The following is a 144,179-nucleotide window of genomic DNA, read 5'->3' as shown; positions in this document are numbered from 1 at the left end:
GAGGTAGGGGAAAATACAATGTATTTCCTCTCTGGATCCTGAAATATAAGCCCCAGCTAGTTGGATTTAAACACTTCTAAGTTTTTTCTCTCTCATTCATGACAGGACATCATGAAGTCAGTCAGAATTAATGTATGTCCGTATAGGATAAAACAGAAGGGACAAAATTTGGAATCCACATTCATACATGGTTTTGCCTAGAGAATGCTGACTGTTTAGCTATGCTCAGTGTTCTGCATGGAAATTTAAATAACAAATGCAGTAAGAGACCTGAGAGGACACAGCGTAAAGTTTTGTGTTGTGCTGATGCAAATCAGATCAGGTTGCAGGGTAACTGGGATTTGATGCATCCAGAATTCCGAAGGACCTCTGGCTTTGTTAATTTTTGGAGATAGAACTTAGTACCACTGTATTTCAGCTTCTAATGCAGAAAGAATTGTTAAAATCATTCCCAAATTCATTGTGGGATTTTTCTGTTGTTTTCATTTTGAAAGTGCATGTATGGTTTTGTTATGTTTTCTCCACAAAGTGTTTACTGGTAGCTACTACACCAGGCTATATACGGAAGATGCTGGATAAGATGCTTATCTTAGTTCTGTTCTCATTATGAGAATTTTATTAGGTTTCATCACTAGCAATAATAATGACTCAACTTAATCCACCATATTATAGATTATAGAACAGGGTGGCATTCATTATTTCATTTAATGATATGCTACAGGAGTTATAGCACAACTACCTGGTAAAAACCTATGCTCAAACTTGCTTTTCATGAATATGCTCCTGAAATTAATTTTTTTCCACTTATACACACAGTCTGAACTTTGAACACTGTGGAATTAGACATGTTTTCAGGCTGTGGGACAATCAAGACATACCCCAATGATCCTGGTGCAGATGTGTTTAGTTGTTCCAGGATACTTCCGATCATTTGCATTTCATCAGAGACTTCTGACACTTACAGGTGCCCTCGAAGGATTCAAGGATAAGATTCTTGCAGTAGTGACATGAATAAGGTGAGTTCCCCCAGGTGACCTGGCAGCTGTGAGGGTATTAGCCCACTTTAGAATTTGATGCAGGTGCTTATATATTTTAAAGCTACAAAGGAAAACAACTAGGCCTTCTTATCTTCTCTTGCATTCCTTTGACTTTCCATTCTGTGGCCCAAATTAAATTCTGTTTTTGTTCCTTTGATGATACAAGCCTTCATGGCACAATGAAAAATAAAGGCCTTATTACTTTATAATATGTTTGGAATCATGCGTAATTACGCTTAGTTGATTAGTCGGCTATAGTAATCGCAGGGCCATAAACTGACTGAAATTGGAAATGGAAAAGACCCACTGGGTATCATTAGCCTTCTTCCTGTCAACGCAAAGTCATTTTCTGACATGCAGTGTGTGTGTGTGTGTGTGTGTGTGTGTGTGTGTGTGTGTGTGTGTGAAATCTCTCTTAGCTACAAAAATACATGATTTGTTACACTTATTTAGCAAAATTTGACAGGAACTAAGCATCACCCCAAATCAGATAGAATATTAAGTGAAAGGATGGGCAATAACCTCAATAGTAGTAGCAGCAGCAGCAGTAAATATTTTATAACAGCAACTATAAGCCAGACACCATAGCATAACCATCTCCAATGTTAACATCCATCGTTCTAATCCATTATTATCTCCATTTTATATGTGAGAAAATCTATATACGGTATATAAAAGCCCAGCGACCAGAAGGGCAGAACAACCAGAATGTCATGCACTGCAGCAGCAAACCAGCCTGATCCTGGCCCCAATTGGCCCTCCCACCCCCCGGGCCAGCCCGGCCCCTGATCAGCCCCCAATACCCCAATCAGGGGCCAGCCTACAGCCTATGGCTCGCCGCCCCCCCCCCTCCCTGCTGGCCTGGCCCAATGGGCCCCCATCGGGACAGGCTGGCCAGACCCCACCCATGCACAAATTCATGCACCAGGCCTCTAGTGTATAAATATGGATAAATGATTTAAACAAGGACAGATGATTTGCAGAAGACCCTACAACTGCAAGTAGTAGAGCCCAGATTCAAACTCTGGTCTTGTTGCCTCCAAGCCCTATGCTTGCCCCCACACTGTAGAAATGAGGGAGGAGAGATGCCTCTGGCATCAGTGGCTCCTGGGTAGGCCCACAATCTAATGCAGAACAAGGAGAAGGGAGAGGGGTGCTGGGTGACCCACCAAGATGACGGAGCAGGAGACCCAGCTTTCACCGCCCCACAAAGAATAATAACAGACAACGATTCCTGAGTGCAGACAGCTGTGGGAGAGCTCAGTCATCACTTAATAAGCCTCAGCAACACCAAGGAGCAAAACCCCAGGAACAATCACACAGAAACAGAAGGAAGAACAGTTTCATTTTGCCTGCGACCCCCGCCCTCCCCCAACGACTGGCACAGCTGATACAACTACAGACAGACAGGAACAAGGGGGGTCAGGGGCTGCCAGTATCAGCTGGAGGTGACAGCAGGCCTCTGTGGTTGCTCTGCAGAGGACCCCAGTGTCCTTTGCCACCGAGGACTTCAAAAGCCCCTGTGGAAGCTGTGGTCTCTGCAGACTTTATCCCTGGGCACTCCGCCCTGGACCCCAGGTGGCTGCTCCATGAGGACCCCAGCAGCTTTCCCCCCTGAGGAGACCAATGGCCAGCAAAGCCACCACCGACCCCTGCAGATTTCTCCCCTGAGGACTCCATGGGTATCTGCATTTGCTGCCTGTGTCCCTCTCCACCCCCACCCTCAGCCGGCATTGCCCTGGGTGACCCAGGCTCTGGACCCCAGTATCCATGCCGCCTGCCAAGAGCAGTCCCAGACTCTGCAGCTGTGTGTGGGCACAAGGCCATTCCAGGCCCCCAGGGCCAGAGCCACGGCCAGGTGTGTGTTTGAGGCTAACCCTACAGCCGCACAAGCGCGGCACCCCAACAGCTCAGCTGGAAAGGCCCAGGCCCCTGCAGCTGCTGGCGTCCAGATCTGGCCCTGACTCCAGTAACTGGCCTGCACTGCTGGTAAAGTTGTCTCCCGATAAAGTGGGAAGCAGGGACCAAAATTAGGGAGGCTGTCCTGGCCACTGGGGCCATTTGCTAGAGGATTTTTGATTTAGCTTTCTGGGCTGTCTGCTTTCTGCCAGTCTTAGAGCAGCCGCTTCCTGGGTTGTTTACTGTAGATACAGGGATTGGTCTCCTGGGCACTTGGCTGCAGGTTGTGGGTCAGAGTTTTACTTTTGTCTGCTCTGGCAGTTGTCCATTGGTAAAGTCAGTCTCTTAGTGTTTAGGTCAAAGTGGGTGTGTGTCCATGTGGAGGGTGTAGATGAAGCTTGAATGTGTGGGCTGTGGGGTCTGCACACATCAGCATGAGGCCCTTTCCCTATGGGATGAAGTTAGAGGAGAAAGAAAACGGGACCACTTCACCGCTGGGAACTGGGGCGGGTTGGCAGTCCCTATATTCTCACCTCCTGCAACAGAATAAGACGTCCCAGACTTGTGGGTTTGCATGGCCCGTTCCAGGTGTTACAAAGAAATATTCTTTTCTAGATGAGAGAGCAGAACATATTTAATTTAAGAGTTTGTTAACCATTTTTAAAACTTCTAATATTTAGCCATAGCATAGGTGGGCCTGCACATTTATTCTTGTCTTGCATTCTGCAAATGTAGGGAACAGACCCGTGCATGAGTCCCAGGGTCTTGGGAAAAAAATCAAGATATTGGGGTGGCCCCTCTAATCAGTTATCAGTCTCTGATCTCACCTATCAAACCTGAGAACCACTGTCTGAATTGAAATGGTGTTAACTCTTCCAATCCATGAAAATGGTATATGCTTCCACTTATTTGTATCTTTCTCTATTTCTTTCTTCAGTGTCCTCTAGTTTTCAGAGTACAGGTCTTTTACCTTCTTGGTTAAGTTTATTCCTAAGTTAAGTCCCCTTTAGTTTTAAAATGTTCTCTTTGATTCTCTGTGCACATGAGAATACAAACAGATGTATCCCATCTTTTTGCTCCCTCAGATCTACTCTGGAGATAGTAAAAATTGGTTAAAGACAGTAATTTCTTATTTTACTGAAAAGCACTGTGAAGAAAGATGTAATGAAATGTGGTGCTTGTGTTTAAAATAGCAAAATGTAACATTAGCTGACAGGATGTATTCTAAGATGTTAAATCCTAGCTACCTCTGTGAGTGGGATTTCTTCTTATTTTTGTTTCCCTGTTTTTTCTAATGTACCTACAATGATTACTTATTTTTTAGAGGAAAAAAGTGAAAGTTATTTTAAGTTGACTAAAACACACACACACACCAAAAAAGTATTAGCCTAGAATTATTTGGTGGTTCACTGTGTTGAGACAGATAGATGTAACATTAGAACATAACCTGATTCTAATGTCTACTTTCAAGGTATGTCATGTATTTCTGGCCGGTTGCCTCATTCCTCAAACATACCCACTCTTTGGGTTTCTAAAAGTAGACTATTATTACACGGATCGTGGCGGTAAGTGGAAAGTTGCAAGCTGTTGTCACCTTCAATTTCACATTTCCTGAGTAATTGAGGAAGACATTACTGCTGTGTCTCATCAAGTTAGCTACTCCGTAAAGGTTGAGCACACGTGCGTACAGTAACGCAACAGCTTTCCACTTGTCCTTACAAACTCCTGGGGTGGCAATACCACTGACCCCTTTTTCTGTGAAAGTGTGTGATTTCAAATCTCAGGGACTTGCTTCTTACACTAAAGAAATGTCGGGAAAATAAAATATAAAGAACCTCTCTAGTCTCCTGGTAAGTCCAATTTCCTAGCCTGGTCCCTCCTAGGGGTGCCCAATATTTTAATTGTAATAGAGTCTCTAGGCAGTCTCTACTGGCTACAGTTCCCACGATGGCCAACCTGACCATTGTCTCCTTACTTGTTTGTGTTAAGAACACTTAATTCCAGTACATTTGGCCTGACCAGAGAATGAGTGGCCAGAGTCCATTTTGAGTGACAGCTTTCAAATGCTGCCAAAGATATAAAACCCAGACATGGAGACAGGTTGGATTCACAGAGGTCAAGGAGTGTGGACCTCTGTGTCAGCTGGCCCGAGAGGCCCCATCCCTGAGGTCCCCCAGAGGACTAGTCATCGGTATCCTTTCTTGGCTACATTCAGGAGGCCAAATGCCAGATCAGCAACTCCAGGGCAGCCCTGGCCAGAAGGGAAGGGTGTTTACAGGAATCCAGCCTGTCTGCCAAGGATGCCACAGACTAAGAGCTTGACATGTAATACTCTTGTTTAAAACTAATCAATCACTGTTTAAATGAGAAGTAATTGGCATGGTTACTTTGGTCTTAGCAAATCTCTAAGAAGAGAAAAAAATTAATTCATAGAATCTAAGGTGTGGGATTAAGTTCAAATCCATGTACTATGATTAGGGTCTAAGCCCCGATCTGCCCCACAGAAGTAAGCTGTAGGGTGTATGATGATTAAACTGAGGACCTCCATGCTCTGAATGGAGATGCTCCAGATTACTAGAACCACAGCTCCCATGGGTGTGGGTGGCCTTGAGCAGGCTGACCATGCACCCTGGTGCTGGGATTGCTATCATAGAAGGCGTTGTTTCTATAAAGGCTCTGCTATGCCAACGAGCAGCTGTCTCCTGCCACTCCAGTATCTGAAGGCTCCCTTTAATGCCTCCTAATCTTCATCTTTTCTTTTTCCTTTGAGCTTTTAATATTCTCTCAAAAGTTAATTTCAATCGATCTTCTTAATCAGGCTAGCTTCTCCTCTTTGAAATTACTTCCCTTTGACAATATCTTAATAGTAACTAAGGTATCCATGCAGAAAATTAGAAATGCATTGCCCGCCCACCTCCCATCCTCACCCCCCTCACTGTGAGTGGGCATGGTTGGCTGGAGCCCAAGGCTTTGAGAGAAGCATAGGGATGCCTTTGAGAAAGAAGCAACCTTAGTGCAGTTGCTACACCAGTCTTGGGATTTATTCCTTCCTTCCCCCATCCCTCCCTCTCTCTCCCTACTCCTCTCCCTCCTCCTTCTTCTTCACAAATATTTATTAAGAAGCTACTAGGAAAGAGGCTCTATGCTAGGTATTAGGGAGAGATATAGAGATCACAGCCATATACTGTTTCTGTTCTAAAGAAATGCTCCCTGGTGTCTGGCAGATGCTAAGACATAGTAATTGAAGATTTAGCATTTGGAGTCAGAAAACTGTTTCAATCTTGCTCTTTTACTTCCTGGCTATAGGATTTTGGGAAAATTATATACCTTTAATAAGCCTATTTCTCAGATGTAAGATTGGACTAAAATAATAATACCTTTTTTATATAGTTGTTGTATGGACTCACTGACATAGAGCAGGGTCTGATACATATTAAGCACTTCAAAATAATGGCTATTGTCAGGGGAACTAGGAAAAAGATACAAATCATTGAATAGTTAGCAAACCATTATACAAGTGAAAAAATAATACTTATGAAATGGCTGCAAAGAATCAGTTATTTAAAAAAAATTAAGGAAGGCATACTAGCATAAATCTTACAAAATAAGCAACTCTTGCAGTTCAAAAATTTAAAACTAAATGAAATGTCTTAAGGCTCTTCCAGTGAGAATGAAAAAAAATAATATGGTGCTTCATGTACCTATTGTTAACACCAAAGCTCATGGTCACCTTTAATAGATGCTATATTTAAGGTGAACAGACAAGTATTCAAGGTAAGGTGGATGCTGGGAAAGACATTAGAATCTGCAAAAAGTGAAACATGTCAGAAAGGTGGCCCCCTCTGTTAGGCTGAAGGGAACATGCATAAGTCAAGCAAGAAGCAGCCAGGAGATGGCCCTCTGAAAATGTCTCTTCTGTAAAACTTGGTGTTGAAAAGAGACCATATTGCAATGCTTACCATACTGGAATCAGGAGATAATGGAAAACAATGGCCCGGAATAAGAATAGGTCACGTTGTTAACCTTAAACTGAGAATCAACGGGCTCTGCTTCTAAGCGGTGGCTCCTTTATAGTTTTTATTTTATTTAAAAATATTAGAACTGGGATATTAGGTGTTCTTTGAAGGAAGGAAACATGCTTCATACTTTGTCATCTCTACATAGACCCCAGCAAGGTGCTGAGGACTTTGGCGTCCTAGAAGGAATTCAAGAACAGTGGTAGATTTAAATGTTTTTTAAATTATTGATTTCAGAAAGGAAGAGAGAGAGCAATATCAGTCATGAGAAAGAATCATTGATTGGCTGCCTCCTGCATGCCCCACACTGGGGATCGAGCCCACAACCCAGGCATGTAGGCATGTGCCCTGACTTGGAATTAAACTGTGACTTCTTGGTTCATAGGTTAACACACAACCACTGAGCCACACTGGCTGGGCTACAAAATGGAATACTACTCAGCCATAAAAAACTAGGAAATCTTACCCTTTACAACAACATGGAGAGACCTGGAGAGTATTATGCTAAGTTAAATAAGCCAGTCAAAGAAAGACAAGTACCATATGATTTCACTGATATGTGGAACCTAATGAACAAAATAAACTAGCAAACAAAATAGAAACAAACTCATAGATACAGAGAACAGACTGACAGCTGTCAGAGAGGAGTGGGATTGAGGGGCTGGGTGAAAAAAGGTCAAGGGGTTAAGTCAAGAAAAAAGAAAACTCATAGCCAGACAACAGTATGGTGATTATCAGAGAGAAAGGGAGTAGAGGGAGGTAGAAGAGAATAAAGGGGAATAAATGGTGATGGAAAGAGACTCCACTGGAATGATGAGCACATAAAACAATATGCAGATGATGTATTATGAAATCGTATACCTGAAACCTATATAATTTTATTAACCAGTGTCACCCCAAAAAATTCAATAACAATTTTTAAAGGGAATAGTTAGTTCAAAACTCTTGTTTTACAAATGCCAAAATTTAGGCCCTCAACTAATACCTTGGATTGTAGTGATCAAGAAGGTGCTAAGAGAAAAGAAATATCCGGAAGAAAATAAGATGCACCATTTTCTGTTTTGACCCATAGGAAGCTTTCTGATAGATAATGAAATAAAATTATTTCATTGCATACAAATAAATGTTAACTACTGGTCCAGGTATACTTTCTAGTACATTTTATAATAGACTAGAGGCCCGGTACATGAAATCCGTGCATAGGTAGGGTCCGTAGGCCTGGCCAGTGATCAGGGCCGATTGGGGCCTTCTAGCTGCCAGCCAGGACCTTCCTTTTCCTGGTTGCTGGCTGCTGACCGGGGCCTTCCTTCATTCCGTGCCACCCCCTGGTGGTCAGCACACATTATAATGAGCGGTTGAACTTCTAGTCAGTTGAACTCCTGAGGGAACAATTTGCATATTAGCCGTTTATTATGTAGGATTGAATCTCTTTAATTCTGGAGCTCAATTCACTGGAATTGGAGTAAATAATGAAATCAAATTTCCTGCCCAACAAAGCTGGGAACTGGATCTTAAGGCTGAAATAATCTTATCACATTGATAGTCATAATAATTATTACCGTAATATCAGTACAGTATTTTATAGTCTACTCCCATTTCTTTATTTTTAAAATATATTTTTATTGATTTCAGAGAGGAAGGGTGAGGGAGAGAGAGTTAGAAACATCAATGATGAGAGAGAATCATTGATCAGCTGCCTCCTGCATGCCACCCCCCTACTGGGGATCAAGCCTGCAACATGGGCATGTGCCCTTGACTGGAATCAAGCCTTGGAACCTTCAGTCTGCAGGTCAATGCTCTATCCATTGAGCAAAACCTGCTAGAGCCATTCCTTTATTCAAGACATGTTTATTTAGCATCAGCTATGTTTTATATTTAGCCACTGGTTTTACAAATAAATAACAGTCATATGTTGATACTATATATTGTATTTTCTTCTGAGCCTCTTATTTATACTCACTGTTATCTTCCCAACAACCTTCCTAGGTGGCTAATGTTCCCTGCACACTACAAGGAATTGGGCTGAGGAAGGAGCTTGCTCAATGACCCACAGCTCTTAAGTAACAGGTTTGGCATTCAAATCAAGGTGTTTGTCAGGTTCCAAGACTCTTATACTCCATGATAGCTGCTGCCAGCGGCTCATGATAGAGAGAGAACATCAATCAAAGAATTGTGATATATTATAGTAGGCTCTAAAATAGAGGTATTTGAACATATTTGACTTATTTATCCTCTAATTTACTTTATCCACAATGCTGCAAATAGTGGGGCAAATTCTCAAGACTTTGTAAACTATTGCAGTAGTTTCTCCCCAGCATTAATGCTCTCTCTCTCTCTCTCTCTCTCTCTCTCTCTCTCTCTCTCTCTCCTCTCTCAATCACTTTATTAATTTTTGGTGGAGGAAACTGGACTTTAAAGTTTAACCGACTTCATTAAAATTAACAGTTTCAAAAACTATACCCCCCACTGCCCTTGAAGTGCTCAGAGTCTGTTAGGTGCTATGAGATGGTGGGAAGGGTTTACTTAACTCTGCCTGGAGGAATCCTGGTGACAAGATAGCACTTGGACTAAGGTTTGCAGGATTAGAAGTCCACTAAGTGAATGAGAGGATGAAGGGCTTCTCAGATTGAAGAGCCTGTGTGTACAAAGCTTCCCAGGAGAGAGAAGCAGTGTTGACTTGGGGAAGAACACATCATTCGCCATGGCTGTCGGCAGGCAGTGGCATGCCAGATGAGCTGTGATTTCCCATGGCTCTACAACCAAAGCACCAGCAGAGTTCAGAGAAGGAAGGAAATGAGGCTGACTCTAGGAAACTCAATAAGGTCTCCTAGGAGTGGCACTTGGACCTTGAAAAATGACTGATAATTGGACAGAAGAGATGGAGACAGAAAAACATTCCCCGTGGCAGAAATAGCATTAGAAAAGGAATACATGGATATCCAATCTGTGAACAAATTTGATTTTACTTGTGGAAGCCACCAATGGAAAGACAGGATTCAAACTGTGCTTTAAGAAGCTGGAAGTAGACATAGAATTTAACAGACTTTAGTAAGAATTATTGTCAGAATAATCTTGGTAAAAATCAACACTAAGACAGATAACCAAACTGACTTGTGTATCATGTTTCTCAGGTTGTAACAGGTTCCAGCAGAGGATTCACTTGGTCCTGAAACAAGCTTGGAGGCAGGCAGATGAGAACCATCAGAAACAGAGATTTTTAGGAGACGTTCCCAAACCCACCCTGTTCTGTCTGACAGGGTGCCTTCAAGTCTTCTGGCTCCAGGATCACAATTTTCTGAGTATCCTCATGGTAGGTATTGGAATTTTATATTTCTTTGTTTTCCTCTTTACACCATCCATCTTATTTTTCTTCCCACAACGAAATTGATAAAAGTCTGAGATGTCTGGTTCACATGAATATGATAGTTAATATTAATGATCATTATATATTTGGCACCATTCTAAATGTTCCCTGTGAACGAATGAGATAACATAATCAGAACACCCACCTAAAACAGGTGCCAGTTGCATTTGACTGGTAAGGAAATTGAGGCACAGTTGGTGTGAGGTACTTGCAGCTATTCCGTGATGGAGCCTGAATTTGAAGGCTTGGAACAGGGCACAAGGGTATAAGCTTGTCATCACCGCATCTTACTATTTTTCCAAGAGCAAAAAATTTTGGAGGGGTTTATTAATATAAATGCAAAATAAGAAGCATTTTTAAGATGAAAAAAATATTTCTGGCTTGACTGCATACCCATAGCTATGTTCTGTATTAGCAATCACAGTATAAATCTATACAGTGATGGATTTGCAAGGAAGACTTCAAATGTATAGGTTTCCCCATGGCATTCTGATCCTTTTATGGGCACCGCTAGCCGACCTAGAGTTATGAACAGTGAGAGCACATAGAAGGCAATGAGTTACAGGACTGACTCCCATTGGTCTGAGTGGCTGTCAGCAAGTGTCTTAAGTTCCTCCTTCATAAAATAAGGCAAGCAGAAGTAATTTCTAAGAAACTTTCTCATCATAAGTAAGAACACCTGGTATTCTTCCTTTCTTTGATTGTTCTCTTTACATTATTATATCAGTAGAGCACATCTACCCACTGCTGTGGTACTTGCCGTGGGCATCAGATCCAGCTTGTTGAGCTGTTTTCCGGGAGTGACTTATTTACATCAGGAACAAGTCACAAATCATGAGATTTTAGAGTCTGGGCTTGTCCACCAACAGAAAATTAAATTTTGCCGATGAAACACATTTGAGTGGCCGTCTATCTAATTTATGATTTAAAAGAAGATAAGGGAGGCATCAAGATGAGAAAGAGAATGACCAAGATGATTCATGGAAATGGATTTGAAAAAAAAATGTGGCAGAGCTTGGAAAACAGCAGCTTTTTTTTTTTTTTTTTTGGGGGGGGGCGGGTATTAACCAAACCTTATCACTTCCCCTCTAATCCCCTTTCTTCTCTGCTACCTTATTCAGGAGAACTACCAGAGTGCAAGTTCAGGTTCTCTGTATATGTCAAAATACTTGAGTCAGGGCCAGTATAAGGAGTTTAAAGTCTACTTTTGAGGAGGTCGGCAAACTGCAGCTCTCGAGCCACCACTGACCTAGACTCTCGATTCCAATAATTACAGGCTGTTGTTGTTCCTTGTGATTAAGCCCCTAGGGCAGCGGTCGGCAAACTCATTAGTCAACAGAGCAGCACACCGAAGCTCGAGAGCCGAATGTGGCTCACGAGCCGCAGTTTGCCTACCACTGACAAGCCTCAATTATACAAAGGAAACAGCCCCTGGAGATAAAGCGTGTTAATGAAGGTGTTCATCATCCACAAAGTCAGAAGTCAGAGTCCCAAATAGAGGTGATCTGTGCACAGCAGGTTCCCAATAAAAAGGGAGGAGGGCCTTGTGTCTCCAGTTACTCCTGTGTGAATCAGGCAGGGTCCTCACACTCCACGTGGCTTTTTTTCATGTATCAACATGAATACACAATCCTACTCCAGGGACTAAGCCCACTCTTTCCCAGCTACCATGTGTTTAAAGGAGTATGGCATTTTTGTCCCAATGGAAAATGGTGCTATTTTAGGATCTCAGATTCACATACAGGCAGCATGGGGGTGGCCTCCATCCTCTTGCCTAAGAGTGAATAGTTAACATCTTCACATGCTCTTTAAAACTTGGGTGTCATGATTTGGGGCAAAGCCACTCAGTTTTATTGTCCAATAAATCTCCAAACCTTTCTTCTCTAGTTTTGAATTAAGCAAAGTTGCTCAGCTTGCTAGCCCCCCATTTCTAAATCTTTAAAAAGGGAATAAGACTTCTTGGTCTTCAGGATGATTATGAACTAAGTCTGCATGGCAAAGCGGATAGGATGATCCTTGGTCTACACTTGTTGGTTCCCTTCACTCTCCCTCATAAATAACGAGTTCCACTATGAAGAATGGAAAAAGCTTTAAGACAAACTAAAGTGGTTAAAGTTGTCAGCAACGTGAACCCAATTCCCATGCATGTTCCCAGCAGTCATGGAAAGGATAACATGTCTGCTATTCCAACCGTTCCCTGTTTCCCAAAACATCTGTAGTTCATCGATGATCCATTTGCCTTTGCATTAGGTATTTATGAAGAGAGAAAGGAGAAGAGAGGTAAATGTTCCAGTCTGGGAGAGAAACATCTTACTCTTCACAGTTTTTTTCGGCTGGTCTAGTTATTAAATCTATGTGATACAGATAAAGAAGAGAAAATAAATGCATTTAAATATATATTTATGTATGGGACCCCCACTCCACATGAGAGGTTCAGAGACAGGAAATTAAAATGAGGTATATATCACATTGTGAGCTAAGGATGAGGTAAGGCACCTGGGGCTTCAGAGGGGAGGAAGGTCATATGCAAGACAGTAAAAAGCAGATTTTCAGTAATTAGATGTTTGCCTTGCCATATAGATAGGTCATGAAAAAGTTATTTCTGGTAATAACTTTTATTATGGGCAAGGACCCCAATTTAGATTCTTCCAAGTAGTTAAGGGTGGAGCAGAAGTTTCTCGGTTGCCTACAGGTCAGAATAATCCCCAAGCCCAAGGGTCCCATCTTAGGGAGGCTTGTTCTAAATCCCTTCAGTCAATTCTTGGCTTGGGAAACCCACCATATTTTCTCACCCAAGCCTGGTCTTGTAGTATGGATGTCTAGAATCAGGCTGTGTTTTGGAATATGAGTTCCAAGCTGAAGTGGAAAATTGCAGGGCTAGAGCTGATCTGATCTGACCCTGGGAAACATATCAAAGGCAAATAGTATTCTCATTTACATAAACACACCCAAGTAGGTTCTTTGTTTCTTTTTATAGAGTGATGGCAATCATGAAAAAATATAAACAAAAGCATTTTTAAAAATTATAGTGTCAGTCCAACAAAAAGGGCATGACAGAATTCTGGCTATGCTGATCCTGGCCAGAGATAATCTGTCCAAAAATAGGATGATGCCTTTAAATCTTTCTCTTGGTTTGGAAACCTGGTTCACTGTTTTCTAGTCTATGGGCCACATTATCATCAGTTTCCTCTCTTCTAGTGATGTGAAAACCAGTGCCAAGCATATACTACTATCAACTCCCTTTGCCATTTTTACTTTTATACAAGGCAGAGAAAGGGAAAGAGTAGAGGAGGTGATTTTTTTTAAAAAGGCCTGGAGCGAAGAAACTTTGGCCAGGAGTAGAATATTCATGGTTCTTTTGGGTATTGTTAGCTACAGGGCTGTTGAAAAGTAGAACTACCAAGTAAAAAATAAGTGCCTATGAAAAGGAATATATAATTCTCTGATGTCCTGGCAAGCTAAAAAAAAAAAAAAAAATCAAAGAAAATTTGGGAAATGCTCTTGCATGGGCACTAGGGTAGAAATGTGTCCAACCTTCTAGAATAATAATAGACTGTATCTTCAAATGGAATAAAAATGCTGGAGAGAAAGACAGGCCTTGGAATGGAGACACTTGGACTGTAGTTCTGGCTCTGCTGACTTGTAACAGTGCTTTTCCAGGCACTTCTTTGGCCCCTTTCCTTTTTATAAATGATTGCACCTTACTCGGTGACCTTTATCTCATTTTTAGCTCACAAGACTCTATGACTCTTACTAAATATTCCTCTCCAAACTCCATGAATAGGGCCTTTTTAGTTCTATGTTTTATAATGTTTGAATGAAGGTCTTGCTTCCACTTGACCACTGTAGAAAGAGAGGAAAGGTCTGCAAAGGGGCTATAGGTCCTTAACTGCTCTACCATATGGCACAGAGAACAGCTGTATTCCAAGCATTTCTGCTTCCTAAAAAAGATGTGCTGAAGTGGACAAAGAAAAACCAAGCAGTGTGGAAGGTCAACAGCGTCTGGAATGTTCGCTTTATTTAGCCCCAAATGATTGGCAGCCAGTTGTGGTGTTATTACTCAATGTATCCATGTTGCCATTCAAAACAGTTGTTGGAAGTGCTCAAGTGAGAACAGTGGGGCTGTGTGGCTCTATGTTTCCTCTCTTTGGACCTGGTAGAGTGGAATTCACGCACAACCTGCTTTGAAGAATCATAGTGGTTAGAATCAGGGCTGGTTGATGCTCAGTAGAATTTATCTGTTCCTCATGTGGTCTCGTTTTAAGAAAAATGCTTTCCTCATTCTGACATATAACATATACTATTATCAAACATCTGTAAAAATACTAATGAATATGAAAATCAATATCAGAATCTCCACACCAAGACATGGGCACATTTTGCAAACAAAACTTTAAAGAAATCCTATATAATAAAACCCTAATATGCAAATCGACTGAAAGGTGGAATGACTGGTCGCTATGAACTGACCACCAGGGGGCAGACACTCAATGCAGGAGCTGCCCCCTGATGGTCAGTGCGCTCCCACAGGGGGAACACTGCTCAGCCAGAAGCCGGGCTCATGGCTGGTGAGTGCAACAGCATTGCCAGGAGCCTCCATAGCAGCACTAAGGAGCAGGGAGCAGAGCGGTAGGGAGCAGCAAGCAGGCGGGCAGTAGGGAGTGAGGGGTCCCAGACTGTGAGAGGGCACAGGCCGGGCTGATGGATCCCTCCCCTCCAGTGCACAAATTTCATGCACCGGGCTTCTAGTATATTAATAAAATGCCCAAATGACATGGGCAGTAGGAAACACATACATATGCCTATGGAAAGAGACCTGGAGAAGTTAAGTCGCCTTTGCAGCAGGTCTAGATTCTGGACCCTGGACACGTGTCCTCAGGGGCTTGGCGAACATTTCAGATGAGCAAAAGCATTGCTGACATTTAAAAGCTGGAGCAAGGACTTGAGGATAAGGCAATTTTGTTCTCTGTGTCTGAGAGAAGAAAAGAATTACAGTGCGTGCCAGGAAAAGAATTTTGGAAACTCAGTTAATTGTGAAGGTGAGGCCGAGCCAGCTTGTAGTTAGATACAAAGAGATATTGTTCACTTCCCATAAATGATTTCCCATATGTAAAGTGGGGCTGATCCTAGCAGGTGACTTCAGAGATGTGGAAACATTGAACCACATGTGAATAAATCTTGCAAACACTTTTGAAAAAAATGCTAAGTATAACCTTTAAAATAACACCATGACGGTCACATCTTGAGACTGAAAGCTCTACAAGCAGAGCTTGTTTATCCCAACCACAAAGGCCAGGAACCTGTGGTTTTGGAGGATTTCTCATCCCAAGAAAATATTTACACTTGGAGGAGATGATGCGTTTTTAACTATGAGCCATACATAGCACACTTGTGGAAATTATTGCAAGTAAAAATGTTTGCTTCCATAGTCTGAAAAATTGACAGTTATGCTTAAGGCATTAAAAATAGGTAAAATGAAGAATCACACTTCTTTTAAGTGGGTAACTTTTTAATTATTATTCTTAGTGGGGATGCATATGGGTGATTGCCACGAAGGAAAAAGGACCTTTGTAAATATCCTGCTTTCTATTGCCACAAAATTCCAGTCACTAACATTTTTGGAAGCTCAGATCTTTATATATGGGAGGAAGAGAAAAGTACACCACACGAGAAAATGAGAAAAAAAATTAGGATAGACTTAGCTCAACAGACCAGACTCAACATGGAATAAATTAACATTGTAGAGAAATAAAGGCAATTTGGGGGAATTTAACAATGTTTGACATTTAATTATTAGCAGTCCAATTAAAACAACAATTATTGATTATGAGATCAATTAATTTGAGGAAAAAAACCAACCCAAACTAAATATTTGCCATGTGCATTAACCATTATGCCATAAAACAAAGTTCTTATTTTTAGCTGAAGTCTCCAGTCTTCTAAATAACAGAGACAGAAGTAAGACAAAAGCTACAAGATGGGGAATGTGTTCCAGTAATGAATGTGGTGATACATGCTGGTATTTGTCCTAACAAAAGTACTATCCACATATACTAACATGGAAGGGACCAGACCTCATCCTTAATATCCCCCATTTCATCTCTCATTTTTATATTTTCTGATTGCTGCTCTAAAGAATGCAAGGCCAACCCCATGACAAAACTACATAAAAAACTTGTCAAACTGTATTGTTGGACTGAAATTCAGTTGTAGCAAGTGTAGCAAATATTTCGTGGAATATGGAAGTGATGACCCCAAAGATTCCATTGCATTTTTTAAAAGGTTATACTGATGTGATTATATTTTCCCAAGTCCTGACACAGAGTTCCTAAGACCCTTATACTTTCTTGCGAGACAGGAGCATCATTGATTCCAATGAGGTGCCTTTTGGTGGGTCCTGGATGGGGCTGGTCACCAGAAAGACCAAGACATGATGGGAACTTTGGAACTGTTAGCCCCATCTCCCATTCTCTGCAGATGAGAGAGGCGCTGGAAGTGAAGTTAATAATCCAGTGTTATGTGTTTTAAGTAAAAGGTAACCAGAAAGAAAATATATATGGTGAAAACATAGTAATTTTACTACATTTTAGCTACCTCGTTTTTAGGGCTCCCCCTCAGTTTCCAGCCCTCTCTCCCTCCAAAGGTATCCTGCTGAGTTCTATGAGGAGTGTCTCCAGGGTAATGGATGGCACTCTAAGTGCACTTCCCTTCTCTCGTGGTTTGATTCTTCCTCAGTCTCTACCCACTTTGCATCATCTTCAGTTCCTTCAGAAGTTGTCTTTGGTGTTATGCTTAGAGTTTGCAATATAAATTGGCAAAAGGTTAATTCTGATTCAAACTACTCTGACATTATCAGAAGCTAGAACTTCTTTTTTTATCACCGTTATGATTAGATTTTTTTGTGTTTTTTTTTTTTATGTGTGTATATATTGTTGGTCTCTTCAATGAAATTCTAAGTGCATGGAGTGAATTTAAAAAAAAGAGATTTTTAGGGAAAATTCTCATTTGGCACAAGCCCCTTCCCACAGATTTTAACTATCTTGGTGTATTTTTTAAAAATAGATATATTTCATTGCTTTTTTTACAGAGAGGAAGGGAGAGGGATAGAGAGTCAGAAACACTGATGAGAGAGAAACATCTATCAGCTGCCTCCTGCACATCCCCCCACTGGGATGTGCCACAACCAAGGTACATGCCCTTGACTGGAATCGAACCTGGGACCCTTCAGTCTGCAGGCCGATGCTCTATCCACTGAGCAAAACTGGCCAGGGCTGTCTTGGTGTATTTTAATGGCCTCACCTGGACTTCATGAATCATATTAATATATCACTCCTTCTTTATGCAATTTGATTATTATATATAAAGATTACAATCAAGAAGCAATTAGTCATAATGCAACCACATAAAACTCACACATGAAATTTGAATGTAGTTATCCTATATAATAAAGATGTAATATGCAAATGGTCGTCATGCCGTGAAACATAACAACCGACTGCATAACGACTGTATCACGGATCAGCAAGAGGGTGTGGCAGCGAGCTACAAGCGGTGGTGGAGAGCTACAGGAGGGGGCAGGGCAGCAAGCAAGGAGGGGGGCAGGGGGCTGAGGGAGCTACAGGAGGGTGGGGGAGTGGGCGGAGAGCTACTGGAGGGTGGCAGGGAGCTACTGGCAAGCTACTGGTGAGCTACTGGTGCACAGATTCATGTGCAGGGCTACTAGTCTTCTATAATCACTAAAATGGGCAGAGTATGCTTTAGCTCTTAATGGAATGAACAGAAATATAAGTTGAGGGCTTGTGATGTGCTAATGTATTCAGTGGAGGGGTTTCCAAATAAAAGGATTGTGAGTACCTGATAGTGTTGCCTTCTGGGAGACAGGGAGGACAAGCTTCTTGGCTTGGTACAGGGGTCGTGAGACACCTCCTACTATCAGCACACCAAATTGGGCAGATGGATCTTTATGTCAACGACCTTAAGACTGAGTAGTTTCACAGACAACCTTTCGGATTTGAGCATCCTTATTTTCAGCTCCCTGAGCTTAAATCCTAAATCCATGTCAGCCAGTGGTTCCAGAGGGTTCCCCTCTCCATCGATCTCTTGGGTGCAACAGAGCAAAGCATCCCTTCGTTTTTGTATACTCTTTCCTCCTTCCTATACTTCCCCATTCTCTACTCTGAATCTGTAAGTTATTAGGGGAAGGAGTGTCAGTAATACATTAGGAAAACTATAGGTAACTCTATGTACTCTTCACTTTCTCCCTTGGTAACTTGGGGTAAAACAGGATGATATTAAAACAAAGTTGGGGAACTAAGTAGATAATTGGAAGATGATTCCAACCCTGATGGATGAGAGACTGACTTAGTCAGATTGGTTGACCACTTTCTTCCTAGGATTTAGCATGGTGCCTGGATCATAGTAATTGCTCACTATTCATTTAGTAAATGAATTGATTAATGTGGGGGGAAATATACCAAATCAGACTTTCATTTTTAGCTTTCCAGTTAAGGCTATCTCTACTCTATGAAAAGCCATCAGTTGATGGGGAAGTCAGACAACTAAACGCATCTATAATAATAAAAGTGTAATATGCTAATTAGATCAGATGTCTGACTGGATGTCCTTCCAGACAACCTTCTGGACGAAGCAGGGGCTGTGAGGGAAGTCTGGGTCCCGGGTGCCAGAGGGAAGCTGGTGCTGGTGGCTGGGGGAAGGAAGGCCTACTCTTGCAAGAATTTCATGCACCAGGCCTCTAGTTTTTAAACAAAATGCCACAAGTGTTATGATAAGGGGCATACAAGGCACGATGACAGCATGCAAAAGGGAGACTTAACTCATCTTAGGGAATGTGTTGTGTCCCTTAAAAAGTCACCCTAATGCCCTAACCGGTTTGGCTCAGTGGATAGAGCGTCGGCCTGTGGACTGAAAGATCCCAGGTTCAATTCCGGTCAAGGGCATGTACCTTAGTTGCGGGCATATCCCCAGTAGGAGGTGTGCAGGAGGCGGCTGATCAATGTTTCTCTCTCATCGATGTTTCTAACTCTCTATCCCTCTTCCTTCCTCTCTGTAAAAAATCAATAAAATATATATTTTAAAAAAGTCACATTAAGCTGGCCAGTGGAAGATAAGGAAGACAGTCCAGAAAAGGCAGAGCAAGTTCTAGGCAGAGGGAGCATTGTTTGTCAAGAATCAGTGTTGAGGAAGAGCATGGAGCATGGTAGGTTCGAAAAGCTGAAAAAAGGTAGAAGAGCTTATGAGAGGGAACACTGTGTGAATATGAACAGAAGGAGGCAGGATCCAGGCCATGCGGGCTTTGCATAGATCAAGATGTTTGAACTTGATGCCTAGCGAGTGTGGCTCAGTGATTGAGCATTGACCTATGGACCAGGAGGTCACGGTTTGATTCCTGGTCAGAGCATATGCCTGGGTTGCAGGCTCGATTCCCAGTGTGGTCTGTGCCAGATGCAGCCAGTCAGTGACTCTTATCACTGATGTTTCTATCTCTCTTTCCCTCTCCCTTCCTCTCTAAAATCAATAATTAAAAAAAAAAAAGATGTTTGAATTTGAGGGGCAGGGCCAATCCCTGAACAATGTGTTTTAGAAAGATGGGTCAGGCTGTAGTAGAATCTATTGGACAGAGAAAAGGCACCTGGAAGTTGCACATTTATTTAGAATGTTCCAGGCTTGAGATGATTTCTATTGCCTTTGCACAGAGAAGAGGCCACAGGGATGAAAGCAACCTGACCTAGGGAAGAGATGTCAAGGCTTTAGGGTCAACAGTGCTCGGAGGTGGGCTGCATGTGGCAGGAAGTAGGTGGACAGGGAAGGGTTCAGAGCGGTGTCCAGGGTGTGGAGTGGCCTTTGATTGAGGATCCCAGAGAGAAAGATCAGGGTGGCTTCCCCTAGCGACCCACAGGTTGAGAACCGCTAGCAGGGTCACCTAAGACCATCGGAAAACACAGATATTTACATTATGATTCATAACAGTAGCAAAATTACAGTTATGAAGTAGCAACGAAAATAATTTTATGGTTGGGGGTCACCACAACATGAGGAACTGTATTAAAGGGTCGCGGCATTAGAAAGGTTGAGAACCACTGCCTAGATTGTCATGGGCTGTACAGAAAACCCTGCTGGCTGTTCCATTACAGTTCATCTAAAGTCATTTTGTGATCCCTGAAATTGTTCTTTTTCACTCTGGGTTTATATTTTACTTGGCTCCATTCCACTCCTTTTTACTTGCTTTCCCGATTGTGGGCTTCCAAGGCCTTGCTTTATTCACCGCGGGAGGAAAAGGCGTTTGAAGTTCCAAGCCCCATCTCTGAAGTGAGATTAACAATCAAAGGTACTCTCAAAGGTGCAAACACTCGGGGGATTTAGTGGATTAGCTACAGTCTAGTCCCGAGGCGTGTGGCACACCTGTGCATTGGCACAGACAGTTTACAGGTAAAACTAGCCAGGCCTTTGAACTTGAGTGTGCTCTTTCTGGTCACTACCACCAGGGGCCAGGGCGGAGACAGAGTGCCTGCTTTAGTTTTGTAGCCTGCGTACCTCACTTGCTGCACCCTAATTCCAGCTCAGTTCACCACTTCTCCAAATACTCCCCAGAAATGCAGGGGAATTTTGGTTGTGTTGGTGGAGGATGCCCTGAGTGGCTAAATGAGGTCCACAGAATCATGGCAGCGGCGTACGAATAACATCCTGAAATGCGTTACTGCTGGAATCTGATGCCACACCGTGGGCATTGGCTGGCAGGCTCCAAAGAGGCATTCTGTGGGCTCTACCTCTACTGCCTGCCTTTTATTCTTAGAGCTCTGAGTGGTATTAAGTGGTTTTTGTGATTCCTTCTATGCCACTGTTATAGCAGCCTGTCAACACATTGAAGGGCAGAACATTTGGGAGTTTGTTTTGAAAATGACTCAATGGTAAATCCTTAATTGAGTGGCAGTGTGGCTTTTTGAAATATAGGGTGATGCATGGGTGTTGTTGTATATTGTTTTCATGATATATCTTACGGGGTGGATGGCCTTCAATAAGTTAATGCAAATAATGTAATTGAATTTCACTCCAGCCGGCCATTAATGATCTCCCATATATCTTCATTCCTGGGCTGGTGATACGAGGCAACATTTAAGTTAGCTAGAAAAGTATCCAGTAAAGTACCTGTATGTAGAGGGGGTTTAGGATATGTGGACATGCATGGGAATCATGTATATGACACACAATAACATACATCTACTTTTATATGTCTATTTCTACAGTCATTTATATAAATGTGCATCTATTACCAAGCCACATGTATAAACATAACATAATGTATCTTCCATATATATACATTTATGTATACATGTGTGCATATGTATATGTAAATATAGATATAGATAAAGATACAGATACCCATATCCCACATATATATGATGCCATATATGAATCTTTTGGTTGCAAGGTATAGGAAGATCAACCAAATAGGCCTAAACCATACAGGAAATTTATTGGTTCTTAAAGGTTCAGTTCCCTCCAACTTTCCTTCATATCCCATAGCTAGTTCTCTTTATGTCTAGGAAATGACTTCCCCAAACATCCACATTCTTGGGTGGTAGGAGGGTAAATCTTTCTAGATAGTTCTATGGAAGAGGGCGAAAGCTGCTTCCTCAGAAACCTGAGGTGCATTTTCTCATAGCATTGTTCAATGGGGTCTGCAGCCCACCTCTGATTCAATCCCTGTCAACAGTGAGGTGAGAGGTGCAGATGGCCCTGAATTAGTCCCTGGAGCTGGTGGATCACTGGGTGGGTGGAGCATGGGCTTCCCCAGGAGCATCTAAGCTGCATGGGAACAAGGAAGGTACCCAAAGGAATTTAGATTCTGTTAGCAAGAGAGCGCTGAGAGTTGCCTGAATCCTGGGTGGCTCCCATGAATACATGTCCCTCCCCGCAGGGCACACACACACACACATACATGTACACACACACACACACACACAGTGGTTGTCAGAATTTGCACAATGAAAGATTTCTCTTATCACTAGTATACTTTCTGGACTTCATGTTTTGACAGATTCTGCTACGACGAACGCGAGAGCATTGTCATAACTAATTCATTTCTGCATTTTCATGCATGGGAAGCTGGTATTAGCACAATGGGTTTGTATAATTCAGTCAAAAGCAATAATATGGATGCTTTAGATAGCCTGGGAGAGCTGATAGGAAGTGAATTTATAATTGCAATTAGACTTATTGAAATATTAAAAACAGCCCGATGACTCTCAGGAGCGAGGGGGCCTGTTCGCAAAGCACTTCTTAGAATATGCATCTGTGGTCGAGATTTGACTAGATCTGGTTGACAAATGAGGGAAGTCCAGATGAATAATCCAGTGCGAAACCAACCTCAGGTGGATTTGCCCTTTGGTGCGCCTCTTCCCACCTGGCCCCCTTCACTTCCCTTTAACTTTCTCTCCCCCCCGCCCCCCCCCCCCAAACCTGCCACCCCCCACTACCCCGTGGTTGATACCGACAAAGAGGCTCCCCTTGCTGGAGAAAAGTTCTTTGAAGTTACAAATTTTTTTCCATGGCCTTTTTTCAAAATGTGGTCATTATTTAGAGAGTGTCTTTTTTCAGTACCTCCCTAAATTCAGTGGTTTAGCAAAGTAAACATTCAACCCATAGTCTGAAGGGGGTTGCCTCTGGGGTTGGTCCTGGGCCCTGCTCCACATGGGGCATATGGGAAACAGCTCCTTCCATCCAAGGAGTTCCGAGGGCCTCAAGTTTTCCAGTTGCGCCTCTGTGTCCAATCGGTGGATGAGAGGGGACCAACGACATGTGGATGACACAAGTGGCTGTGTGGGCAGATCTCAGCGACCTCTCCTGGAAGTGGTGGGCCTCATTTCTGCCCACACTCTCCTGGCCAGGCCTCAGTCGCATGGCCACATCTAAGGCAGGGGGTGGGGCGGGGGGCCGGTTGGCAAATGTGGTCTGACTGTGTGCCCAGAGGGAATAGGATGTAGGGCTTGGCTCTTTGCTGTCTTTGCTGCAGATGGGGAAACGCCCATTTAGATCCAGACTTTCCTCCTGACAGGGGTTCTCAGGAACATTTGAGTGCCAGGATTTCTGAATCTCCACATTTCAAATTGGGAGGTTCAAAGTTATGACTAATGGGGCTGAATCCTTCCTGAATAACAGCTTGTTTTGCAGCTAACAAAGAAAAAATATATATAATTTTTTTTACCCCGGAGGACACTGTATTTACAGTCGTTCACCACTCCTAGGACTTCTAGAGAGAGCATATCTGTAGCCAAAACTTTAATGCAACTGACTCGTGTTCCCCTCCAGCTTGGATGGTGGACAGGAGTTGGTACCTGTTTTGAATGCTAGTGTTTGTTGTACTGTTCCAAGGCAGTACCCTGGGAAGGTGGCAGGATCTCACAGAGATTACTGAGTAGTTTGGAGGAGGGGGTTGAACCTAAGGCCTCAGATTTACACCCTGTGCCTCCAAAGCAGAGAGTCCGTGAGTGGACTTGGAAGGACCATGGCTGGTCTGGAGGTTGGAGAGTGGGCGTCTCAGCATTTATCACTATGGACCAAAGCTGTGAGGGGAAGACTGGGGACACCAGGCATCGTTTCTTATATGTAGTCATCATTTAATGTAAGTCCTACTTTTTCTGTACGACTTTTACTTTAATGTATGGCCCTAACATGGAATGAAGGGGACTGAGAGAATGACAAGTTAAATTACCAGCTAGCCTTGCTAGATAGGACCATGATGTCAGAATTCTTTTCATATAAACAAAATAAAGAAATAAAATAATGCTTTTAACCCAAGATAGTGTGTAAATTCTGCAAATACATATGTCTTACAGCCATAAGGACTTTCAGGGAATGTTGGTAGAATCAGATCTCTGAGAGGTGAGAAGATGCAGAGAGGTATGGGTAGCAAAGGAAGATTCTGGAGAGAGTGCTGGGACAGCTAAGGTTCCCCGGGGGTTCTCGAGACCTTTCTGGGCACCACGAGATCAAAACTCTTTTCGTGATGATACTAAGACACCATATGCTTCTTTCACTCTCAGCTCTTGTTCTGAGTTGGCAGTGGAATTTTCCAGAAACAGCAGAAGGAAGCAGAAGCAGATTTGAACACCCAACTATCTACTGTGAAGTCGGGCATAAAGGAGATTTGCAAAATCTAAAACTCTCTCAGTAAGTATTTTTTGTTTTTGAGTACATGATTATTTTTCCTAAAACATGTTATGTACTATATTCACATGCTTTTAATGCTATTTAAAAGAAGTCATCAGTAAATATTATTTTTAAATCTCAGTTTTAGTTTTGAATAGAGTGAATGTTGATAAATATAACACACAATTTTAAAAGCTCCTTAAGGGCCTCAATTATTTTTGAGAATGTAAAGATGTCCTTGCTCCAAACACTTGAGAATTCTATGCTAGAGAATCCGATTAGAGCTGAGGAAAATTAAATTCAACCATTTGTGGTCGAATTACTTCAGAGAATGTGAAATGCTAAGAAGGTAGCATATTCTTTCTGGAGAAAATCAGCCCAAGCGCAGTTGTAGTTAGCTAGGGAGCTAGGGGTTTCTGGGGTAAGTGGCCATTGGTGGGATAACTAAATTTTAGTAACACTCCATACATTAACTTGTAAACCTAAAAAAAGTTGCAATACTGCCATCTAGTGGTCTACAGTGAAAATAATTTAATATATTTTTTCATTGGAGTTACAGTGATTGCTTCAGAACTGAAGGACTGTAGGGACTCAGTTAATAGTTGTTTAATGCCCTGTATTTTTGGTGTTTAGATCACCAAACATGTACCTTTAAATGTCTTCCTTCATTTCCTTCTATATTAATGCTTCCTCTTGGGGTTAGGATAACCTGGTAGGGTGGGATATACCTCATTCCAATCTGTGTTCCTGATTTAGTGCTGTCTTTGTGGAACTAAAAAAGTGACTTTTTTCACTTTGATTTCGCCTAACTCTTCTCTCCATGGGCATTTAAAAATGAATGACCTTTTCCTGTGGATCTATTTTAGAGATACAGAAAGGTTTCAAAGACAATTCAGTGAGACCCCGTGTCCCCTTCACCCACTTTCCCCTGTTGTCAACATTCCACATGCCTGTGGAACACGCTGGGCACCTGGATGAGATGTCCCACAATGAGGCACGAGACTGTGAGGTTGCAGAAATAGAAGCCTGGGGAGCAGCGAGGGCGGGCTGGACCACAAAACAGGTCACCTACAAAAGCTAGAAAGCCACAAACCCATGCGTTCAAAATTCTGAGTGAAAATTCTTTCCATCAGAAAATCCCATAGTGCACAAACCACATAGCAAGTGTGATGTTAGAATAAAGACAATTCTAAGAATTACAAGGTTTCAAAAGGTGTACCTTCCAAGCCCCTTTTGTCGGGAAGTTATTCATGGATTTGCTTCTCTAAAAAAGGAAGAAGAAACAGGGAGAAAGCCCAGGAGACAGGGGAGCAGGTAGCAGATGATATAACTTAGCTCGGCGGCCGCCTAAAAACAAACAGTGCACAATGGAGCAGGAAAACAGAGGTGTTTGAACAACGAGGAGATTTATGGTTCTGTCAGGGTGTTTGGGGATGAATTAGTTATAGGGATAGAAAAAAATAAATATAAAACCCAGACAGCTGATTAACCCCAAGGAAATAAAAAGTTGCATATAAGCATGGTATACCTCATGGCTCAATTTTGAACTGTATGTAGTTATAGTAATGTAAATGTCAAATACTTACTTAAACAGAACAGGTAATCTTATTCTGTTTAGTGGGGGGGGGGGGGAGGAAGGAGGGAGAGAAAGAGTGAGAGAGAGAGAGAAAGAGAACTAGGATTTTGTACTGTATCCAGAAGTCAATAATCAGTCCCTAAAATCTAAAAACAAATTCAGAACCACCAGTATCAGCCTATTATTTAAACCACATGGAACTGAATGCAGTCTTCTCTTTTTATCCACAGTTTCACTTTCTGAGGTTTCAGTTACCTATGGTCAACTGTTGTCTGAAAATATTAAGTGAAAAATTCCAGAAATAAACAATTCCTAAGTTTTAAATTGCACACCTTTCTGAGTAGCATGAAGAAATCTTATGTCAGGCTCTGTCCTGCTCAAGACTTGAGTCATCCCTTTGTCCTGCAGCTCCACGCTGTAGACACTCCCTATGTGCCATGTTAGTAGGTGATCAGATTGACTGTCATGGCATCAAAGTGCTGGGTTCAAGGAAACCTTATTGTACTTAAAAGTGGCCCTAGAGGCAAGAGTAGCTTAATGCTATGTCACAGCGCCTGTGTCATTCACCTCCCTTCATCTCATCACAAAAAGAAGGGTGAGCATAGCCCAAGAAGATATGTTGAGACAGAGAGACCACACGTACATAACTTTTATTACAGTACTAGTGGCCCGGTGCACGAAATTCATGCACGGAGGGGGCAGTTTCCTCAGCCCAGCCTGCACCCTCTCCAATCAGGGACCCCTTGGGAGATGTCCCACTGCTGGTTTAGGCCTGATTGGAATTGGGCCTAAACCGGCAGATGGACATCCCTCTCGCAATCTGGGACCGCTGGCTCCTAACTGGTCACCTGCCTGATTGCCCCTAACTGCCTCTGACTGCCTGATCACCCTAACTGCCCTCCCCTGCCAGCCTGGTTGCCCCAAACTGCCCTCCTCTGCCAGCCTGATCTCGTCCCTAACTGCCCTCCCCTTGCTGCCCCAACTGCCCTCTCCTGCCGGCCTGATCTCGCCCCCAACTGCCCTCCTCTGCTGGCCAATTTGGTTCTAATTGGTCAGTTTCTATGCCAGTCAGTGTCAAAAGCTCCACCTCCTAGGCTGCTATTGGCTCCTCACAGTTGACCCAGATTTGGTTCTGATTGGCTGGTTTCTATGCCAGTCAGTGTCTCTGGGCCTTTCAACGGGGCCTGATCAGAAAAGCAGGGCTGATCAGCATCCCTGGTGGAGGCCTGGAGAGAAATGGACTTGGGACTGCTGGCCAGGCTCGGAGGGAAAGAGAGAGGCAAGTGCTGGTCAAAAGCTGCCTCAGATGCTACAGATCAGCCCCTGCTTCTCTCTTCAGGTCTCTTTCTGGGCCTGATTCGCAGCCCCCTCAGCAGTCACTGCTGGGTCATAGGGTCTGCAGCTGCAATAGTCAGCCTGTGGTCATGATTGGTCATTACACCCTGGCTCTTTATTATAGAGATATTGTGAAAATTGTTCTATTTATTATTAGTTTTTGTTGTTAATCTCTTACTGGGCCTAATTTAAAACTTAGACTGTATATATATATCCTAGAGGCCGATGCACGAAATTTGTGCAAGAGTAGGGCTTCCTTCTCCCAGCTGCCGGCACCGACTTCCCTCTGGCACCCGGGACCCGGGCTTCGGGCTTCCCTCTCAGCCCTGGCTTCATCCAGAAAGTCGTCTGGAAGGACATCTGGAGTGATTGACATATTGTGCTTTTATTATTATAGACTGGAGACCTGGTGCACAAAATTTGTGCATGGGAAGAGGTCCCTCAGCCCAGCCTGCACCCTCTCGCAATCCGGGACCACTGGCTCCTAACTGTTCACCTGTGTGCCTGCTTGATTGCCCCTAACCCCGCTGCCTGCCTGCCTGATCGCCCCTAACCACTCGCCTGCCTGATTGCCCCTAACTGCTCTCCTGCCTGCCTGATCACTCCTAGTCTCCTCTGCCTGCCTGCCTGATCGCCCCAACAATTCACCTGCCTGATGCCTCTAACTGCTCACCTGCTGGCCTGATTGCCCCTAACTGCCTCTGCCTGACTGCCTGATCACCCCTAACCACTTGCCTGCCTGCCTGATTGCCCCAACTGCCTCTGTCTTGGCCCCCGCTGCCATGGCTTCATCAGGAAGGACATTCAGAATGAGGTCTGGAAGGTTGTTCGGCTGTCTGGTCTAATTAGCATATTACACTTTTATTATTATAGATACGGTTTCATATTCTCCATGGTTTTAAATATCTACTGGGGATCTTGGGAAATATCCCCTTCAAATAAGGGGGGTGGGGTGAACGTGCTACTGTACTAGAAGAAACAGTTGAAAATAGTTACCTCTAAGAAGTGAGAATTAGGAATTGGGAAGAATTGCTTAAGGGAAAATTTTAGTAGGATTATGTCCATGTACTTTATGAAAAGGCAAAAGATCAGATGAATGGGTGACCCGCCAAAGCAGGGACTAGGTCAGCACCCAAGTTGATCCAAGTTCGTTAAGAATCAGGGAGTGCCTGGAGAGAAAAGTCCAAATGCTCACCTAGTACAAAGTGCGTGGCATTTTATCAAGGCACTTTAATCTTTAATCTGTCCACTTGCTCATTTGCATACACGGTGGCACCCTGTGACCCTTGTCAGGGGTGAGAGTTTACTTACTGTTTGCACAATTGCTGGGCTGCTCCGACAATAGGGCACAGTGCTTCTGTGGGCTGAGTGTCCAGATGGCCAGCTGTCTCCCTGGAACCATGGCTTTCCCTGCAGGGTTTGGATGGGGGGCAGCCACCGCGGCTTATCAAGTGGAAGGTAGGAGATGCTCCTTTCCCTTGGCTAGGGCTGGGATGGGTTACTCCTGGTGAGTTCTGAGTGTCTAGGGAAGAAGATAGAGTGAGAAAAAGAAGGAAATGGATTTCAGAGTCTATAACTATATAAATGGAACTGTGTCCCCTTGCACGCAGAAGAGGCTCACATTCCGTGGTCCTTTCCTGAGGCACAAGGGGGACAGTGGGAGATCTGAGCACCAAGCTGCAGCTGTATTTTCAGTCCATCCAACCTTACCTCTCACATCAGTTTACATTGGACCGGCTGCTTTTGGCATTGGTCATTGGTTTCTTGAACACATTTGCCCCAACACCCCTAAAAATAACAATGTTTCGAATTGACTGGAAAAATATTAGGTAACTAAATAGACTGGCCCTCCAGGAATAAAGCAAGACAACCTTGGTTAGTTTCCTTGTCAGGAGAGAGGTCAGATAGACCAGAGGGCGGGGGGGGGGGGGGCGTCAGTGAGAGGAGTAGAAGGAGAGCGGAATGAAGTGAATGGAATCAGGTTCTAGCAGCAGCAAGAATAGCGACTGTGACAATGGGGTCTGGAGCCAGACCCCTTAGACTTGGGGGTCTATCTCTACATATTTTTAAAATTAAATTTATTGGGGTGACATTGGTTAATAAAATTATATAGGTTTCAAGTGTACACTTTTATGATATGCCATCTGTATATTGCATTGTGTACATACCACCCAAAGTGGAATCTTCTTCTATTACCATCTTTCTGACCCCCTTCACCCTTTACTGCCCTCCCATCCCTCTTCCCTCTGGGAACCAGCATACTGTTGTCTGTGTCTATGAGGTTTATTTGTTTGTTTGTTCATTTGTTGTTTTCAGTTTTATGTGCCACATATGAGTGAAATCATATGGTTTCTTAACTTTTTCTGTCTGACTTATTTCGCTTAACATCATAGTCTCAAGGTCCATCCATATTGTCACAAATAGCTGTATTTCTTTTTTTGTCTTTTCTTATGGCTGAGTAGTATTCTATAGAATATAAGTACCATGTCTCCTTTATGCAATCATCTATCCAAGGTCACTCCAGTTGTTTACATGTGTTGGCCCCCATGTACAATGCTGCAGTGAACATAGGGGTGCATATGTCTTTGTGAATAAACATGTTCCTTTTTTTTTTCTGGTAGATACTTAGAAGAGAGGTTGGTGGCTCATATGGTAACCTTATTCTTAATTTTTTTGAGGAGATTCCACTATCTCTACATTTTAACAGCTCAGTGTTACTTTGGGCAAGTTACTCAACTTCTCTGTGCCTCCTCATCTGTAAGCTGGAGATAACTATAATGTCGCTGTGAGGTTAAGTAAGATGATGTATATTAGCTGCTTGGGGCTGAGTAAGTGCTCAATGCATGGCATTTATATTTAGTGGGATCAGAAAGGGATTACTGAGAATGACTCACTGTAGGATTCTATATTAAATTGGCAGGAATACTCAATCAGTTATACAGGACAAGATGGTGGGTTTTGGGTACCAGTTTCTAGGTCCTGCTTGCTCAGGCCTCAGGGATAATGACCTTGCTTGTCCATTCTGAGCTCCTCTCCTCACAGGGTCTCAGTATCTCAGCGTCACTGCACCCATTTCATCTTCTGGAGGCCATTTGTCCCCTGCTCTTTTGTGCTGGCTACAGCCTGATTTTAAGGTCTTTATTTGGGGCCTCACACTGCTCTTGTGCTGTTTACTTTTTATCAACAGCTTTCAGGGCGGCAAACTTGATCCAATGTGACTGCTCTCTTTGTTAACTCACACAGTGACTTCTATATATGTTTGCTTGTGTTCCACCTCTTACCTTCCCTCTTGTGCTGGGTCTGAATCCCAGTTCAAGCACTTACTAGCTGAGTGATTCTGGGCAAATAACATAGTTGTCTCAGTTTCCTTATTTGTAGAATTAGGGACATGGTCATGCCCACCTTGTAGGTTTGTTCTATAATTAAACTAGTGGGCATATGTAAATGGACCACAAGCGTGCCTGGTACATAGTACCCAGAAAATAACTGCAATAGCACTATTAGTTATACTGGTACTATTACTATAAGTAAAAATAGTATTATTGTTGTTATTTTTCCTGGCTGGATTCTCTCCTACTCTGTAGCGACAGGTAAGTGACTTGTCTGCTCTATTTAGTGAAGATGCTCATTTCTACTTTGGATAGCATATTAGAATATGCTCCCTCCTTGCTCATTCTACCAGCAGCTGCTGGGAGAGTTGCTATTTAAATATCCTGTCCCCATTGCCCAGACCACATGTGCAGGCCGTCAACCCATGGCTTCGTTAAATCCACGGGGCCTGGGGTTTAGAAGCTGAGGTCACCCTGTCACTTTTTGATTTTTGAGAATCTGAACTTCAGGGCCTCCTTGGCCTCTGAAAGTCTGCAGAGCCGTTGGAGATCCCAGACACTCAGCAGCATGGAGGACTGAACGTGAAGTGTGTTTGTTAAGAAAACTAATGTTTCCGTGATTTGTTATAACGATGAGTTATAAGACATTACCATGTATCTCTTTCCACTGATGTTCAAAACACAATTGTCTGTGTAGCTCTCTTTGTTTTCAGACACCCTCTCGAGAGCCCTGAGTGGTAATTCTCAGACTCCACCACCTCCTCACTCACCTGTATGCATATACCGCACCCCTGCACAGAAATGGAGCTATCGGGGCTCTGTTGTTTGGGAGAGAAGGCACTGTCAGGGTCACTGCAGGCGTGGCTGACTGAAGGGCAGGACAGTAGCTTCTGATCACTGGATCTCCTAACATACTGTCTCCTTGGTTGCATATTTCCCCAGACCCCTGGCTCTTCCTTCTTCCTGACCTTGTTCATATCCTTTCCACCGCCACTCATGACCTCCCTGTTTAAGGTTTTAAGGCGAGTTTAATGTCATGTTTATTATATGAGAGTTGTCTGTGTGGTGCCTTGCACCTTTTGGAGGAAAGCACCACCTAAACCTAATAAATATTAAACAAGTGGTATAAGCAGGAGGAAAATGATGTGTTTTAGGTGGGTTGTAAAGAACACTGTAAAACCTGTAAAAATGTATTTGTTAGATGAAGAGGCAGGGGATAAAATGCAGATAATCATCGTCTTACAGCAGTGAGTCTCATGTAATATTTCAAAGCACAGAAACATTTCCAGGATTGTTAACCCTTTGGGAAGATGACTTGCTTCTGTTCCTGCCTGGAGGGAACAGGAGGCAGGAACAGCAGGTAGCTCAGTGGCATTTTATTTACGTCCTCCCGGTAAGCTGTGGAGGAGTGTGAAAATGACTTTTAAGACCCAACGCTCCAGCCTTCGCTGGCTTATAACTCCCAGTGGTTTCAGGGAGGGCTCCTTAAGGGTGAATGTACTTTGCAAAGTCCCACAAACCCTAAACAAAGTCTAAACTACTCCTTTAACGCCTCCTGGTGGGATCTGAGTTTGTGGTTCCTGAGGAGGCAAAGGCCTCAGTTTTATGAATGTCATCATTCATCTTGATACTGCACTGGATACCAAGATCATGTTTGGGTTTTGATTTAACTTTGTCTTTGCTCTTATGTTGGCAGAAATTGGGGCTGGCCCCAAACTTTGGCCCCCTATCTGCCTTGGTGTGTCGAAGGTAAAATTCTATAGTTGAGAAATTTGGGGTTAATTGCATTAAAAATATGGGAGAAGAAACAGGGCAGCTGAATTAGTTGGCTTTAGGTCCAGTTTGTGGTGCTTCTATCAAAGCTGTTTCTTCTGTGATATGTAATAAAAACTCAATTGGTGCACAAAAGCCCAAGCTAGAGGCATACTTAATCTACCTGCAGTAGCTGTTAGCACAGATCTTATACTTATTTATTTTATTTTTAATTTTTATTGATTTCAGAGAGGAAAGGAAAGGTAGAGAGAAAAACATCAATGATGAGAGAGAATCATTGATCGGCTGCCTACTCCCCTCTACCCCCCACAACTGGGGATCGAGCCCACAACCTGGGCATGTGCCCTTGACCTGAATCGAACCCAGGACCCTTCAGTCCACAGGCTGACAGTTCTGTCCACTGAACCAAACCAGCTAGGGCTGGTCCCATACTTCTTTAGACCACTTCCTGTTTGCTTTCTCCATTCAACCAGTTTGGACTGTGTATCTTGTTGCCTATATTCTGCTAAGCCCCTTGGATTAAACATCCCAGTTTGGGACCTGATCTTTTGGCTATCCTAGGTAGCCTTATAGAACATGACACACCTATTCTTTGTCTGGGCCACCTACAAAAGAAGGAGGGAAAGCAAGCATAGTGCACAGGGAAAAAGAAAGAAGAAGGATGAACACTTTTCCCTAAAATTTCTCATAGCTTAAAAGTTGATGTGACCGAAACCACTCTCCTTTCTTTCCTCCAGGTTCAAATTTGAGATCCATAAAAATCTCACATACTGCCCCCCCCCCCCTTTTTATTGTACAGTGAAATTGTATGGGCATCATTGAAAGAGAATGGGCTTATGCAGGGATGATATTCAGTATTCACCAACTGATATGATTACCAATCAGATGTCAACCACAGACAATAGGTGTAGACTAGATTGACACCTGCATTGGTTAATGAGAGTGGATGCCAACTGTCAACAACTGTTATGGACCAGGCTGGCGCCCATATTAACTAATCAGTGTGGCTGTCAGCTATAAACAACCATTAGGGCCACACTTCTATGTGCTGTTTGAATTTCAGCCTGGGGCTTTTGAGTGGAGTACTCTGGGGTATTCCAACTCTGTTTGTGGACTACTGGAGAGTTAAGTGACTTACCTTCTCCGAGCCTCAGATTTCTTACCTGCAAAATTCCTAATGCTGATCTCATTTTTTTTGTCTCTCTCTCAAAATGGCATTGGATGAATATTGGAGAATTTTTCTTACATGTTTGTGTTTTTTTTTGAAATTTTATTCCCTCAGCTTTTTCTTCCAGGTTACTAATTTGGACTTTAGCTTCATTCATTCTATTTTTTTCAACCCCTCTATTGAATATTGAATGGTGATCATCATAATTTTAGGTTTTACCATAGGAACTCATTCTTACTCTTTGGTTACTTCATTTTTAGGAAAGCATGTTTTGTTTTCTGAATGTAGTCACCCTTCAAATATTCTTAAGAATGCTAGTTTAAAAAATTAAGTTCTCTTGCCTTTTTATAATTCTTTTTTTTTTCTGACATTACTTTGAGATCTTCGGGTTATTTGTTCATTTTCGTCTTTACCTTTCATGTTATTTGTTTTTGGCGAATGTATGGCCATCCTTGAGTGCCTGTTCATGCTCATGAATGAAATAATAGGTGGATTGCTATTCATAAGAGAGTTAATCCTCCTTTGAAGTTAGGTAATTCTATTTAACTGAACCAGAGCTCTAGAGCAAGCACATCAAACTCAAAGGCTAACACAGGCTAAATAAACAAGGTCTAAGTTTATATGGGCCACAAAAAAACAAAAGTTTCAATTTTCATAGAAACGTAGGTTTATTTTGATAGAGACATGAATACAAAGGGCTGAAATAAATGAGTAATCGTTAACATAAAATAATAGAACATTTTAATAAAAATTAATATTTATTCTTGAACATTAACTTACCAGACACCGAATAACTGCACAAGTTAATAAGTGTAATGCAAATAAACCTATTTTCCTTGTTCTCTAAAAGTGAAATATTTCCTGTTGCGCACACCAAACAAGTCAGTATAAGACTAATGATGTGGCAATTGGCCACTAAAATATTTACTGCTAGTATTAGTGGAGAAAAATGATGCACCTGAGCATAAGGTGCGTAAGGGAAATGAATGCAATATGATTATAGTAATCAGTCATTAGAGAACATTGTAGTTCGTTGTTAATAATTATGTATAATAGGATATTGTAAAAATTAAGTTATGTAATTTTTATTAAAATGTTTCTTACATACCATTATATTGACTGGGCCGCAAAAATATTTGCTGTGGGCCGCATGCGGCCTGCGGGCCGCGAGTTTGACATGCTTGTTCTAGAAGAAGCAGGATTCTGTGTAAGTGGGTTGGAATCTATTGATAGGCAGTGTCCTCATAAAGGACAATGTGTGTGAGGGGAGGACACCAAGATTTAGACCCCAATAACTGCCATATGGCCAGGACTTTAAGGAAAGATGTATATGCTTTTTGCTCTATGTTTGTTTTTTTTCTCCACTGCCCTTCAAGTTCATGTTTAGCTCTAGAGTTTGACTTTTCTTACCCAGCTCAGTATGCTTCTACCCTTTTTAGGAACCTGTGCCAGTCATATCTCCCACTTTTATTAAGCATTTCTTGGGACTTGAACGTGGGGTAAAGGCAGCACTGGCTGCTCTGCTTATAGCAGGGGTGGGGAACCTTTTTCCTGCCAAGGGCCACTTGGATATTTATAACATCATTCACAGGCCATACGAATTATCAAGTTAAAAATTAGCTTGCTATTTTGGTCAAACATTTAGTTAACTCACCCCTAATTCCTTGGCAGGGCCAGACCAAATGATTTTGCAGGCCTTATAAGACCCTGGAGCTGCACATTCCCCCTCCCCCGCCCCTCTGCTCTCTGCATTGTTCCACCCACAGATTCCCTAGGGCAGCAACCTTTCAGACCTCAGGGACCACCAGTGGTCTGAGGACCACCACGACCGACCGCTGTCCTAGGGGACTCCTTATCAGCTATCTTCAGTGTGTGACTTTATGTTGTAGTTCTTTGTTTTAGTTTCTCAGACAATTCAGTCCTATTTTTTTTAATTATCTAGAAATTACTTAGTAAATGTGATAGTCTATTAGAACTTTACTTTTTGTTTTCAGCTCTGTTGTGGGTTCTTTTTTTTTTTTTTTTTTTTTTAAAAAATACTGTTGTTTCTATTGGGGATGTGAGAGGGAGAAGAATTAAATATGTATACTCCACTCCTCATCTTAAACTGGAAGTCTTTATTAATATGCATTATTATATGAAAGTGCTCCATAGACCATGAAATATTATTGAAAGTTAACAGATGAATTTGCCCTTCTCCTCTTACCATTATCACCCTTCTCGTCATCTTTAACACATCCAACCTGTGGTTGTGAGATCTGAATTTCCTAGCCCTATGCTTTTAGGAGATAGGTAACATGGAATTTCAGACAACCGAACAAAAGAAAGTGTGATATTCAATGAGAGGAAAACCACAGTGAAGGAGGGCTACTGTCCACCAAGAAAGAAGGTGTGTCTAGGCATCTGCTTCCGAGGTCAGCTCCTCTAGGCCATCTTCACTTTCCATCATGTCTTACCTCCCTTTATTCTCATCACAAATTCTCCATGTTCCAGATTTTCCAGTTTTTCTGTTGTCTTCAAAAGCAATGCTGAAAGGTATCTACTGAAATCACTATAATTTTATGTCAGTTATTTATCAATAAGAGTCTCCCTGCTGTTTGTTCTTTTGTACCAGCAAAGTTGTGAGGACAGAATGGTAATTAATCACATATGTTTAGAGAAAAACAAAATGATTGCTTTATAAAAGTAAGATAATTGTGGAACATTAAAAACATATAAACAAGGAAGATATAAAATTTAAAAATCAACTAGAGAGGAACTTTCAAATTTTGAGTATGTACTTCCAGTCTTTATACATTCACAGACTTTTAGGCACACATATGATTTTATTTATTTGCTAGAGGCCTGGTGCACAAAAATCATTCATGAATGGGGTCCCTAGGCCTGGCCGGCGATCAAGGCCAATCAGGGCTTTCCGGCTGCCTGCCAGAGCCTTCCCTTCCACGGCCCCTCCCTCCGGCTGGCCCTGTCTTCCTGCTGGCCACCAGCTGCCGGCTGGGGCCTGCTGGACAGGGGGAGGGATGAGGGGAGGTTGGCTAGCTGTAGGAGGTTGGCTGTGGGAGCACACTGACCACCAGGGGGCAGCTGCTGCATTGAGTGTCTTCCCCCTGGTGGTCAGTGCATGTCATAGTGACCAGTTGTTCCAGTTGTTCTGGTTGTTATGGCATTCCGGTCGCTTAGGCTTTTATATATAGAGATTTTTTTTCATCCTAATAGGAACATTCTGTAAATGGTTTTGGTTTCTTTAAGATACTTTATAAATATCTTGATAATCTATAACATGTCTGCATCTTTTCTACTCTTCTGGTGTCCTTTCTCCCTTACCTATCTGTCTGTAGTTGCACATGTCAGTCAATATATTTAACCTTGTAAAACAAGAACAAATCTGCTACTTCTCAATGATTTGTATGGATTCAAAGTTCTATATATTGTCCTACACATTTGTACATGACTTTTTTTTGCCACCACTAATTTCATCAGTTAAGCTAGGACATTTGTCCATTTGGATGAATATGTGGCGACCTCATCCTGGAAAACAAAAGGCATTACTTGTGCTGTTCCTTCCTGGGCCTGCCCATCTGGTAGGGATTGCTTTCCAGGTAAGTTCATTGATGCACAAGGTTGAGTGATTCTTTAAAAATTATTACACTGTCACACAATGCCCAAGCCAGAAATATACTCTTGTTAGACTTTTCCTCTTATTCTCTCCTTTGTTTAACCAATTAATTTTTATTCTGTGTTCTCTAAAACTCTTGATTGCATCCCTCCTCACCATTACTATTACCTTTCCCTTAGTTCTAAAACTCACCATTCCTTGTCTTCTTAAAGTCTGCTTCTTTCCCCTCCACTTTGCTCCAATCTTTCTGGCGTATTGCTGCTAGCATGGTCTTGAAAAATTCTGATCACATCATTCTAGTTTTTGAGAGATAGCATGAACCTTGAAATCAAACAGACTAGGTTTGAACCCTGACTCCTCCACTTACCAATGAGTTATGTGATCTTGGGAGATATCTGAGCTTTGTATGCCTCAGTTTCCTCATTTGTAAAATGGGAAAGTAACAGAGCCTATCTCAGGGTTGTTGTAAATATTAAATTTGTTTGTGAGCATCAACTGCCTAGAACAGTGCTGGGGAAACTATGTGGGTTCAAATATACATGCTAACAATTATTTTAAAAATTTAGTGTCTTCTACAGAATACTTTTTGATCTTCTTGCATGGCATTAATAAAAAAACATCTCTGCCCCATTGCCAGCTTGATCCCTGGTGCAAGGCATGCAGGAGGCAGCCAATCAATGATTCTTTCTCATCATTGATGTTTCTATCTCTCTCTCCCTCTTATTTCCTCTCTGAAGTCAATAAAAAGTATATACTTAAAAAAACCAACCTCTTTATTTTACCTTTGACTTCATCCCAAATGTATCTCTTCCTTCTTCTTCATTTTTACCTTATTCTTTGACCAATGTGATATGCATGTGATTCTTTAAATGTGCCATGACCTTCAAATGGTGTCACGCACACTGTTCCCTCTGATTGCATACCTGGCTATTGGCATGAGCAGAGACCAGCAGGGGACAGAGATCCAGGCCATGTAACTCCCAGACTATGTCTCCTCCTAATCCAACATACTGTCTCTTTCATATTCATCCTTTATGCTACTCTCCTGAGTGTGTTCCTGTGAGCATGGTAGAGGTACTGGGGGTTGGTGTGTTCCTGTACCTTGGTGAAGGCACTAGGTGATGGTGATGAGGTGGGGTAAAGGGAACCTCAAAGCAGCATTTATTACATGTGAAAAATCTATTCTTATATTAAACTAGTGGCCCAGTGCATGAATTCGTGCACATTGAAAGGAAATTAATTGGAAGAAATATTTTAATATCACTATTCGCCCTTTCTCTATAATAGAAGTGTCAACCAAATTCACGATCAACAATGACAGGTTGAAACACACGCGTGTGATTGGACCCAGTGAGAACTTTATATATATAGAGACACTTGCTTAATTAGACCTGCTTTCTGATTTAGCTAAACTTTTTCCAGCTCAGTAAAGCACCCCAACTTCTCTTTCAGGTAATTGTCAGCAACACAGCAGTAAATATCAACACAACACAGATTATTATTGTAGATCACGCAGGGAGAACAAAGGGTAAAATATTTAACTGCAGCATTGTTTGTTTATATTCTGCACAGTGAGAAAACCTGAAGTCATTTTCAAGGTCCACCATTTCTTACTTCTTTTCCATCAGGTCAAGTTTCTAAACTTTCTAAATCTCCGTTTTCTGGCTAATGAAAAGAAAATAGGATTGCATTGAATCTCCTATCTACCTACTCTAGGACTTCTGTGAGGATCAAATGAGATGAGGTATGGGAAAATGCTTCACAGACATTTGGTTAAAGTGTAAAATGTCTCCACCTGGCTATAAAGCAAGTTGTGTTCCTGGACTGAAGAAACTGCAAGGAGGCTAGTTACTAGGGAGAGGAAGCCGGGTGTTTCTACGTGACATCATTACCCAGTGCCCACAGCAACCGTTTCTGGGCTGGGCTGGGCTGGGCTGGGCTGTGGGCTGCATTTTGTGCCATGGGGTCTTGGCAACGTTGGCTGCGTTTTGGTAGGGTGTCGCTCCGGGGTGGTGGTGGGGCCTGTGTCCCACTTGGGGGAAGCCAAGTGTTGCTTTGTTGACACCAGGTCCCTGGTGCCGTTTCTTTGTAAATGGCCAGTGTGTGTCATGGCAGCTCCTGTGTTGAGTGTCTGCCCCCTGGTGGTCAGTGTGCATCATAGTGACAGGTCGGATGATCAGAGGGACACTTAGCATATTAGCCTTTCATATATATAGATACGTGGAAAAACATGGATACTATGGCTTTTTACTTGGGGGCGTTTGGGTGTAACTCCAGGCTCCTAAAGATGACTAATATCATGAAAGGTGCTGATATGGATATCGTAGCTGAGAGTTGGTATTTTGGAGTCATGGGTGGTCACCATGGCAGGAGGGCTCTGTTGTTTCCTTCTGCTGTGCTACATGGGCCTCTGCTTGAGGTGCCCTGAACCAGCTGAGCAGATCTAGGCTGGCTTTGGACCTTTCTCAAGGTGCCTGCTCTTCCTTTCATTAGTATGAATAATCAGGGTTTGATTGTAAAGTATGCCTGGGCCAAACACAAGGGCTTTTAAAATTGTCTGCTGTTTTAGATTATCCAGGCCACTGATCCCCTTCCTTAGCATGGATAATTGAGAGTGGACTGGGCTGAAGAATGTTAAGCAGAACCAATTGACAAAATAAATGAGATTTTAAAAATCCTTTACATTTTAATAATAGGAAAAAACTCCAACTTGGTTGACTTCTTTTTTTTTTTTAATCTAAAAGGGCCTAATTTATATTTTGAAACTGTAAGTTTATTTGGTTGTTGATTCAAAGTAGGAATACATTTTCTATGATGCAACCATTTACAACCTATTTAAAATGTATACCAATTACAATGTGTACTTAATAGAGGTAGGGGAAAATTTTAAATATAGACGAGAGGTTGGCCAGTTTCACATTCAATGTCAAATCTTCTTATAACCATGTTTATGTTTCAACTAAGTAGCAGGAAGAGAGTGGGAGTCACTTCAAATTCTGAAAATCTCTCTCTTGATAGTGGGGGCTATAAGTCCTTGCCCCTAATGAGCAATCATCATGGAGAGAAGAGCATTTTTTTAATGTTTGTATATGATTAACAGGATCCTGATTCCTGGGAATATCCAAGCTCATTCTCTTCTCATTTTCATCCTCTCATCTTTCCCCATGCACCCCTTAGTACAGGGAGAAATGTATTTACATGTCACTTGACTGGGAATTTAGAGGACGTTTTCTCTAAAGAACAATTTAATAAATAGGGATAGGTGTCACTGAATACCCTTCAGTGTGTAATGAAATAAATAGATTTTTGGGGGTTGGCTTGGGAATTTAGAACATATTGTAAGTGGCAATGGTGAGTTTCTGGGCAGTTGATTCATAAATAAGGTTTTGAAACATTACCCATTTTTACATTGGGAATTACCAAGCTAAAGCTTAAAGTCCCCCCCAACACCCATGAACAATCATTTAAATACAGGCTTTGAGACTTGGGCGAAAAAGTGCATTATTTACTCTAAAAACAATAATCTTACTTTGGAGTCATTGTAGTCCATCATACAGATGCATACTTTGGGATGTTTGAAAGGGTAACATTTTCTCGTGATGGCCTATTACATCATATATCTTGTACATTATTATCCAGGCACAGGTAGGGATGCCCATTGGCCCCTCTGTAACAGAGTAAGGGAGACTGAGACTCCTTCACAGGGTGAAATGTTACAAAGGGGCTTTGGCCTTGCCTACTGTGTTTACGTAAAGAACAGGATATGGTCTGTATCTGTGTTGTATTGGGAGGCCTTGGTTCTCTGGCATGAATTAATAATTAAATTCAATTAAATGAATGTTTATTTGAATTACTACTATGTAGGTCATCCTTGTTAGATATTTATTTACTATAGATAATAGATCCTGATGGTGTAAAAAAGCAAATAACATGATCATTTGAATCCAATATTCTAGTGAGGGACACTATGATATGATGTAACAATTCTAACAGTAGACAGACAAAATGTTATTGGAGAATAGGTGGGAGGGTGGGGATACAAGAATAGGGGGTTATTGTATAGGCATCAAAGTTGGGCTTTTAAGATATTTGCTATGTTTTGTTTTCAGGGAAAGTCATAAGGAAGGGCATATAAGTGGAGGAAACATTTTGAGCCAAGGCACAAAAGTATGAATATTCCTGCTGTATTAGCAGAATGGTAGGTAAATGATTTAGAATTATAATACTTTAAAATTTATTAGAATCATCTGGAGTTCTTGTTCAAATATAGATTTGGGGGGCATCATACCATGCTATATATAGCAGTGTTTACAGATGGGGCTCAAGAATTTACTTTTTTTTTTTTTTTTTTTTCACAAGAGCTGCTCGGTATGATTGTGCTATAGATTTCTCATGCTTTGAGAAAACCTGCCACAGGCAATGTTTTCTGATGATAGGGTGACTGACAGGATTTGAAGCTGGAAAGATAGAATAGGTCCATGGTATTAGGATCATGTGGAATAGGTTCTTGGTAGCCATAAAATATTCTTAAGCAAAGAGAATAATATGGTCAGATCTGTATATTAGAGTTTACTGGAGTGTGGAGAATTCACTGAAGGATAGAGACATGGATGCTAGGGAACAGTTGTTAGGCAATTGCAGATGATGCATCTGATGATGAAGACCTGCATTTGGTTGGAGGGGACAGAAGGGAGAAAAAGCCTTAAGAGATATCACTGAGGCAGAACCAGAAGGATGTGTTCATGAAAACAATGTAGGGAATGAAGGAACTAGGAGGAAGACTAAGTTGATTCTTGTGATTGTAACTTAGGTAACTGGCTGGCTGACTGTGCTATGAATAGAAATCAAATACCCTGGAGATGGAGCAGGTTTGGAGTTGGTGTGACTAGGTTCAGTTTGGGCTTTCTATTCCCTTAGGGTATTTAACCTTTTGCACTCCATGTCGAGTGTGACTCGACACAGTTAGCATTAGAATAAAGGAATCGAGAAAAAAGCAAGCGAGTGCAAAGGGTTAAGTGGGAATGCCTTGGAGGTAACTAGAAAATCCTATCTCCATTTCTGGTTGAATTTGCTGGTAGTAACCCATTTATAGCTGATAGTAGAAGTCATAATGGAAGAAAATGCTTGAACTAGAGCCCTACAGGTAATGAAAGAGGAGCAAACGTTGCAAATGCTGGATTAAATGGTGCAAAGAATCGAAAAGACTCAGAAGGAACCCACGTGAAATCAACCTTCTTTCAGAATATTAGAATGACTAGAAAGGTCTTTAGAAACCTTTCTGTCCAGGGATTTGAAGACATTTATGTAATGCAGAAGATCTAGGTTTTCAAGGAAAATATAACTGAGATGTGTAATAAAACAGACTCAGATGAGCCTCTCTGGTTGGAGCAGGTAGGGAGGACTTGTGCCTATCCGCCCCTCATTTCCCTCTTTATTGCTTCTTCCCTACATGACAATTCTTGACTCCTCTCCAGGGAAGATGGTTTTACAACATCAACATCTATGTACATTCATTGTTTTATGGAGGCCAGAGAGATGGATTGACATGATCAGTAGTAACAGAGTGTGATGTGAAAGATGGATTGACATGATCAGTAGTAACAGAATGTGATGTGAAAAGGATCATAAGAGACAAAGTAACAAAGGGCAACGTGGAACCCATAGCCAAAACAAGTGGGGCAGAAAAAAGTGGTTCCAAGGTAGGGGTTAATTGCGAGTAGTGATATTCATGGAAGGAGTGGCAGGGGTGCTTAATTTTAGAGGCTAAGAAAACATTTAAGGGATTCTGTTTCTTGTCCATCTAGAAGTCAGAGCTAAAGGTTTGTGCTGGGTTGGATAAAGAAAGTGAGTCTCTCCAACTTCTACAAAGTGGAGGCAGTTGTCACATATATTGCACCCCAGTTATTGCTCAGACCCCATCCAAATTCCCATGGAAGTGGAATTTTAAAGATGGGGGAAGCTGGAGAATCAGAATGAAGGACAGAGTAGCTTTCCTTTCCATGTGGGAGGGATTACAGAGGGGCAACTTGCTTGGGTGGTGATGGATGTCTTCATAACTTGTCTTAAAGTTATATTTGCAAAGTCAGCATGCTCTGCCTATTAGAATGCATATGCATATTTATTTAAGAAGGCTGTTTCAGGGGGTTTGTTGATGGAAGACTCCTCTATACTGCCAGTTGGCGTACAGTAGATATGATTGGTAGCTACCAGTCAGTCTTTAACATGAAAAGTACAGAAAACTCTGTATTCAGGGAGTTGTTTTGAGACATCAGCAGAAATCTGCCAAGACTGAAGGCTGACCCAGTGAATCCTGGGGGACCTTGAGGAAAGTCAATTCACTTATGCATCAAAGGAATCTCAAATTATTCTAAATGGCGCTTGCTGCTCAGAGGGTTTGGCTCTTGAATTAGCAAGCTGCAGCAAGTTCCAAGCTGGTGTTCTTTCTTAGAAAAATGCTTATGGGATATAAATCTTTAAAAAGTGCATCTCATTGTACCAATTGTTTCTTTTAGGAATAAAAAGCCCATCAGGTTGTTATTAAGAGTTCTGTTTAATAATGTCAATAAATTCTAGAATTGGAGACTGGGTATTGTTATTTCGGACGTTTTAATGGTCCCCATTGTCTAAGTTACTTGGCTTTGGCTTGTTTAACCTTTGTTTTAAGGGCTTGGAAAAATTTCCCCAACTTCACAAGAGTTGATATAGTGGTTCTTCATATACTGGATACAAATATCGAAAGTATTTGAATTAAGTTAACAGTATTTGAATGATTGGACCCCATTGATACAAACAAAGTGAAAAAGATAATTGCAAATTATAGACGAATAAAAAAACTCAAGTAAAATTGATGTTTTTTTTTTTTACAAAAAAGCCTTAACTTATGACATTTATTAATTTAAGTTTAATTATAACTATGTAATAATTATTCATAAAAAGGACTGGAAGATTATGCTGCAAAATATTAATACAGAGTGGTAATATAATCTAGTAGTTACTGCCACCTACTAACTACTGGATTAGGAAAAAAAAGACTTCTAATTTGACTTTCACAAGCAATTGGTCTTGGCGTTGTTACTTAACCTCTTTACAACTTACTTCCCTCAGGTGAATAACATCTACCTTTTGGAGGTTTTTGGGAGTAGTACATAAAGTCATTTTGGCAATCTCTTAGCAGAGGACCTATAATTTCTTTTTTTTAAGAACTCAATACATGTTAGTCCTTATTGTCATTATCCTCACCACATTATGACTACCACCACCATCATCATCATCACTGTCATGGCCATCAGGTGTCTCCAAGAAGCACATGCCAGGATGGCATTGAACAGGCAAGTTTATTAGGGGAAAAGCCCTTGAAAAAACCTGGAGGGGGAAACAGAAGAGGCTGGGATACAGACATGATGAGCGGAGGAGAGAGGAGAAGAAGAAGGGAAGCTTGAGAGAAGCATTTAGACTGTGGTGACCCACAGTCACCTGTCAAGAGTCTCACAGCTTCCAGGGAGAAGGGTGTCATAGTGGCTTTGTCACACTCGACATTGGCTGGGAACAGCCTGGGGAAGTGTGGCCTCAATGCAAACCCCAGCACAAGTGATGGATTTCAGGGCTCAGGAGTTGGGGCCTGCAGCCGGTTATGCCCTTTGAGGTTGGGCATTTGTAAGTGTGTTCTTAAGTGTCTCACAGTTGTGAGTGATTTACAAAAATCTTCTCATTATTTTGGCATTTTGTTATATCTAATCTGCATTACTTTAACATTTGGGAGAAGAGGTAAAATAAAGATTTCAAAATATATTCTTTTTGCTTGGTTAACCCAAACTGTTTGAGCCTTGCCCGGATCTCACAGTAATCCCCAGCTTTTCACTTTACTTAAACATGTGGGTGCAGCTGTGCCATTACTTCCCTGAAAAGTTTTATTCTTTTGATCCTACTTTAATTTCTAGTTAGAAACTTGATTTGATTAAAGAGTAAAAGTTTAAGTGTTCGTAACAGGATTCAATTAAAATAGGTCATTCTTGGGGCTCTGAAAATTGTCACTGGCCTTTGGGCAAATTGGAACAAAAGTTATAAAATTCAATTGGATGCATCCCAACATTTAACATCTTTAAGGAGGACGTTTTGCCTAATAGATTCAATTTAGGAATATTTAGTGTAGGTCATCAGCTTCAGCACCTAACAAATGCGTTTGTCTGTTTCTCCCTTTAGTTATAGCTAAGATCAGGACACCTGAACTCTAATCTACAGAACAAACAATTTGTGGTGGGACCTTGAAGAAAGTCAATTAGTTTCTGTGACTTTACCAGTAGGTTAAAAAGGAGATTGCAATATTGGTGAATAATGTGCTTAGAGATGTTTGCATAAAAGATGCTTTGTCATTATAAAGTATTATTGAATATTTATGGTCTACCAGACTGAGCCAAATGGCCCAGAGGAAAAAAACAGTCAGATTTATGTAAACCTTGTTCAGTGTCCCAGATACTTCAGGGTGGGTGTTCTATATATGAATGAATAAATCAATTCTATAAACATTATTTTAAATTTGGATGGTCCATCAATATTATCTGGGGTGTTAGCCAATGTGCCTGACCTATGACATTGAAATAAAATGTCTGCCTCCAGGTAACTATTTCAATCTTAGAAATATTTTTAAAGCCAGAAGCATTGACAGCAATTAATGTTTTCTTAGTTTGGTGTCTGCAAAGAAATGTAAATTGGGTTACCTAAAGGCTGCAAGAAATCATCTCTCATCCATGGGATTGCTCTGAGGATTCCCAGACTGACATCATGCACCTTATGTTTCTTTTTTTTTTAAAAAAATATGTTTTTATTAATTTCAGAGAGGAAGGGAGAGGGAGAGAGAGATAGAAACATTGATGAAAGGGAAACATCAACATCAATCAGCTGCCTCCTGCACGCCCCCTGCTGGGGATCAGCTGGAAACCCGGGCTTGTGCCCTGACCATGTGCCCTGACCAGGAATCAAACCATGACCTTCTGATTCATAGGTCAACCTCCTGGTTCGTAGGTCAACCCTCAACCACTGAGCCATGTTGGTTAGGCCTCTTATACTCCTTCCCTTCTCTCCCCCGCCCCCCCCATTTTAAAAAATTTATTTTACTCACTGCACATTAGTTTCCTAGCACTTTATTGTGAGAAATCTGAGCCTCAAAGAAATAATAAAAAACATTAGCCGTAAACACTGCCCAGGAACTTAATGGACTTCCCTGCACCCTACAATGCAGATGTGTTGGCACGTAAATAGTGATAGAAGAGAAGAGGCACAGAAGCGATTTGTTTGGATTGGGTCACTGCTTAATCCAAATGGGTTCAGCTCGAGAATTCATGAAACGTGACAGTGGGCCAAGAGAAGCTTGTGGTGACATTTCAGATTCCCCTACCTCTTCTGATTAACCATTTCAAGGATAACAAAATGTAGATCCCATACAGGTACGTAAGTTCCATAGGTTCCCAGTGTAGACCTGTCTCTGGAGATGGATGGCTCTGCTGTCCTCCAGTCATGGACTCTGACTCAATAATACCTCAAGCTGGGCTTTTAATTTATGTGACACATAGATTCTGAGCGCAGTTTTCTAAAAGACAAAGACTATAGCACTGTTGCCTTATGACATAGCCTGTCATTAAATGCATTTGGGTATAGTGCATAAATCTAAATATACCTTAGCAAATCTCATGAGATAATTGAAAATATTTAAAAAATTACATATAGAAAAGGCTTGCTATCATGGGAATGCAAAGATTAATGCCAAGAACAATCATAGCTGCCTTTTTAAACAACTATTATTGGCCACCATGCCAGAGATTTTACACACTTTCTATATAATTACTCCATTTTTATAGATAAGGACACAGACTTAAAGGAGTAAAGTTGTCCAGGGTGAATTAGTATGTGGGAATTCTATAAATTTTTTTAATTGCAGAAAAGAAATAAAACCCCACAACTGATTAGGCAGGTTGCCAGGAATTCTTGTCCCATTTGTTGGCGGGCTCAGAATTCTCTAGGTGTGAATGTCTGGATATGACCCGCCTTGCAGGTCAAGCTCTCCTCGTCTGTCCACCCCCAGATGTTCTCACTTCTCATGGGAAATGGGGATGAGGATTCAAACCCCAGAGCCCTGCTGTGGTATCTGCATGTGTGATCCCTGACTGTGGTTGGTCTGATGAAAGAGAGATCCAGCTGAGTGTGAAGCCTGTGCTTTTCATGTGTCAAGAAAGGATGTCATGAGCCCATTTTCACGAATGCCAGGTTTAGATAGGAATCCTAGGAAACATATCAAAACGGAATTCATTAAAATAAGGCATTTGAATTTAACTGACGGGCAGAATTAATTTACCTGGCCCAATTCATACAATAGATTTAGGGAACCCACTTTTTGGTTTAGTTGTGTTGTACAATAAAAATCCGTGATGTGGAGTTGATACGAAAATGAAATTAGTGTTTCTAAAATTCTTGGGTTCATTTGCCTCTGGAATCAGACCAGGAAAATTCCCAGGAGTCACGGTTTCTTGGGGTATTTTATGTCCCACGTGAGGTCACTAGGAAGTAACAGATGCATCGCACGGGGCTCTCTGTAATTTTCCTGCAGCAGAGGGAGGAAAGAGTTAATGGAGGTAAGGGTTGCAGAGGGTGTTTCTTCTGGGCAACAGCAGTTTGAAAGCAGGGCGTCCTTTGCATTTTAAGCACTGCTGTTTGATCTCTTGTCTCATAGTTATGTAATTAGAAATCTTTGTTATTATTTCAAGGGAAATAGAAAAAAGGCCTCTGAGAAAAGTACTTGCCCCTAAGGGCATTTTGTCCAGGAGCCCTTACCTCCTTCCCCAAAGCTCTGGAACAGGAAGAGTGCCCTCCTCAAGGGGCTGAGGCCAGAGTGACTACTGAATGTAGGCAACCGAGGACCCCAGAGCTGTGTGGGTGGCTTTCCCTGGGCACACACAGCAGGTCTGGGTGGTCTCTGGCTCAGAGCCAGTGCCGCCAGCTGGGCCAGGAAAGGGAACTAGGACTGGAGTCCTCAAGGAGGCCAGGAAGACAAAGTCGGTTCCTAAAAGGACCAGTCCACTGGGATCTTTTCTTAGGGGAGAGAGGATAGCCCCCAAACTGTATATCAACAACATTATACACTGCCTCCTAGCGAGTCAATTTTAAATGCATCGATGCCAGCAGTGCATCCAATAAATGTTCTCAACAACTCTTCAACTGGGACAACCCAGGTATTGTCCTATTTTCATTTTGCCGTTGAAGAAATTGAGGCACAGAGAGGTTGAGTGAATTTTTGAAGCCACAAGTATAGTAAGGCACCGAGGTAAGTTAATATGTGGAAAAGGCCACAGGATGTAGTCAAGAGCACGGTCTTAGTTCAGTGACACCAGCTTAAATGTTAGTTTCATCAGTTACCAGCTCTATGAACTTTTCCAAATCCTTGAACTCAAGGAAACCTCAGCTTTCTTTATATCTAAATGGGGGTGATATCAATAGGAATAAGACATATGATGGAGTTAGGACATGCTACCCCAAAATATGGCACCTTGCAAGCTGAAGGAGTTTGAGAAAACAGCAGTAACAGGAACAGAAGGTCACCGTGACCTTCACCCCATCCTTCTCCCTAGAAACAGGTCATAAAACACTCATGTGAGAGGCACCTTCTCTATCTCTGAAGGAAAGGAGCATCCTTAGCTCTGAAAATACAGGGACCCTGAGGAGAAGCTGAATAAACAGGCTTTATTAAGTTTTCTCCCAATTTACTACACTTACTTTACACCCCTTAACCTATAATATGCCTCCATGACTGTCCATCCTTCATCACACCTGGCATAAAGTACCTAGGTTTAACTATTTCTTTCCTTTTCTTTTAAAATATTTTTTATTGATTTTTAGAGAGAGAGGAAGGGGGAGAGAGATGGAGAGATAGACACATCAGTAATGAGAAAGAATCATTGATTGGCTGTCTCCTACATGCCACCTACTGGGGATTGAGCCTGCAACCCGGGCATGTGCCCTGTCTAGGAATCTAATCAGTGACCTCGGTTCCTGGATCAATGCTCAACCACTGAGTCACACTAGCCAGGTGTCTAACTACTAGTATTTCTTTAGGTCCTTATTTTCTTATATTAAATGCATCTGTATGCTTTTTACCTGTCACTCTGTCTTTGTTGGTTTAATTTGTAGACCTAGCCAGGAACCCTAGGAGGGTCAAGGAAAATGTTTTCCTTCCTTGCACATGTAAAGTGCTTATAAGGTCTTAATCAATGATAGCTATTATTACTATCACTAGAGGCCCAGTGCATGAAAATTCATGCATGGGATGGGGGGGGGGGGGCTTCCCTCAGCCCGGCCTGCCTTCTCTCAAAGTCCAGGAGCTCTCAGGGGCAGGAGGCAACCCAGTGATCAGGGGAAGGCGACACCCCCATCACACCTCTGCTGCTGCCACTGCTGGCAGTGCAAGCCTTGGATGGCTCTGGTTATCTATACCTCCAGCAGCCCTGGGCAGCTGGGCAGCTGCCATCCGAGGCTTGCCTGTGCCTCAGGCTGGCCCTGCACAGCTGGTGGGGCTGAGGGGACTGGGCGCTGTCACCTTCAAGGGCGTGGCAGTAAATTAGCATATTCCCTTCTTATTGGCTGTGGGTGCCGCCATCTTTGTGAGGGCATGATGGTCAATTAGCATATTCCCTCTTTATTAGATAGGATGATGCTTTTCCCCAGTATATTGTTCCATACTTTTAAGTGGGGCTTGGATTGGCATAGTGGCAATCAGAAGCTGAAGCTAGCTTAGATTCATGCAATGCTCTGATGGATGAAAAGGAGAGGAGAGGTTTTCTACCAAAGAAAGAGGCAAGTGCCTTTCACTAAAGGGAGTGGTCCCAAGTGTCAATGGCTGCATGCAAAGAGACTTAATCAAAAGATGAAAGAGTAATTGCAGCAGAACAGCAGAGGCAGAGGCAGTTAAGACGAAAAGCCACAGATGTTAAATGGGACTGAGGTCCATGCAGAGGGAATCTGAGAAATCTTTGTAGTTAAAGACATTATGATCCTCAGAGAAAAAAAAGACACAAGTAAGGGGTTGGAGTCCAGGAGGTTGAGTCCTAGAAACCAGGTTGAAATATTTTCTCTCACTCTCCATTCCTAAAAGAATTGATCACCTCTCTGCATCACTCCACCCACATTTAAATTATAGTCACGTTCTGTTATATATTCTGTCAGTACAATGCATAAGTAGAACACTGTACTGTTTTTGTTTTTGTTTACCCATTCCTTAGTGGGGTCAGCCCTTCCTTTTCCTTGAGGAGAAAACACTGAAAGGCTGTTTCTCAGGTGGCCTTAAGTCTTCTTGTGAACTAGATATTTTCTGTTTGTTTGCCCATCAGGATCCACTTTCCACCTCTCCCTGCTCTGGGTCCTGGGCAGCCAGCCTATTTGGGTAGCATTGTCCTTTTGCTTGGGTTTGGACTTGATCAATGGGAAGCATTAGCAGGAGACAGTAGAGTCAGGTGGGAGGAGAGATAAACCAAAGTGTTTGTTCTTCTGGTTCCTTCTCTGCTGGATTGCAGTGGGTTGGCGGTGACCCTCTCCTGCCAGGCAGCTCTCAGCAAGCCAATACTGGCTGTAGGTTTTAGAAAGATTCTGCTTCTAGCCCCATCGTGGGTGCTAATGGCTTCTCACTACTGCAAGCCCTGAGGTCCTGCACCATCTCTGGTCACCATCCCCAGGCCCTCCTTACACCATTGTAAACAGTCCTTTTGTGAAACTCTCTTCAGTTACCCAGCATGAGTGCCATCTGTGTCCTGCTGGGACCCTGGCTGATACATATGGCCTCTTCTGGTTGCAAAACACAGTCTCATTTGTGGTCCTCAGAATAATTAATCTATGCAATACTGCAACTCCAAGTCTGATGTAGGGTTAAGTCTCTTTCATAGCTCTATTGGAGGTCAGGGTGTGAGTCACCTTCTTTCTTTCCCTGCTGCTCATAGTTCCGAGCGTTTACCATGACTTCTGACCTTGTTGAAGCTGGTTGAAGGTGAGGTCATAAAAAGCTCTTAAGATAGTTTCACAATGTCTGATTTTGGCAGATATTTAGAGCTGATTCTCTTTCTCATGGACATGCTTATGGCTTCTTCAGAGACCTCTCCATGGCTGGGAGCATCCTACTATCCCAGATACATATAAGGTTGTCTTCTTCATCTGGTCACTTTTCCTCTCCAGCCATTGACCTCAGCTTCCATTTGTCAAGGAATCATTCATTTTAAAGCATTTGCTGCATTAAAGTTGTTTGTTTTCAGGTGTATACCTTTCCTTAAGAGGATTTTAATAACACGTTCTTCCTTAAAAACCATTCTGCTCTTATTTTCTGTTTACTCCAAGATTTATGATTTTTATGAATACCCATGTTTTAATCTGCCACACCATTATTTTTTTATTTTTAATGCAATAGTTTCATTTTGATCTCTCACCCTTTTACCTCCCCATCCGCATTATATAGCTCTTTACTCTTTTCCCATCTAGCACAGTGTTCCCCAGAGGAGGTGCTGTTGGCATTGGGTAGGGCCACTTCTTGGTTGTGCGTGGCTGCTCAGCTCTTGGCAAGACCTCATTGCTGGCCCTGCCACTAAATATCCGTAGTGTCCATTCTTGGGATAACTGAAGCATACTTGCCCATTTCCACATCCTCCTTTGGGCGTCATACCACTCCTGACCTTGAACCAGAACTTACTAGTTTGGGACTTAGGTCTACAATTTTCCTTCTCTTGTGGTTATCTTTATTTTCCTAACTTAATTTTAAATTTTATTTTAGTAACATGGACATAGTTTAAAAACTCAAGTGCTGTGAGAATTAGAGTACTTAACAACAAAGACAGGTTATTTTTTATGTCACTCCACTGTACTTATTATTTATTTTCCCCAAAGCCAACACTTTTGAGTCTCTTTACCATCTTTTCCTAGTACTTACTTCTATGTTTCTAAATAGCATGTATGAACAGCTATGATTTGATGTTTTAGTTGAAAATATAATATATTGACTTCCTATATGTAAGATAAGATTTTTTTAAAGCCTGCTTATAGCATCATCCTCACAAAGCCAACTTTCTATTCTCTACTTTTCTAGTTTGGATATTTAACAAGTTTTGTTTAAAACCGTCATTCAGTTTTTATGTCATTGTTTTATGTAAATATTGTGCAGAGCTGAGCTACCTTACGTCCTTTTAGTCTTGCACGGACTTTATCTTGCCTGAGAGTTCATACTTGTCTATTGTGGTTGGCCTCCCTTCTATGATTCTTTCACTAATTCATCCCCACACTGTCTGCCAGAAATGTAAATTACCTCTTGACGTGTTCAAACACATAAGATACTTCATAGTTGGTGTTTGTTTGTTGTTGTTTTTTCCCTTGAAGACATTCCTTCTGCAACCCACCATCCTCCTGTGACATAATAGTAAAATGGGCTTCCATGAAGTGTGGTGGTTTTTCTTGTCAGCGTGGGGCCCTTTTATCTTTTGAACTAACTTTAAGCTGAGGGCTGCTTCTAGATCAGAGTATCTGCTCACCACAACCTCAAGGTTTCACAAAGAATAGTCGTGTCGAATACACTTAATGAATGGTAGTGATAAAAATAAATACTTTTGTCATACCTTACCAATGGCAATTACTTGAATTTTTAGCCACATTTCATCTTTCAAATGAAGACGGCAATAACTTACAGGCATGAAGATAACTTCCTCATATTTCTGTGAGGCGTCGAGGCAGCAAACATTATTATTTCTATTTTATGTGAAGCACAACACACGAGGATTTTAGTCAGCATCTACTATTTCCATATCCCGTCTTGTTACTGAAAAGATACAGATAAGTGAGTGCAGATTGGACCCCGCCTTACAGAGTGCCAAGATATTTTAAAGATGACTCTAACACTGTGTGTTAGTTGTGTAGTAGGTGCCAGATTGAGTGGGGACTCAGAAAATGCTACTAGAGAGGTGGTGTGGGTCCGGCCAGTGTGGCACAGTGGTTGAGCACTAACCTATGAACCAGGAGGTAACAGTTCGATTCCTGGTCAGGGCACATGCCCAGGTTGCCGGCTAGATCCCCAGTGTGGGGTGTGCAGGAGGCAGCTGATCAATGATTCTCTCTCATCATTGATATTTCTATCCGCTATCCCTCTCCATTCCTTTCTGAAATGAATAAAAATATATTTAAAAAAAAATAGGTGACGTGGTAAGTCCTTTTGGGGCTTTGAAGAAGAAGTCTACACACACACATACTTACCCACGCACACATTTATTTATTACTAGACATGATTTACTTTGTGCAGAGCACTGAGGCCTATTTAGGCCTGCATCCTCTCAAAGGACATTATCGTGGTAAAAGTGAGAGGGACAAGACCCTCTTTGTAATGATGGCTTCTAAATCAGGAAGCCTGGGGGCCCACGGACCAAGTCAGACAAGCCCAGATACTTGATTCATCACCACAGGCTAGTTTGCATATATTTTTAGTGAGAGTATTTCCTACATGTGTCCTCCTATCAGTAGCAGGCTACAGAGAGAAGAAGAAAAGAGAAACTGGTCCCTTGTTGTGTAAGTGTAATGAGTGTCGTTGCATTGAGTTGAGAAGAGGAGAAAACGAACACTTATTGCGCGCATACCATCTGCCATGCACCCCGCTAGACACTTTTGCTTTGGCTCAGATGGTGTTTTCCAGAACCCCATGAAGTTGGTGTTTACATAAGGAGAAGTTAGGTAAGAGGCAGAGACAGGACTGAACTCACCGCTGCTCAGCTCTGTGGCCCGTGCTCTTCCCACAATGCTTTGCAGCCTTGGAAGTCTTCGATAGTTAGGTTTGTAACTAATACCAATATTTTACGTTTTTGTGGGAATGCCTTCTATGTCCTAGAATTCAGAGACATTTTCATTTTTTTCCAAAATTACTAAAAAATAAAATAGAGGACCTTATCATTTCTTGCCAAAAATATTGAAATAATCTGCCAACTGGTCTTTGTGCCCCTAGTGCCTTCTTTCTGCCACTTACCTCCAACACTGCCACTGAGTGACAGGTTTGCTTTTGCCCTTATTGGATTCGCTGTGACAACTCTTGCTCTTCTTTCAACACTTGCCTTAAAATGTTTCCTCTTGGGTAAGTTTGTCTGACAGACGTAACTCTTGAATGCTTGCTTCTTGATTCATCCATAGTATTTTTGTACTATCTTCATAGAACTCATCTTAATGTGGCATAAGATTTATTTGTCTAATATTAACTAGATTGTGTGGCCCTCAAAGGAAAGTGTATGTGCAATTATTATTTGTAAAATGTATAAGTGTGGACTAAAACATTAATTCACAAAGAAAAATTTCATTTAGTCTGAGACTCACCTAAGTTGTCAACAACAGACTTCATAGAGTTTAATGTTTTGGTGTCAATCAGGGTAGGACTGGTGTATCACATTTTGATATTCACAGTATTTAGCTATGTGATATCTGATCTTGGGAAAGTTAATCTTCATGAGTCTTAGTTTCCTTTTGTTCTTATTAGTAATAATAATAATAGTACACCTAAGGGTTATTCTAAGGGAAAGAATGAGGTGGTTGATGTAAGTTGTTGGTGTAGAACTGACAGAGAGCTAAGACTCAAAAATTGTGTTTATTATAAACAATGAAATGTATTATAAAGATAGATAAAATAAGTTATATTTTATGTGTATAGTATAAAAATAAAACTAATATTCATTTAGTCACCATATTTCTAGAACCATTCTCTAATATTTTCTCCTTAATCCTCTTCCCAAATGTATGAATTTTGCATTTATCAATTCCTTGCTTTTTGTTATGATTTTAGCACATGATAATGCACAGCTAAAATTTCTTATTTAATTTTACATGTTTTGAACATGGTATAAGTGGAAATATATTGTGTGTATTTTTTGCAACTTGCTTTACCCTCTCAATATTATATTTGGGAGATTTACCCATGTTGATCTGTGTAGATGTTTTTCATTCATTCTTGCTCCTGTATAGTCTTTCAGTATATGACTATGCTCTAGTTTATTTATACTTCCACTGATTGATTGTCCTGACAAAGGAAATTGGCAGTTTCCAGCATGGATTTTGTTGTTGTTGCTTTATATATATATATATATATATATATATATATATATATATATATATATATATATATATATTTTTTTTTTTTTCTGGTCTACATTGTAGAAACAGAGTATATAGTGGTACATGACTCACTGGGTTTTGATATATGTGTTCTTTCAACTTTGCTAGCTATTTCCATAATGTTCTCCTTCCTACGGTGTATAAACATTCCTGCTATGCAATAATCTCTCAAATGCTTCATATTGCCCAACTTTTAAATGTATGCCAACTGTGTGGGTGTAGAATGATATCTCATAGTGGTTTCCATTTGCATTTCCAAGTTTTTTAATGATGCCTTACATTTTTAAAAATGTTTGCTAGCCATGTGTTTCTCCTTCTGTGAAGGAACTATTCATATCTTTGGGCCATTTTTCTATAGTGTTGTTGGTCTTTTATATCAAAATATCCAAATGTAATTGTGGATTTGTATATTATTTTGTAGTTTCTTTCATTTGTTGCTTCATGTATTTTGAATCTCTGTTATTAGGTGTATAAACTTCTAAAATTGTAATCCTCTTGGTCCTGGCCGGGTAGCTCAGTTGGTTAGAGTGTCATCCCAATACACCAAGGTTTCAGGTGCCATCTCTGGTCAGAGCATATACAAGAATCAACCAATGATTACATAAATAAGTAGAACAACAAATTGATCTCTTTCTCCCTCTCTCTCTCCGCCTTCTCCCCCCCCCCCATTTTACTCTCTGTCCTTTCCTCCCTCTTATTCTCAAAATTAAATAAATAATTAAAACAATCTTTATTGTTGAAAGTATGTGCCCTTTTTCCCCCATTGACCCCTTCTAGCCCCCCCACCCCCACCCCAGGCCTTCACCATCTTATTGTCTGTGTCCATGGGTTATGCATATATGCATACAAGTACTTTGGTTAATTTCTTCCCACCCCCCTTCCCTCTGAGATTCCACAATCTATTCCATACTTCTATGTCCCTGGATCTATTTTATCCAACATTTTATTATGTTCATTCGATCCCACATATGAATGAGATCATGTGATACTTGTCTTTCTCTTTCTGCCTTATTTTGCTTAGCATGAATTCCGTAAATGATTTTAAAAAATGCAATCCTCTTGATAAATTGACCCCTTTAATATCTTATAACTGACTAGAGGCCCAGTGCATGAATTAGTGCACGGGTGGGGTCCCTTGGGGTGGCCTGTAGGGATCGGCCAAAACTGGCAGTCCAATACCACCTGCCACTCCTGCCTGCCGCTCCCACTCATCCTGGCCCCACTGCACCTGCTGTGGCTCATGTCCAGTCAGTCCCTATCGGGAGAGGCTTGTGCCACCGCAGTGGCACTCAGCAGACATGAGCCCTGTGTCTGGTGCTGGTACCAAGGGGGGTGGGGAGGGAGCCAGGATGCGATTGGCCCTCTGGGCGGGTGGTTGGACACCATTGCTGGCCTGGGATCCAGATTGTCCCGCTGACGTTCGCACCGGTTGTCGGGAGCCACCTGGTGGCTGCTTTAATATTGTTTTTTTCCTTGGGGAACCTCTAGGGAGGGGAAGCGGCCGCATGGTGCCTGAGGCTGACTTCCAGGATGTCAATGGCGCTGTCAGGATTGTGCTGGTGGCATCAGTCCAGTTCCTTGATACCTGGCCAGTTCTCTAGACATTGGACCTGCAGGACTACTGAGGGAGTGAGTGGCTGCTGCTGGGCTGGTAGGCTGCCCAGATGGGTCAGTCAGCTGAGTGGTACTCATGCTGTGAGAGCGCACTCACCACCAGGGGGCAGCTCCTGCATTGAGCGTCTGCCCCCTGGTGGTCAGTGTGCATCATAGCGACAGTTCCACTGGTTGTTCGGTTGTTAGGTTTTTGGTCACTCCTGCCTGCCACTCCAGCTCATCCTGGCCACACTGAACCTGCCCTGGGCTCGCGCCCAGTCAGTTCCTATTGGGAGAGTCTCATGCCACCACAGCGGCACTCTCGTCAGCCGCGAGCTCTGTATCTGGCACCCATGCCAAGGGGGTTGGGGGGAAGTCTGGGACTCAATCCCCGCAGGCCACCCCGAGGGACCCTGCCCATGCACGAATTCGTGCACTGTGCCTCTAGTATATAGATAATATTCTTGCTCTGAAATATACACTTGTATCAACAGAACTACTCCAGTTTTCTTTGATTAGTATTAGCATGGTATATGTTTTTCAAACTGTCACTTTTAACCTTTTGTCTTTATTTTTGAAGTGAGTTTCTTGTATGCAGTATATGGCTGAGTTTAGTTTTTTTATTCAATCTGATGATCTCTTTGAATTGGGTTGTATAGACTCATTTACATTTAATGAAATTATTGGTCAAAGTTCAAGTGATATTTTACTATTTCACGTGTAATCAAAGACATTGTTTTAACACTATGTTACTAGCCTGTGATATAATTAAAGACTCTTATAACAGCTTACTTCCACTTCTCCTCTCTTGGCCTTGTGCTACTGCTGCCGTGCATTTTATACTTACATATTATCAATGCTACATTACATTATTATTATTTATTTAAACAATCCATTATCTATTAAGGAGATTTAAATAATAAATATCTTACATATTTACCCCTGTAGTTATCATTTCTGGTGCTCTTCTTTGTGTAGATCCATGTTCCCATCTGATATCTCAAAATGTATTTTGAGAAGGTTTGCAGGTGAGGAGTTCTTTGAGCTTTTCAATGTTTGGAAAAGTATGTAGCCTTTTCTTTTGAAACACATTTTTACCAGGGTTAGACTAATTGGACAGATTTCCCCCTTTCATTATGTTAAGGATGTTACTCCACCGTTTCCATGCTTGCATTATTTTTTGACAACAAATCTACTGTATTTTAATTTTTGTTCCTCTAGACATTATGTCCTTTTCCTCTGGTTATTTTTGAGATTTTTCTCTTCATGACTAGTTTTGAGCAGTCTGATTATGGTGTGCTTTGGCATAGTTTTCTTCATTTGTTTTGTGCTTGGGGCTCATTGATTTTAGAGTTATGGGTTTATATTTCTCATCTTCCAATATTTTTTTTTCTGTGTCCTTCCTTTCTTTTCCTTTAGAGATTCAGATTGCATGCATATTAAGCTGATTGAAAGTGTCCCATGGGTCACTCATCTTCTATTGTATTGAGTCTTTTTTATAGTGTTTCATTTTCAAGGGTTTCTATTGCTATGTCTTCAAGTGTACTAATCTTCTCTTCTGTGATATTTAATCTACCATTAATTCCATCTGGTGCATTTTCCTCTCAGGTATTGTAGTTTTATCTCTTGCAGTTCCATTTTGATTTTTTTATTTAAAAAGTTTTCCATTTATCTACTTACTTTTGTATTTATGAGTGAGATTGGCTTATAACTTATTTTTTGGCAGGGCCATTTTTTTTTATTTTAGAATAAAGGACATTCTAACCACATAAAATGAGTTGAGATATTTTTTTATTTTATTTTCTGGACCATTTGGCAAGAGTTCTGTTTATTAGTACTCAGTTGTAGAACCAATTGGCATGGCATTTTGTTTGTGGAACATATAAACTACTGATCTTTTTAAATAGTTTAAAAAGATCTTTCAAGTGTTTTACTTTTAGTTGAGCCAATTTTGATGTTTTAATTTCTAGAATTTATCATTTCCATATAATTTTTCACATTTGTTTTTAAAAGTTTTAGAAACAATGCACTCTTTCATCAGTATAATCACTGTAGTTTCTGTAGCTATGTTTTCCTTTGCATTACTAATACTTTAACATTTTCTTTCTCATTTTAAAATTTTATTTTTCAGGGTTTATTATATCTTGTTAGACTTTTTAAAAAACTACCATTTGCTTTTGATAATCCTCTCTATCCTGGTTTGTTTTCTATTTTATTATTTCTGATCTTATATATCTCCTACTTATGTCACCTTCCGTTTTTTCTTTTTCCTCCTCCTCCTCTTCTTCCTCCTCCTCCATTTCTTCTCCCTCTTCTCCTTTGTTCTTTATAACTTTAAAGTGAGATACTCGGCTCACTAACTCTGAGGCTTGCTTCTGATCTAATATGTGCATTAAAGCGTTCTCTCTAAATATTTTAAAATAGATATCACAATATTTTAATATTTATTTTTTTGCTACTTAGTTTTTAATGTTTTCTAGTGACCACTATAATGTCTTCTTTAAGTTGTTCAGATGTCCCTTTCCAGATATCTGAACTTTTGGGATTTCTAATGTTCTTTAGACATTAAACTCTCACACAGTGTATTAGAGATTGTCATAGTCATTTCTCCAAACTTTGAAATTTATGGAGTCTTTATTTATGGATCAATTTGTGCTCAACTTTCATAATGGTTTTGTCTGCTTGAGAAGAATGGAGTGTATTCTTCAGTAGTGGTGTTCATTATTGTGCAGAGTCATTTATATCAATTAGATCAAGCTTGTTAATATATGCCATCCTTATTCTCTCTTTCTCAGTTACTGAGAGAGGTTTTGGTATCAAGGTTATTCTACCCACGTAAAATGAGTTGAGGAACTCTTCCTTTTTATTTTCTGCAATGATTTGATTTGTGCAAGAATAGCATTTTTGTTTTGCTTTTTAATGTTTGGTAAAACTCATATGTTAATTAAAATTTCCCATGATGTGGTGGGTTTGTCAATGTTGCTTTTCAGTTTTGTCAGGGTTTTTGTTTTGTGTTTTAGTTTTGTCAGTTTTTGCTTCAGATACTTTGAAACTAGATTCTAGATGCATGCACATTAGAACAATGTTGTCATTATGTAGGGACTGCATTATCTTCATTAATGCTTTATTCCTTGTAGTCCATAGCTTTTTTTTGGTGCTCAGGGATATCTTATATTCATGTTTTGATTCCCAATTTATATATATATTTTATAAAAATATAGGTGAATTTGTAAACAGCATGTCACTAAAGTAAAATTTAAAAAAATATCTAGTATGACCATATTTCTTTTTTATCTGGGGAGTTTAGACCATTGACTTGCATTCTCATAAGTGATCATTTATACCTTGTCCTACCAACTTATTTTATGCTTTTATTTTTCTTACAATTTATGTGTGTGTGTGTGTGTTTTTCTGATTCTCTTGTTCTCTTTTTTATTTACTTTTCCCCATCTGACATAATAGTTAAGAGTGTGGGAATCAAATGTCACCACTAGCCTAATTTTATAATCCTCAGGCATGTTGCTATATGTTTGTCTCATATGTATATGTTAAAAATACATGGATTACCATATATTTTTAAATGTATAAAACATGATAAACATATTACATATTTATACTCTTTGAAATGACAGAGTGAAATCTGTTATCTTAGAGCAACTTTGGGTTTGTAGAAAAATAGAGCAGATGGTCTAGAGAGTTACCATATAACCCATTTGTCCAAGTTACCCCACCATTAACCTTTTTCATTAGTGTGGGACATTTGTTGCAACTGATGAAGGAATATTGATAAATTATTAACTAAAGTTCACATTTATGGTTTTGACAAAGGTCTAATGATATGTATTCATCATTACAGTATTATACAGAATAGTTTCTTTGCTCTGAAAACATCTGTACTCCACTTATTCACCCCTGTATACATTCTTTTGAATTAACAATATATATATATATATATATATATATATATATATATATATATATATATATCTTTGTTGACTTTAGAGAGAGAGGAAGGGAGAGGGATAGAGGTATAGAAACATCTATAATGAGAATCATGGATTGGCTGCCTCCTGAATGCCCCTTACTGGGGATTGAGCCTGCAACCTGGGTATGTGCCCTGAAGGGGAATGGAACCATGACCTCCTGGTTCATAGGTTTATGCTCAACCACTGAGCCACACTGGCTGGGAATTCTTTTGAATCTTGATTTTTTTGTCCTTTTGTTGTTCTTTAACATTATAATTTTCAGGGTAGCTTAGTACATCTGATCTTCTATAACAAAATAGCATAGACTAAGGGGCTAATAAACAACAACCATTTATTTCTCACAGTTCTGCATGTTGGAAGTTCAAGGTCAGATTGCCAGCATGGCTGGATGAGGGCCTTCTCTCACAGACAGACTTATATCCTCAAATGGCAGAGGGAGCTCTGGAGCTCTGTGGCCTCTTTTGTAAAAGCACTAATGCTATCCCTGAGGGTTCTACTCTCGTGACCTAATTACCTCCCAAAGACTCACCTCTTAATTGATCACATCAGGCACTGGGATTTCAACACACAAATTTTGGGTGGGATGAAAACACTCAGACCATAGCAGGAGGTTATTATCTATTCTCTGATTCATCCATTTTCAGTGTTGATTAGTGTTTCCTCTCTATTGATACACCTTAAATTAATTATCTGTTCTGTTGTTGATAGGGTATAAGTTGTTTCCAGGATTTTGCTATTATATACTATACTGCCTCAATATATTATAGATTATCTGCCTCATATAATTTCTCTGTGAAAATATATGAGTGTGTCTGTAGGGTGTCGATTTTGAAGGGGAATTAGGGAGTCATGGGATTTTTTTAAGAATTAATTCTTTATACCATAAAATGTATTCTGACTACCTCTTTAAACAAAATTTCTTTATGAACCTAATGAATCTAACCTAATTTTTACTTTCTGTTTCTCTAATGTGCAACATTCTCTTACCTCTGAGTTTAGTGACATCCTAACTCTCCTTTTCTCTAACTTCCACCCATCCTCACTTTGATAATCCAGCATTTCTTTTATGCTTCAGTCTTAAGTCATTTCTGTAAGAGACTTCTGACTTGAGCCCACATCTAGATAAAGGCCACTCCCTGGTTACCTGGCGAAGGCCTTTGGGTTGGCTGTTTCCCACTTGCCTATAGCTAAATTCCCAAGGTCAGGAAGCACATCAAAGTTCATCCCCCGTCCCCTGTGCTCAGCGCCTGACACAGAACGTTGTATGAATGAATGAATGTACGGCACCAGGTTATCTCAGCAATGGTGGGAACCAGCACCTTACCTACAAATCACTGGCTGGGTTGTCACAAGCTCCATTGTTAAATAACAGGAGAATAGGCTTCAAGTGTAGAGGACCAAAGGTAAGATCTTGGGACTTGGTCATGGACACCAAGGACAGAGCGTGTCAGTCATGGCCAAGGGAAATGTTCATAAGGAGATGTATTCAACCCAGACATTTTGAGCGAGCGCCTGCCTGATTTGACCAGCCCGGAGATCTTCAGATAATGAACCATGAAATCCTGCTATGTGGCAGCACTATGCAATAATTTTTCATTTGCCACCAGTCAGCTTCAGGGATCAAGGGCAGCAGAACACATAACCGGCTCGTGCACGTTATTGTAAAAGCATATTTTAAAGTTATAAATATGGTACATTGAGTTAATGAGGTATGTTCTTTTGGCGACAAATATTTACATTCCACATATGCCCGTGGATGTCAAGAGTGTAAGTGTTTCATTTTCTTTTTCTCAGGAGGCTGGGATGCAGATGGAAAAGGCCCTAGTGTCTGGGACACATTCACCCATCAGGGAGGAGAGAGAGTTTTCAAGAACCAGACTGGCGATGTAGCTTGTGGCAGCTACACTCTGTGGGAGGAAGATTTGAAATGTATCAAACAGCTTGGATTGACTCATTACCGCTTCTCTCTTTCCTGGTCACGTCTGTTACCTGATGGGACGACAGGTTTCATCAACCAGAAAGGCAAGTGTTTCTTAAAAATAGAAGGTTGCAGCTTTAATTCAAGGTTATTGCTGCAGCCTGGCATAATTAATCCAGTATGCTATTCTGCCGTGTAGCTTGGAAATTGCAAGTTTTGGGAGTGATTATGGGATACATTTTTTGAAATGGGCTTGCATTAGCTTTCTCAATAATATTCTGGATTCCCTTAACTGCAGATCTTTTGTTGGGAGGGGGTAAGGAATAGATGGGCAGGAAGAGGGTTGGAATAAGTGTTTTAACTACATAAGGTCTTACTGGAGTGTTAACCTGAAGATGAATTTTCAGGAGTTGTGTATACATTGTTTTCAGTTGTGTTGCACGAGGAAGAGTTAGGAAAAGCCCTGGAAACTCGAGGTGGTTCTGAGCATTTTATAGGAGCTGAATTCATGGAGCTAGCACAGAGGTTAGCACCAAGGCATCTGGAGTCTACGTACCAGGGTTATGTCACTTCCTATCTATATAAGCATCGCTTGGTGCCTCAGTTTCCCTACAAGTAGAAAGGGATACTATAGTTGTTCCTCTACTTCAAAGAGTTGTTGGAAGGTTCAATAAAATAGTCCTTACACTTGCTGGTATATCATAGAATCACCCAATAAGTGTTAGCTATTATTTGTATTATGCCTTGTAATTCAAAGGATGGTGCCCTATTTGAAAGACTGTTATTTATGAAGCATTTATCATACATTTTTCTGAAAGGTAAAATTATCACATTTTACAGAGATACACATCCAAATCCAGGTATTTTGCAAATGGTGGGTCTGGAAATTAAATCTAAGGTCTGCTTACCTCCTTCAACACAACAGGGCTGGCAAATGATGACCTGGGGGCCAAATTTGGCCTGCCACCTATTCTTGTCAATAAAGTTGTATCGCAACACAGTCATGCGTAATCATTACATGTTGTCTACGGCTGTTTTCCCACCGCAGTGGCAGAATCGAGCAGCTGGGGCTGAAGCATTTAGGTTAGGGGCCTAAAATATTTACTAGATGGTTCTTTACATGAAAGTTTGTGACCCCTGCACTACAACATAATGGCCTCGTAATAAAGAACCTTTATTGCTACTTTGTCTTAGAAAAGATTTTACACTATTCCTAGTGTTGGAGGGAAGTGAGGCAAGGGAGGTGTGGAAGTTGCAAAATTTAAGGAGTCATTTAAGATGGGCAATTGCAGGCACCTGAGGGAAGGACCTGCTTGCCTCAGCATACTTCCAACCTAGAGCCTTCACTGATAGTAAGGGGTTCTGTGTGAGCAAGTGATCTGATTCCTTACATCAGTGGTTCTCAACCTTTCTAATGCCGCGACCCTTTAATACAGTTCCTCAGGTTGTGGTGACCCCCAACCATAAAATTATTTTCGTTGCTACTTCATAACTATAATTTTGCTACTGTTAATGAATCGTAATGTAAATATCTGTGTTTTACGATAGTCTTAGGCGACCCTGCTAGCGGTTCTCAACCTGTGGGTCGCAACCCACAGGTTGAGAACCGCTGCTGTAGAGCCTAAGACCATCAGAAAACACAGATATTTACATTACGATTCATTAACAGTAGCAAAATTACAGTTATGAAGTAGCAACGAAAATAATTTTATGGTTGTGTGGTCACCACAACATCTGATAACAATTTCTAGATAGCTTTGTGCACTTGCCATGCTCATTTTATGTCAGGTGGGATCTTTACCTTGTGACATGGAACCACAACTCATAGACTCACATGTCACCTACGGCCTTAGAGTAGCCTCTACTCAATGGGAAAAACATAAGATTAGCAGGTTCATTGCTTGATTCTGAAGACATTAGCCCTATGACTAACTGCTGTTGGTTGAATGTCTTCTTTCTTGACATCATTAGCAAGTTTTATTTTTTATTTTGAACAAAAGTTAGTTTGTTCTTCAGTTTTAAAATGAACTCATACTTTTCTACCTTCTTAATCCATCACCTGTATCCTCTCTGTTCTCTGGCACCACCATACCCCCCAGGTCTAAACACTAAGAGCTGTCTTTGAATCTTCTCTTTGCTTTCTACATCTGGTTGGTTGTCAAATGTGACCCATGCTACTTATGTCTCTTGGACTTCTCCCCTCCTAGCCATCTTCTCTGCCCCTGCCCTAGTTCAGGTGTTTATCATTCTCATGAAGGACTTTTTCATATACCCTTGACAAGTCTATCTACCTTCACTTTCTTTGTTTTTTAATGTTTTATACAAAATGCTACCGCAACAGTTTTCCTAAAGCTTGGCCCATTTGGTTTACATCATCCCTGCTAAAAACAAAGCAACCTAAACATATTTTTAGTCACCCTAAGCCTCAATGTACAGTCTACACTCCTTCACATATCAGTCTGGGTTTTATTTGACTTAGTCTTAACTCATCCCTGACTCTTGACAATCTGCAATTCCCCCATGTGTATGGCCCATGCATTCCCTGAGCATGCACCCCACAGCTTGTTCAATATACTACATAATTTTCCACCTTTGTCAGAATTTTCTCAAGTTCTTCCTTTTGCCTGAAATGGTATTTCCTTAACTCCCAATTATACCCCCTGAATGTCTACCCTCCTGTTAAGGCCTAACACAAATGTTTCCTCTTTTTAAAAATCTTCCCCTATTCCTAGACAGAAGAAATCCTGTTTTCTATTTTCATAGCACTTTGTAAAACTCTCTGGGTATTTCTCACATTCTTCTTTTTCTCTTAGTGTTATCATATCCCGTGTTAGACTGTGAATGCATGAGTTGAATTCAATTCAACAATCATGTATTAATTGTCTGTGTGTCAGTTGTGCTTGGTACTCATAACAAAGATATGACAATCCCTCAAATTGCTTATGGTATAATGGGAGATAACTCTGTCTTCTTCATCCCTGTGACCTGGTCCAGTGCCTTGCCAGGAGGAATTCGTAATCTTACTGACTTTAATCAAATTAGGTCAATAGCAATCATAAAAATCACTCTCAGGGCAGGAAAGGTTGCTTTTAGTGAGATGTACTATGAGCAACTCACTGTGCCTATTTTATACCTGCTTTTGTTGATTGAATGCTCCTAATAGTCCTATGAGTAAGGGGATTCTCTAACCAGAGGGTATCATGGCAACCTGGGTGTAAGTCTGAGCATAAATCTGCTAAAATGACAGGTTTCATTAGGTCTGATTCAACCCTATCTGATGTCAAAAACCTAGTATCTTTTCTCAACCCATTTACAACCTCACCGAATGACTTCTATTATTTGTGCTACAGTTGCCTTGTTGGTAAAATGAAGTAGAACACACTCTATCACTACAACGCTGTCCACTATTCTAACCCATGATTCTAGGAGTTTGGAGTTTTCACTGAGCTTCCATTTGGTTGGTTAAAAAAACAACAAAAAAAGAAAACTTAAAAACAGAATGAAAACATAACCCATCAGCTTATACTATAAGTCCATAATTCCTTATCTGAAATTCTAAAATCCAAGTCTGAATAATGAATCCTTTTTAGTGAGTTTAGTTCTAAAACTAATTTGGCAGCAAAAGCTGACCTAAATGGATATGAAAGATTTTTATCATCTCAGTTTTCTTCTGCTTGATGAGGATATTTATATATTTTACTGCAGAAATATTAAGGGATACTGACTCAGACACCATAAAGAGGTGTTAAACTTAGTATATGGTATTTCCTTTCTACAATCCAAAAATTTTGAACACATTGGCCCCCAAGATTTTCAAATAAAAAATGGTGAACATGTACTAATGGCAATATATCAATCTACTTGATATCAACTTCAGGTGGACAGAAGTAAATGGAAAACACTGTAAACCAGTAGTCCAGGGGCAGCTGGAGGGGGGTGGTGGTGGGACTGGAGTCTCTAGGGCCACCTGAACAACAAGGGGAAGTCACGCATGCAAATCTCATGTGAGCATCACGTATTCCCAGCACTGAGCTTCTTGTGTTTGTCCAGCTTTTGTAAAACCATAGCTGATTAATATCACAGACTTCTCCATGAACAAGAGGGCACTGGAGGTCTTTCCAGGAGGCAGAATTTCAATAAGCAGCTGCTCACTCTTGTGTGGTGATCTGTTGAAGCAATTGGAACCATTTTAACTCAGAAAGGCCATAATTTGTTTTTTTCTGTTTAAATATTTTCTCAAGGAGCATGAAAAGAATTGGAAATCCCTTGTCACTGTTCTTTCCAAGAACCCCCCCCCCTGTGTGTGTGTGTGTGTGTGTGTGTGTGTGTGTGTGCTTGACTCCCTATTTTAAAGCTTGATTAGAAGACATTTGGAAGCTTATAAAATCCTGTGTTGCTAAATTGGAAGAATATTTTACAAAATGGAATTGTTACACAGTCTTTCTCTTTCAAATGTCAAGTATTCAAGGTTTAATAAGAAGAGATTGAGCTGGTAACTGAAACCACATATTTCTGTATTTCTCAACTGTTCAAGTGCATTTTCATATCTGCCACAAGTATGAGTTTCTGGTGATTAGTAAGGGACTCAAGTATTAGAAATAAAGGAAAAAGGAATGCTTATGTAGAATTTCTTATTCACTTTAAGGTTTAAAATATGAGCACACTTAGCAGGGATGTTAACTAAATAAATTAACACGAGAAATTTTATTGATTTCTTACTTTATGTTGAGCAATGTGGCAGCTCCACTCCCCAAAATTGTCCACCTCCTAATTCTCAGAAACTGTGAATATATTCTTTTACCTGGTATAAGGGACTTTATAGACATGATTAAGGTAAGGGTCTCTTGCTGGGGAAATCATCCTGGATTACCTGGGTGCTTCCAATGTAATCACATACATCCTTATAAGAGGGAGGCAAGAAGATCAGGAAGAGAGAAGATACAAGGACTGAAGCAGAGCTCAGAAAGGAGAGAAGATGTTACTGTCCTGGCTTTGAAGATGGAGGAAGGGGCCATGAGCCAAGGAATGATGGCAGCCTCTAGATGCCTGGACAGGCAAGGAAATGAATTCTCCTCGAAAGCCTCTAGAACAGATGCAGCCCTGCTGACATCTTGATTTTAGCTCAGAGAGAACCATTTTGGATATCTGATGCCAGGACTGTAAGATAATACATTTGTGTTGTTTTAGGCCAGTGGTTGGCAAACTCATTAGTCAACAGAGCTAAATATCAATGATTGAAATTTCTTTTGAGAGCCAAATTTTTTAAACTTAAACTTCTTCTAATGCCACTTCTTCAAAATAGACTCGCCCAGGCCATGGTATTTTGTGGAAGAGCCACACTCAAGGGACCAAAAAGCCGCATGTGGCTCGCAAGCAGCAGTTTGCCGACCATGGCTTTAGGCTACTACTGGGTTTACGGTGATTTGTTACAACAGCAGTTGGTGACTAATACAGGCAATGTGCCAAGGGAACCTATGGCAATGAAAAAAATGGTTGTGTGAGTCTGGAGAGGAGTGAACTTAGAGAATTATATGTTTGACACGTGTAGCCACTCTATCAAAATTAATTCCGCACTAATACATTTATAGTTTGCCTAGGAGGATTCCAGTTCAATTATGTTTTATACTGAGACATCATTTTTTTTGCAAATTTCAGCCACACATTTTCCTCAGGGAATTTTCCCAATTTCTTTGTTCTACATAATCCTGCTCTACTCCTGGCCACAGCTGACTGGATGAGGGAAAGAGTTCTTTGTGACATTGGATTTGTGTAACCTCACTGAAGAAGGCCATCTTGACCTGTTGGTTTCTTTTTTCTCAGGGATGTTTGGAATTGAGAGCTGAGAGGCTGAGTAGGTTGGTGGTGGGTTTTGGCAGATGAGATGGCCATTTTGAAACACGGCAAATTGGGTGCATAAAGAAAACTGGCTCTATGAGAAAGCCAGCCACATAGACGGTGTATCCAGAAAAGCTGGCATGAGAGAGACCAGAATTTCCTGACACAAAGATTTTTTTCAGTTCCCAACTTTGAGTTCCATTTGCAATAATTTTCTATTATTTGTTAGATGATATCCCTTGATCATTTCAAAGAATGCTTACTGCGTCCCAATACCAACCAGTCACCAGCCCCTACTGCCACCTTTATATTTGATTTAATCTGAGTGGGTTGCATTTTTCTTATATCCAAAAGCTCTTTAACTCAAATATGCTTCATATTTTCAATGGTCAAATAAAAATAAGTAGTCTTAATTAAGACAGAGAAGATGGTAGTAACAATATAAGAAGACCATGAAAGTGTCAATAATTAAAATAACCGATCCTTTTCTAATATCCAGATGCAGAGCAGGGTCCAAGTGACAGCTAAGGTTTCAAGATCCTTAGATTGGTAACAGATGATCATTTATAATATACATTTATTCAGAGAATTGTATCCGTCTGGTAAAACTAAAAAACACTTTGATGGTTTTTCCTATTTTGATACTCACTACACGCACGAGGTGGCACTCTTACTATTCCTCTTTACAGATGAAGAAACTTGGGTGTCGAGAGGCCAGATGCTTTGTCCATGACCCTTTGGCTGAATTGTCTGACTCCGGCGCTCTAATCTTAAAAACCTCCCTCCACAGCATCATGGGAAAGTTTCATTGCAACACCAAATAAACCGTAACAGACCAGAAATAAAATGCTCCATTCTAGGATAAGGATTAATTATGAAGTCCTTTGTTACTCAGCCATGCTGATGTGTGAGAAAAAAATATAAGTATATTTTTAATCTTTGTTCAACTGAGAATTATCATGTTGTTTTAATTACATTGATTGCTATCATTAATGACTGTGCCATATCTAATGATGCTTACAGGAGATAAATCATTGATTCCTCCAAAAAGATAAACAATATCTGAGTCAAATCACCAAAGTAGGTGATTGGTAAGGCTAGAAAAACAGAATCCCTACATTTCTGCTTCTGAAACATTAGTAAATGGGAGAAATTGAATGTTGCTGTGGAAATGTCTCTGCAGTGAGACAAATGGGTTTAAATGTTGGCTGTGCCATTTGACAACATGGGCACTTTAAGTCCAGTTCTCACTCTCTCAGAATCTCAGTTTTCTGTTATGTTCATTAAGGATAAAAATACCCACCTCTTGGACTTAAGTATGAATGCAATAAATAAAAGTTGATATCTTTATATGCAAAGACAATGGAAGGAAGTGGCTCTGTGAACCTTAACACAACCAGTTCCAAGATGATTCCATTATACCATCTTCGAAGATCCCATTTTACAAATGAGGATGTGTGGGTTTACAGAGGTCAAAAGATAGGATGACGGAATGCGCTTTCATTGAGAGAGAAAATAAAAATTTTATAAATTTTGGTGAGTGTATTAGTTTTATTGATGCTGTAACAAACTACCACAAACTTAGCTGTGTACAACACACATGTATTACCTTAGAATCCTGTCAATCAGAATTCTGACAGGTCTGGCCAAGCTGCATACAGGGCTATGTTTTTTTCTTGTTTGTTTGTTTGTTTGTTTGTTTTTTCTGAAGGATCCAGTCTTGTTCTTGACTTTTTCAAGTTGACAGGAGAATTCAGTTTCTTGTGGCTGTAGGGCTTAAGTCTTCATTTCCTTGATGGTTGTCACCTGAGCACCATTTTCAGCTTCCAGGCTCCACCCACATTTCTTGGTTCATGGCTCCCTTTCTCCATCTTTGAAGTCAGCAATAATGGGTGGCGCCCATCTCATGCTGTCAGCTTTTCTGTTACATCTTTCTGACCCACTCTTCTGCCATCCAGGACTCCTGTGGTTATATTGGGCCTACTTGAACAATCTAGAGAAATCATTCCATCTCAAGATTCTTAACCTCAATCACATCTGCCAAGTCCCTTTTGCTATGTACTAGTAAAGTAACCCATTCACATGTTCCATGGACAACTTGGGGTGGGGAGCGGGGCTTATTCTGACCACAGAGTGAGTAATGGCATTCAAGTGGGTCTTCCAGGTATGAAGTTGTTATACATGATTCACATTCTGTTCCAGTTTGGAAGATAAGTGAGACATTGTTTAAAATATCCACTTTTATTAACAGGCAGACAGCACATGACCTCGCATAATTTGGCTTCTGCTTACCTCTCACCATTCTGATACCTCCTCTGCTGAGCTATATGCTCTCCTCATATGCTTCTAAGAGAATGAATATGCAAATGACAATGGCCAGGCCATATTTGAGAATGAAACTCAGGTCCACTACAAAGCCCGGGAAGGCAAACTGGAGACTGCAGCAGTCATCCCGGAAAAGTCAGAACTTGGTCAACAACTGCCAGCTTCTCTGTTTTTAGTCTCCCCCGACTCCTGTTTCCAACTCAGAATCAAGCAGAGGCAGCCAAATATGTTCCCCAAACCAAGTGTTTAAGATGCCCCACTTCTGCCCTGTGCCAACAACCTCTAATCTGCATGTACATAAAGGTCCCCCCTTTATCACTGTAAAACTTTCCCTCTTCCCTGACAGCCTTTGAGTCTCTGCCAAATGCAAGTGCTGATGGCTGACTCCCTCGCTATAGCAAGCTCTGTTCAGATTTGGGTTTGTTGTTGTTGTTGTTGTTGCTTGTTTGTGTGTGTGTGTATGTTATTTCCATACCTTTTTTGTTCTTTTGACATTTGCTTTCCCCTTTTCTCTTCCTGGATCACTCTTTTCTTTTTGCCTTCTGGGTAACTTCCATTTGTCCTTTGAGTATCAGCTTAGATATCACTAATGACAATAATAATAATAATAATTAGAATGATAGCTAACCTATACTAAGGCTTTATCTTATGCCAACAACAGTGCTAAGCATGTTCATGTTTTCAACTCTTTAAGCTCACATAGCAATTATTGAACTGGGTTTCTATTATTGTTCACATTTTACAGAAAGGGAAAGATAATTCAGGAAGATGAAGTCACTTGCCAAGGTCACTGATATAGTGCAGGAATTGACATAGAATTTAGGCATCATGGTTCCCTTTTGAAACTGTTACACTACATTGCTTTTAGAATAAAGTTTCAAATGCTCTCAGTTTGTGATGGGTATTCTTTATCACCGGCTTAAATAGCATTCTGTACTTCATCTTTAACTGGTAATACTGTATTGTAATTGTTTATGAATTTATCTAGAGTCCCTACTAAATTGTAAGCTCCCTGAGGACAAGGGCAGTGTTTCATCTTACATCTGTGTTTAACTCTGGTGTAGAGTAGCTTCTTTGTAAATGTGCATTTAAGAAATGCATAAATTAATGATTGACTGAAGGAAACACATACAAATGTCTATCTTATTATCTTTTTTTTTTAAAAAAAATTGGAGGATACTGTGTTAAAGGAAAGGGAAAGGGACCCGTTTTCTAGGTATAACACAATTCTAATATGAAATTATAATTATTGGCCAGGAAACAACCTTTCCAAAGCAAAGATAGCTTATCTCTGCTCAGTGTAGGCTACCTCCATACTCTTATACTAAAATCACACAAAGTACTATCATCAGCCTCTCATCATATAGTCTTTTCAAGTTAAAAGTCATCATCAGTTTGGACCTGACATCATCTTGGCATTGGTTTCTGAGTATCTCTGACTTAATAACACCTCTGAGCTCTGCCACAATCCTGCAAGCTCACTTTCATCACATACCACACTGGAGAGTCAGCAGAGAGCCAGAGCCAGGGGTGGTGTGTATTCCCAAGAATATGCCAGAATTTTAGAGCAGACACCCCAACTTAGTATTCCTTAAGGTCCTAACTGCCCTGTACCCCATATTCTGGGACAGGTGATGAGCCCTTGTTCATGCACAGTGCGCTTTTCTTCTTAGACTTTTGAGACTAATGGTTCTGGAGAAGAACTAAGTCAGTTATCTGGTTCGGTTCTTTTACTTTATATTGATTACTATTGAGATTTACTCATTCACTCAAATATTTATTGAGTATATCTACCAAATTTCCAGTATTATGCCAGGATTTGGGGAATCCAGAGGTAAAACAGACAAACTTTTTGTTATCAGGGGGTTTGTATTCTAGTTCAGTTAAAAGGCAAATCTTGCATATAAAAAATAAACAACTTAAGTCTGTAGCAATAATACAAAATTATGTGATAACAACTTGACCAAATGTATTCCATTCAGAACACACATCTTCCACAATCATGTCACCCCATCACTCCCCCACTCCCTGATTGGCCAGGCCAGTCTTCCTTGGAATTCTTCCTGATTTCTCTCAGCCTTTAATTGATTATATGTACGAAGTAATAAACCTTATTTTGAACAAAACATTATTTAGGAAATTATTCCCGATCATCTCTCTTTTAAAAGTTATTGCCAACATACTAAAAATAAATTTTCTTCTTATATATCTTCTTTTTTTCCCTAGGAATTGACTATTACAACAAGATGATTGATGATTTGTTAGCAAATCGGATTACGCCCATAGTGACTCTTTACCACTTTGATTTGCCGCAGGCATTAGAAGACCAGGGAGGTTGGTTGTCAGACACAATCATTGAATCTTTTGATGAATATGCCCGGTTTTGCTTCAAGATGTTTGGGGATCGAGTCAAACAGTGGATCACCATAAATGAGCCTAATTTGTTTGCCCTGCTGGCATATGATTTGGGTGCATTTCCTCCTGGTGTACCTCACCTGGGAACTGGAGGCTATCAGGCAGCTCATAATTTGATTAAGGCCCACGCCAGAGCCTGGCACAGCTATGATTCCTTATTCCGAAAGGAGCAGAAGGGTATGGTGTCCCTAGCATTGTTCTGTGGCTGGGTGGAACCCGCAGATCCCAACTCAGTGTCTGACCAGGAAGCTGCTAAAAGAGCCTTGGCTTTCCACTTGGATTTCTTTGCTAAACCCATTTTTATTGATGGTGATTATCCAGAAGTTGTCAAATCCCAGATCGCCTCCATGAGTAAAAGGCAAGGCTATCCATCATCAAGGCTCCCAGAATTTACAGAAGAAGAGAAGAGGATGATCAAAGGCACAGCTGATTTTTTTGCTGTGCAATATTATTCAAGTCGCCTAGTCAAGTACCGGGAGAACAATAAAGGAGAACGGGGTGTTCTCCAGGATGTGGAGATGGACATTTTTCCAGACCCAGCTTGGATACATGTGGATTGGGTCTATGTGGTGCCATGGGGAATACGAAAACTACTGAAATACATTAAGGTAAATGCATATATGTTTGTGTCCATGAATACCCAAATACGTGAAGATGGGAAGTCAGGCCTATGTATATGTGTATACAAACCTGAAAAAGAATGATTGTAGGCAATAGCATATGCATTGTTGGCCTGGAAAAAGAAGATTAAGAAATAAATTGGTGAGGGGTAACTAGCAGATAAAGGGCTTCAAAATCATTGTCAAAGTTAGGACTCTCTGCTAAGTCATCCGTGGCCACAGGAATAGCTTGGCTGTTGTTTTCAGGCTGGTGTCCTGGCTGTAATTATTAAAAGGCATTCTAAGGGTTGAAATAGCTGGATCCTTTTTGGGTCTCTGTTTTGCTGGATGGCATCCAGGTAGCTGAAATTAAAATGTCAAGTTATCAGTTTTCGGGGCCCCTTCCCCGTGTAGGGGGGATAGAGAGTGTAGCTGTTGGTGGGACCAAAGGGTTAAGGAGCAGTGACAGTCAGCAGATGCTGATGGCAGAAAGATATTTCTGTCTTCCCATTATAACAGGAGTCATTTGACTGTCTTCATGCACATTTGCACAGTTTTGCTTTCCCATTGTTAGTCATAAAAGATCAGTGCGTGGAAAATTAAGTTAATAGGGTCAGTGCAATTTGCTGAAAACTAGTTTGGGGCTGGAGCTTGGAGAAGATAGAGGATAATGCACCTGACTTTATGAGCCATTTTTTTCTACATCTGTTTGGAATAAAACTTCTGCTCTCTTGTTTCAGGATACGTATAATAACCCTGTAATTTACATCACCGAGAATGGGTTTCCCCAGGGTGACCTCACATCTCTTGATGACACTCAACGCTGGGAGTATTTCAGACAGACATTTCAGGAACTGTTCAAAGGTACCATTTGAAATGATGAAAGATCAATTGTGCAAACTTATGTGCCTATTTGCATTCAGCAAAGACCAATGATGTTGAAAGCTGAAATTCATGTAAATCAGTGGAAAGCCGTGTAATTAAGAGAGAGGAGAGAAAGTATTTAGGAAAGAGTAGGGTGAGGATTTTGGCCTAGCTTCAACCTCCTAAAATTTAATCAAGTAAAAAGCGGCTGTCTTCAGCATTTTGTGACTCCTGGGTGAAGGTGACATGAATAGGAGGAGTGGTGGCAGTTGGAAGAGAACATTAGTTATTACAAAAAGATTAGCATTGACCAACTAGAGCATGCTTATTTGCATATTTTAATATCCTACCTACCAAGAAATGAACTGATAGAATTTTTAAAGGAAAAATAATTAAGCATTTGTGTAATACATTTTAAAGTAGCATGAGACTTTAACCAACATGTTTCATTTAAGCTATAACCAAGTAGCCCAGTTAGGAACTTTTTTTTTGTCCTATAGATTTTGTGAAATTTGTTTCTAGACAATATTATTATTCTGGTAACTTCTTTCCCTCATGGAATTCTTTTCATATTTGAAAACAAATGTGAAGTAGTAATCTTTAACTGATAACAAACATTTCTAAAACTGTGACCCCACCCCCTTTTAGCTACCATTTGGAACACTTTTGCTTTATAAATTTAATTTCTCTTCCCTATAAGGAATCGTATCATAGCAACAAAATCCAATGCAAGATGAGACTTTCAATATCTTTTTTTTTAGCATGTTAGGCATTACTTTTCTCTCATCATTTTATTTGAAAAGTCCTGAAATGATTCTTTCAAAAATTAATTAGTAATATACTGGAAGAAGCCAGAGGAATTCTGGAAAGTAACACAAACTGCTTTCTTTCTAAAACCTAAAATATGTTGACTTGATCCCTCACTCAGGCCTGGACTTTATTGGCAGAGTGCAATTGGATTCCTACAATTTAACCCAAGCAATCTAATCTATTTGTCTTACACAGAAAACATATTCTTCCTCTAGGTGGGAATTCACATTCTCATCAGAAAGGGGAATCTATCATTTTTTTTTTTCTTCCCACTTTTCCCTGTAAATGGGCCCATTTATATCTAATACATTGATGATCCCCGCTTCATCCTGAGAGGCAAGTAGGCTAGTTACTACCAGGCAGATTTATGGGTGATGCAGGGGCCACAAATGACTTGTCCAAAATTGTTCTCTGTGTTTTTGGGAAAGAGGGAAAAACAGGAATTGGCGGTTTTCATCTCCAGCTTACATGTTTAGTGCTAACCATGTAAGGTCTTTCAATTGGTCTTTAAAATAGTTTTGGGTACTTTACACAGTCCCTGAGATCTTTAGTGATAAAATCTCAGTGATGGACCCCCGAAATTAAAACAACTGAAGACCAAAAATAATTGAAAATTGAAAGCAAGGGTGGAAAATGTGAGTTGGGTTTCTGAAGGACAGGAGAATGGAATAGGGTTAGGGAACAAACTCCTGCTTTCAACTTGTTGATTTTATATTTTGTTTAAATTGATGGACAAAGTACTGTGCACTTAAAACATTGATTGTTCAGAGCATCTATGTTCTCCTCTGATTTTTAACATTAGATGATCTATATTCATCATAATTAACACATAATGCTGTATTCATTCGGCTTTTTAAAAATATCACTTTCATAAAGTGCAGAATTCTACATATTGACAATAAACTCATAGATATGTGTATATATTTGAATTGGGTGTAATAATAGCTATTTTTCATATATTGTTGCAATGGACACCAATTATTTCATCTGTCATGAAACTCTCTTTTCTTCTAACTAATCCTATTTCTTCTATGAAATACCCACCTTCCCCATCCTCAGGCTTACCCATAGGGACAGCCATCTATACTAATAAGAGAGAAATATGGTAATTGACCGTCACTTCATGATGCCCACAGCCAATCAGGAGGGAATATGCAAGTTAGCAGGACAAAGATGGCAGTGGCCACAGAGCCATCTGAAGCACACGGGAGGCTTGGGTCACCCAGGCCAGCCTATGAGGGAGGGGCCTGCAAATGGCCCTCAGCCCCTCACCCAGGCTGGCCAGGCACCCCAGTGGGGACTCTCACCCCATGGGGGTGTGGCCAGCCTGAAAACTGCCCCAGCCCCTCACCCAGGCCAGCACCATCCCCAGTGGGGACCCCCACCCCAATGGGGGCATGGCCAGCCTGCAAACCACCACAGGCCCCTTGCCCAGGCCGCTCCGCCCCCCAAGGGAACCCCCACCCTGATCCGGGACACCCTTCAGGGCAAACCAGCTGGTCCCCACCTGTGCACCAGGCCTCTATCTATACTAATAAAAGGGTAATATGCTAATTAGACTGAGAGACCTTCCAGGAGACCTTTCAGATATTCTTCTGGACAAAGCCATGGTGGTGGGGCCGAGGTAGAGGTGGTTAGGGGCCAAGAGGGAAGGGCAGTTGTGGGTGATCAGGCCAGGATGAGATGGCAGTTGTGGGTGATCAGGCCAGTAGGGGGGCGTTGGGGGTGATCAGGCCGGCGGGGGGCAGTTGGGAGTGAGCAGGCCAGCAGGGGGGGCAGTTGGGGGTGAGGAGGCTGGCAGGGGCGGCAGTTGGGGGCAAGCAGGCTGGCAAGGGGCAGTTGGGGGTGAGCAGGCCGGCAGGCAGAGTGGTTAGGGGTAATCAGGCAGGCAGGCAGGTGAGTGGTTAGGAGCCAGCAGTCCTGGATTGCGAGAGCGATGTCCAACTGCCGGTTTGTGGGATCGGGCTTTAACCGGCAGTCAGACATCCCCTGAAGGGTTCCAGATTGGAGGGGGTGCAGGCCAGGCTGAGGGACACCCCCCCCCCATGCACAAATTTCGTGCACCGGGTCACTAGTGTAAGTAGAATAAAATACTGCTCCTTGCCAACAGATAATTGATTGGTCTAGATGTAGGCACATGACATGAGCTGGGCCAATCCCATTTCTTCCCTTGGACCAATCAGTTTGCTTATTTCTTAGCTTGATTTGGTGGGGGATGTAACATTGGAGGCCATTGGTGGCCATGTCCTGCCTCTTCAGCTATGAGCAATGAGAAGGGCTGCAGGTGCCTCAGGGGAAGTGGCCACAGGGAATGAAGAGAAATCCCAGATGGCACTTGGGCCTCTAGTTCCAGTGTTTCCTCAACCCAGCTGCGTACCTGTTCTTGCGATACATTACTTTTACTTTTAATTAAGTGCTCTTTCTGCTTCACCTGATTCTGATTGGGTTTCTATCACTTGGAACAAAATGAGTCTTAATTGACTCCATCTCATTTCCTTTTCAAAAGTTATGTGAGGTCACTGCTCCTACTTTGCAGATGAGAAAACTGAGTTTCAAAGAGGCTAAGTCATTTGCTCAAGATCACAAAGTTACTAGGTAATGTTTGCTGGAACAAGGTAGGATGTGTGCATTATTATTAGTAGTACTGCTACTATTTAGGTGTTTGATAAGGTCTGCTTTCTGACCCTGAGAGCTTGTTGTCCCACCACACAGAACGTTTTGCTCACCTTTGGCATTCTTTGCTGACGTGTATTCTTTGAGAGTGCTTCATGCTGCCTCTACTCGAGCTGTCAGGTCCTGTGACCTTGGACAGAGCTCAGACATCCCCTATCCTGCCTGCTATCACAGGAGTAGAGCTGTGCTTACTAATCGAATTCCAGAGATTCCTCGGAGGTAGCACTGATGATCTTGATTGCTGAGTACTTTCTTAGTAAAAAGCACACCATCAGCAATTCAAAATAATAACAGGCCAATGAAGACATTCATGGGAATTGCTGCAGGTGAGAACCCACCAGAACCCAGGGAGTCAGATGGATGATGGCTTTGTGATTTCCATGAACAAATCCTTCTCTTCAACATCACGCATATGGACAGGCACATAACGACACTATAGTTGGATCAATGGCATCCGCTTAGAGGTCTTACTGATCTCTTCAGGTAAAATCCCCAGCAGTTAATTGGGGAGTAAAAAGTAAGATAATGCTTCTGTCTCCTTTTGGGAAAAGAAAAGAGTAAAATGTCATTTCACGGAGAGGAGGAAAGGAAGTCAGCTAATGTCTTTTTAATTGTTACATTATTTAAATGCCTTTAAATAGGCTGTGTTTTAATTAGTGTAGATATAGATAAGAGTAAAGCAACACAGTGAAGACACCAAAAACTTGAAATAACACACAACTAGGCTTGCATTCCAGCTCTGCTAAATATTCAATGAGAGGCATTAGGCAAATTGTTCACCCTCCCAAACTCTTACTTAGTTCATGTATAAAAATGGGATAACACTTTCCCTGGTGTGGTAGTTGTAAAGGCTTCATTTAATGAGCTATTGTGGAACCTCCCCCTAGCAATTGCCTGACACATTGTAGGCCCTCTACCAATGGTAATAATTATTTTTACAAAATGTATACTCTTAAGAATATATTTATCACCTCGTTATTTTAAAAATGTCATTCTAAGACTTTTTTTTTTTACTCTCCCCACCTCCAAGTCTCTAAAAGTTATAGCAGAATATTCCCTCCTGTCGACATGTTTCTCTGTCATTCTTTTTGGGGAAGCTCTGAATGAGTGTTGTAACATTGACAGTTGAATCCTGTGGAGGAGAGAGCAGCAAACACCTCCCTTCCTTCATTATTTCCATCAGAGAGGTCGCCAGATTAGGCGAAAATCACATCATTGACAGCAGAAACAACTGTCAGGCAACTGGGTAGCTGGATGGCTCTGACGTGAATTTCTGTGAAAGTTCAGGAAGCCGTGTTCTTAGAGAGTTTACGTTTTCTCACATCATAGGAATCTTCATTCTGTCCTTAATGTACACCAATCTTTGCTGGGCTAGAGCAAGCAGCAGATGTAAGTTCATATGTACGCACATACAAATGGATACCTCACTAATCTGAGTATTATGGTGAGGCAAGAAGTGGGTGAAGGTTATTCCCAATGAGGAATACTCTGGCAAGACCAAATTCTCCCCAAGGGGATTCAAGCCTGTGTTCAGCCTGTGCCTCACACCTACCCAACAGGCGCCTGCTTTTCTCTTAGTTCATGATCTTTCCTCACCTTGGAATGCTGCAGTCTCTGCCTTCTGCCTGGCCCAATCCTGTTGTTTGGAGTACATGAACTTGGTTCTTCAAGTCAGGCAAGATGTGGGTTTAGAATTTGTTTTGCCTCTTACAAGCTCAATAATTTTGGCAAAATTCTTTACCAGACAACACTTCAGCCAACTAATCTTTAAAATGGATATAAGAAGGCCATTTACCTTCTAAAGAGTGGCAAAAAAAAAAAAAGGAATAAGATAATGCTTATAAAGCCTAAACACAGAGTCTGGCATATTAGCAAGATTAAGGTTTTGTTGTTGTTTTGGTTTGTGTTTTGGGAGGTGCCCTATAACCCTCTTGGAGTTGGAGCTGTGTCTTTTTCATAATTATATGTTCAGTCCTGAGCATCATTTCTGTCAGATGGTAGGTGTTCTACACATGCTTGTTGAATTTGGTTGTGTCTATCCAAGAAAAGTTAATCAACAGATAATGAGAAATAAATGATTAAATGATTGGGAACTGTATTTTCTTTCCCTAAAGAAATATAGCCTACATAGGGGGGGAAAAAGCAGCCTTCTGGAAAGTTTGTGAGCAAGCCCAACTTTCCAGTCGGATCCGCGCCTGACTTAGCACAGCGGTAGATGACTGCAGAGAAGGTTTGTTAATGACCAGCTTTCGCTTTTAATGACAAAACCCCTCAGCAAGATGTCATCAAAGTTATTGAAGACTTCACTGGAAGTGTTGAAGCTGATGCATGGCAACAAGAAGGTTATAAATCTTGCATCTTGGGTATACCACCAGGACAAGATGCTGAGCACAGACTCGCCCTGCTGTTGTCTGTCAGCGTTCTCCTCCCCTTTCCGCTTCTCCTTCCCATGGAGAGGGGTAACGGAGAAATCCATCCATTTCCCGACGTAGCGCAGACCTGGCAGCCACCTGCCTATGTCAATTTCAGATCACAGAGGCCCATTTAACTGGACAAAATGTGTTAAACACCCGTGTTTTTCTAAATGTGCATGTAAGAATTCTGAGAATTAAGGGAAGATCTCAAAGGTTAATGCATTGACCTTTTAGAAAAATCAACCAATTAAAAATCCATTGCAAGCTCAGAATAGAGACCCAAGTACCTGAATATTGATGCCTATTCTATGCTTATTGTTTTATTGTTTCTCAAAGTACATCTTTGTCAGCTTAGCCTCTGTGAAGCAGTTCATCTCATAGCTCATGGATGCTTGCAGCTTAGGGTACGTGGAGGGGGAAGTTGGAGTCACTTTGTACTGTTTCCCCTGGCTGGACTGGGTGGCCTCTAGCAAAGAGGAGTCAATGTCAGAACAGAGAAGGAAGAATAAGATTCGAAGGCTGTGCACGAGAATTGTTAGTGTGTGCTAGTTTACAGATTGTGGGATTTGAGGTCATAGAGAAAACACTTTCCAAAATATTTGTTTTTCACAAACCTACACACTCACACCACACAGGAACTCAGACAGCCAGAGATTAGAGAGCTCACCTGGAGCAGATATGCCAGATGACCTTCCTGATTTCTTCTCCTGTACTTCCATTCAGTGGCATATTTACCTTTGCCTTCCGTTGCCCAAATGAAGCATGGTGGAGCAGGAAATCTGCAGGGCTTGGAGAGTGAAGCCAGGGACTAAGTCCGTGTTCTAGTGGTGAGCCTTTGGAGAAGTTATCATGACTGCTGTCTGAAGGTCAACTTCATCACCTGTTGAATGGAACTAATGCTAATTGCTCTTCTGCCTAACCCAAAGTCAGTTGTGAAAATACAATGAGAGAATTTATGTATGTGTATGCTCTGAACACCTTCCAATGTTAAATGTTATTTTCATATTTGGTATATTTACTATATACCTTAAAGTTTTTTTCTCTCTGGCCAAAATACATGATCTGGACCTCGGTGTTGCAAAGGGAAGGAATTGGTGCCGATTATTCTTTCAACATCTACAATTCTTAGATTCTATGTGTTTTGCTTCTGCACATTTCTCAACTGCTATGACAGAATGATCAATTTTGGGGTCTTAGAGGATGTGCACTATAATCAGGTGATTGGTGCAGCACTTGGATAAGCTCAGAAACACACACACACACACACACACACACACACACACACACACACACATATTGTTGTTGAGCTGCTTCACCAGGCTCATCCAGGTGGGACGCATATTAATATGATCAGGGACAGACCATTTGGCAGGCACACCCTCTTAGAGACCTAGAGCCTGGTGCCCTGGTTTCCTGGAAACAGGCTTCATGGAGTTACCCATGTAAGAAGCAGCTCTTGCACATGTCAGAGAATCTGCTTGGTGCTTTCTGATTGGAAACCATTCTTCAGTTTCTCTTTCCATTGCATTCTAATACGTAAGCTGTGCCCCTGCAGATAGACATTCCTTTGGGCTTCTCTGAGGAGATCATTACTTAAGGTCCCCCTTCATCCCAAGTCCAGTGAATTGCACGGTGACTATAAACCTTTTAAAATTTTTCAGATCATTCAAAATGTACCCTCCATTTTTAATGACTATCTGTCAGGAGTGTTTGTGTGATAGAGTGGCAAACAGAGCTCAATTTTATTTTTATAACTTAAAAGAGGACTGTAAAACAATTGAAGTATTGTTCATCTGAAGGAAAGCTACTTTTCCAATATAAATAGACTCAATGGAATCTTGTCAAAAAGGGAAAAAGGAAGAATTTGATAATGATTTTTTAAATTAAATATAATTTACATGTAACATTTTATAAGTTTAAGGTTTGCATGTTTATTTATATATTGCAATATAATTATTACCCTACTGTTAGCAAGCACCTCTATTTATCACATTATATAATTATCATTTCTTGTCTATAGTGGGAACAATTAAGATCTAGTCTCTTAGCAACTTTGAGGTTTAGAATACAGTATTGTTGACTGTAATCACCAATGGGGTGCATTAGCTCTCCAGTACTTATTGATTTATTAGTTCTCGGTTTGTATGCTTAGATGACATATCCCTAATCCCCCCTAGGTCCCACCTATGCCTCCAGTTACCACCATTCTACTCTGTTTCTAGGAGTCCGGCTTTTTTTTTCAGACTCCATGTATAAGTGATATCATACAGTGTTTGTTGTTCTGTGATTTATTTCTCTTAGCATAATGACCTAAATGACCATCATGTTGTCTCAAATGACAAGACTTCCCTTTTCCTCAAAGCAGAATAATATTCCATTGTGTGTATATGTATATCTCACAACTTCTTTATTCATTCATTTGTTGATGAACACTTAGATTGTTTCCATATATCAGTTATTGTGAATGATACTATGTAAAACATAGGAGTGCATATATGTCTTGGTTATCATCAAGAATACAAAAGATAAGTGTTGGCAAGGATGTGGAGAGAGGGGATATTTGTGCATTGTTGGTAGGAATGTAAACTGGTTCAGCCACTATGGAAAAAAGTATCAAGTTTCCTCAAAAAAATTAAAAATAAGATTAGTATGTGATCCAACAATTCCACTTCTGTGTATATATTCAAAGAAAATGAAAAGAGGACTTTGAACAGATAATGATGTTTTTAAACCTGTTCCAGGAGAGAGCTGGAATATTTAGATGATAAGGGGGCTGTTGGAATTGAGAGAAGGTGAACTTATGAGGTTTTCCCAAGGCCTAGGTGCAGTGATCCTCAAGCATCTTCCTAATTAGCTCTTAATTCCTCATTTCCAAAATAACCTGCTTATTACTTGGCCCCTTAGTTATCTTGAAAATAAAAGAGAGCACGGGTTTGAACAAGGCTAATAGAATTTATCTTAGTGTGATTTACAGAGGTTGCCTGGATAACTGTGTTAAGAAGGATTCCATTGGACAGCTGTGGGATCATAGAAAGAATAGGGAGGTATGGATGGGAAGATGTTAGTCTCTCTACTCAGGAAACTTAACTTGAGTTTTCCAAAGCTTCGAAAGGTATATTCCCTGTTATAAATTACTAGAGGCCCGGTGCATGAAATTTGTGCACGGTGTGTGTGTGTGTGTGTGTGTGTGTGTGTGTGTCCCTCAGCCCAGCCTGCACTCTCTCCAATCTGGGATATCCCTCTCACAATCCAGGACTGCTGGCTCCCAACCGCTTGCCTGCCTGCCTGATTGCCCCTAACCGCTTCTGCCTGACAGCCTGATTGACGCCTAACTGCCCTCCCCTGCTGGCCTGGTCGCCCCCAACTGCTCCCCTCCTGGCCCGGTCACCCCTAACTGCCCTCCCTTGCCATCCTGGTTGCCCCCAACTGTCCTCCCCTGCAGGCCTGATCACCCCTAACTGTCCTCCCTTGCAGGCCTGGTTGCCCCCAACTGCCCTCCCCTGCCAGCCTGATTGCCCCTAAATTCCATCCCCTGCCAGCCTGGTCACCCCTAACTGCCCTCCCCTGCTAGCCTGGTCTCCCTAACTGTCCTCCCCTGCTGGCCCAATCGCCCCCAACTGCTCCCCCCTGCTTGCCTGTTGGCCCCCAACTGCATTCCCCTGGTGGCCTGATCGCCCACAATTGCCCGCCCCTGCCAGCCATCTTGTGGAGGCCATCTTGTGGTGGCCATCTTGTGACAACGTGAAGGTGGCCATCTTGTGGTGGCCATCTTGTGATGACACCACACAAGGGCGTGACACCACCTAGGCTTTTATTATATAGGATTATACTGACATTATGTTTTATAAATCATCATCTTGCAAATTCATCAGTGAGGATTAGTTTGGGGTACACTAAAATATGTTTCTGGGTTTGTAGTGTTGATAATCAAACCCTAAACAGTATGAATTTCACCAGTGCTATAGCCTTCCTCTCTATGGTCTTCTTATCTTACCTGATTATTGCTTCAATAATTATCAGCTTTACTTATGCTGATCAGTCACTCTACAGGGATATAAATATTGTTTCTTAGAGCTTTTCTAGACTCATTATTGGGTAAATTACTGGTTAATTACACCCTATATTATTTTTCCAATAATGACCGTGACACTGTGTAGAAGAAAATCAGCAACATTTTGAATAAAAACATTAACTGGTGTCAAAACCGATTCATGGGCCTCTTGCACAACTGTAGCCTTGCCACAATTAAGTACTTATTGAATAAGACAATTAAATATCTAGAACTTGAGAAGTATTTTGATTATTGATGGTAATACCAATTATAATCCTTGAATGGAAGGGAAAAATCATTTTAGAAGGAAATGGAAGGCATTAAATGGTATAGGCACTCATAGGTAGAACAGTGTCTATAAACGTTTTATTCACTATTTTAAAGACAAAATTCTGACTAGAATAAAATTTTGGAGTTTTGATCTATATACTTTGCATTCAGTAATTGTTCAATAAATGTTTAAGGAGTGACTAGGAGATTTACTCTAGATTAACAAGAAAACAGGATTACTCCTGGGAATTTCATTGAAATATTATGTTTATACCACCATTTTGCTTTTTTTAATTTTTAAAGAAATGGTATATTGCTTTTACAATTATGAGAACAATTTCCATGCATTGAGATTATGCATGGGTGCTACTTCTAGCCTTTTGATGTTAAAATTTGGTTTGTTGTTACAATATTTAAAGTATATGCTAAAGTTTTTAAACTTTGTATAAAAAGTTTACTTCTCTGTGCCTCAGTTTATTTATTTGAAAAATAAAAGGGTTGAACTAGCTATCTTAGGGAAATTTTTCCAGTTTAAGAATTATGTGGCCCTCTAAGTATCTTTTCTAGGCATGTATTTCAAGAATCATACTTTTTCCCGGATGGCGTGGCTCAGTGGTTGAGCATCAATTTATGAACTAGGAGGTCATGGTTCCATTCCCAGTCAGGGCACATGCCTGGGTTGTGGGCTCCATCCCCAGTGTAGGACATGCAGGAGGCAACCAATCAACGATTCTCTCTCATCATTGATGTTTCTATCTCCCTCTCCCTTCCTCTCTGAAATAAAAAAAATATTTCAAAAAGAATCATATTTTATTATAACTCTTCATAATTTCTTAAACTATAAAATTAAGTATAAGAGATTATAATTAACAGTCTTATTTTTACTTTCTTCATTCTTCCCATCTAGCTTCTTCATTTTAAATGTAAGTACTTTTCTTATCTGGATATAAAATTAGACCTTGATCTTCAATGAACTATTTCTCTTGATATTGATTCAGGTACCAGGTGACATTTTTTTGAACCCCCAATCTAGATTCTACCTCTGCTATTCACTTATATTAAAAATGGGTCCACTTTTTTTCCCCCTGAGAAAGTTATTCCTTAGAGTGCAGAGTCAGAAGGGCCATCTCAGATTCAAGTTTAACAAAGTTACTGTAGAGAGCATAAAATCTCAGAGAGGAAATTGAATGGACAATTCAGTCCAAAGCATTTGAGCAGTGAAATCTCCTTTCAGAACACGAACAAAGCAAGCACCACCCAATCTATCAAGTTTTAAGACAGTTAAGTATGATTTTCAAGCTTTGCCATAAATGTATAATTTAATTCAGTTAGGCAGTACGGTAATTTTAACTTTCCTTAAATTTAACTTGAGCATAAAACTTTTGTCTCTGAGCGAGATCCTGAATTAGAAGGAAGGATCAAGTTGTAGCACTTTCATAATTACCTACTTACCATAATTCTGTGTAGAGACTGCATACATGGGCAGTCTGTTTTTCTATTCTGAATTTTGAGCCCCGGGCTTACTCCAATCAGGACTCCTTTTACCCCAAGTTACTGTATAGGTAGCATTTTCTTCAATACAATAAAAATATTAGCCTGGTACTAGAGATGAAAATAGTTTCTTTTGGAATAGAAAGTAATTCTTAAGGCTTATCTGGAAGTGCTACAAGCAGAGGAGGGGGAGGGAGACCCGTCTCTTTGAATAGGGTCACCTCAGCAACAGCAGTGTCCTGTGTGTGAATGAGATTAGCTAATGAACCAGTATCGTGGCCCGAGATTATTTTGTGCCATTCTAAAGTTCAACCACTTTCCCCTCGTGTTTGTGAAATCCCATTATAGGAATCACTGGCTGCTTTAGAGATAAGTGAAACCATTAAAGGTGGAGGAAGAAAAGGCATTTATTTAAACCTTGAAGAATTTTAATTGGTGGTAGTGAGTGAAGGTGAACAGGAAGCCATACATGTTTCAGATGGAAACATTAAGGAGTTGGGGTTTTCCTTGTCTAAGGGGCAGCAGCAGCAACAGCGCCCACCTCTGGGCAGCTTGTCTCTAGGCTGAGCATGTATGAAGCACCTAGAATTTTTTAATTAAAAGAAAGGCCTGAGGAAGTGGTGGGAGTGGGGTGGAGGGGGTGAATGGGAGAAAAGGAGGAAAACTGTGATATTTTCAACAATAAAGATAAATTTAAAAATATATACATTATCTGGTTCTGCTGTGTCCCAGAAAGTGTTAACTTTTTTTTTCTTTCTATTTTGGGTTTTAATTTTCACCCCCTCTCAGAAATTGGTTTTATTTGATGTAGCAAAGTCTTAAGTTTCTCAATAAAGAAAAAAATCTGCACAAGTGTGAGCACCTGTGCGTGCACACGCATCCACACACACACACAACCATTGAGGAGTTTGGACTAACAAATAGATGATGGGAGGGGGAATGGCTCACCTCAGTTGATGAAATAATGTTTTTCTTTCTGAATTAAGTGGAATTCATTTCTTTAATAGATTCAAAACCACTCTTCAATAATTTTAATTGAACAGGGTTTTTTTTCCTAAGTAATAGTCAAATCAAATATGTTTTATAGTTGAAAATAAGTGGAAAGACACAAAAAATTGATCATCACATAAAATATGAGTAAATGAGTATATGTTAAGTGTATACATTTTTGGGTAGATCATTTGGTTATGTGGCGAAGGCTCTATTGGTTTAGTCTCTTAAAACCTTTTTCTTCCCAAGATGTTCAGGCTATGTTGTTCATCCTTTGAATGAGCTGTTAGCCTTTCATTTAAATAAAAACTCAAAAATATTTTATGGCTAAAGTTTGATTTGAATACATTGCTAATGAATACATGGTACAACCTGAAGAATGGCTCTAAAAAAATCCATCAGCACTCCTGGAAAAACAAACAACATGACACATTGAGTGGGCATAAGTTTTGTTCAGAAAGCCAGCAGATGTTATGGATACTTTTATACAACAAGGACTTGCTGGTTTGAGATAGTGAAGGAGAGTTCTTTTAGGACAGTTCTGCATTCCAAAGCTGGCTCTGACTCCCTTTCATGTTGTGGAATCTCGGACATCTTATTCTAACTCTATGAATGTCAGTTCACCATCTGTAACATTTTGTTTTTGGTAAGGATTAATGATATACTTCATATCCTAGCAAAATGCCTAGCACATAAATCCCCCAAATGATGAGTACTGCAGTGAATTCTTTGTTACCCAGCATCTATTAACCAGGATTTTAGAAAAATTGTGACTTCCTGCACAGTCATCAAGCACTGATAATTTATGCTTCTCTTGATGACCCTAAAATGCATTCTGAATAATTAGAGGAAGATTACATTATAATCAGTTTAGTTTCAGTGTAAAGTATATTTTAATTTATTCTCATTCTTCCAAAATTTGTAATCCTTCTGCATGTGGTAACAATTAACAAAAAATATTTGATTAGCTGGAGCACTTCACTTCCTGACTATCTGACTAATAAAGAGTTTATTGTATATTGTTGAACCCCAAATTCTGCCCTGTGGATAAACTGGGAATTCGCTGGACAGGTTCACTTCACACTGGTACTATGTCCATTCTCAGAACTGATGTGTTAACCTATTGCCTGTTGGAAATTCTAAAATTAATCTTTTCTAATATATATATATATATATATATATATATATATATATATATATATATATATATATATATATATATATATATATATTACTGGTTTCAGAGAGGAAAGGAGAGGGAGAGAGAGATAGAAACATCAATGATGAGAGAGAATCATTGATTGGCTGTCTCCTGCATGCTCCCCACTGGGGATTGAGCCCACAACCCAGGCATGTGCCCTGGCCAGGAACCAAACTGTGACCTCCTGGTTCATAGGTCAATGCTCAACCATTGAGCAATGCTGGCCGGGCTAGAATTAATCTTTAAATATTCTTAGGCAATAGTCTGAGTCTACACAAGATCCTCCTTGCATATTCTTGATCCCAAGGTCATAATGCTGGTCATCCAATCTGATTTTGCTTGGATGAGTAAGTACGTCTTCTAGCTCATAAGGTTGTTTATTCTGTTCCTATGGATTTCTAGAGATGGTCATATCAACTGACATTAATAATCAATCTGTCTAGAGGTTTCATCAACCTTTATCTTTGTCCAGTCTTGTTTTAGACTTATGTTCACTGGGCGTTTTAGGCTATGTAACCTTTTTGATGAAAGTTTATGTACTTTATTTAGCACTTTTGTGATTGTTCTTCTCATTTAACACAGTTTTTCTCCTTCTCTCCCTCCCCCAATAATGTCCTAGGCTGCTTTAAGATATGGCTTAACAACTGACCTATGTTAAAAATAATGTCTCTTCAAAAATTTATCAGCACTATTGTCCCTTTGTGACCTCAGTTAGTAGGTATGTTTTTGGGTGAGCAGATTGACTTCAGTGGTTTCATTGATCACCATAGGACATAAAATTCATCAGTCCTTCTTTGGTCTCATTCTGCCTTCCCTTACATCCCTACTTTGCCCTAAATCCTTTCATTCAAACCAATAGTCTTCTCTTCCATGATGTCTTTCACATGCCAGCTGACATCCCCAGGGGAGTGAGTGCAATGGTGGTGGTAGAAGGAGGCTGATTGTTTTTTTTTTTTTTTAAAGGGAGAGCAAGGCCAAGGGGAAAATAGCTGGTGAAGAGTTACTTTTACTCTCCAAACTCAGCAACACTTGACCCTGGTATGAAGGCAGGATTGGCTAGGGTGTTCTGCTCAATGTAGAGGTCTTTCTTGGTGATGTCTGGGGCAGGGGTGCTAGGTGAGGATAGGGAACTTGGGTGTACAGCCAGGAAGCAACAATTAGCATTCTACTCTAACCCTGTGATGTACCTAAGACTTCATTCACTAGGTGGCTATCCTCAAGTCAATAAAGTAAATTGCCTGTTACTGCTATTGTCTGTAATTTCACCCCAAAGTGATTTTTCTCATATAGAGATATATTTTCTCATGTAGAGATACACCTATTTAACTACTGAAAACATAGATTAGAATGGCCAATTGCAATCTTTAATAGGCTTTTTAAACAAAGATGACATTTTCATGAATATAGCATCAGATCACCTGGCACAATGAATATATTTATGTTAATATAAAATGTTAAAACTTAAGAACATTCATAAAATTGACATTAAAATATCTTTACTGGTTTTCTGTACCAATACATTATTAGTCATAGAAATGTCATACTGAATATTTGTGATTGTCAATAGTTGAAATAATTTTATATGATGTTTCTTATTTTTTTCCTTATTTATTTATTTTAATATGTTTCATTGATTTTTAGAGACAGAGGAAGGTTGAGAGAGTAACATTGATGTGAAAGTGAGACATCAATCAGCTGCCTCCTACACGTCCCCTACTGGGGATCAAGCCCACAATCCTGGCGTGTTTCCTGACTGGGAATCAAGTCAGCATTTCCGTGCATGGGACAATGCCCGACCAACCAGCCAGGGCTTTTATACTTTATTTTAAAAAGTTTTTATTGAGGTTTAATTTACATATAATATTATATTAGTTTTAGGTGTACGACATAATGATTTGAGATTTGTACATATTGTGAAATGAACCCCATAATAAGTGCAAGTTATTTTTTAACTTTTGACATTCCTAATTCTGGGTTCTCTTTTTATATGTAACTAGAGGCCCAGTGCACAAAATTCATGCTCGGGGGGTGGGGTGGAGGGTCCCCACAGCCCAGCCTGAACCCTCTCCAATCTGGGACCCCTCGGGAAATGTCTGACTGCTGGTTTAGGCCTGATCCCTGGGATTGGGTTTAAACCGGCAGTCGGACATCCCTCTCACAATCCTGGACTGCTGGCTCCTAATTGCTCGCCTGCCTGCCAGCCTGGTTGCCCCTAACTGCCCCCCTCTGCTGGCCAGGTCGCCGCTAACTGCCCCCACCTGGCCTCGTCACCCCCAACTGCCCCCCCACTGGCCTAGTTGCCTCTCACTGCCCCCCTGCCAGCCTAATTGCCCCCAACTTCCCCCCCTGCCAGCCAGGTCGCCCCCAACTGCACCCCCCTTGCTGGCCTAGTCACCCCTAACTGCCCCCCCGTCAGCCTGGTCACCTCTTACTGACCCCCCCTGCTGGCCTGGTCTCCCCTAACTGCCCCCCGCCCCTGCTAGCCTGGTTGTCCCTCATGGCCCCCCCACCAGCCTGGTTGCCCCCTGCAGCCTGCTGTTCAGTCGTTTGGTCATCCCTCACTAACCCCCCTGCCGGCCTGGTCGCCGCAAGGAGCCTGCTTGTTCAGTTATTTGGTTGTCCCTCATTAACACCCCTGCTGGCCTGGTCATAGGCAGCCATCTTGTGAGGGTGTGGTGGTCAATTTGCATACTACCTCTTTATTATATAGGATTGCACTCACTCTAAGTCATTTATTGCTTTCCTTTTATTTAAGGAAGATGTGTTTATTTAAAAAATATCTTTTATACTTCTGTTTTAAAAAATCTTTTTTGGGGGAACACAGCACTGTTAAATCTGTTATTCAGAAAAATGGTAAGGAGGACAGTTAAGAATTTCCAGTTTAAACTTGTTGAGAGTTATTAATTTTTGCCAATTATGGAAGATGAGCCATTTTAGTATATTCAGGTCCTTGATAAAAAGAAATATCCAGTAGTAAGCCACAAATAGGAGGGAAAAGAAGAATGCAAATAACTTGACCATAGATGTTTGCATAAACCTGGAAAACTGGCTCATAGCTTCCTGGCTTCCAGGTCAAAAGGGAATCACCATTAGTTACATTAATAGTTTTCTAATTGTGCTCTGTGAAGCCTTGGGTTCCATGGAGATGTCTTTGGGGACACTGTTAGTTTGCATAGAGAGAAGGTGAGAAAGCAGGGCTCCAGGGCACCTCAACGTTTACTGGTTATATATTAGGAATCTATAAAAAATGTTCATTTGAAAGGAAAACTCTGTTGCTCCAATGATAATTTGGGAAGGCACTGGATAATGGGGATCTCATTATCAGAAGGGAAGAAACATAGTAGCTCCTTTGGGAAAATGAAGTTTAACTTCCTTTCTCTTTTACTTAAGAAAAGTTACTGCAACACACAGAAAATATAGGGATCCATATAATTGTGATCCAGATCTAATAAATGTTAATATTTTGTCACATAAATTTTACATTTATAAAAGAAATAAAATACTATTCATACAGGTGAAACCACATTGTACCCTTCCCAAATGTCCTTCCCTCACCTAGGATAACCATGACCCCGAAGTTGGTAAGTATCTACCTACCACTAGATACATATCTTGATACAAATGCATGTGCCCATCACCAATTTGTATATTTATTGTGTTTTTTACTATTTATATAAATGATGTTGTACTATACACACACACACACACACACACACACACATATATACATACATATACACACACACACACATATATATATATATATATATATATATATATATATATATATATATATATATCTGCTTTCAACATACTTTTAGCTTTAAGCCACTCTTTTTAATGGATCTCTGGAATTTTGATATATGAACAGACTCCACTTATTTACCCATTCTCCTGCTGTGGACATTGGGGGTCTGAATGATGGCAATTTTTTCACTTTTACAAACAGTGCTGCATTGAATAACCTTGAGTAGCTCATATGGTTGAAAGGCATTTCATACATGAGAGTTCCTGAAGCTGCCCTACAGCTAGCCCCGTGTTGCCTTTGTACCATTTAGAATGAGGCTCCCATTCCTCAAACACTTCATAACTTTTGGAAATTGGTCACATTGACTAAAGAAATCTAGAGTGACCTTATGTCAAGCATGCCCTCCATGTGCAAGGTAAACCTGTGTAATCCTAAGCCGCAGTCCTTGATGCAGGGGATGATAGAGAGTTGGGTGAATTAGTGGGCTTTAATAGGTTAGCAGCTGTAATCTAAATAAAATAGATGTGCTTAGTATTTACATGCAGCTGGGGAAAACGGTACCTTCTTTAGAGACATGTTGTCAATGGAGAACCCAAGAAAGATGTATAAGGCGTTTGTTTTCTCCAGATCACAGAGGACCAGCGGCAAGGCCAAGTGGAGATGGAAGAGCGTATCACCTATCCATTTCCCCCTTTCCAGAACATTGCCTTGTATATACACACACATACAGTGCAGATTTCTGCTGGGCTTGATGTGCTAACTCAATAGCATGCTACTAAGGAAGGGCAAATTGTGCCCTTGCTCTGGGAAAGGAAGCTTGAATTGTATTGAGCTGAGGAACCAAGCTGTGAGCCTCCCACTGTAGCTGGTGCTACAAGTATCAATACATAGAAATGCGTTCCTCTAAAGTTCCTTTGGTCCTCACTAGGTGGCTTTGCCTGGAGATGAAAACAACCCAGAGACAGGCAGGGCAGTGTACCCTCTATTGTTTACAGGAGTTTAATAAGGGAGAAATCAGCCCTGCTTTGGAAATCTTGAAAGCATAATGTTTGCTTTGCAAAGCCCTTGTAATTAGATGTTGTACGAAGACAGTTTACCAGGGAACTCTCTAGGTGCCTAAAGTTTATTTTTTCTTGACCCTGTCACATGCAACATTTTAATCAATGATTTGGGTGAAGAGTTGAAGGAATGGGTTTCCAGTTTGCAGATGACAATAAAGCTCGTTAGGAGAGAGCAAAAACATGCTTGCTGCTACTCTGTGATGGTTGGCTCATTTTCAGCTAATAGGTCTTAGCTTAAGGTTCACCTCCTCATAGACGCTTTCACTGAGGATCTGACTAATATATGGCCTCCATTTCTGATCAGTGTTTACCTGTTTTTTCTTAACCTGTATTTTAAAATATATATCTTTTAATTTATTTTAGAGAGGAAGGAAGAGGGAGAGAGAGATAGAAACATCAATGATGAGCGAATCATGGATCAGCTGCCTCCCGCATGTCCCACACTGGGGATTGAGCCCACAACCCAGGCATGTGCCGGAACCAGGAATCGAAGCATGACCTCCTGGTTTGTAGGTTGACACTCAACCACTGAGCTGTGCTGGCTGGGCAACCTGTATTTTTAACTTAGTTGTTTCCCTGTATTTTTAGTTGTTAACCCTTAGATGTTAACCTATATTTTTGACCATAGTTGTTTACTCGTTTCCTGACACGTCTGCATAGACTATGTGCTTGAGAAAAGAAGGGACCATGCCTCCCTTTTGGGACATAGAATGCTCCCACACATAATATGAACTTAGTAATTTGTTGTTGTTGTTGATTGAAAGGAAATCATGGGAATCATTGAAGAATATTAGATAAGGAAGTGACATGATCAGATTCCTGGTTTAGAAATGAAACTTGGAAGGGGTCAAGACTAGAAGCCTGGTAGCCATTGTGGAATGTGCCCCATGGGGGAAAACATGTATGTATAGTCACTTTAAAACCTGCCTTGCTTGCACTGTGGCAAATCTCCCTATTTTGAGACACAACACACAATTCTCAGTTTGTATCTGGAATAAGATCTCCCATTCATGGAACCATTGAGTATTAACGATAATATTAACAATTTAATTTGTACTCAGAAAAGAAAGCCTGGGATGAGCTCAAATAGGGAGAGCCCTATTCATTTTTGTTGTTGTTGTTGTTAAAATTGTTAAAGAACTGTCAAGTAGGAGGCTAAAAAGACTCATTTTGTGTTGTTGGAGAGGGCGGAACTCGGGCCAGTGGGGGCTCATTACATGAAAGCAAGTTTCAGTTCAACAGAAGACAGCTTTCTAACAATCAGTGGGCCTGAGTCAGGGAATGAATGTCCTCAGGAGATCATTAGGTACCTGTCAATAGATGGCGTGGAAGCAGATGCCGGATGCCCATCTGTCAGAGACACTGTGGAGAGAATGCCTGCGCCATGTGGGGGGGTCACTTGCAAGCATAGGCAACCACCTAATATTCATTGAGTACCCACCGTGATCTTGCTTCTGAGGCGAGGATACAGAGATATACAGCACAGCTGCTATCTGCACACGATCAACTTCTAGACCTAAATTCTGTGGATCTCAGGGAGTTTTAGCCAAGGCTTTGATGTAATTCTTACCAATTCTACATTAAAGCTGTCTGAAGTTAGGAGGTCTCAAAACACTGCCAACCTACTGGTAATATTTAACCTCATGCCCAGCAGGAAGAACATAGCATAGAATACCACTTCATAGCCAAGCCCTACTTTAGTCTCCCTATTTAAGCTCTAACTTTGCTTTTTCGCATTTTTTTTTTCTGGAAAAAAAATTGAAGTATATTTGGCATATAACATTTTATAAATTTAAGGTATATAACATGCTGATTTGGTACAATTATATATTGTAATATGGTTGCCATTATAGTGATAATTAGCTCCTTTATTATGTCAGATAATCATCATTTATTTTTAGGTTTTGGAATAATTAGGATCTAGTGGCTTTGCTTTTGTGACAATGGAGGGTTATAGCATGTAGCAAGTTAGTATCTTTTCTTTGGTTCTCTTCTCTCCTGGTCTTGAAAATTAATGTGAATGCTGAGCTCAGGGTGATGTGTGTTGTTGGTTTTATTTCATCAAACTCTGTTGAGATAATTATTTTTTATTAGAATTAGACCTCTGTGATTCTCATTGATGACAAAAACATGAATTATAGAGATTTTATGGAATTCTAGGGGCCCAGTGCATGAATTCATGCACCTTGAAAGGAACTGTGGGCCACGAGGCTGCAGTAGACACAGGGGTGGGTCTTGGCCCATCCTCTGCACCCCTGCCCGGCCCCTCCAGCTGTGGCCCCTGGTCCCCTGTCTGCCAGCAGCCCTGCTCCCACTGCCACTCCCACGCGCTGACAGAGCTGTCCCTGCTCACAAATGCTGAAGGTGCAGAGCACTTGGGGCTGGCGCCAGCAGCGGGTGCAAGCTGCAGCTGCTGTCCCGATCACCCCTCAGGAGCAGGGGGAGGTGGAGAAGCCCTCAGGGACGATCAGGGTTGGCAGCAGCTGCTGGCACCTGCTGATGCTGCCAAGCAATCAGGGCTGGCATCGGGCATCAGCAGTGGGTGCTAGTGGGGGCGGCATTGGCAGTGGATTACAGTGGCGGCTCTGGCAGCGGGAGTGGGTGCAAGCAGGGCTATCGCCAGCAGCGGGTGTGAGAGGTGGCTGCTGCTGGCCCCAATCTCCCCTCAGGAGCAGGGGAAGGTGGAGAAGCCCTGAGGGGTGATTGGGGCCGGCAGCCACTGCTCGTACTGGCTGACGCCACTGAACGATCGGGGCCAGTGCTGGGCACTGGCAGTGGGTGCAAGTGGAGCTGCTGCCAGCAGCAGGTGCAAGTGCTGGGCGGGACCAAGTCGGTGGGAGCAAGGAATTTTCGGTAACCATCAGAGGCTGGCTCTGATGGCAGCGACTGGCACCCTGCTCACCTGCTCCACCATCCCACCGCGGCTGACGCCTGCCATGGTCTGCACACACCCCCTGGTGGTCAGCCCACGCCATAGTGACTGCTTGTTCAGTTGTTCTGCCATTCAGTATCCTATCTAATAATAGAGTACCATGTAAATTACCATCACTCCGCTATGCCCACGATTGGGCGGCGGAGGCTGGGGGGCAGGACTCAGGGTGGCCTATCCGGCCATTGAGAGGCACGGATCCGCTGCCACTGAGCGGGGCTATCCTGCTGTTGAGAGGTACAGGGGGCTGGACTCCCGCCCCCTGTGCCTCTCAACAGCCAGATCCGGGCCGCTGAGGGGGTCCCACCCTCTGTGTCTCTCAACAGCAGGGGAGACCCCCTCAGCAGCCGCGGACCATCAAAAGTGGGGGAGCGAGCTCTGGCCTCAGTCAGCGAGCCACGGAAACCACGGAAACCCGGCAGAGGATGGAGAGCAGTGATGAGGAAGACATGGAGAAGCACCGCATCCACCTACGCCCCCGTCACTCTGCGCACACGCTGCACCTCCTGCTCTGTGAAGTCCGGGTTAACCGGCCGCCCCTGTGGGGCGCTTTTTCACCCCGGCCATCCGTCAGGGTCCCGATGGACTCTAAGTGTCGTTTCGGGGCCGCAGTCTGAGGGACGAGGAGGTGGAGGTGCCGCCTGGCCTGCTGGGATACGTGATGGTGATGGAAGAGCAGTCGGTGGGGAAGCAGGACTTTTCAGCGGGATCCGACAAGGACGAGCAGGAGCTGGTGGAACCCCCGGAGGCGCTGGAGCGGGACTTCGACCACTTTATTCGTGCCTCCGCCAGTTTCAGCCGCTTCACCCTGTGGGGCCTGGAGAGCATCCCTGGCCCGGATGCCAAAGTGCGTGCGGCCCTGACCTGGCCCAGCCTCGCCGAAGCGATCCATAAACAGGTGCCGCAGGACTGAGAACCAGCGCTTGAAACTGGAAGCCACCGATCCCTTCACCAGCTCTCCACTTTGGATCCACTGAGTCCACCACCCCAATAAATGAGCTCTTTCACAGCAAAAACAAAAACAAAAAAAACAAAAGTGGGGGACCTGGGTGCCTGTCTGCTCCGGCACCAGGCCTTTCAGAAGCCTCCGCCGAGCCGGAGGCTTCTGAAAGGCCTGGTGCACGAGTGGACAGGCACCCAGCTCCACCGTGAAAAGCGAAAGCGTGTAGGGGACCCTACACGTGCATGATTCAATCATGCACTGGGCCTCTAGTATTTGCATATTAGCCTTTTATTATATAGGACTAGTGGCCCAGTACACAAAATTCATGCATGGGGGGGGTGTTCCTCAGCCTGGCCTGCACCCTCTCCAATCTGGGACTCCTAGTGGGATGTCTGACTGCCGGCAGTTGGACATCTCTCTTGCAATCCGGGACCGCTGGCTCCTAACCGCTCAACTGCCTGCCTGCCTGATTGCCCCTAACCACTCTGCCTGCCAGCCTGACCAACCCCAACTGCCCCCCCCCTTCCAGCCTGCTTGCCCCCAACTGCCCCCCGCCAGCCTGCTCACTCCCAACTGCCCCCCCCCGCTGGCCTACTCGCCCCCAACTGACACCCCCGCCAGCCTGTTCACCCCCACCTGCCCCCCTCTGCCAGCCTGCTTGCCCCCACCTGCCCCCCTCGCTGGCCTGCTTGCCCCCAACTGCCCCCCTCTGCTGGCCTGCTCACCCCTACCTGCACTCCTTGCCGGCCTGCTCACCCCCAACTGCCCCTCCTGCTGGCCTGCTCACCCTGACCTGCCTCCCTGCTGTCCTGCTCTCCCCCAACTGACCCCCCACTGGCCTGTTCGCCCCAAACCACCTCTGCCTCGGCCCCACCACCATGGCTTTGTCCAGAAGGATGTCTGGAAGGTCTCTGGAAGATCTCCGGGTCTAATTAGCATATTACTCTTTTATTAGTATAGATAGAGGCCTGGTGCACAGGTGGGGGCTGTCTGGTCTGCCCTGAAGGGGGTCCCGGATCAGGGTGGGGGTCCCCTTGGGGGGCAGGGCTGGCCTGGGTGAGGGGCTAGGGCAGTTGCAGGGTGCCCACGCCCCCATTGGGGTGAGCGTCCCTGCTGGGGCACGTGGCTAGCCTGGGTGAGGAGCTGAGGGCCGTTTGCAGGCTGGCCATGCCCCCATCGGGGTCCCCACGGGGGGGAGTGCCTGGCTTGGTCGAGGGGCTGAGGGCCATTTGGGGGCAGTTTTCAGGCCGGCCATGCACCAGACCTTGTCTGGAAGGACGTCCAGAATGTCTCCTATTCTAATGAGCATATTACTCTTTTATTAGTATAGATAACTAAGCACACAATTCTTTAAAATCATATCTCCTCCAATCAATCACAAAATGGCATGGAAACCTCTTTCAGTGCAGTAGAAGACATAAATACATATCTTTTGTGGAACAGTTTTGGGGGGTAGATTGTGATATCACATTATGAACATAACATTTTGGCCTTAATCCTCTGATGTATGTTGAAGACATGACCTTGGCTGTCGCAGGGATATGGCCTCTCTTTCACACACTTCTGAAACAGGTGTGGTAGAACCTCATTAATATATGTAATATTTCTTTTTTTAAAATATATTCTTACTTAATTCAGCGAGAAAGGGATAATAAGAGAGAGACAGAAACATCAATGATGAGAGGGAATCATTGATTGGCTGCCTCCTGCACGTTGGACGTGAACCCGCAACCCAGGCATGCGCCCTTGACCAGAATCGAACCTAGGACCCTTGGGTCCACAGGCCGACGCTCTCTCCACTGAGCCAAACCAGCTAGGGCAATATATGCAATATTTCTCACAGTCACTGATCTACGTTCTATCATAGTGACCCGAGGACTTAATGTGCTTCCTTAGGCTGCATAATATAACATTGGGAGCCACTTTGAGCCTGAGTAGAGTATAGCCCCAGACAGTTAATGTTTGCTTTCATTATTATATGAGTAAAAATATAAGATGCTTGAGCAGTCTTTAAAAATATTCCTTGATCATATAGTCTGGGGACCAAGTTATTTCCTCTTCTGGCTGAAGTCTTTTTGTGTGTGTCTACTTTTCATTTGTTGATCATGAAATTAATCCAGTTTAAAATTATGCTGTCCAAATGCAGTTTGATTCATCTGTTCAGAGTAAGGAATACAGTACAAAGGTGGTGTGTGAGGGAGACAACTTTCGCAAGCCATTGCTTTGGAATCCTGAAGGGTGACCTGCCAGCAAGGCCTAACATGTCCCTTTAGGATGGCATGCAAGTATTTTAAAAGGATATTAGCTGAAAAAGCAATACCTCTGGGAAATTAAAAACATTAAAATGGAAGTTTGCACACACTGACTGGGAAAGAAAACATTACCCCTACATTGCTCCTTTTTTAGTACTCAATATTTCACTCTAGATAGAGCAAAGATTAGGAGCTTCTGATCTTGACTATTTACATTGGAATGACCTGATGAGATTTTAAAAATACTGGGCTCTACCCCTGGTGATTATAATTTCTTCCAGCTTTATTGAGAGATAATTGACATATAACATGGTGTAAATTTTAAGGTATACAAGGTGATGTTTAGATACATGTATATATTGTGAAATTATTACTATAATAAGGTTAGTTAACACACAATTACCTTTTTTTTCTTTATTTTGGATCTACTCTCTTAGCAACTTTTAAGTATATAATACAGTATTGTTAACTATAGTGACCATGTTGCATGTTCAATTTCCAGAATATATTCATCTTATAAATGGAAATTTGTGCCTTTTTGACCAATATCTCCCTATTTCCCCCATCCCCAGCCCCTGATAACCACCATTCTATTCTGTTTCTGTGTTTGGCTTTTTAAAAAGATTCACATATAAGTGAAATCTTATAATATTCGTTTTTCTCTAGCTGACTTACTTCATTTAGCATAATACCCTCAAGGTTCATCAATGTTGTTGCAAATGGCAGGATTTCCTGCTTTCTCATGGCTGGGTAATACTCCATTGTGTCTATTTATCATTTATCTATCACCTATCTATCTGTCTATCTAATCTACTATCTCACATCTTCTGTATCTATTTACCCCTAGACAGACATTTAAGTTGTTTTCATATCTTGGCCATTGTGAATAATGCAGAAACAGATTCTAATTTAAATGTCTGGGGTGTGTCCTGGGCTTTAGGGATTTCACACACTCCCCAGGAGATTCTAAAGTACAGATAAAGCTGAGATTCACTGGTGTAAGGGCTTTGATCTTCTAATATTAAAGAGCAATATAATACTTTCCATGTTATTATTTGTGGGATATCATTTGCATAGAACATAGACAGTCTGGATCTGAGAATTGAAAAAGACCTAGTTCTAAGAGATACATAAGGTCAGTGTCCTCATTGATGTTGAACAGTCATGAAATGGTGGGATCTTTTTGAAAAAAAAAAATGCTTCAGGAAGAGTTTTATACAGGTGTGATGTTTTCAGAGCATTTCCGAAATGTGTTTCTATTGCCCTTGCACATACATAGTAATCAGTATGTGTCTACAATTCTCCTCCTCCCCATCCTCCTTATCCTGTTCTTCTTTGTTGAATTAAGGGTTTGATCCATTTTCTTCTGGATGTCAGTGTGTGGAAGCAAAGTTTGTAGATAGATTGTGTTTCTTTGTAGGGGATCAAGCATCTACATGGAGCCTATGAGAATATCTATTTATTCTTGAGATACATAATAGATGATTCCTGTCTTTTCATGAACACAGACTGCCACTAGCCATTTGCAACAATAATGTTAGTTTTTCTTAAGCTCAGAAAAACTTTGTGCTCTTATATATTTAATAATTAGTTCTGCTTCATCTCTACCATGGCCTCTAACTGAAATTCTAATTTTTACATCTAGGGTATTGGCTTCTCTGAATGTGTTCTTTGTGTCTTTTATTTATTTTTCTTATGGTTAAGTATTTTCGCCTTTCTGAGGGGGTTGGGCAGATTTTCAGTTGTTCTGTTTTACTAATTTGAGTTTCAGCTATACCTGATGATCTGATCTCTACCACCAGAGTGGTTTTCGATTCAGTAATTTATTTTCTCCATGTGTACTTTCCATGTGATCTCAAGACTGTGTACTTTAGTTTAATAAATACAACAAATGTTCATATTTTTCAGGCAAAGGGACTGGAGTGGGGTAAAGAGATTGAGCAAAAAGGAAAAGAAAGGGGAAAAACTCATGGACATGAACCACAATATGGTGATTGCTGGGTGGGGGGAGGTTGAAGGGGGTAGTTGGTGATGGATGAGACCTGACTTGGGGTGGTGAACACACAATACAGAATACAGATGCTGTGTTGTAGAATTGTGCACCCGAAACCTGTAAAACTTTGTTAACCAGGGTCATCCCAGTGAATTCAATAAAAAGGGGGGAAATGAATTTTCTACCATGCATACTTTCCTTGTAATAAGTCTCTCTTTATGTGAAACATTTACTTGAATTTTCAGGAGTTCTCTTCTTATGACAGGCAGTACCTTTTCAGGGTCTAATTGTTTTTCTCTTCATCTGGGAGGAACCCAGGCTGTGATCTTCCTGCTGGTGGCATCCACCTTCCACAGGTGTGTTCTCTACTTTCTGTCCACACTGACCCACCCTCTGTTCTTCCTTCAGTCTGGTGTCCCCTGCCCTCTCTCTCCAGCAGACTAACAAGAAACCTTACTTTTTTTTTGGCAAATGGAGCCAATCCTCTATGACTTCCAGACTTAATGCAGGTTTAGCCTACTGTCTGTTTGCTCACATTGACAGCTTTTATAAATCATGATAAATCATTGGAAAATATGTTTGACCCAGCTTCTGTTGATCTCCTTATGATATAGTTCTAGATGAAAAAATACTGAGTCAAAAATTATGCATATTTAAAAACATCTTGATATATATTTTCAAATTGACGTCTGGAAATCTTTTTTTTCCTTAATACTTTTCAGGAAATATTTTTACCTATTTTGCCTCATCTTCACCAATACTGAGTATTATCTTTAAAACACACATATATACATAACATAAAGTTTGTTAATTTAATATGACATATACATTTGCATATATGTATTCGCATTTATTTTAATTTCAGGGAATACTGGATGCTTTATTTATTTGTTATTTGAATTTCTTATGTGGGGTGTCTATCATGTCCTCTGAACATTCTATTGTGGTTTTTCCATTTAGCATGTGTTTTAAGAAAATAATAACTAAATGTAATTTCCCTCAGCAATCCCCAGAAAGTATAAAGTATATTGGGAAAATGATTTTAATAGATGGGGTGAAGTCACAATTTTATTTATATATTTAAACATTGAATCCATTCATTATAAACTTAGCTGCAGTTTTACAAATTTTTTTGTTATCTTCACCTGAGGATATTTTTTCCATTGCTTTTCAGAGAGAGTGGAAGAAGGGAGGGAGAAAGAGGGGGAGGAAGAAAGAGAGAGAGAGAGTGAGAGAGAGAGAAATATAGATGTGAGAGACACATCAACTGGTTGCCTCCCACATGTGCCCTGACGGGGCAGGGAGCAAACCTGCAACCCAGGTACATGCCCTTGGTTAGGAATTGAACTGAGCGAGCTGACACTCTGACCATTGAGTAACACTAGCCAGGGTAATTTTACACATTTTTTAAACGTTAAAATGAGATTTTAAGATGTTGTTATATAAATGATATCATATGAAGGTATCCAACATGGATAGAGGGTGGAGAGACAGAAGGAGAGATCGAGAGGGAGAGGGGGAGAGAGAGAGGACTATGATACACTCCTTCCATAGGGCACAGTTTAAACACCAGGTTAGAGATTTTCCTTTTCTGTTCACAGTAATAAAACACTTTGGAATCATTTCACTGTAACTTTTTTCACCTTCAATGTCAGCAAATCCCCATAGCTGCCAACTGCTGCAGAGATTCATGCGTATGTTATGGACACCCATTATAAATGTAGTGATGATGATGAAGAAAATTATGCTGCTTGTTACTTCCTAATGAAACCCTAACTTGTTTTTATGATTCCTTAAATCTAGGCCAAATTTTACTTCAATCTCACTGACATATTCCAAATCCAAGGCAAACATAAATATATTGCTTTATCTTTTTCTGGCTGTGTAGGATCCTCTCTGGGTGAAATTATTTTCATATGATTTTGCTATTGTCATAAATCGAAGGTGTGATATTACAACCTGGGATCTGGAACAACAAAGACGATGAAAATTAAGTTTCTGTTCACATGCAAGATACCTTTTCAGTTGTCACTGAACTTTTTTAGTCAGCAATCAAGATGCCTCAATATAACAGATATAAAAATTCTTCAGTTTTCTGAAAAATGACAGTTTTTTTCAAACCTCATTTTTTATTTCCTGGATGTGCCTCTTCCTTTTCCTCACTCACCCTTCTCTGTTCCGTGCTTCCTTTACTCTTCACACTCTTTCTATTTTAAAATGGGCAAGCTGCAAGGTTTGAGGCTCCATTCAGCCGGGCTTGGAATAGCTTTGTATAAATAAGAGAGTTGCGTTATATGCTATTCAGTCTTAAGGAATAAAAATGACTTTCACTTCAGTGAAAAGAAGCATCACCATGTTTTAAGATTATAGGCTTTTAGAGCTGAGGAACCAGGGAAATCACTGAGTCCATCCTTCTGGTTTTATGGATTAAGAGCCATCAGGCAATCATGCTGTCATAGGTAAACTGCTTCCACACTCATGGGCCGGCTTCCTCTATTCTGCCTCCCTTATTTCCTCAGATTAAGTTGAGCCAGAGTTAGACTAAAGGACTGTAGTTAAGAGCATAAGCTTGAGGTTGGACAGTGATGGGTTCAAACCTATTCTCTGTCTTTCAGCTCTTCGATCTTGGCCAAGTCATGTCACTCCGCTGAGCTTCCGTTTTCTTCATCTGTAAAATAGAGCTGATTGCATTGACCACATGAAGTTATTATGAGGTCTGCATGGTGTCATATTTGCAGAATGCGGAGTTCAGTGCCCGGTACAAAGTCAGTGTCTAAGGAATGGAACTTGCTTTTATTGACTCTTTTTCCTTGTTCATCACCTCTCCTAGAGGGTGGGTTCTCAGAGCCGCCGTGTCCCATTCATCTCTATATGCTCCCCGCGTGGCCCATCATCTCGTTCAATGGCAACTCCAAGCTTCCAGTGACTTGAGTCACTTTCATGGAGTCATTTTCATCTCCTCTCTCTCTTTTGTCCTTTCTCAGTAACTTCATCTCCAACCACCTAGGTTCAAGCTACCATCATCTTTTCTTGGAGTAATGGGATAGGATCTTTTTTTTAAAATATATTTTATTGATTTTTTACAGAGAGGAAGAGAGAGGGACAGAGAGTTAGAAACATCGATGAGAGAGAAACATCGATCAGCTGCCTCCTGCACACCCCCTACTGGGGATGTGCCCACAACCAAGGTACATGCCCTTGACCAGAATCGAACCTGGGACCCTTGAGTCCGCAGGCCGACGCTCCATCCACTGAGCCAAACCGGTTTCGGGCTGGGATAGGATCTTAACTGGCTTCTCATTTCTCCATCTTACAGCAGCCATTTATCTTCTTAAAACATAAGACAAATCATACAAATACTCTGCTTAGAGCTCCTCAGTGGCTTTCCATCTCACACAGAGTAATAGTGAAAACCTTCAATTGATTGACAGGATCCTGCACGGTCACCTTCTTATTCAAACCCTTGGGCCTCACCTCCAATTATTCCCTCTGCATCATTCTGCTCCAGCCACCCTTGCCTTCCTGCTATTTCTCAATATTCCAGGCACATAACTGCCTAGAGTGAGGGTCAGAGTCATACTTTTAAAGACAGGTGTTTGTTAGCCCAGCCACATATAGTTTGTGCATTACACATTAGCTCTTACAAACATTGTATATTTTTAAATGAGAATTTCATACTCTGTCTACTTGCTTTTATATAGTATTAGAGGGGGCTTAAAGCGATTAAGCAAAAAACAACTTCCATGGTTGAAAACCTTTTGAAAACAAAGGGTCGATTGGGCCATAAAGGACCAGCTCCTGGGGTTTGAAATATAAACCATCAGCAACAGCGCTAGATGGAAAAGGCCACAGGTCTGCTCTCCTGAGATTGACATGCTTTTTTTTTAATACATCAAATGGGGAAGGAAAGGTTGTTTTGAAAGACTCTACATTGGTTACAGATAAGGGGGTGGGATCAGGTGGAGTGGAGGCAGTTCTATGATAGGGGTAAGGAAGAAATATTTACTACTTTGCTTGGTTACCGGCAACAGTCCTGGAAGTTCATGCATAAGCAGGGAGGGCTGGTAGAAGCCTGGATTCACAGCTCCAACATACATCAGGAATGCGAGTGGTCCTTCCTCAGCTGCCCCAAGCTATTAAGAGGCTAACTGCTCTGTCTCTTTCTTCCTTTCTCCTGCCAGCTGTAATTTAATTTAGAACATCTCAAACATTTTTTTTTTCTTATGGAAACAAAATTAACATATACAATTAGGCAGATTAGCAACAAAAGTGCAAAACTAAGGGATGATGACTTTGGGAATCTAAGCTGGGCTGGAGAACCAATCAATACCCTCACAAGGAAGATGGCAGAGTGCTGGTGCTGAATTCAGCAGGCTCTTGTCCAGCTGCCCCTCTCTTTAAATTTAATTTTCTCTAACCAACGTGTACTTCACTCCTATTTTATTGCCTGTAATTTCTCTCTCTCTGATATACTCTTTGTACTAATTACCTGACTTTTAATCTTGCTAGGGTTTTAGTTATTTAGCTCATCCCACATGTAACAGACCCTCTTACTGGGCCCTCTACTCTTCATGATACATACATGTTTGTTTGTTTGTTTGTTTGTTTGTTGGGGGGCAGCTCTGTCTGAATTTGGCAGGAGCCCAGCGTGGCCAGAGTGAAGGGTGTGAATAAACCAAAAATACTAGGTTAGCTTAATTCCTGTGCCTGATCACTGCTGAGTCACCTACTAGCCAGGACAAAAGGAAAATACTATAAAGTACATCCTTTTCTTTACCCAACAAAAGGATACATGCCAGTTCTCCAAGAGAAGAAGCAGTGACTCTGTCAGTAACTTACTCTGTGCCATGCGAAAATAAAATCTCACGTTGAGTCGACAACTCATTGAGATTAAGATTTCACTTGATCAATATTGAAATTTTATATGAAATCTCGACCCATAAGAGAATTTATAATTTGGTTATAAACTAGTCAGAGCATTTCACTTTTGAAATATAATAAAAAGTCTGCACAATTGTTGGAGGGATGACAAACCAATGGGGTTGGCTGTATTTTCAAATGTCATTCACTTAAGAATAACCGTGAATGCAAAAGATGTTGTGGAAACAGCTTTTTGTGGTGAGGGTGATAACTTTGATGGCCTTTGGGGACTGTTGTGTTGCAGTGGAAAATAAACCTTAGATTAAACCAAGAATCCCAGGCTCTGTTTTTTGCCAAAAATATGTGACCATAAACAAGTCATTTGACTAATTTGAGACTCTTTGTCATCACTTTTGGAATGAGGGCTCACAAACAGCTTGTAAATTCTGGATGATGTTTTGACTGGTGGCCACTTTGAATAAAGTGACCACAACATTTCAGCATACAAAAGCCTCTCCTAGAGAGTGGGGGCTAATCCTTCATAATGAGGTTGGCCTTGCTGATGAGGCTGCGTGGCTGTTGGAGTATATAGTATGTACTAGGTACTATGTAGAATGCAGTATGTAGTATGAAGGGCACGTGCAAAAGGAACAATACCTAGAAAGTCCACCCAGACAGTTGGGTGAGGCCCCATGGAAGACATTATCAGGCCAGTGATAGTGTCCACAGAACTAAAGTGTTGTGAGCATTTCCAGAGTATATATACATTTCTCATAGAAGAGTCTCATAGCACTAACTTGCAAGACACTGATATATAAACCAAAATGTCAATTTATTAATTTATGACTTGAAATACAACTGTCGAGGACATAAGATATTTGTGTCAGTTAGTTGACTGACACATCCTCTTCCTGGGAGAAAGCTTAAGTGAAACAGAAGAAAAGCTTAAAAACTGGCTAGCTGGTGCAGGAAGGACTAACAATAGAGAAATCTGTTAGCTTAATATTCCCACCTCAATTATAAAGGTACTGGAGGCCTGGTGCACAAAATTCATGCATGGGGGGTGTCCCTCAGCCCAGCCTGCACCCTCTCCAATCTTGGATCCCTCTCACAATCCAGGACTGCTGACTCCCAACTGCTTGCCTACCTGTCTTCCTGATTGCCCCTAACCACTTCTGCCTGCCAGCCTGATCACCCCCTAACCACTCCCCTGAGAGCCTGATTGATGCCTAACTGCTTCCCTGCCAGCCTGATTGCCCCTAATTGCCCTCCCCTGCAGGCCTGGGTCCCCCGCAACTGCCCTTCCCTGCAGGCTTGATCGCCCCCAAATGCCCTCCCTTGCAGGCCTGGTCCCTCCCAACTGCCTTCCCCTGCTGGCCATCTTGTGGCGGCCATCTGGTGTCCACATGGGGGCAGGATCTTTGACCACATAGGGGCAGCCATCTTGTTTGTTGGAGTGATGGTCAATTTGCATATTACTTTTATTAGATAGAATAGAGGCCTGGTGCACGGGTGGGGGCCGGCTGGTTTGCCCTGAAGGGTGTCCCGGGTCAGGGTGGGGGTTCCCTTGGGGCATGGGGTGGCCTGGGTGAGGGAACTGTGGTGGTTTGCAGGCCAGCCACGCCCCCGGCAACCCAAGTGGAGGCCCTGGGATCAGGGATTTATTTATCTTCTATAATTGAAACTTTGTAGCCTTGAGCGGAGGCCAGGGCATGCCAGAAAGTTTAGCTTCCTCCATCGCCAGGGAAACCTAAGCCTCCTGCATGCTCCATGGCCACAGCCATTTTGGTTGGGATTTATTTATCTTCTATAATTGAAACTTTATAGCCTTGAGCGGAGCCCAGGGCCGGCCAGAGCATGCGGAAAGCTTGGCTTCCTCCATTGCTGGGGAAACCCAAGCCTCCTGCTCACTTCGTGGCTGCAGCCATCTTGGTTGGGTTAATTTGCATACTTGCTCCTGATTGGCTGGTGGGCGTGGCTTGTGGGTGTAGCAGAGTGATGTTAATTTGCATGTTTCTCTTTTATTAGTGTAGATTCCTACCTGGGACAAAGATATATATATATATATATATATATATATATATATATATATATATACACACACACTAGATGCTCAGGCCGTCCAGTCACTGTGTATGGTGGACACATATTGGCAAATGTTTCCACAGCCAAATTTCTCTTTTTCCTTGTTGCATCCTGTTTTTAGGTATAACCACACCTTTCCTGTGGCCCCGGTCAGCCCTCGTCTGTGCTGGGGGCAACTGTGTTGCTCAAGAGCGTGTCTGCAGCTGTCTGCTTGCACCCACTGTCACACGGCAATGCTCCTCTAACTGGCTGAGCACAGGGCCTGTCTTTTGTGTTCCACCCACATCATACTGCATGACTCTGCCTGCTGAACATCTTGGCAGTCACAAAAAGAATTGTCTCTAAGATCTGCATTCCCATGGCATGGGGTATCTCCAGGCCTAAAGGCTAGGGGAGGGGACAGGAAAATTAGGTGGAAGCGGGGAAGGGAAATGTGAGGGGAGTAGCGACTCCCCCAAACTGGATAATTTATCTTTGCTTTGTCCTTGGTGGGCTCAGGCCCCGGAGGGTGGATGTTTGGTGTTTAGTAACACTCACAGTAATCTGGGACTCTGTTTTTGCAGACCTTGACTATTTCCCCCCCTCAGGGAAAACTGGAATCTCAGGAGTAAAATGAATCATCTATTCGGCTAATTAGCTAGGACATAACGAAATCCTCGGGAGGATCATCCCAACTGAGAATTGCTATAATGTATGCTTGTTTCTGCAGAGTCGATCTCGTCTCATTTTGTATCCTGCTTGTCCTCTAGCTCATGCTTCACATACAAGACAAAAATTGTCAAGTAGGCAGTTTCTCTTTCCAGCACCTTTCTGCCTTCCTCCTCTTACTCTGCCTCCTAACTTCTGATCCTCACGGGGGACCCAAGGCACTCAGCCCTCTCAGGTTGTCCCAGTTTCTGCCTTTTCCTGCTCTATCAACTTCTCCCCTGAGGAGATAAAATGTGTGCCCCTCCCCCCAACTCCCACCCAGACTTACATCCTCCACACACACTTCTCCTCATTGCCTTGTACCAGGCCAGGTGCCATCACTGACAATCAGTGAACATACCAGTATCCTGATAAAGTATTAACAGCCTAAATTAGTTTTCTACCATACCCCTTTCTAATGGATATATATCACATCTTCTGACATTGGCCCACATTTCCTTTTAGAAATTCATTCCGTCCCTACTTCAGCCACTTACTTTTGGCAAGAATGACTTCACCCTTAGCTTCAGAGAGAAGCCCTAATTAGTTTAAGTCCATCAGAGACTCATTCCTCAGACACTCTTGTTGGAGCATGGACAGAGATAAAGGGATGCAAAAACACATTTGTTGGTGTTCATACACAGGTTATTTTCCCCTTTTCCATTGGAGCTCCTAAAAGGGACCCTTGGTCTTTCTCATGTGGTGTGAGAAAGGAAGGTCTGAAACTCTGGCCATTGTGTTATATTCACCAGGGGAGCTTTGGGGGCTCTGAGGGCTGCCGAAATAGAAGCAGATACCATGGAAGTCAGAACACATAGTGGAGAGTACCTGGATGCTTGCTGAGATCACCTGAGCTGCTGGATCAAAGCTTACCTTTAGCTATATTTCCTCCTATTATATAGATGAGTATACTGAGGAGTAGATAGTTGAATTACCTTGCCCTTGCCCATTAACCCTTTGCACTCGCTTGCTTTTTTCTCGATTCCTTTATTCTACTCGGGATTTAATTTTTTAAATACCCCAGATTTTACAAAGCGTGGCAGTAGAATAAAAAACTGGAGTTTCTTTTCATACAAACTTATTTATTTGGATTTTTTTATATTTCAAATTATTGATACATTCAAAGAGTATAAAAAGAGCTGCTACCGATGCTAACTGTGTTGAGTCACACTCAACATCCGAGTGCAAAAGGTTAATTCCTTAAGTGGAGGGACCAGAATTTGAAGCCAGATAGTCTTACTCTGATTCCATGACCTTAATCACTCAATTAGGCTGTCTCTAGCTGTTTTGGGGGAGCAAAGAAAATGCTACTTTCTTCTCCCTCCAACTTTGTTGAGCTATAACTGACATATAATGTGTAACTTTTGATATGTGTATATATCACAAAATGATGCCCACAGGACTTCAAATATTTAGCACAATGACTAACACTTGGTAACCAATCAAAGAATACAGAATGTCAGTCTCCTCTTCTCCATCATCATTGTCAACATCATCATCATAGCCATTCTCGAACCAATTCCTCTTCAGATAAAAATGCAAAACTATACCCAGGTCACTCAAAAGGGGATACTGGGAGACAAGGCTAGATTAGGTAGGGACTAGTGTATACTGACCTGAGAGATCCAGAATGTATTTTGTGGGTAATAGGGAGCCACTGAAGATACTTGAGCTGGAGAGTGAAATGAGTCAGAATGTGCTTTGAATCAATTATCCAGGGAGCCACATGCATCGTGGTTGGAGTGAGGAGCCTGAAATAGGGGGACATAGTTATCAGGTTATCCTCAGCGGGATCCTCGGATTTCACTTTCTTATTTCCTCCTCAATCATTTTGGACTTGGCTGGCGCATAGCAAACACTTAATAAATACTTGTAGATTAGTTATTTTTACACTTGTTTAACACCTTCCTTTGAAGTACTTCCAATTGAGATTACTTCTACAAATCACATAATGCAAGATAAAATGCCCTATATATCTGTCAGTTTCTCTAAGACTATTTTCTAAGTGTTATATGCGCTCAGTTCATGGACTGGGTATTCAGTTGCTGGGAAAATAGAAATCACCCCATTAGTCATACCTCTGTAAATTTCACAGTTTATATTCTAAGTTTTGCGGTGGGTGATACTGAACGCCTCATATTTTGCTGGCTATTGTGTCCCTACAACTGTATATTGCTTGTGGACATGTTGGGATCTCAGATCTAAGGAAAATAATGATGCTCCATTTTTATCACTTTGAGTGAAGCGCAAAAAGACCTTAAAGTGAGAAACACAGCTTAATTAGCACATTGGTGATTTATATTACCCAGAGTGAAATCTCCACTGGCACCAAAAAAAAAAAAAAAAAAAAAAAAAAGGATCAAAACAAAAGGCATCTTTTGGATTTTAAATGTTTTTTATTTTATTCATAATCCATAGCCTTCTTTCTATATCTGTAATCTGCAAAACCCACAGTGTAACATCATTGTTTCAAAGTTATCACATTTCACAATATCAGGCAGAGGGACACAGCTGCTTGATGATTAATCTCTGAGGACAAATACCCCCTGTGCCAATTTAGGCAGAGGTTTATACCTCCATTTATGTAATGCAAGGTCTCTTAAACATTTTAGGATTTTAGAACTTGAAGGAACTGCCAAATTTTTCTAATTGTTCCTTTACTATCTATTGGTTGAAAAATCCTGATAAAAAGTCTTAAAAAACTTTTACACTGGTTTGTATCTTATAAAACTATTTGTATGTCTCTGTATTAGTCTGAATAAATTATTCAATTTATAGATCATGTATACCTAATACATTTCTTTTAGTCTACAAAAACTTAACGGAAACTGGTTTCAGATACAAAAAAAAATGAACAAAAATAAGGGACATTATTTGCTCAAGTGACTGAAAGGTCCAAGTTCTTTAAAGTAATTGGACTCAGAGGCTCAAACAGATCTATTACGTCTCCATCTCTTGGCTCTGTTTTCTGTGGATTTTCTTCAACTGCCAGACTTAATCCTTGTGGTTTCTAGCAGATCTGGCTTGTAGCCTGGAGGTTGATCAGAGGGAAGAGAACAATGTTCTCCAGTTTGGTTCAGTGCTGATTAGATAGCTTGAGTCGGGAGTTCATTTTTGGACCAATTACTGTGACTTCAGTTTTGGAAAATATTGGTCGACTAAAATAGATCTTGTGTCCACACTTGGATTCAGGAGATTGGGCCAATCCCATCTAGATCATGAATACTGAGTGTGGGCAGTCAAGTTTCTCCACAAAAACTGAGGCATTCTTACAAGTGTTTGATGGGAGGTAGATACAGGGGCAGCAAGACTAACATGTCTATAAGAAGTTCATTTGTGGATTCCCAGGTACCTTGCAGTCAAAACGGGATGGGAGTCCTAACTGGTTTGGCTCAGTGGATAAAGCGTTGGCCTGCGGACTGAAGGGTCCTAGGTTCAATTCCAGTCAAGGGCATGTACCTTGGTTGCAGGCACATCCCCAGTTGGGGGTGTGCAGGAGGCAGCTGATCGATGTTTCTCTCTCATCGATGTTTCTAACCCTTGGTCCCTCTCCCTTCCTCTCTGTAAAAAAATCGATGAAAGTATATTTAAAAAAACAAAAACAAAACAACAAAAAACGGGATGGGAGGTAGAAGGCATTAGGAGGACTCCTACCCCTTCTTCCCTTCCCGCCCTTCCCACCTAGAGGAGTATAAATACACACGCTGGGAGCACTTTGTAGGAACTCCTTCATGATGATGTACTCCCTGAAAAAAGAAGTACCTTGTCCATAGAATCGCAGCTAAAAAGGTAGAGCCAGCCTAATACTTTTCTAATGCCCTTCCTTCAGTTTAGGACATTTCTTAGGTATATAATACACTAGAGGCCCGGTGCACGAAATTTGTGCATGGGGGGACTGGGGGGGTGGGGTCCCTCAGCTTGGCCTGCAATGACACCGTGTCCCTCACCCTGGCCTCTGGCCAGAGGCCCCTCCCCTCCCTCCATGGCCGAGGAGTGGATGCTGGGCTCACGTTGCCGGGGCGACACCACCAGCCTTCGCCCAGGCTGCTGTGGGCGCCACCATTTTGTCATGGAGTGATGGTTAATTTGCATATTACTCTTTTATTAGATAGGATAGGATTTTTCAAATAGTCAATTTTTAAATTTTTGCCTAATTTAAAAAGTCTGGAAAGCATCCAAGAGCAAGTGAATGTGACTTTATGAAAGAACCATTAAAACTTTCTCTGTTGAATCGTTTTGAATTTAATTCTGTAAGAGGAGAATATAGAAGCTTTATCTAATTAGTCTGTTGTGATGACTTTTATGTAGAACATTTTCACTGGGGTATTCTCACAATTTAAATTGTATTCATGCAAACCCATCTTTGCAAATTCCTCAATGAGGAATATTACTAGAATTACATTGTTATGACATAAATGCATGGGTTTTAGGGTAAGTGGCTTTTTAGGCTTTCTCTGAATGCATCAGTCTGCTTTCTTTTACTGAGTGGCTGACCCTCTTCTGTGTGGCAAGTTCCTGAAGAGTTACTTCTATGAGTACTCTCGGGAGAGCCCTCCTCACATTTTCACTATACAGCCTACTGGCCCCAGATATGTGGCTCAGTCCTGACCTCTTCCTGCCAGTTTCAATGTAGACCATGGGCAGGTCACTCACCCATGGCCTCTTACTGCAGGGTCCCCTCATTCTTTGAGTGACTCTTGTGGAAGTGTTTTTATCCATCTATCTTGTGGCATCTGGTTGACCCATAGGAAGTACCAATGTCTTTATGATAGTCTTCATTAGGGCAGACAGCCCCCAAACCACTGCCTGTCTTACCTCTGCCATCTGGCTCCTGCCCGTTATCCCACATCTTTGTAATACTGAGCACTCTGCTCAACCCTTCAGATAAGAAATGATCACCAGTCTCTGACTTAGCAGCATGGGGAAGGCCATGGGGTTCTCTCAGTATTACAGAAGGGGATGGTGGAGAAAGGATGCTTGCTCCTCTGCCAACTTTCATAAGGTGCCCTCTATCTCCTGGTTCTACTCATAGATACTGGGTTGGGTGCAGGTGTTGACAGTGTTCATCATGGTGGGTGATGAACTGAGGACTTGACTGAAGCCAGCTCTGTGGGAAGGTGGCTGCCTCTGATGACTGGCTGCTCTCTGAATTGTATTTGCTTCCTAGTAGTGCATTCTTCTCACATCAGCCAAATCAGATAATGTCATTTCTTTACTCAAAACACTCTAATGGGTTTCCATCTCATTCAGAATAAGATCCAAGTTCTTGCTGTGGCCTGTAAGACCTGCACCTGACCTGGCCCCACGTGCCCCTCACTCATGCTCTAACACTCTTCTTCTTCTGTTTCAAATCTAGCCTGGATTTCTTGTTGTTCCTTGGGCATGTCAAAACCTTTTATCCGCCAGCCTTTATACTTGCTGTTTCCTCTGCCTAGAAAAATCTTATTGTATAGTTTCAAGATTTTCTCCCTTTCTTTTGTAAATCTTGTCTCAAATGTCACTTTATCAGTGAGACCTTCCTTGACACTCCTATATAAAATAGCATCTTCTGACAATCTCAACTCATACCCCGATTTCTTATTCTTTATATCATCTATCACTATCTGATATGACATATGCATGTCTGTGCTTGTTTATTTCCACCCCTGCCCAGGGACTTTCTGTTTGGTTCATAGCAATAATTCTGCTTCCAGGGCAGTTCCTGATACTTGGTAACTCTCAGTAAGTATTTTTTGACTTAATAAGTGAATGACTGATAAATTAATTATAATATCTATGGTAAATTTGAGACAAAACAAAGAAACTTACTTTGAAGTTTCAGTTGACTGGTTTTAACAGAATGCAAATTTCAAATTCCCAACTGAAAGGCCAACTCCTCTTTTAATTTTGACACAACAGCTCTGACTGTTTCTGTTTTTGTGAAGAATAACCAGATACCTGCACAAGTGCTGAGAAGCCCCATGGGCATTTGGCATTGTACGTTCATTTCTTCTTTGCCGGTGGGGAAAGTTTTACATTCCACATTTCCACCCACACTTTCATGTGATGGCAGCCTACAAGGCCAGACTGGGTAACTGGGAAAGTCTCTTTTTGCCCTAAACTGAATACACATTCCCTCCCCACTCTTCATTTTACTCTGTATGCTCTTTAGAGCAGACATTGGTCTTTGTTGCCTCATCTGTATTGTTCATCTGCTCATAACTTGCAAATGAGGCTCTTGTGCTACATACTTTGAAAGACTGGCCTTGACAGTGTCTTCCAAATGAGAGCTAATGGTGGCTGCCGAGGCCACTAAATTAGGGATATGATTCAGGTAGTGTGGATGATGGAGTTATTTCTCAGACAAGGGCTCTCACTGATGCTGTCAGTTTTCATCTGTAGAGCAATGTGCAGGTCTGGGCTCAGAAAGCCATTAAAAAGGGCTCCTCTCATTTGTCTCTGGATCTATTCTTGTTCATCAAATTATGTTGATCATTATACCCCACATATGAGTGAGATCATGTGATATTTACCTTTCTCTGACTGGCTTGCCTGGGGTGAGAATGGCTGGGGGGACTGTAGGGGGGGAAGGTCAATTGGGGATAAAGGAGACATATGTAAAACTTCAGACAATAAATAAATTAAAAGTAAGTAAATACATAAATAAATAAGGGCTCCTCTCTCTCCAGTTAAGTAGATTGGCTGAGATGACTTTACTGTAAGTCTCTGAAGTTGTTGTCAGGGAACGAGGGGATAGGAGTCCTTTTTTTTTCCCCTTCTCTTTTTACATTATACCCCCAAGACATATTTATTTTATAACGGGGATCCACTTTACTCATTTTGACCCCCTTTATTCATTTTGCCCACTCCCCAACTCCTCTCTCCTCTGGCATATTGCCATTCTTTTTTCTGATATCTATGCGTTTTGTTTAGTTAGTTTGTTTGACTTGTCTTTTAATTTCCACATATATATCAAATCACACAGGATTTGTCTTTATTTGTCTAATTTATTTCACTTAGCATAATGCCCTTAAGATCCATAGACATTCTCATAAATGGCAAGATTTTTCTTTTTCATGGCTGAATAGGTTGTTTTTATATCTTGACTACTGTAAATGATGCTGTAATGAATATAGGGGTGCATATATCTTTTTGAATTAACATTTTTATTTTCTTTGAATAAATACCAAGAAGTTTAACCCTTTGCACTCACTTGCTTTTTTCTAGATTCCTTTATTCTACTCGGGATTTAATTTTTTAAATACCCCAGATTTTACAAAGCGCGGCAGTAGAATAAAAAACTGGAGTTTCTTTTCATACAAACTTATTTATTTGGATTTTTTTATATTTCAAATTATTGATACATTCAAAGAGTAATTTTAATCTCAACATCAGAGTGCAAAAGGTTAATTGCTAGGTCATATGGTAGTTCTATTTTTAATTTTTGGAGGAATCTCCACACTATTTTCTATAGTGGATATACCAACTTACATTTCTGTCAACAGTGCATGAGGGTTTTCTTTTCTCCACATCCTCAACAACACTTATTTCTTATCTTTTTGGTATTGCCATTAGCATAGATGTGAAGTGGTGACATCTCATCCAGTGATATCACCCAATATCATTAGGTGTGAGTTTTGATTAACATTTCCCTGATGATTAGTGATATTGAGTTCATGTGCCTATTGGTCATCTGTTTGTCTTTGGAAAAATATCTATTCAAATCCTCTGCCCATTTTTAAATCAGGTGTTGTTATTTTTTTCTATTTGGTTATATCAGTTCTTATATATTTGAAAATCATATATTTTGATCAGATATGTGATTTGCAAATATTTTCTCCTATTTACTAGGATGCTTTTGCAATTTTCTGATGGTTTTCTTTGCTGTGAAGAAAATTTCTAGTTTGATATAGTCCCATTTGTTTAGTTTTGCTATTGTTGCTTTTGCTTTTGGAGTCAGATCCAAGAAATCGTCGCCAAAACTGATGTCAAGGAGATCACTGATGTCAAGGAGATCACTACCTATGTTTTCTTCTAGGACTCTATTGCTTCAGGTTTTACATTCAAGTAATAAATCCATTTAAGTTAATTTTTGTGTGTATGGTATAAGATAATAGTCTAGTTTCATTCTTTTGCATGTGGCTGTCCAGTTACCCCATCACCATTTATTAAAGAGACTTTTCTTCCCCATTATATATTCTTGCCTTCTTTGTCATATATTAATAGACCATATATGTATGATTTTGTTTCTGTTCCATTGATCTATGTGTCTATTTTTATGCCAATAACATACTGTTTTAATTACTATAACTTTGAAGTATAGTTTTAAACCAAGAAGAATAAGGGTTCCAGTTTTGTTCTTTCTCAAGATTTGTTTTGTTATTTATGGTCTTTTGTGGTTTCATTCAAATTTTAGGGTTGTTTATTCTATTTCTTTGAAAAATACTGCTGGGATATTGATAAGAATTGCATTGCTATAGATTGCTTTAAGTAATGGGGCCATTTTAACAACATTAATTCTTCCAGTTAATAAGTATGGGATATCTTTTCATTTATTTGTTTCTTCTATTTCCTTCAACAATGTCTTGCAATTTTAGTGTACAGGTCTTCTACCTCCTTGGTTAAATTTATTCCTAGGTATTTTATTATTTTTGATGCAATTGTAAATGGGATTTTTTTCTTAATTTCTCTTTCTGATAGTTCATTGTTAGTGTATAGAAATACAACCAATTTTTGTATATTGATATTATACCCTGAAACTTAACTGAATTTCTTTATTAATTTTAACAGTTCTTTTGGTGGAATCTTTAGGGTTTTCTATACAGTCAGACCTTAGTGTCTATGGGGGATTGGTTTAGGATACTCCATGGATAACAAGTTCTGAATATGCTCAAGCCCCTTAAATAAAATGACATAGTATTTGCATTTACTTATATTTGCATGTCAGATACTGGAGTGTATGCCTACATATGATTTCACTCACATGAATTCAGTGTAGTGCTTGGTGCATGGCAAATTCAAGTTTTGCTTTTCAGAAACCACTGGGATGTTTTTGGTGGGGGAGTATTTTTGATCTGCATTTGGTTGAATCTACAGATGCAAAACCTGCAGATATAGAGCGCTAACTATGTATAAAATCATGTCCACAAGTAATGACAGTTTTAACTCTTTTCCAATTTGAGTGAATTTTATTTCTTTCTTGCCCAATTGCTCTGGCTAGGACTTCCAATATTGTGTTGAAAAGAAGTGGTAATTAGGCTTCTTTTTCTGTACCTGATCTTAGAGGATAAGCTTTCAAGTTTTCACCATCCTATCTAATAAAAGAGTAATATGAAAATTGACTGTCACTCCAAGACACAAGATGGCTGCCCCCATGTGGTCAAAGAAGGCTGCCCCATGTGGACACAAGATGGCCACCACAAGATGGCCTGCAGGAGAGGGCAGTTGTGGGCAGTTAGGGGTGACCAGGCCGGCATGTGTGGGCAGTTGGGCGGGACCCAGGACTGCAGGGGAGGGCAGTTGTGTGCGATCAGGCCAGCAGGAAGGGTAGTTAGGGGTGACCGGGCTGGCAGAGGAGATCAGTTGGGGGAGACCAGGTCAGCAGTGGAGGGCAGTTGGGGGGGGACCAGGCCTGCAGGGGAGGGAAGTTGTGGGGGGACCAGGCCTGCAGTGGAGGGCAGTTTGGGGAGGGACCAGGCCTGCAGTGGAGGACAGTTGGGGGGACCAGGTCGGCAGAGGAGGTTAAGTTGGGGGAGACCAGGTCTGCAGGGGAGGGCAGTTGTGGGCTATCAGGCCAGCAGGGAGGGCAGTTAGGGGTGACCAGGCCAGCAGAGAAGGGCAGTTGTGGGAGACCAGGCCTGCAGGAGAGGACAGTTGGGGGGGACCAGACTGGCAGGGGAGGGCAGTTAGGGGCAATCGGGCCAGCTGGGGAGCAGTTAGGCATTGATCAGGCTGGCAGGGGAGTGGTTAGGGGTGATCAGACTGGCAGGCAGAAGCGGTTAGGGGCAATCAGGCAGAGGCAGGCAAGCGGTTGAGAGCCAGCAGTCCTGGATTGTGAGAGGGATGTCCGACCACCTGTTTAGGTGGGGCCGGCCTAAGAGGGCGGTCAGACATCCCTCAAGGGGTCCCAGATTGAAGAGGGTGCAGGATGGGCTGAGAGACACCCCCCCCCCCCAGTGCACGAATTTCGTGCACCACGCCTCTAGTTTAATATAATGTTAGATGTGGGCTTAGCATATGTGACCTACATTATGTTGAGATACAATCCCTCTATATCTACTTTGTTGAGAGTTTTATTTTAAATCATAAATGGATGTTGATTTTTTTCAAATAATTTTTCTGCATCTATTGAGATGATCATATACATTTATTTTTCATTTTGTTAATATGGTACATCACATTGATTGATTTGCAGATGTTGAACCATCCTTGCATCCCTGGAATAAAGTCCACTTAATCATGGTGTATGATCCTTTTAATGTATTGTTGATTTGGTTTGCTAAGATTATGTTGAAATTTTTTGCATCTACTTTTATCAGGAATATTGTCCTGTAATTTTCTAGTTTTGTGGTGTCCTTGTATGATTTTGGTATCAGGGTAATGTTGGCTTTGTAAATAAGTTTGGGAGCATTTCCCTCTCTTCAATTTTTTGGAAGCATTTGAGAAGAGTAGGTATTAAATCTTCTTTGAATGTTTGGTGGACATTACCAGTTAAGCTCTCTTGTCCTGGAATTTTGGGAGGTATTTTTTGGAAGGTTTTTGATGACTGATTTCATTTCTTTATTAGTAATTGGTCTATTCAGATTTTGTATTTCTTCATGATTCAGGCTTGGAAAATTGTATAAACCTTTTCTATAAAAACTTCTCACCAGAATTTTTAGACTCATTCCAGGCATAGAATTTAGTTTACCTTTACTTAAAATCAATACTGTTCTATTTGTCTGGGTTCAGTAGGATTATTTGTGAAGATGTAGATTTTTGCGAGTGGGCGTGCATGCGCGAGCATGCACGCGCATGCACACACACACACGCACACACACGCACACAGCAGTTCCTTGAATAATGTTGTTTTTTTATGTTGTTGAGGTGCCATAGGGACTTAACTCTTGTTTATATCAATTAGCTTATGGTAAAATTGGTTTCGTTATATGTCTTTTTGCTTAAAGTTGCAGAAGCTATGACAATGTTAAGTGAGAAATTACTGAATATATATCTATTCCTATATCTATTTTTCTGTATCTATATTTGACTTGTTTTTGTTTTTCTCCTTTTAATTCACGTAGGATGGTAGAAAAGGGTTTTATGGCTAGATTGCAGAATGTTTGTGTTGAGTACATTCTCAGCACAGAAAAGAAAAGAACAGAAAACAAAAGCCACAACTTGGAAGGATGTTTGTTTACAACTGTAATTAACCTGTTTTGAACATGATAAATACCATAATTTTCAAAGGTTCATTATAGAATTGCTTTCTTTCTGTACGTTTCCAGTGGTTTAATTTGATTGGCATAGCAAAATACTACTATTTGATGCGGGAGAAGTTATTTTTAATGCACAGAACTGTAGGTGTACATTTTATTTGTGTTAATAATATTGCATAAATGGCATTTATGTGTTGGTTTAATTTTTGGCTATTGTGCTACTGCATAATTTGATTGTCCAGTGTTCAGACATAGTTTTAAGTCTACTCAGCTGTCAATTAGCTGGTTGCATTGTATCTGTTTCTGCTTGTGAAATCGGGAAAGTGATCACACTTAAGAAAGGAAGCTATTTCAGGATTTTCTTCTCTTTTTAAAAGTACAAAGTTATTTCCATAGAAAATTGATAATAAAGAGTAATTTAACCAGTTACCTAACTCTGTCTGAATGACAGGCCTGAAAGTACAGTTCTGACTTTTCCATTCAACTGCTACCTATGCTTACTTAAATATGTGACCTTTTTAAAAGTTTTTCTTTAAACAAATCAACTTATATTTTTATACTTTTAAAATAGAATAAATATTAATAGTTAGCTTTTACCACATTATGAAGTTATTATTTTCAATGTTTACCTTGACAATTATAATTGTAAATAATCATGAAGAACTCAAACCTATAAAGTGGTTGCTGAGTTCATGATGTTTCAATAACACAAAAATTATTTTTTCATGCATACTACAATATACTTAAAACTTCGTAGACAATAAAACTATTTGATCAAATTTGCATAACTTTAGTGACAATTACAATAATTCAGGCAGAACTTCAAATTACTTTTCAGTGTATTCTACTTTTGGAGCTAATTGGTGTCCAACTCCAGTGGCGTTAAGACCCTGAAGGCTTTAGTATTCATCTACTTTAACCTTATTATTAAAATAAACTACCTGTGGCTCAGTAGCATAAGCTATTGCCTTAGTTTATTTTATTACTATCACGTTCTGTGTATCTGACTGTATGTATGTTTAATTTGACACTGAAGCATGAATAGAAGTTAAAAAGTTTGAGATCTTTTAATCTGAAAGAACAAGTATTCATGGGTAGTAGGGCTAACTCACCAGGGGGTTTTCATCAGGAATGACAGAAATTGACTCAAGGTCATCGGTCAACAAACAAATATCTGTTGAGTGTTTGGATGCTCTTGGGGGGCATGAGGGTACATGGAACCTGTCTTCAAGAAGCATACAATTAAATTGATGAGATAATTAATGCTTAGGTACATGAAAAGTCATTTAGCAACATAGTAATACAAGCTAATGATAAAGCATATGTTAATTGCCACATGAAAGGTATAGCAGACATCACACAGATACCCTGAGTACATTTATTAACTCCAACCTAATTAAATTAAATCTTTATCCTTATATATTTTTATGTCCAATTCCTTGGACTAAGGTGGTTTGTTCTACATAAATATGCTAGAGAAGTAAATAACACCAGCTAACCTTATTGAATAGCTCCTATGTGCTGGACACGGGTGTATTACCTGATTTTCAACCCCTCAAACCCCAGGAAATCGGTCCTATGATCCTCCTGTCACCGATGAGGAAACTAAGGACAGAATAACTTGCTGAAGTCAACATGGTTGATAAATACGAGAGCTGGGATCTGAATCCAAGCGGCCCAGGCTCAGAGCTTGTGGCTGTACCACTACCCCATCCTGCCTTTTCCAGCATGCCTGATTCTGAGTGCTGCAGAGAAAGGAGTCTGGCCACAAAGAGCCAGCTTCTCACTGCAAGTTTCCTTTCACAGGGCTCCAATTAGTACCCAGGAAAAGCTCATTTCCTGAACGGGCTCTGAGTAATTAGCTAATGGGCTTTTGGTGAGTAATGTCCTAGGGAAGGCTGTCTCCACAGCCTGATGCCTTGTGCAGTGATGCCCAGGGTTGTTGATCCAGCTCTGGGATAACACAGTACAGCACACTAATGCTTCTAGAAAACCCTTCCTTATTGAAAACTCACCCTGGATCAGCGGAGCCTAGCACTGGCTCTCAGAAGCAAGGAGGGCCTGGGTATCCTCGCCTGTGCAGTGAAGGAAATGGGGGTGAGGTGGGGGAAAATTATCCCCATCTTTCACATATGGATTAAAACAGTCAGGGCCACCCGGCCGGCATGGTTCAGTGGTTGAGCATCAACCTATGAACTAGGAGATTATGGTTCAATTCTTGGTCAGGGCACATGCCTGGGTTGTGGACTTGATCCCCAGTGTCGGGCATGCAGAAGGCAGCTAATCAATGGTTCTCTCTGATCATTGATGTTTCTATCTCTCTCCCCCTATCCATTCCTTTCTGAAATCAATAAAAATATAATTAATAACAATAAAACAATCAGGGCCCGTGTCTGCATTTTCCCTTAACCCACAGGTTCTGAAGGAATTGTGGTCTCTGGTAAGAAATACAACGATGTTTGCCATGGCACCAAACCTTCCCCAAGGGAGAAATGCCTTCAAGCTGATTTTTTGCCCAAACTGATACAGCTTATTGCTGGCACCTCTTTGTTTCCATTAAAAAATGGAAATATAATACCTACTGTGTACTGTAGTTGTGAGGATTAAGTTGATAAACATAAAGTTCTTAAAAGAAGGCGTGGGCATTCAACACATATTAACTCTCATCATTATTAGTTTGCTACTATTATTATATGTATCAGGTCATGTAGTGGGAATAAAGCGAGATTTAGAAAAGGTTCAACTTTTAGTTCTTCCCTCTTCTCCTTTTAGGGGTGTGAACAAGTCACTGCATCTCTCTATTCAATGCTCTCATGTGAGATGAAGAGAGCACCTACCTCATAGGGTTGTTTAAAGAAATAAAACAAAATTACATTGGTAAACTTTAAAGCATCATCATGTTCTTATTGCCATGAGTTGCCCAAACCTGATCCTTCTATTAAATCATCTTTTTTATTAAGCCAGTTGACATAGCTATAAAACTGAGGTCATCATAAACTCTTCCTCCCCATTTCTGGCCTGTAAGATTGGATTCTTCTTAATATTTTTAGTTTCTGGCCCCTCTCTCTTATCCCATTGGAATTTCCTTAAATATCAGGCTTCACCAGCCTCCTAACTGGCCTCCTCGCCTCTAGTCTCCAAGTCTGCTGGCAGAATGATGGTTCTAATGTGCAAATTCAATCTTCCCATCCCCCTACTTAAACCTCCCTAGTGGTTTCTCATTGCCTTCAGCATAAAATTTCAATTTCTTAGCATGACAAGCAAGGTCTCACATGACGTGGCTTTTTACACACATTTTACGCACTTCCCCAGGGTCTTTCTTGCCCTTTTACCTTTATGGATGCCTTGTGTCACACCAAATTAGATGTAGTTCCCAGAACATGTCCTTGTCTTTTTTTCGTGTGCTTTCTGGCATTTTACTCCTTATTATCTCCTAGCTGCCCTTCAAGATTATTTTAGCATCCCCTACTGTAAAGAAGCCTTTTCTGACATCTTCTTTCCCTAAAGCATTCATTGTGGTGGAGTCTTCCTCTATGGCCTATGACACCGAGAGTTTACCCTGATCACACTGTATCATAGCTACTCTTTTGTATGTCTTACTTCCTTATAAGATAGAGGAACCCTTAAAGATGAGAATCATATTCTCCTTGAATCTGTATTCCTAGTATCTTAAAAACAATAAATATTAATTGAATGAAAGAATAAATATCATTCTCAAGGAAAATAAGATAATATTGTCACCCTTAAAGTATTATCTCAAATTTGCTAATCCATTCTACTCTACAAGAGGCCTACAAAGGATCCATGTTTGAGATATACTATCCAATGTGTGACCTTAGGCATGTGACATAGTCTCGCCATGTCTCATTTTTCTGATCTTATAAAATGGGAATAATAAGAGATGTACTTACAGGATTGTTGGAAAGAGCAAAAGAAATATGCATATAAAACTCTTAAAACAGTGAATGTGAATTACTATTTTCAGTGAATGTGAATTACTGCTCTCTTATTAGCTCCAAAATGGGAGTAAATTCACCATTTCCTTTGTCAGGAATGTTGCTCTTAGAGGTGGTCAATAAAAGATTGAGTGGGAGAGGGGTCTGTAAGTTTTCTTAACTTTAGTGAAATAGCTCATAAAATAGTGGATTTATTAAAATCCAAACAAGCCAATATTTATCAAGCAAAAATAGAATGAAAAAGAAACAGAGTTCTGGCATAAGTCAAAGAAAATAAAAATCTGTCTTTGATGTTTTTCTCTGCCTGCAGTTCACAGTAAAATATAAGGTTTTCAACTCCCACATACATTCTCTACTCTATCTCCCTTTCTGTTGATGCCTCTTTGAAATAGTATTGTCTTCTTAATTCCCCAAATGAGGAAAGATTAAATGATGTATGAGAGACAGCGAGGTCAAATGAAAAGAGGCACTGGTTGGGCATGCTGCTGTCAGTCACATGCTCAGCGTCCGGCACTCGTCCAGATTCTGCTGACACTCATCTGCTGTGGCCACCTACACAGCTGTGATCAACAGTCTTTCGAAGAATAAATACAGTGGAGAAAACAATGGCTGTTCTTTACCTCCTAAGCAGAGATGTGAACTCTCATAAAAGTGAATCAGGAAAAGGGCATGATAGGGTCTTGGGAAGAGTATGGACTTTGGGACAGACAGCTCTGTTTCAATCTGTTATCTGTTACCTGTTTCCTTGATCACTTTGAACACCTTTACTTTCTCTGAACTTCATTTTCTGTGTTCATATAATGGACATAACACCACTGATCTTTAAGGGTTATTGTGAGGAACATAATTTTTAAGCTGTTCCTTTTTTTTTGTACCTGGGCAGTATCACGTGCCATCTTTTGGTAATAACTCTGCTATTCTCCTTGAGTCTGAAAAGAATTAAAAGATAATGCCCTGGCAACATACTTGTGAGCCATTGTTGAGAGTCTGAAGATAAACACAGTTTATAGATACTATTGATGTTTCTCCCTGTCTTCCGTTCTTCCTTCTTCTATCCCTACCTTCCTCCTATCTCGCTCTTTGCCTCCTCTCTTCTTTATTTCCTTTCTTCTTCCTTCCTCTCTCCCTTCAACCCTTTCTTCTTTTGATGCCCCCATGAACTTATCAAATAAAAACTCCTAGTCAAAGAAGCTCACCTTTCTTATTATTGATGGTGTCATCGTACCTGTGGGAAGCCACAGTTGCTTCTTCTACATGTCTCCAGGACTACCATATAATTTCATGGTCAAAACCTTTAATTCATCTACCATTATTGGTCCTGTGTTTTTTACTTTGAAGGTTGAATATGATAAAATCCTACCATGATACCAATCGTTTGGGTAAAGGCTCTTTTGATGTGGGACCATGGGCTCAAGAGGAATAAGCTGGGATCTTAGCAGGTGAAACTCAGCCACTCTCCATCACTCTGTATAATGAGTAAGCTAATCCATCTTTCATAAAATCAATTTCTAAAATCCTGAGATATACCTCTGTGTACTGCTTTGGGGCGGAGAATTAAAAGAGTTCTGAATTTTATGTAGACTCTTAGTTTGGGAAGAACACTGAAGACATTCTAGTGCCAATAGACAAACAAGAGCTCCCATTCTATAAACATTATTGGATCATGTGAACAAACTCAGACACACCTGTCTTGTTCATGCATAAGCTCATTAGATGTAGCGATAGAAATAGGACTCAGAGCCTCAAGCTGAATCACCCTACTCGTGGCCTTGGGAGAGGCCTTTAAAACTGACACATGCACAAAGTTCTAACCCTGATATGGTTCATATCTTCTATTACTTAACTAGCTAGTGAACTCATGTTTCTTTCATGTTTTGATTCAAATGTCTGTTCCTCTGGAAAACTGTCCTTGAACTTCCCAGGAGAGCTAACTCACCCCCTGAGTGTCCTTTTGTATTCCTAAACAAGTGCTTTTGGGGTCTGTCTTATCGGTGAGACACTCAACTCCTGAGGGTAGAAACTGCATGCTATTCATCTCTGAACCACCATACCTAGTCTGGAGTCTGATGCATAATAGCTGCTCAGTGGATATTTGTTGAGTGAATAATGAACAAACTGTGCCTCTCAGATATTTGGGCCAGATGTGGAGTCACAGAGCTCACTTGTAAAGGGAAACTATTCATGTCCCCTCCTCCCCCTGCCATTGCTGATGGATAAAGCTCAGTGTAAGTTCATGTCAAATGCTCTCCTGTCTTTGCAGGGCTGCATGATTGAACTGGCTGCTTTCTTTTCAGGAAGACTGGAAGGTTCTATGTGCCATAATGTTGGAGTCCCCAAAGTTTAGGAGGACAGATATTTCATGGCCTTCACTCTGAAGTCTATAAGGGATTTTATTATCTGAATAAGTATTGATCCAGCTTACAAAAGACTGCAAACCTATATAATTAAAAAGAATGAGACCAGTCACTGGTGGGCAGTGCATGGCTAAGTGTAAGGGAAGACAAATTCTTTAGGTGCCTGCAATTTTATAATTGCCCTGCTTGGGAAGCTTATTAAAGCCTTGCAGGTGCAATGTTTCATCACAGAGTAGTGAACCTTTGAAAGATATGCATAATAAACAGAGTTTGAAATATGTTTTTATTCCAGGCCATATGGTCCTGTCTGGAGCTTGCCTGGATCTTTGGGTCAGTTCACCGTTGAAAGATGGGCTTGCAAGGACCCACCTCTCGGAGCAGCTGTCAGAGCCCGATCAGAACAAATCTGCTTTTGCATGATTATTTATTTTCTGTGGCTCTCTGAAGCGAACCCAGCCCTGCTCAGTAGCTGAAATGTGCTGAGCAAAGTCTCTTCCCTGAACAGCTTGTGGCCACATCACCAAGCAGTGTCCTTCCTTGTCCTTAAAAAGCAGACTAGTGAGACTTGTACAGTAGGCCAGGACAGGCAGTCTGGGGGAAGTGTACCCACCTGGGCTTGAACTTGGTGCCAGCAATATGAAAAGGTACACAGTAGCATTTTAAAGAGATATCGTTGTTCTTTCTTCTCACCTCTCCATTACTCACTTTTTTTTTTCTATCTTTCAACTCTATGCAATTACAGTGGCTGCTGTATACAAGTACAAGTATTTTTGTGGTGAGGATAATGCTAATGCTTGCTTCTTCTCCCTTTGTCATTAACAAAAGGTGTCATTGACTCCTCTGAGAATGGCTTTTTAAGGAGCATTTAATATAATTTATTCAGCATTTATTGTATATGTATAGGAATATCAGTAACTGACAAGGGACATGATCTTGGAGTCCAGTGATCCCGGAAAGATATTCTAGCATACAAAATGAGCAGTGAGTTGAACAGATTGGAAGGAGACATTCCTTTCACTTTATTGGGGCAAGGTGAATTTGGGGAATTGAATTTTGTCAACTTGGCCAAGAAAATAATCTCGGCCAAGTTGACAGAATTGCTTTCTTGAGAACTACTTTTTCTCTATTTATTCATCCAAGGTGCCTATTCTTATATTGCTAACAGTAGACTCAGTATTCTGTATCTATTTGTAGTCATTTGTTTATTTAAGCAATATACATTAAACACCTGTCCTTCATCGGCCACTATGCTAGGCTTTCTTGAATATAAGATCCATGTGCTTCTTGCCCCCATGGAGCTTAGAGTATGGAGTACAAGGCAGACACTGAACAGTTAATTTCATGTCTTATTCATCTTACAAAAGGGAAGTTAAAGGTGTTGAGTGAATACACATAGCAGGGGACCTACTAGTATGTGGCGTCTTTGTTCTTCTACTTGACTACTTGACCTTGAGGCAAGGTCTACATGGAATTTATCTCCCCATATGAGAATCACTCTGCCTAAAAACAATAACTGGTGTATAGTAGGTACTTAATAAAGTATTTTGTGGCTGTAAGGAGGAATGAAAGAAGAAGGAGGTATTAATATTAGTCCATTTATTTAGGATACAGTTTGACAAATTACAGTTCTAAAGCTTTACTTAAGTTTTAGAGCAAAACTACACACGTTTCTTTGCCCTTAAATGGAGGTATGTCAATTTTTATTCACCCATGGTGCCTATATCCCCACTGCTAGAGCCATAGAACCTAAAACCTATTCACCTGTATATGGAAATACATGACTCTGATATTTCTATCTGGGACACCAGCTACTTTCTTTGAGGGCTGACTTTGGTGACTATAGTTATTACAGATAGGCTATTTTTAGATACAAGTGGATCAATTGTCTTATAGCCTAAAAACGATAGCTATTCCAAAGTGTGTACCTCAGGCCTGGGGATAAGGTTATGTGATAGATTGTTTTCCTCTGGAGTTCTACTATGGTACCTAAGGGATCTCTGGGACCAAGGAACTAAGTTAGCTTGAACTAACCATTCAAGCTTAGTACTGTGTCCAGGAGAGGGCAGGGACATGGCTCAATATAATCTGATTCCCTTTAAAACTGCCACCCTAGAAAAATGTGATGTGATTACTGTCCTCTAAATTTCTCACTGGGAGAAGGTTTTTGGTTTTGATCCTGAATTTTTCCTGGGAAGACATAAGGGGATTATAGAAGACATGGAGAAGCCTTGAGAATTTTCCCTGCACTACGATACTCAGATATTGCTCTTAGGGGATTGATGTTATAGGTGCTGGCCTTTCCTCCACCCACTTTATGCTCTCCATAGGTCTGGCTATGTACTTCTCACAGTGACTTTGACCCTTAGGTGTCACCTTCAGTCCTATATTTGCAATCTTTCTAGATTTGCAATTTTGCCATGTTATTCTGATATAAGGATTGTGAACTTTGAAGTCATTTCTAAATTTCCCTCTTTTAGTGTGACTTTAATTAACCCTTTGCACTCGCTTGCTTTTTTCTCGATTCCTTTATTCTACTCGGGATTTAATTTTTTAAATACCCCAGATTTTACAAAGCGCGGCAGTAGCATAAAAAACTGGAGTTTCTTTTCATACAAACTTATTTATTTGGATTTTTTTATATTTCAAATTATTGATACATTCAAAGAGTAATTTTTATCTCGATGTTAACCGTGTCGAGTCACACTCGACATCCGAGTGCAAAAGGTTAAATTCCATCCACAGAATGTATCACCTATGGTTGTATCAGGTCAAGGACATAGGACACTTCTGACCCTCCTTCTCAATATCTCTTTTCAGCTTATCTTTTAATGATGGAATACCATACCTCTTGCACAAAAGTTTTGTTTTCTTATTCTATAAATTCTGTTCAACAGTATGGTTTCAATTACCATATCTACATGACAATTCCAAATTTTACATTTCCACCACAGACTCTAGTTTGAAATCTTTATTTGTTTATTCAACTACCTATTAAGCTCTTCATTTGGAGGTCAAAAATAGTACCTAAAGCTTGATTTATTATATTCCTTGCCTTTTCTCCAAAACTTCTCTATGACCAAGTTTTCTACCTCAGAAACTGACAATATTATCCATTAAATTGTGCTAAATTTGCTACCTTATCCCATTCATCACTGATCTCCAGTGAAATGTTCAGTCCTGTTAATTTTGTCTACCTGTTGAATCCATTTGATTCTCTCTGACTTCACTTATGCCACCCCAGATGAACCCCCCATCATCTCCCTTGTGATTTATTAAATCATTCCTAAAAGTTCTCTCAGATTCCATTCTTGCTACACTCAAAGCTATTCTTCACAGAGGTTACAGTAATCTTCTAAAAATGCAAATTAGCCAAAGTGACTCTCTTGCTTAAACTCCTTCAATGACATTGCTGTTAAGATAAAGATCAAAATCTTTAAAATTTTTAGAAGGACCTACAGTCTCAGACATTGCTTTGTGGCTTTCTCCTGATAATTCCTTTTTTTCCTTCTTCCAGCTTTTTAGAGATATAATTGACAGATGACATTGTATAAGTTTAAGGTGTACAATGTGTTGATTTGATATACTTACATATTGAGAAATGATTCCCACTATAGTGTTAGCTAACACCCTCCATCCCTTGCATAATTACCTTTTATTTCTTGTTATGAAAACATTTAAGATCTAGTCTTTTAGCAACTCTCAAGTCTATAATACAGAATTGTTAGCTATAATCACCATACTGTACATAGTTCCCCCAAACTTATTCATCTTCAAACTGAAAGTTTGCACCCTTTGAGCAACATCTCCCCATTCCCCCCACCACCAGACCTTGGTAAACATCATTCTACTCTGTTTCCAAAAGTTTCTAATATTGATGTTTTTATTGATTTTGAGAGAGAGAGAGAGAGAGAGAGAGAGAGAGAGAGAGAGAGAGAGAGAGAGAGAAACATCAATGAGTGAGAAACATCTATTGGTTGCCTCCTGCACACCGCCTACTGGGGATTGAGCCAGCAACCTGGGCATGTGCCCTGACTGGGATCTAACCAGCAATCTCTTGGTGCATGGGATGATGCTCAACCGACTGAGTCACACTAGCCAGGGCATTTCTTATATTCTTTATGATCCACTGAACTGTGTTCTTTAAGTTCCTTACATGTGCTATGAACTTTCCCATGTCTGATCTTTCCTACATGCTTTTCTTTTTCTTGGAATCCTGTTGTCCTTCTTCATCTAGTTAAAAAAAATCTGTCATATTTTTGTCTGTCTAGCACTTGTTGAATATACTTGCTACATTTGGAGAATATCCAAACTTATGAGTTTTGTCTAGGCAAAGTAAAGGATGACATTCCTTAGGTTTCTTTGGAGCAAGAATACAGATATGTGAGCTAGTCTCTACCAATAAGACTTACCCTTGTGAGAATTTAATTGGAACGTGAACAGCTTGAGGAAAATAGAACCCTTTGTGCTGGTGAGGATGGCAGCAGAGCATCCAGCTTTTGAGCATGACAGTGGTTGTAATGTCCAGTTTCTGGTGCAGAAGTTGTCCAGATGGCAACAACTTGCTCTGAAGAACTTAGTGACCAGTGGTTTATTGGCAATTAAAGCAGTTTCTTCCATCCACCAGTTCTGTGGTGTGCTTTTGAGCGTGGTTCCTGAAAGGTGTGTTTGAGCCTCGTTCTTCAGCTTGACCCTTTCCTTCTATGCTTCCTCAGCCAAGGTCAGCTTCTGTTACAACTAAGAAAGAACTCTGGCTGATTGCAGTAGAGAATTCCAGCTAATTTTTGAGCTCTCAGTTCTAGTTCATCCAGGAAACTCTTCCATTCACCCCATCCTCCCACCCTTGCTGACTAAGATGCATCTTCCACTGTAACATGTTGTCAAGACTCAGTAGCGGCATGACTTGGCCTGCAGACTCTGTTGTTACCCAACCTCTCTGTGAATCAATTCCCTTTTCTGTAACATGGGGACAATGATCCAATCAGTCTAACTCATGGGGTAACTATCAAGATCAAATGAATGAATGCATGCATAACATGAAACCCTTCAAGTGGTACCTGAATGCTCAATAAATATTAGTGAATATGTTCTTTCTCACAGTTCTCACTTTTTCCTTTCATAATACCTTGCACATGTCATTAAAGGCTCAAAGATGGTAATTGGATTATGATATGCATTGGTTATTAAGTTCTATAAGAACAGGGGTTGTGTAGTTTTCCCACCATTATAGACCCAATATATATGTATTTGATAAATATAGAGTGGCTATTACATAGGGTCCCAGACATCTTGAGTGATGTCGTCCCCACTTCTGACCACTCTGGGGCACAGGAGCTTCAGCAGCACTAGCAGCTTCACCCTCAATTCCTTTTCTTTAATGATTTATGTCTCATGACCCACAGCTGACCCATTCCCACAGAGCACAACCCTGCCCCAGATGCTACACTTTCCCTTGATGCCCTGATTTCTCTGGTTCTCAGCACTGAGCATTTTATGCTGACTCTGCATCCTCTGAAAGCTGTTGGAAGCCAGATGGGAGGAAGAGATAAAATAGGTCTCATCCATTGCCTTTCCAGACTTTGAGAGAAATAATAACAACAGTAACACAAGTGGTGTATATGGAGTGCTCACCTAGTTCATAGTGAACTTTATACATATTAATTTATTTAAAACCACCACGATCCGAGGGAGAAGATACTAAGACCTGCATTTTATAGAAGGGGAAAGTAAGTCCCAGAGGAAAATAAAGAAAGGAAGGGAGGGTGCAATGGAAGGAGGGAGGGAGGGAAGAAAGAAGGAAAGAAGAGATGGAGAGAGGGATGAAGGGAGGGAAGGGAGAGGAAGGGAAATGATGGAATCCTTCCTGGTGGAAGAGAGCTTCACTCGCTGAGAACTTTGATTTCCATAAGAACTTCTCTCCTGCAACAGAAGTAATTGTAAAAGTAAGAATGACGGAGTAATTATGATATGGCACTGAATGTGTAGCTATCCTCAGATCAGCTTTATAATTCGGATAGTTTTATATGATCCCTTTCAACTGCTTGCTATTTGCAGCTTCTTTCCCCCAAAGTCTAATGTAAGTAAAAGGAGCAATACATATAATTAAGAAATCTGTATGGCTTGTTTCTGGTTAATTGGCATTTTCCTATAAAATATTTAATTTTAGCCTTTGGTTTTCAAAGACACTCTTTTCAGAAAGTCATAGTTTTTGCTACTTGTAGTTCCCATGTGCCAGTGGGGATGATTTGGGCATTTTCACAGATGCTGTCCAGCCACTAGCATTCACCTGGAGTTGGGGGCGGGGGCAGCTTATTCTGCATTTTCTATGTTTAGATCTTCCTGAGGTTGTTTTACTTAATTTTTCTCCAAAGAAAGGGGGGAAATTCTTTTTTCCTCCAAACAAACAACAAAAAAAGAATTCTCTTACAGGAACTGTTACTCAGTTAAAGCTGCCCTCCAATTTGTAGTGTAGTGCTCTTGTGCACATTATAAGCAAACTCAGGGAAACATATTTAAAGTTACTATGCAGGGAAATTGCCAGGAAATCTGCTTCAAACTGTGTCCTGGGAAGACTTTCTCTGGCTTTGACAGGCCTTGAGAGAGATTCTTATAAGCCATGAGCAAAATCAGGTGGCTGGTTTGGGATTCGGAGTCTAGTTGGCAACCGCTGGTGCATTTGTTTCCTAGGGCTGCCTTAACAAACGACTACCAACGTGGTGGTTTAGCACAACATAAGTGTATGAAACATATTCTCTCACAGTTCTGGAAGCCAGAAGTCTGAAATTCAAGCATCTGTAGGATCGGTTCCTTCTGGACATTGCGGGGGATTGTGTTCCTTGCCTCTCTCCTAGCTTCTGGGGGCTGCCTTGGTGTCCGTCGGCTTGTAGACTTATCACTCCAGTCTCTGCCTCTGCCTTTGCATTGCCTTTTTCCCTGTGTTCCTTCCTTCTCTTCTTTTATAAGGACACTTGTCATTGGATTGAGGACTCACCATTAACAAGGGTAATCTCATCTTGAAATCCTCACCTTAATTACATTTGCAAAGGCCCTTTTTCCAAATAAATTACATTCGCAGGCTTCTAGTGGACAAATCTTTTGTGTGGTCAGTCAACCAACCCATGACATATGATGAGTTGAGAGGATTTCTCATAATCTACTGGGATAGGGATAGGGCTTGACTAAGCAGTGGGATGAAAGGCATTTTGACACCACCCCCCCTCCCCCAACTCTGAGTGTTCAGCATCTCCACCTTAGGCTCTCAGTAACTATCCATTTCTGAAAGGTGGTGTGTCTCTTTGCCCAGAGATCCTCTGGCTATGACTCTTAGGGAGAGGAGCTAAGGGATATTCTCCCACATTTATAAGCCTGAATATTTATGCCACTGGGGTTGCAAATGGTGTTCAAAAAATTGTGGTGGACTATCAGAGCTTATTCTAGACTTAAGAGTCTCAAACTTGATTAAGTATAAAAATCACTCAGGGAGTTTATTAAGGATAAACAGAAATCCTCAGGTCAATATCTATACTATTAGTTTGGTAGGGCTGCCATAGCAAAGTGCCAGAGAATAGGTGCTTAAACAACATAAATTTATTTTCTTACAGTTCTGGAGGCTGGAATTCCAAGATCAAGGTATCAGCAGTTTGATTTCTTCTGAGGTCTCCTCTTTTGGCTTTGGGATACTCATCTTCTGGCTGTGTGCTCACTATCTTCCCTCTGTGCACATCACACCTGGTATCTCTCTCTCCTGTTATAAGGACACTAGTCATATTGGATTGGGGCTCACCCTCATTTTAGCTTAATCCTCTCTTTAAAGACTTTCTGTTCAAATAAGGTCATATGCTGAGGTACTGAAGGTTGATGCTTCAATATATGAATTTAGCCCATAACACAACCCAAGAGAACTTTTTAAGCTATGTCCCAGGTAATTGCAAGTGGTTCAAGTGGTCAGAGTCTACACTCTGAGATGTTTTGACATTTGCTTTGACTCTGTGTCTTTATACCATCCTGATTCTTCCACATCACATATATAGCAATAAATTAATGCAAATAGAAGATACTCCATGACCCTTTGCAGTTACTCCCAAGACCTCTCCTAACTCCTGTGTCTTTGTCTCAGATGTTTCCTTTCTATTCCATTGACTTTTAATCTGAGGTTGTTTTGATCCTGTCTTTGGGACTTATTATGACATTGACTTAGTTACATACTACTTAAGGATCTTGCCCAGCCGGTGTGGGTAAGATCTTTCATTGACCAGAAAGTCACGGTTTGATTCCTGATCAGGGCACATGCCCAGGTTGCCAGCAGCCCAGTCCCCAGTAGGGCAGGAGGCAGCCAATCAATGATTCTATCTCATTGTTGATGTTTCTATCTCTCTTTCCCTCTCACTTCCTCTCTAAAATCAATAATAGATATGTTATCTTGACTCACTCCCACTCTACTAGTTTGTCCACATCTGAGATAGGATTCGCTGCTCAAGAGCTAATCCCCAGAATGCACCAGCTCAGCTAACATCATACAGGTTTGAGAACTTGAACTCCTAAAACTCAGTGCTTTGGGGGAGGTCTCAGGATCACTTCTCAGGACTCAGCGAGGTGGGAAGTCAGGCCATGACTTGGATATGTCACTCTGGAGAAAAAAAGGAATCTGTCAACTGACATAAAGAGCCTTGCTTTCAGATGTATATAGTATGTTTATATCTGTCCCTTCAACCTTAAACTCATCTTTCTCAGACTGAATGTTGTCTTTGTGACTCCTTTTCCCCTTTTACACAGTCCAATATTTTTATGTAAAACCAATTTCTACTTTATCAAAATGTTTGGGTTGGGGGAGAGAACACATCAGAGTAGGTTTTTCCTTTGGATTCTGCATTCTCCTAAGGGGTTGTCAGAGAGGAAAGCAGCAGAAGCTCACCATGGGCGAGTTATTGTGCTGGGTCCATGCTATCACACTCAGTCCTTACAGCATGAGAAATGATAGGTCTCTTTCACCTGTGTAACTGTGGCCCCTGAGATTCAAACCCAAGCATGTAGATCCCAAATCTGCCACATCACTTTGTTTTTTGGCTAATCTTCACCCAAGGATATTTTTTCCATTTATTAATAAAGAGAGTGGAAGAGAGGGAGGGAGGGAGGGAGGAAGGGAGGGAGGGAGGGAGGAAGGGAGAGAGAGAAAGAGAGAAACATTGATGTAAGAGAGACACATCCATTGGTTGTCTTCTGCATGCGCCCTGGAATAGGGGCAGGGATGGCAACTGAGGTACATACCCTTGACCAGGAATTGAACCCACGGCCCCTTGGTCATGGGGCCAATGCTCTAACTACTGAACAAAACCAGCCAGGGCTGACACATCACTTTTTTATGGCTCCTGAACCTTGATGATGTTTCAAGTTGGTCTCTATGATTTAAACATAGTGAATATGGTTTGGTTATTTGATAATCTGTCTGACAATCCTAATAACTGAGATCTTTGTGGGTTTGTTTCTGTTGTCTGTTAATTCTGGTAAATTTTCAATGGCATCATTTTTCCATGTCTGTCTGGTTATATTTGATAATGTGTGATAATTACACTTAAAATATTTATAACAATTGGAGGTTTAGAATTTAGGTCTATCCCTTCAGAAAAATTTTAAATAAATATCTTCCAGGCACTTGGGGTACTACCAGTCTGGAATCACCTCAATTCAACATCCAAACTTGATGGTCTCTGAATCATCAGTTGACTCGAGTCTTTCCAATGACTGGATTGCTTCTGGCTCACCCTTGTCCTGCTAGTTTAGTCCTTGGGGATCTGAGTTTTCTGGGTGTGAGGTCTCATACTAGATTTTTGACATGGTGTGGCTCTGTGCTTTGACACCTCTGCTCACCCTAGAAAATAGAAAAGGTTCTGATTTCCTAAGACTGGAACATTCCATCAGGCAAACATAGCTGCCAGGTCTACCAATCTCAATGTCTACTTTCTGCTTTGGCTTGGTAAGTCCCTACTAAACTGGCAGCTTCCCATTGTTTTGAAGATTTGTTTTTAAATTTTTCTAGTCCATGCTTACTTGTTTTCATTGGAAGAGTTTGCTCAAATAATGTAGCCTGAAACAGAAACATAGATGCTGTATTTTTTTCTTCTCGCTCCTTCCAGGGTTTTATCTTGCTCATTTTTCTCCTGGGAGGTCTGCTGCCTTTCACATGGTCCTGAACCTCTCCACCGGTTCTTGTCACGGCAGCTTGGGTCTGTGGATTAGCGGTTTGTTTGATAGCTTCATAGTTATGCCACATTCGTGGATATCTTCCGTAAGTCCCAGGCAATCTCGAAAACAAGGCTATCTCTGTTTGCAACCAGGGGGATATAAATCCCTTGAGACCAAATGCCCACTTTTTAGCCTTTTGTAATGTGACAAACACAGACATGATCACAGCACTTTATAAACCAGTAAGCTGAGAAGATGCTGCCCAGTGCCATGAAACAATGAACTTCTAAAACAAGTTGTGTGTGTGTGTTGGGCGGGAGGGGGAGGGGGTGGGTAGTAAAGAATGTAGTTTTGCCCAGAGAGCAAATTAGCCTTTGCCCTCAGCTTCTGGGAGAAAATCTATGTCATACCTGACAGAAAGTCCTTGTTAGGGTGGGAGCTGGTTACCCCAGAAAGACCCATCATGTGATTGAGGGTGGGAACTTTGAGTCACACGGTGCCCCTTAATCTGGGAACCAAGTTCATCTACATTGGCCATCAGTCAATCAAGCATGACAATGCAATTAATCCCAAATAAACGGTCTGGACACTGAAGCTCAGGTGGCTTCCCTGGTTAGCACCACCCTGTGTGCATTGTCACAGGCCCACGGCAGGAGGGTAACTGGTCCTCTCTCCCAGGGGGGAAGACAAGGGACATTCATGTTTGGAACCCCTCAGACACTGTGCTGTGTGCCTCTTTCTTTGGTTGATGTTAACCTGTATCCCTCTAACTGTGAGAATAATAAGTTTCAGGGAGTCCTTGTAGCAAATTATTGAAACTGAGAGTGGTTTGGGGAAACCTTTGAACTTGCATTTGGTGTGAAAAGTTTGGGCAGTTTAGTGAAGGACTCTGCCCTCAACCTTTTCAATTTGGCAGACTCTGGGTATTATATATATGCTAGAGGCCCGATGCATGAAATTCATGCAAGAGTAGGCCTTCCTTCCCCCAGCTGTCGACACTGGCTTCCCTCTGGCACCTGGGACCCAGGCTTCCCTCCGGCCTCCGGCATGCATCCGGGATCCAGCCTTCGTCTGGAAGGTCGTCCAGAAGGACATCTGGTCTAATTAGCATATTATGCTTTTATTATTATAGATGTGTGTGTGTGTGTGTGTGTGTGTGTGTGTGTGATGCAATACTGACTCAGGCTATAACATATGAGCAAGATTAGATACTTTTCTCTTTGTGTCTTTATAGTCAACCTGCTGTGAGACCCTTTCCAGTGGCCTTTTAGTCCCAAACCAACTCTGACTCCATGGGGAGTGTCACTTTCATCCCAATGTGCTTTGCACTCACCCACAGTTCCTGTAAGTCCCTGTTTACTTTGCCTCCAACTCTGGTTAAAGAAAGAAAGGGAACCCACAGAAGTGTTTTTTTCCCCGCTAAGATGTGGACCCTCATAAATCATTGTGACAGGAAAGGCGATGACGGTCTCTTTCTGTTCTTGAGATTGGACCAGGAGAGGCGCGCAGGTTCCAGCACGCTTTTGTAATTTGTCCCAGTGGTGGCGCAGCGCAAAGGAATCCCGCAGCAGGCCGGCTCCTCGGCCCTAACTAACTAATTCTCTACTTGAATGTTCCTGCAGCGAAAACGCAGAGACATCCACCAGTGTCACTCAGCCCGTTTAGTACCTGCTGCGGAACTCCTGGCAGTTAACAATGAAATTGTCCAGATTTCCTTTTTTGTTCCCTTCCAAGCAGGCAGGGCACCATTTTTTAGACCCCTGTTTAGCACATGAATCAGTCCTTTTGTATTTGATCAGTGGGACTGCGCATGTTTTCAGAAACTGTCTGGCTTTGTACCTAGCAGGCGTGCTTGTTGGGCAGTAGTTCTGCAAACGAGAGAAAGAAAATATGCAGATCCTCACATGTCGCCAGATGGGATTACAAGGCAGTGAAAAGAGGTGGTTGTTTTCTGGCCTGATATTTGCCTTTGGTTGTTTGAATTCTTAGGGATATACCATCCAGAACTTGTTAGTTTTTTTGTTTTGTTTTTTTAATTATTTTTAAAAAGAGGTATTTTGCAGGTTGTGGTGACAGAGAGGGGAGGAGACTCAAATGGCAATATGGACAAGGAGGAGAAGAGGGAATATCGAGTAAATGCATATTCCTGCAAAGCTGGATGTGCTTGAATATTATATATTTCTTCTTCCAGCAATACTTCATAAGAGCCAGTCCAGCTTGGCTTCATTTCTGCCCCGAGGCCATTCATAAGTAAAGCACTTCTCATGCCTCCACACAAAAAGGTACAGGGGTTACGCATCGATGAACCTGTCAGGAACCGTTTGTCTATGGAATATCCACAGTAAAACAATAAAATTCTGAGAAGATTTGGAAACCATCACAGATGTAGTTGTATATGCTTACAAGAGACCTGGAAAATACAGATTTACACCAAAGGAAAAATTTGAGGGTGGGTCTTGCTTTTCCGAAGCTAGAGGAGTCTCTTTGGTTGAAAGCAGTCCCCAGGGCAATGAAAATTTGACTTGTTACATGAATGTCCATTTTCACCCAACTTATTGTAGGATATGTCTATCTTAGAAAGTAAACTTCCCTTTTAAGTTTAGTTTTTAAATTGAGAAGTGGATAAGAGTGTACCCTATAGATATGGTTCATTATTTTCATTTACAAAAATGCTCAAAGAAAAGATCTATACCACCTCCGAGTTTATCATTCTTAAAATACTAATAAAAATGAGCTCAGTTCTGTGACTAAAGTGATGGACTCAGTGTAAAACTGCGTAGAGAATTCTCTACATGTTGGTATCTTACTATGGAGTCTATAGGTGGGCTTTGGGGCATCCACGAATGAAATTACATAGAATGCTGTGTTTGTGCACATGTATATTGGGGGAGGGTCATTGCTTTGGCTCTTAGAGGGCTTAAGCACCACTCTGAGTTTAGATGTGGAGCAAAGGAGATGGCATAGCATTTTTGTGCCTACTCAGTCTAGGCAACAGGCACAACCAGTGTTGTGTGCTGGCCTCTTTCATTTTTGGAGGTTCTATTTCCAGAATTATAAGACATGTCTCCATTTGATCACAAGGTAAGTGTTGGCTTCCTTACTCATGTTATTATGGCCTCTTTCATTTACCTGTGGGCTTCCTGGATTATCTGGAAGATATACTTAGATGCTGGGCAGGGCCTTTACGGAATGTAATTCTAGGTACCAGGAAGAAACTCAGTTGTGTGTGTGTGTTTCTTTGTGTCTGAAAAGTAGTAGTCATTGACGAGATGTGTATTGAGTAAAGGAATCCTATATAATAAAGAGATAATATGCAAATTAACCCTCACACCCTCACAAGATGGCTGCCTATGATCAGGCCGGCAGGGGGGATAGTGAGGGATGACCAAATGACTGAACAAGCAGGCTGCATGGAGCGACCAGGTTGGCAGGGGGGTTAGTGAGGGACAACCAAACGACTGAACAAACAGGCTGCATGAGGCGACCAGGCCAGTGGGGGGCTGTGAGGGGCAACTAAGCCAGCAACAGGGGGCAGTTAGGGGTGACCAGATTGGCAGGGGGACAGTTAGGGGCAATCATGTTAGCACACAGAGAAAGTGAGGGGCAATCAGGCCAGCGGGGGGGGGGTGGGGAGGGGGGCAGTTAGGGGCGACCAGGCAGGCAGGCAGGTGAGTGATATGGAGCCAGCGGTCCAGGATTGTGAGAGGGATGTCTGACTGCCAGTTTAGGCTGGGATCAGGCCTAAACTGGCAGTCAGACATCCCCCAAAGGGTCCTGGATTGAAGAGGGTGCAGGCTGGGCTGAGGGGACCCCTCCCCGTGCATGAATTTTGTACACCAGGCCTCTAGTCCTATATAATAAAAGGGTAATATGCAAATTGACCTTAACAGCAGAACAACCAAGAACGACCCATCACTATGACATGCACTGACCACCAGGGGGAAGATGCTCAATGCAGGTGCTGCCCCCTGGTGGTCAGTGCACATCCATAGGGGGAGTGCCGCTCAGCCAGAAGCCAGCTCATGGATGGCCAGCACAGTGGCAGTGGCGGAAGCCTCTCCCACCTCTGCAGCAGCGTTAAGGTTGTTTGACTAACAGGCCCTGGGAGCAGGCCTAAGCCATTAGTCCAGTGGTTCTCAACCTTTCTAATGCCGCGACCCTTTAATACAGTTTCTCACTTTGTCATGACCCCCAACCATAAAATTATTTTTGTTGCTACTTCATAACTGTAATTTTGCTCCTGTTAATGAATCGTAATGTAAATATCGGTATTTTCCGATGGTCTTAGGCTCTATAGTAGCGGTTCTCAACCTGTGGGTCACGTCCCACAGGTTGAGAACCGCTAGCAGGGTTGCCTAAGACCATCAGAAAACATTACGATTCGTAACAGTAGCAAAATTACAGTTATGAAGTAGCAATGAAAATAATTTTATGGTTGGGGGTCACCACAACGCGAGGAACTGCATTAAAGGGTCACGGCATTAGAAAGGTTGAGAACCACTGTGTTAGTCGGACATCCCTCAAGGGCTCCTGGGTTGCCAGAGGAGTGTCTGACTGTTAGCTTAGGCCCAATTCCCTGGGGAGCGGGCCTAAGCCGTCAGTTGGAAATCCCCCGAGGGGTCCTGGACTGCGAGAGGGCAGAGGTTGGGCTGAGGGACCCCCCAAGTGCACGGATTTTCATGCACCAGTCCTCTAGTGAATAAATAAAACAAGTATCTAAATGAATAAATAATCCACTAATTATTACAATACTAGAGGCCTGATGCACAAAGATTCATGCAAGAATGGGCTTCCCTTCCCCTGGCTGCCAGCAGTGCCTTTACTCTGGCCCAAGCCCCCTTTCCGCTCCGGCCTGGAGCCTCCTTTCCGCCTTCTCATGCTGCCCAGAGGCCCGGAGTGGCTGGGGTGGTGCGGAACACCGGCATCCTGCCCCGCCCCTAGCCGCTCGGTGCCTGTGCATGCAAATTAACCTGCCATATTTGTTGGGTTAATTTGCATACTCACTCCTGATTGGCTGGTTGGGTGTTGTGAAGGTACGGTCAATTAGCATGTTACTCTTTTATTAGGTAGATGTAACTTCACTTCTTCAATGAAGTCCCTGCTCCATTAAACCAGTAAATCAGAAAAGGGGATTGAGAGGCTGGTTCTGTTCCCTTTGTGACCTCCTGCGCTAAGAAGATGCCCACACTGGTCATCAGTGATTTTTGTCTGCATTCTCATCAAACCTTCCTAGAAATGTTTCCTAGTAATAGTTCCCTCCTTTTCTTTTGAATTTCAGCTATCCAGCTTGATAAAGTCAACCTTCAATTGTATTGCGCATGGTCTCTTCTGGACAACTTTGAATGGAACCAGGGTTACAGCATCCGGTTTGGTTTCTTCCACGTTGATTTTGAAGACCCAGCTAGACCCAGAGTCCCTTACATGTCAGCCAAGGAGTATGCCAAGGTCATTAGAAACAATGGCTTAGAGGGACATCTATAGAAAAGATGTCTGGGTGGTATCACCCAGAGAAGAGGCCTCTGTATTTGCAAAGGAATCTGCTTTGGGGATCCCTCAGACAATCTCACATTGCCTTTGTAACCCTCAGGTCCTCTTTCCTCACTGTGCATTTGGATCAATGGGGCTTTTAGAAAAAGAGAATAGAAAATCACTGAAATTTTTATATTAAGAAATCAGATAGACTTAGAAACTTCTATGTAAATTCTTTAACATTTTCTAGAAAAAAATAATGCAATATTTATTATTGATTTGCAACTCTAATAGCTGACCATTTATTATAAAAATACTTGTTCACGTGTCTATTTTTTTTTCTGGTTACATAAACTATGGTTTTCTATTAGGTCGATATTTTTCCTACTGTTTAGTATAAGAAAATCAAAATTAAAAGGTAGTCACATCATATAGTTATGCATTCTACTCACCAAAGGGATTAGATTAATTGATAACCTATTTAATAAAATGGATGTGTTGATATATTTGGCATATATTTTTTCTATGTAGGAACAAGTACATCTTTCTCTTGCCTGATGAACTTTTGAAAAATAATAAATCAATCAAACAAATTAGACTATGAATGCCAGAAACAGTATTTAAATGCTGATGTTTAGCAGAGACTGGATTCCTACTCCAGGGTGACACCAGTTGATAACACCCATGAACACATACATGAGCTGATTGACCACGAGTATAAGCAGAGGAGGGAATGAGTCACCACATTGGTAGTTGAAATGTCATATATGTATTGGGCTTGAGTGGAGTTGGGCCCTTTACGGAGCTTCTTTGGTAATAGATTTGGGCTCCCTCTGGACTCCATGTTTCCCGTCCAGCGGACTCCTCACATAGCTGGAATTTGGACTCTCACATCCTTGTTTAAGTACTATTTACCAAACATTCATTTGCACATCAGGCTCAAAACTAAGAGGTAAGTATTATTACCCCATTTTGCAGAATGAGAACTGAGACCGCAATTGATGTGCATCGTCCTGAAGTCAAATAAGTGCATGTTTTCTAGACCCAGCACTTCTTTGGCTGCAGCGCTATGTTCTTTCCAGCACACCATGGATTACAGTGCCTTGGAAGTCTTCTGTGCATTTTTTGAACAGAGGAGAAAGGAGCAGAAGTGTGGGGATGCCTTTTCCAGGAGGAGGTGGGTAAGACAGTTTTCAGTATTCTCAGTCTGCTTGCTTGCTTGGTTCTCATAAGGCTTTTGGCCTCAGCAGACACTATGTCATTTTTTAAAAAACTGTGGTCAATTTCTGGATCGTTTTCATGTTCATAACCAGGGTATTATTTACAGCAAAGAACACTCTCTCAGTAGCTTTGGACAGAGTAAGAAAGAAATGGTTGTAGTAGTTCAATAAACGTGGATGCAC

General features: G+C 41.2%; 1 protein-coding gene across 2 annotated transcripts; it reads left to right on the top strand.

Moving 5' to 3' along the window:
* Window positions 1–28,778: 28,778 nt before the first annotated feature.
* On the top strand, window positions 28,779–142,788 carry LOC307103148 (cytosolic beta-glucosidase; the record flags this gene model as incomplete). 2 transcript variants are annotated; one of them, XM_079777195.1, is made up of 5 exons in its annotated part: window positions 28,779–28,851; window positions 62,806–63,033; window positions 73,316–74,112; window positions 74,844–74,967; window positions 142,586–142,788. In XM_079777195.1, the coding sequence occupies exons 1-5, from the start codon at window positions 28,794–28,796 to the stop codon at window positions 142,786–142,788; spliced, it is 1,410 nt and encodes a 469-aa protein (XP_079633321.1). In that variant the 5' UTR covers window positions 28,779–28,793. The 2 variants fall into 2 exon arrangements, with proteins under 2 accessions (XP_079633321.1, XP_079633322.1); XM_079777196.1 differs by lacking the exons at window positions 73,316–74,112; window positions 74,844–74,967.
* Between the last annotated feature and the right edge of the window lie 1,391 nt (window positions 142,789–144,179).

The sequence above is a fragment of the Cnephaeus nilssonii genome (assembly GCF_951640355.1).
Source record: "Cnephaeus nilssonii genome assembly, chromosome: 1".
In the NCBI taxonomy this organism is placed as follows: domain Eukaryota; kingdom Metazoa; phylum Chordata; class Mammalia; order Chiroptera; family Vespertilionidae; genus Cnephaeus; species Cnephaeus nilssonii.
This window is presented reverse-complemented; position numbering and strand designations above follow the sequence as displayed.